The sequence below is a fragment of the Narcine bancroftii genome, chromosome 6 (assembly GCF_036971445.1).
Source record: "Narcine bancroftii isolate sNarBan1 chromosome 6, sNarBan1.hap1, whole genome shotgun sequence".
Lineage (NCBI taxonomy): Eukaryota > Metazoa > Chordata > Chondrichthyes > Torpediniformes > Narcinidae > Narcine > Narcine bancroftii.
In genome coordinates, this window is record NC_091474.1 from 8,469,298 (window position 1) to 8,613,476 (window position 144,179).

General features: G+C 39.5%; 1 protein-coding gene and 1 long non-coding RNA gene across 4 annotated transcripts; both read right to left on the minus strand.

The window, feature by feature from the left end:
- Nucleotides 1-18,957: 18,957 nt before the first annotated feature.
- On the minus strand, nucleotides 18,958-84,575 carry LOC138737416 (uncharacterized). Of its 3 annotated transcripts, none has more exons than XR_011340893.1 (3): nucleotides 84,430-84,575; nucleotides 31,500-31,604; nucleotides 18,958-19,085 (listed from the first exon to the last, which is right to left on the minus strand). It is a non-coding gene; the product is annotated as an uncharacterized lncRNA (long non-coding RNA). The 3 variants fall into 3 exon arrangements; XR_011340895.1 differs by lacking the exon at nucleotides 31,500-31,604 and adding an exon at nucleotides 81,828-81,972; XR_011340894.1 differs by lacking the exons at nucleotides 31,500-31,604; nucleotides 84,430-84,575 and adding exons at nucleotides 21,277-21,342; nucleotides 21,439-21,768.
- Nucleotides 84,576-86,703: 2,128 nt separating this feature from the next.
- Nucleotides 86,704-87,453, minus strand: bhlhe23 (basic helix-loop-helix family, member e23). The gene has a single exon (XM_069888156.1). It carries the CDS (start codon nucleotides 87,451-87,453, stop codon nucleotides 86,704-86,706), a length of 750 nt encoding a protein of 249 aa, XP_069744257.1.
- Nucleotides 87,454-144,179: the final 56,726 nt, after the last annotated feature.

Genomic DNA, 144,179 nt, shown 5'->3' on the forward strand with positions numbered 1-144,179 from the left:
ACCGACTCTGGCTCCTGCAGTATTTTCCTTTTTTTGGTCTTGGTGGAAACCAATCTGGATTTGCATAACTTTGCAACTTTTCCAGAGGGTCCCAGGTGTCACACCTGGAAACAGATGAGACCCTTTCTCCCATGTTGTATCATTCATGTTCCTTGGTCACCTTCTCTTAATGAATGCCACCAGGCAGCTGATGTCTCTCCTTCAAGATCTGGCTGGGTTTATGTAGGAGGGCTCATTATCTAGGAGACTTGATCAAGGGTTCTGGCCCAAAGCATTGGTCATTCTTTTCCTCCCTTAACTTGTTGGCTTAGCATAGCACACGCTAGCATTGGTGTGTAACCAATAAGCACCACCAGTTGTCACCATGTTCATGCAGGAACTACATCCTTGTTTAGTGATTATAGAATTTAGTTCTTATGTGTAACTTGTTTTTCTCACCTGGATCTGAAAATAATTAAACATTCACAAATTACACATCAAGAGGAATATATATTTATTTACATGAACAATTCATAAGCTTAATTTATATTTTTTTCTGACCAAAAATGGATCAGAATCGGTTTATGGTAAATTTGATCACTATTCCAACACCTTTAAAACTGAGGACAAACTACTTACTGACGATGATGAAAATGAACATGAAGATTATTGGTAATAAATCAGTGAATTGACTTTAATAGGAGTAGAAATTAAATGTGATCACTAGGACATTTTAGTGAACTTCACAGTTGAAGTTAGCTTCTGTATTTTTATTGTTCAGTAACATGAAGCCTTTAGTCTCTGTTGTTGTCTTCCATTTATATGGATATAGGAGTAAAATCTTTCATTGTCAGATTTTTTTAATCATGCCTTTTTTTTTGTAAAACTTAAAGCTTAGCATCTTAAACACGAGCCTGTAACACTGTGTCATTAAGGCAGTTAAAATCAATTTATTCATGAGGAAAGGGCATTTATAATCACCACCAATAAAAAAGGAGACTGAGAAGAGCTGGTAATACTGTCATTATCTATGTGTACCCAATAAAAGCACCTGAACTCAAGCTTTATAGTTGAACATAAAACAGTAAATCACAATGAAGTATTGACTGTTCCAGATAGGGACTTTTTTTTTCCTTTCAGTGACCTTGTATTCTTCCTTTTAATAGATTTTCCATTGCCCTGAGGTTTGCTGTGGGCTGGTGGTTTTGTTAATTGGAAGACATGTTGAAAAATAGCTGCAGTGCTTCTGGATATATACTGACAAGCATTTTTTTCCTCCATGTATTCGAACTTTATGGCAACTCCGTGTCAGTCCATGTCACTCTTATCCTGTCATAGGGTTCTGACTGTACTATACCTGAAGGTCACAATCAACCTTTAAAATGACAATTATAAGACATCATCGCTCCAGACTGATGTTAATCTGGATAACATTTTCTGGTCTGTTAATCAAAAGGTAATGAAAATGTTCCTGCAAGTGAGAATTTCAATTACAGTGTTAGAATACATTAGATGGTATTTGGAGAGTTGGCATGTATTGTTTAAATTGTCTGGTCAAGTGATTATGCCCATAAACTGGGACTTAACAAAGGGTGACATATAGGATACAACACATTTGAATTATAAATCTTGGATCATTCTGAATTATGTCTCTATTGTCCCAAAGAGATTTTTCGAATATATTTGTGAAGAAATATGTACAATAACTTTATAGATTTAAAATTGCTTATTCTGGATATTTAGTATAAAAACAATAAGAAGACAACAATTTTTAGAGAAGTTCTCTCTTCTTTGGCTTGGCTTCGCGGACGAAGATTTATGGAGGGGTAATGTCCACGTCAGCTGCAGGCTCGTTTGTGGCTGACAAGTCCGATGCGGGACAGGCAGACACGGTTGCAGCGGTTGCAAGGGAAAATTGGTGGGTTGGGGTTGGGTGTTGGGTTTTTCCTCCTTTGTCTTTTGTCAGTGAGATGGGCTCTGCGGTCTTCTTCAAAGGAGGTTGCTGCCTGCCGAACTGTGAGGTGCCAAGATGCACAGTTTGAGGCGATATCAGCCCACTGGTGTTGGTCAATGGGGCAGGCACCAAGAGATTTCTTTGAGCAGTCCTTGTACCTCTTCTTTGGTGCACCTCTGTCTCGGTGGCCAGTGGAGAGGTCACCATAAACAAACTGTAAATGACATGAACTGTATTTAGCACAGTGTCTTCTACTTTAGAAGGCCCTGAGGCCCTGGAAATAGGTTGAATATGCCATCTTCAACAAAAGGTAAGTTGAAAAATGTGGGGGGGGGGATTAGCAGAAAAAAAATGAAACAAAAAACAATTGCACTGAATAAATCTGTTCAATAATACTCCAAGTGGGCAGTGGGAAAATGGTCTCTGATAGGCTCCCTCTGCAATTCCTCACCTCAAGACCACACTGCTAATACTCCAGCCATATCTTGCTCATGGCAGGCCTGCACCGATGCCATAGGTGCTCTGTGGGTAGCAAGGGATTACTTAAGGTGTTATGTGGGTGGGATAAAAAAAGGTTGAGAACCACTGGTTATTTAGTTGATTAAACTCTACATGACTTAAATTATTAATGGGACCGAATATAGTTTTAAATGAATCTAATAATTCATAGAGTTATCGTTAGATTGGAATGTTGAAAACAATGTCCCATGGGAAAAAAAATTGACAACTTCAGTTTAAAATAACTGAGCTGGCAGAGGAACTAAATGAATATTTTGTGTCCCTCTTCACTGAGGAAGAAAAAAATATATACTTGATAGTCAGAGGGAATAGAATTAAGTGCAGTCAGGATCACTAGAGAGATAGTGAGCTGAATGGACTGAAGCTAGATAAGTCTCCCAGACTTATGAGGTGTAACCATGGGTTGTGGATGAGGTGTACCCATGGGTTGTGGATGAGGTGTACCCATGGGTTGTGGATGAGGTGTACCCATGGGTTGTGGATGAGGTGTACCCATGGGTTGTGGATGAGGTGTACCCATGGGTTGTGGATGAGGTGTACCCATGGGTTGTGGATGAGGTGTACCCATGGGTTGTGGATGAGGTGTACCCATGGGTTGTGGATGAGGTGTACCCATGGGTTGTGGATGAGGTGTACCCATGGGTTGTGGATGAGGTGTACCCATGGGTTGTGGATGAGGTGTACCCATGGGTTGTGGATGAGGTGTACCCATGGGTTGTGGATGAGGTGTACCCATGGGTTGTGGATGAGGTGTACCCATGGGTTGTGGATGAGGTGTACCCATGGGTTGTGGATGAGGTGTACCCATGGGTTGTGGATGAGGTGTACCCATGGGTTGTGGATGAGGTGTACCCATGGGTTGTGGATGAGGTGTACCCATGGGTTGTGGATGAGGAGTACCCATGGGTTGTGGATGAGGTGTACCCATGGGTTGTGGATGAGGTGTACCCATGTTTTGTGGATGAGGTGTACCCATGGGTTGTGGATGAGGTGTACCCATGGGTTGTGGATGAGGTGTACCCATGGGTTGTGGATGAGGTGTACCCATGGGTTGTGGATGAGGTGTACCCATGGGTTGTGGATGAGGTGTACCCATGGGTTGTGGATGAGGCGGCTTTGGAGATTATTGAGGCATTGGAATTGATTTTCCACACTCTGGCAGAGTTTTGGAGGATTGGAAGGGGGAAAATATAGTTCTGCTGCTTAAGAAAGGAGGCAGGTTGGTAAAAGGAAGTGATAGGCCTATTAGCCTGATGTCAGTAGTTGGAACATTATTGGAGTTGATCCTCAAAAATGAGGTTATGAAATACCTTGAGGTGCATGGCATGAAGGGAAAATCCTGCCTGGACAACCTAATGGATTTTTTTTTTAGGAACTCTCTAGGGACAAGGGAGAGGCTGTGGATGTGGTGTATTTGGATTTTCAAAAGGCTTTCGATAAGGTGCCACATCTGATGCTGCTTAATGAGATGAGACCCCATGGAATTACAGGAAAGATATTAGATTGGTGGAGCATTGGCTGATAGGCAGAAACCAAAGCAAAGCCAATTGCATGGGGCCACTCCTTTTAACAATGTACATCGATGATTTAGATTATGGAGTGAATGGTTTTGTGGCCCATTTTGCAGATGACACCAAGATAGGTGGTAGAGTGGGAAGTGCTGAAGAAACTAAAAGGTTGAAGAGAGGCTTGGACAGCTTAGGAGAGAGAAATGACATGTAAGATACAATGATGAGAAATGTACGGTTGTACATTTTTGAAGAGGAAATAAACAGGTAGTTTATTATTTGGATGGGGAGAAAATTCAAAATTTAGAAGTACAAAGGGACTTGGGGGTCCTCGTGCAGGATAACTTAATGGTTAACCACCAGGTTGGAATGGCAGAAAAGAAAATGAATGCTAAGTTAGTATTCGTTTCAAGGTGAATAGTATTTAAGAGTATAGAGGTGTTGATGAGGCTTTGTGGGGTACTGGTGAGACCTCATTTGGAGTATTGTGTGCAGTTTTGGGCCTCTCAGAGAGGATGCAATAATGTTGGAGAGAGTACAGAGAAGATTTACCAGGATGATTTCAGGAATGCAAGGGTTAACATATAATGGACGCTTAGCGGCTCTTGGATTCTATTCATTTGACTATTTGACCATGTTTCTCATGGAAACATTTCAAATGCTGAAAGGATTAGACAGAGTAGCTGTGAATAAGATGTTTCCCTTGGTGGGTGAATGCAGGACAAGAGGGGATAGTCTTAGAATTAGAAGGTACCCATTTAAAACAGAGATGAGGAGAAATTTCTTAATCCAGAGGGTTGTGGATTTGTGGAATTCGTTGCCACATACAGCTGTGGAAGCTTGACTATTAGGGGAGTTTAAGAGGGAGATTGATAGGTATGTAATTAGTCAAGGTATCAAGTGATCTAGGGAAAAGTCTGGAATTTGGAACTAGATGTGATAACGATTTAGCTCAGGGTGGATTTGCGGCACAGACTCAATGGGTCAAATGGCCTACTTCTGTTCCTTTTTTCTTGTGATCGTGTGATAGCCACTAAACATTAATTATAATTCTATACCAAATGGACCCTGACCCGATTAGCCAACTGAACAAGGCCATTTAATTACAACTGCAACCTTCTATATCTTTCAGTGCAAATAATGGAAATGACTCAGTGGAAATTAACACTGCTTTTACTTAATTAGTTTTGACATTTAGCTGATGATTTTAACAATGAAATTGCACTTCAATAGACAATATGTTCTCTGTAGTTACACTTAACCTAGGATTAACACTTTTGAAAGCCACTGTCCATTTGTTCCATTTATGCATCGGGAAAACTATGCCAAAGTCCAGGAATAATCGCTTTATAGAAGGCTAAGTAAGCAAATAGTGAGGTAGAATGCATTCTTTGTGGGCATTAACATGCTCCACAAGGCAACTGAAGTTCTATTGAAAGGAATGGAATTGCTCCTGGGACCCAAATAGTTTCCTCCAGGTCAATACTAACCGAGAACACGAGAAATAGGAATGTAGATGGGAAATTGAATGCGACATTAATGGATACAAGAGAATATATTCATTTGCGTTAAAAAAATTTTTAGCTGTTTATTAGGGAATGTTTTCAATACCAATTCCTATTAATTTTGATTCCCCTTTAAGAATAAAAAATAATGTTATCTGTTAAAGAACGAGTGAATAAGTTCCATTTGCCTAATTTTTGGAAACGTCTTAACATCATTCATTTACATTGGAGTGATTAAAATGATCCTGTTGTTATGGAGATTAATCCAACAGCTATTTTGTACATGCTGATATGCCATAAACCCCAAAGTGATGAATGACATCTTGATCTGAGTGTGGTTATATTGGTTAAGGATAGAAAATTAGCTAGAATTCAAATGCACTTATTTGAATAGTGCGATGGGCTCCTTAATGCTTGCATATACTATAGCAAAAGAGTATTCAGAGCTTGGTCTAATTTCTTATCATAAGGAATAATAGTTTAGAGAATCTTCAGTGTTAAAATACAGATCTAAAACAAGATCTTTTCAACCAATTGGCTAAAATCTGTTCAATTTGACAGATAAATGTTACTAATTATAGAAAATTAAAGATAAGTTTGCTGTAGATAATTTATAATTATTCATTTAATGCTACAATTAATTCATTATTACTAAACCATAGACATTATCTAGTCAATAACGAAAAGGAGGGTAAGATTACTTTACTTTTCACAATTAATATTGCAATTTAAATTAATTAATACTCAAGAATACAAACTGGACAATCAGGACATGTATTTCTGAAGCACTAGATTATATTATGAGAAAAACTGTTCAATACTTGGTCAGCACTAACATTCTGTAGATGTCCAAATTCTAAATAAATACAGGAAATGCTGGAAATAGTAAGTAGGGTTAGCTTGTGGGAAGTGAAACAGTAAATGTTTTATCATCTGTTCAAAGCCTCAACACATAGAATGGAGCCTAAAAGAAATAGCTCCATGTGAACACAATGTAAAGGTTGGGATATTTAGCTAGATGACAGATTCCTCACTTAATGACTGTTTGGGTTCTTTAAGTCACTGGTATAGGTTTGGTCCAGACCAACCCAATCATTGGATCAACCTGTAGATGAAGTCCCTGCCAGATCTGGTATTGTAACTGCCTCTTTCATTGGAGTTGTTATTGTAATTCTGTGACTTTGAAGACTGATTGGGAAATTGCAGAATTGATTAGATCTTGGGCAATCAAATAGCTGTTGATCATAGCTGCCGCAAAGAACCATAGAACATTACAGAACAGACAGGCCCCTCGGCCCATCTAGTTTGAGCTGAACCATTTTTTTTTGCCTAGTCCCACGGACCTGCACCCAGTCCATAGCCCTCCATTCCTCTCCCATTATATACCTGTCCAAATTTTTCTAAAATGTTCGAATTGAGCCCACATTCACCACCTCAGCTGGCAGCTCATTTCCACATTCCCACCACTCCCTGTGTGAAGAAGTTTCCCCCTCATGCTCCCTCATTCACCCTTAATCCATGTCCTCTCGTTTGTACTTTACCTTCAATGGAAAAAGCCTATCTATATTTACTCTGTCTATCCCCCTCATAATTTTAAATACCTCGATCAAACTCCCCTCATTCTTCTACGCTCCAGGGAATGAAGTCCTATCCTGTTTAACTTTTCCATGTAACTCAGTTCCTGAAGTCCAGGCAACATCCTAGTAAATCTTCTCTGCACTCTTTCTATCTAATTGATATCTTTCCTGTAGTTAGGTGACCAAAACTGCTCACAATACTCCAAATTTGGCATCACCAATGGCTTATACGACTTTATCATAACATCCCAACTCCTATACTGAATACTTTGATTTCTGAAGGCCATTATGCCAAAAGCTCTCTTTACAACCCTATCCACCTGTGACACCATTTTCATAGAATTATGTATTTGGATTCCCAGATCCTTACCGCTCTCCTCAGTGCCCTACCATTTACTGTGTATCTCCTTTCTTGGTTTGTCCTTTAAAATGCAACACCTGATACTTGTCTGCATTAAATTCCTTCTACCATTTTTCCAGCAGATCCAGATCTCTCTGCAAATTTTGAAAATCTTCTTCATTGTCCACAATGCCTCCAATCATCTGCAAACTTGCTGATCCAATTTACCACATTAACATCCAGATTACTGATATCGATGACAAACAACAATATGACAATATGATCTCCGTAGTTACATTGAACCTAGCACCGATCCCTGAGGCACACCACTAGTCACAGACCTCCAGTCTGAGAAGCAACCATCCACCATCACACTATGAATACCTTGCATCTGAACCTTCTGACCAACCTTCCAGTTTAGTACTTAATGCAACAGTTTTAATATGGCATAAATTACACTGGACAACAAATTTTTCAAAAGGTTTGCTTCCTAAAAAATTTGGGGACAACTTCAAGCTGAACACAAAGATAATTTCAAATTTCTTGAATTGTGTAAGAAGTTGGAAAAACATTGAATTAACTTTTATTGAATTTAACATGTTTAATTGCATAATGGTGCTGACACACTGCGTTAGTTCAACTCACCTAAAAATATTTTGCCACTGATTTTCATTTCTACTCAGCATCTGATGATTCTTACAACAATAGTTGGCCAGCATTGATGGATTCCAGTTGCCCTGATACCACTTTTCCATGGTTGCAATGTCCAGGTGAAACATTTCACCATGTTCGACACTGACTGCACCAGGATCAGCGGGGAAGACGTCCAAGTGTGAATACAGAAAATGAATTTTCAATTATATGTTGCACTTAATGGTTTTAAATGCTTGAAGCATGACAAAAATATGACAGGAAATCAGAAAAGGATTGTTTATATCCAAAAAAATGGTGCACGTTAGGAAAATGTTATGGTAATTGTCATGATCAGCCGCCCAAAATCCATGAAATACATCAAAAAGTGTTCAAGAAGAAAAAAATAATTCATGGTCCAGTATTATTTGCAGCATTTAAGCAGATCCTTTATACATTAGGAAAGAAATATGAATTGGGGATGGAGCATTGTCTAGAAAAGTAGTAGATAAAGCACCTCAGAACATTTCAGCTGACAGATTCTAAAATAATTAACAGAATGCAGTCCGGCCCCTGAAGAATGGTCGACATGGTTATTAGTTCATCTTGTGAATCTCTAAAATTTAAAAGGAAATGAGTTCATTTGCTTTGGGAATGTTCTTTGGTGTTTCATTTATTTTAAAGAAAATAATAAGCATCACTTTGAAATCAACAAAACATATATTCCACAGAGTCCCCAAATTGCTGTACTAGGGGATTTACCTTATGTATGCACATTATCTGATTGAAAATAGTTGATAGAACTTCCTTTTCTAATTACAAAAGAAGATTAATCCAGCAGAATTAGGATCCTTTTTCTCACAAGGACAATGAGAAGTAGGTTCAATGCGAAGAGGGAAAATCCAGTGGTTTACAATTCAAAGACCAGATGATAAAAATGGGGGTTGTTGTAGAAACTCCCCAAATTAAAACAATTCCTGGAATTATATGTTATATGTTATGTTAATTATCAACTAACTTTTTGCAATCTCTTACATAGATTTTTAGCTGAAATATATTATTTTAAAACAGATATATTTTATTCATATTTCAACTTTGACATACTTTGGTGAGGCAATTTATCAATATTATCAGGTAGGATGGTAAAAAATTTTTGTTTACTGGTTAATTCAATTTTGATGTGCAAATTCTTTGTGGTTTTGTGTAACAGTGAGTTTAACAAGATTTCTGATTGATCTGAGTCCAGAATGTAATTATTGAAAACCGTGATTAAAATCGCTTAACCATTGCTAAAGCACCGTGCACAGGGGAGACCTCACTTGGAGTTAGGGTGACCATTCCAAAGGAGGAAATAGTCATAGGAAATAGTCATAGGTTACTCTCTCTCTCTCTCTCTCTCTCTCTCTCGAGAGAGAGAGAGAGAGAGAGAGAGACATATGCATAGATACACACACAGGCACATATATCTCCACACACACACAGGCACATATACACACACACACACAGGCACATATATATACACACACACACACAGAGGCACATATATACACACACACACACACACAGGCACATATATATACACACACAGGCACATATATATACACGCACAGGCACATACACGCACAGGCACATATATATATACACACACACAGGCATATATATATATATATATATATATATACACACACACAAACACACACACACACTGTGCTTTTGCAATACTGTTTGGTATATGGTAACCTATGACAATGTCCACCTTTGCATGGCCATGCTACTTGGAGTATTGTGAACAGTTTTGGGCTCCTCATTTAAGATGGGATGCTCTCATATTTGAGAGTTTGGCTAAATGCCCTGGGCTATTTTATCTATCCTAGCTCTTTTCCATTTGTCTTCAGCTGCCTTTTCAGTTAGGCCACACATAATTTTGGGATACGTCCCCTGCAAGAGTGGATGCAGTATGAATGCATCTTTCTGAAGCAAGGTTGTATTCAATGGTTTCAATTTTGCTTTAACATACTTGGAACATATTTTTGCCTCTTTCCAATGGGCCTGTGTTCCTCACCCTGCCCTTCCAGCACCATTCAGGGGCCCACCTACATTTTGCTCCTATCTTGATGAAGGGCTTAATCCTGAAACATTGAAACATATAAAGTACGCTGTTTGACCAGCTCAAATTCTCCAGCATTGTGTTTTTACTTCAGTCACTGCATTTGCAGACTTTTGTGTTTGACTTATGATATATCAGATGATTTTTTTTTCTGATCATTGATCTTGATTATTCAGACCACATGAATATTCCTTCTCCCACCAATTGCATACATCTCTTCCTTTGTCTTTTACATCCTTGCACTTGAACAACCATCAGCTCACCTTTCTCAATCCACACACTTGGCTTTACTTTCATATTGTCTCCATTTTCATTCCACCGCGCATCTTCTCTACTTTTGCATTAAATGTACAAACCTAATGGAGCTTTGTTGACTTGTTAAACAGCCAGTCACTAACTCCTGCACTGCACTTACTACTGGTCAAATCTATGCATAACTTTAGGACAGGAGGGTACCTCTGGGTAGCCGCCATCAACATTAGCATCTCTACTGATATCAGAAAATGGCCTCCCGTGTCATTCAGCTCATGCAAACCTGCCCTCCCACAAATCACCAGATCTGAGTGAATAACTGCTCCATGGCAGTTACTGTGTGTGATAGTACACATCTATCACCAATGTTTATAGTGTATATAGTTACAGTAGCTAGACTGTGCTTACAGCGATTGGCTGAGAGCTAAGCCACGCCCACTGTCTGGGCCTTAAAGGGTTGTGTCCCTAGCCAGGTCGGATCATTCCGGACTGGTCGGCCACCTGTGAAGAGCTCCTGTCTTTTGCTAATAAAAGCCTTGGTTTGGATCAACAAGTCTTTGATTCTTTCGACGAGCTCTACACTGTGATACTATGGCAGCAGTTCCCTCAGTTGATTCTTGGATGACAGCACACATCTTTTACATCACAACCTTATATCAGATGAGCTGTTTTGCTTGGGTTGCAACTGAATGCACCATTCTTCAACTGAACCCTCGGTGGCTTGAACATTAGAATCCTGGTTAGAAACTTCGGAAAGAAGCAGGAGGTGTGGCAGTAGCATTTCACTAGAGTGTGCTGAGGCCACAGGAACAGTGTGTGTCAGGGTAAAGGAGAACTGTGAATGCATTATTTTTTTCAGACTTTGGACAGTTTTTGGCAGTGTTTTCTTTGAGAGAGATTGTCAAAGCTCATGAGAAAGGCATAATGCTTAATAGGAAGCCATTTATAATCCCATACATGACATTTAAATCATCAAATTGAAGAGTGAAGGCAGAATGCAAGAGGTCATGATTAAATTCCCTTTCTAATAATCCAAAATAAATCTTCGCAATTTTCATTTTAGTGAGATTTAATATAGATCATACCCTTTCTGCAAGCTCTCCTTAATCCCAAATTTTTCAGTAGATTGGTACTGCTAAACATCTGATGATTAAAGATGCACAGGATAATCTATAAACTGAACATATTAAAGCTACTTCACAAATGGATATAAACATCTGTTCTCATTATAATTATTGGTTAATCTGTGACTTTAACCTGATTTTACATCATAATTATGAATATTAAATCCACTATCTATATTGAATATAAAATTGGAAAAATGGATGTTGATATGAAAGCTCACAGATTAAATTTGCTTGTGAGTATTGCACTAATATACATTCCATTGCATTTCATACATCATATCATTATACATTGAACAGCCACTTCCATTACTTATCAGGTTAGTGCTTTAGAGGAATTATGTTATTTTTAATAATATAGGCATACAGCACAGTAACAGGGTATTTTGGCCCACAAGTCCATGCCACTCAATTTAACCCCCATTAACCTACTCCCCCGGTGCGTTTGAATGGTGGGAGGAAACCGGGGGCCCTGGTTTATTTAATAATGGGTAGGGATAAAGTGAGAAATGTTATGAAAATTCTGTTGAACATTTAATTCCACTTAGATCTGAGAAACTTCCTTGCTCCTGCCAATGGCGGTTGATGCCAAGTGCCATCAGGGTGCTAACTAGAAGTAGAATATTTTACAATGAGAATGGCGTACCTGATCTTTTGACAGTTTGAATATTTAACTTGAATATTCATCAGTCTGCACCCAGATTAGTTTCTGTTCCTCTCCCTCTTACAGTTTGTACAGATGAACAACATTTTGTTACCTATCCCCTAATAAAGCTGTACGTTATTTGTAAATTATTAGTCATTCAAAACTTGGAAAAGCTTCATGGAGGCAATTTACTGAAAGAGCTTCAGCATCCCTGAGAAAACCATAACAATTAATAATATTTCATACAGCAGGTTGGTATAAAATTCACCAATGCTTCAGCGCACCACATCAAAACTAAAACAGCAGGGATTAGTGGTTCACTCAGAAAGTTAAGCCTACAGCCTGGTTTAGATTTCCTATATAATATTTAGCACAGATTCATATCCCAAGTACGCCCAATTGGGTGCTCATCCTGGATGTTGCACCTTGACGAAGGCATTCCAATCTCCATGGAATATCATTGTGTTTGTACTTTGGAGATACATCTCTCCCTCCCCTTGAAATGTCATATTTTGCCAAGTCCATGCTGAGAGAATCTGGAGGAAATATAAAAGCCAAGAGTTGAGGTGAATTGTGTGCCTAGGCACAGTTCAAATGTTATCTGCAAATTTGTGTTATTGTCAACAGAATCACGGACAGCAAAGAGGAAACATACAGGAGGAAGATAGGTCAGCTAGTTGAGTGGTGTCACCCAATTGGGTGCAACATTGCACCCAATGTTACCAAAACCAAGGAGATGATTGCGGACTTCAGGAGAACTCTAATTAGTCCTCATTGATGGGTCAATAGTGAAGAGGGTCAAGTACTTCAGATTACTGGATGTCAACATCTCTGAGGATCTGTCCTGGAGCCTCCATGTCAATGCGATCACGAAGAAAGCTCAGCATACTTTGTGAGAAGTTTGAGGAGATGTAATATGTCACCAAAGACTCTCAAAAACTTCAGGTGCACCATGGAGAGTATTCTTTCTGGTTGCATCACCGTCTGGTATGGAGGTGCCAATGTTCAGGATAAGAAAAACTCAAGAGGTTTGTTGACTCTTCTTGTGACATCACAGGCACCAGACTTCACTTCATGGAGGGCATCTTCAAGAGCCGGTGTCTTAATAAAGCAGCTTCTAGGCTCAGAGACCCCCCCCCCAACCACCCAGGCCATGCCTTCTTCACTCTGCTACCATCAGGAAAAAGATACAGAGCCTGTAAATGAGCACTCAGTGGAACAAGGACAGCTTGTTCCCCGCTGCCATTAGATTTCTGAATGAACAATGAACCACAGACACTACCTCACATTATCTTTTTCTTGCACTATTTTATTTATTTTGAAATGTGGTTCATAAAAATCTGTGATACTGCTGCAGAACAACAAATTTCATGAGATGTTCATACCAATAAATTCTGATAGGCCTGTGATTCAGAATGACGTTTGAAAATGGTCAAAAGTGTGCTCCTCTGCCAACCTTGATGAACACCCTTCGACTTCTCTTCCTTAGTAGCTAATTTTCCCTTCTGTTGATCTTTCCCATGAAGTCTGCACTCCCAGAAATGCCCACTCTGCGTGGACGAGATAACTTTCTGAGATAGTGTGACAGAATGTTTTACATCTAAAAATGGTAAATGGAGTATCATTTAATATCTCATCAAGAAGGTGGCATCTTGAAGCAGTCGTTCAGCACAGTGCTGCACATATAGCTGGCACTATTTTCTAAAGCCCAAAGAAAGAATAAAATTCACTTGTTAATAAAAGAATCTAAATGCAATAGAAATAAACCAATGAGTAACTAATGTATAAAATGCAATCATTCGCTTGTCTAAAAAGCCACAAGCAAAAAAAACAAGCAAGTTAAATAACTCCGCTGATGATATAAAATAGCGAATTAAAGCAAACGTAATTGAAATATTTTACAATTCATTATTTGTCTTTCTGACTTTAGCTCATCATCAGATTTTTTAAATATCTACCACTCTTAGTATGATATGGTAATGAGCTTAAATATATAAATAGGTTTTTCAGCCAGAAAGCTCTATTCCTCAGCAATCTGAGAAAATCTCGACTGTTCAATTGCAGAATTAAAATTGGTCAATTGCAGTAAAGTTTTGTATTTTTCCTGTATTACAGCCTAATGCTTTCCACTTTCTTGTGAGGTTCAAATATCACTTTATTGAGCTGTCAACAAACAGCTCAGGGATCATGCATTAATCTTCACTATGTTGTACTTCCACAGGCATGTAATGGTTTGTGAGCAAAATCATTGAATAATTCCAAGTTTCGTCTTTGCTCATCACTTAACTTTCCCTCCAGCGTTAATGCTCTGAATCTACCTCAGTGAGCTTTCTTTGTCTTTCGACAGTTCCTATCCTATTATGGTGACAGCTTTGCTTCTTGACCTTTACATTTATCTTGAAAATGGGGGCACATAACAAGATCTATGTTTAGCACTTCACTTAATATACCTTATTTCTGCATTGATAAATTCAGTTAAAACATACCAGGAGACATAACATTACTGTGATTGAATTTCATTACCCTTTAAGATGGTGCCAGATCAGTGGCCTGATTCTAATATATGGGCACAATATTAAATGTAGATTTATTCAATTTGCACGTGTTAGCTGGACTTAATGAATTACATTTTTAACTGTGCTTCAGAATACAAATTTCTAATACGTGATCTGTGCAGTTTTAGGTGAAATACAGATAGGTTTACTGCACTGGATAATAGTAGGTGGTAGAATGTTAATTATTACTGATATACATGTGTGAAATATTAACAAAACTTGATGTACTGATGATATTGTTGAGTTTTAAGAGCATTGTTCGACATTGTAACAGGCTTTGAAGATTGTGGAGATGAGATTCTGGAATCTATATTTGCTTATGGGCCACACTTAACTGAAAGAATCTCCTGGATGTGGGGCTCCCGTATGAAATAAGGATGTTCAGTCATGCAGATTTAAAGTGCAACATGGCACAATCTTGACAGAAGTATTCAAATGGACAAATGGATGGAAGGGGAGAGATATTATGTAGTATAGCATGTTCTTAAAGGACAGTTAATTAAGTGCAAAGAACGATTCTCAGCATCTGGCATATAGGATCGGAAGATGTTTTAAGAGAATATCCATTTACCTGGTAACTAGTACTCAATTTCTAATGAAAGAGTTAACAAAATAAGGTTAAATAAGGCTCTGTCTGGAGAAAGTAAAGGTGTGATGAGGGAACATGTTTGAATGATTCAAAGAGTCCATGCTGTACACATATTAGTACTGAACCATAAGCTTTATTTATAAACAGGGGGAATGCACAACAGAACACAGGCATCCACCCACCCACTGATGTACCCAACTCCTGATAGTACAGAGAGGGTTAAAACAAACAGTACCAGCCACCCTTCTCCCAACCAGCAGGCACGACACTCCAATATAAGTCTAGCTACAATTTGCCATGGGTGAGGCGCAAAGTCTCTCCCAGGTGTATGCAACAAATAGCTCCCACCCTTTACTGGCACACACCTTGCAACTTGTCCTCATGTGTTGCCCACTGCTTCACAACCTGGAATGGAGCTCAGGGTTAAAGAGGGTGGACTAACCCATGTGCTGGGTTTTTATCCTGCAGTTGGATAGGGGACCAGACCAGGTAGGCCCATGAGGCTTTGGATGAGGAGATGGACTAGTTGGAAGGTGTCTTTACCTGTGGGTAGGTCTGACCTTGATTGACATGGGGAAATGACTTTCGACCTGCCTCCTGCCTAGGCCGTCAGATGACTTTCCAGATGCAAGCACATGGAAAATCCTTTCTTCTTATTAGCTTCCTGTCCAACCTGTCCATGCTTTGTCTTTCCTAATTATTTTTTTTAAATGCACACACATATGGACTGATTTGGTGAAGGTCTATTCTCAAATTTTTACTGAGGAAAGTTTAGCCATGCATTGCATTTATCCCAAAGGTAGAACGAGGCACCTGTTCTTATTTTGCCCAAGGGATGAAAGAAATGTGGTTAAAGTGTCTAGTTTCAATAAGCAGATTCCAGCAATATAAATGGGGAAACTAGTGGCTTTTTCTTCTTTAGTTTGCTCTGCTATACCAAGGCTAGTATTTTACAGAAAATATTAGTCATTAATTGCAAATCGATACTTAGAATAAAATAAATATGGTAAAACCTATGTGGATTATTAGATGCTGGATAAGTGAATTTTCCAGTTATTTGAGATTGCATGATCGGTGAACTAATTGCTAGGAGGTGCCAAATGTAAACTTTCGTATTTTTTACCTATATATTTTCTGCAATTTTTTTGCTGGTTGCTTGAATTCTGAATATCGAGGATTTTGCTGTTTTTAAAATCCTCCTGAAGTTGTTTCCCAACTTCTGAATTCCTTCATACCATTCTTGATTGTTTGTTTAATTTCCCAGCCACTTTGTTAGATAATGTGCAATTGCCAGTTGAGAAAACGGTTAGCTTCCGACTGTGCTGTTCGATGTTCTATGCTGATAGAATAGGGATTTAGGTAGGCACAGGAATATTAGAAAAATGGAAGGTTATGGACTGTGAGGAAGTGTCAGATTGTCATGGAGTAGGTTTATGTAAGTCAGCACAATATCACAGGTCAAAGGGCCTGTTCTGTGCTGTAATGCTAAAAGTCCTACAGCAGTCTGCTACCTGAGCCCTTGCATTGATTTCTTGAAAGTATTATGGTCAGCTCTCACTTGATTCTGAGTAAGGCATAAATGTACAACATAAAAAAACACCAATGCTGGAGAAACTCAGCAGGTCAAACAAGTTTACTTTATATTGCAAAGATAAATATATATAAGCAATGTTTTGGGCTTGAGCCCTTCATCAAGAAATGAGCAAAATTTGGGCAGTCTTCCGAACAAATGGTGGTTGGCGGGGGGGGGGGGGGGTGGATAGGCAAGGGGAGGAGCACAGTCTCACGGGCAGGAGGTAATAGGTGGATGAGGCCACACCAGCAAACACAGAGTGGGGGGGAGGATGGTTTTGAATGGAGAGGGAAGGGGGTGAAAAGAAGACCGAGGGATGGGAAAGAAAGGGAGAATGGGGAGTAGGTTAGCAGAAACCGGAGAAGTTTTTAACTGAGGTTGGATGCTTGTACCTTGATGAAGGGCAAAAGCCCAAAGCATTGGTTTTTTATCTTTATCTTTACTATATAAAGTCCACTGTTTGACCGACTGAGTTTCTCCATCATCGTGCTTTAACTTCAATCGTGGCGTTTGTAGACTTTTGCAATTGTACAATGTGCTTTATTAATTCGGATGCTGCTAAACGTTGGATAAAACACAAATGGCATCACAAAGATCTAAAAATGGAAAAATAAATGTCGAGGAGAAATTAGATGCACTGGAATTGTGATGCACCGTTAGCCTCAAATCTTCTTACCTTGTTGCTTCTACGTCTTGATTATATTGTACATTAAGCCTGACTCAGAATCCAAACAGCACTTTTGCTCTTTGAGTGCGTCCATAGAGAACAATATCATGAGTATCTAACAGGGCACAACTCGCAAAGACACGTGAATGAGTGGCTCCAAGGGATACTTTGTGGTCACGACGTTTTTCATCTTGATCATATGCATGGTTTGAAAAGTTCATTTAACTTGATTCCGTAATGGTTGATCTTGTACTGTTCTGCTGGGAATGGTAAGCAATTGACAGAAGATGAGATGAGTTAAATTGTGAAAGAGAAAATTTTAATTTTTTTTATTCACACATTGATAATGTTAAAGCCAATATTTACTGGTTGCCTGAGAAACTTTGGTGATCCTACGAATACTGATGGAGATGCAGCAAAAGTGTTACCAATGAATATCAAGGGGATTTATTAGGCTTGTTGGAAATGATCATTGCCTGATACTTCTGTGGTGCCCATGTTATTTCCCACTAATCAGCACATGCTTAAATGTTTGTTTCTAACTGTATGCGGACAGGAACAGTGTTACCCTCTGAGGGGCAGCAGCGCATTTTAGGTTTCTCTTTACAAAAGCATAGAACTAGCAATATGTCCCGAATTGTTGCTGCAGATAGAGGCCCTCAACAGCCTTCCTCTTGCTCCTCTTCACTGACCTCCCCGTTCCCATCAAAATAATAATAGCTGGATGCATCACAGTGTATGGGGGCTGCTCTATGCTAGGTTAGAAAAAGGGCAGAAGGTGTGAATGCAGCTCAGAGTATCACACAAAGTTCCTTCCCTTCCATTGACTTCAGCTACAACTCCTGTTGCTTGGGGAAGTTAGCTAAGGTGCAGAAGGACCCATCATACACCTTGGGGGAGAAGGTTAAAGAGTGGGAAATCTTGCACCGACCATCTCTTAACCCCAGCCATCAGGCTCCTGAATGAACCCCACAATATTTGCTATGTACAAACTAATCTTTCCATTGTAACGCGATCTTCTGTAATTGTACCCTTGTGCCTCTATTTTGTATGGCTATGTTTACACATGTTAGAGACGACTTTCTAGATTGCTGGTGGAAGGACTCTTTTCCCTGTACCAGTGTGACAATAAACTTGAACTGAACTGAAATATGAAAAAGATGTACAGCCACAGAGACACTGAAATTTTCAAAGTTAAAATTCTCTTTGCGGCACATTCATCTTCCCACACAATTTAAAACCTCTTCTTCATTGATAATGTAAGAACAAAATAAGAGTTGTGCTGTAATAGTGAAGTTTAAATCTCTCCTGACATTAAAGAAGAGATTTTGTTGTGATTAAGTGGGGCATGTATTCATGGTGGATCTACATTAAACCAACCTACAAGATTGTAACCAGAGTGACTTTTATTTATACTCCACAGTCATGCTACTGGTAACCAGCCATTCTCAACCTTTATTTGGCTCTGGCCCCTCAGGACTCTGCTCAAAGTTTATGGGGCCCCTTCCCTGTGAAGCAGTCAAGTTTTGGTTTCTTCTGTACTTCTTCCCAACAGACCATCTTAAAAACAAAACATTAAAAATATTTCTGTTACGTAAAGTGAAAAGAAAACAAGGCTTTTACTTAAATGTGCTGTGGCCCCCATTGAGTATGGCTGCTTATTGAATGGAAAACTCTATTGAATATAATCAGTATTGCACTGATTAAATCAAAAGATGGATCTGACTCAGAATACAATTTAACAATTTCTAACAAACAAATATGGGAAATAATTTTGAAAGAGGGCTTACCAGAGAAATATAATTTTGTATTCTCTGAATCGGAATCAAAATCAGAATAAATTGGCATAACGATATCACAAAATTCATTGTTTTGTGGCAGTATTGTTGTGTATTACAGGTCCACATTTTTCCATAATTTACACTTTAAAAATAAGTAACAGTGCAAAACCAGAGTGAAAATGATGTAGTGACTATGGTTCATTGTCCATTCATAAATCTGATGGCGGGGGGAAAGAAGCTGTTTTTGTACCTTTGGGTATTTGTCTTTAGGCTTCCTGATGGTAGCAGTGAGAAGAGGGTATGGCGTGGGTGGTGAGGGTTCTTGATGATAGAAGTGCTTTCTTGAGACACTGTCTCTTGTAGATGTCCTTAGTGGAGTGAATACTAATGCCCATAATAGCGCTGGCCGAGTTCACAACTCTCTGTAGCCTTTTCCTTTCCTGTGCATTGGCATCTCCATACCAGAGAGTGATGCAACCTGTCTGAATGTTCTCCACAGAACACTTGTAGAAAATTTCAGGAGTATTTGATGACATACCAAATCTCTTCAAACTCCTAACTCCTAAGAAGTGCCGCTGGAGAGCATTCTTCATGAATGTATTGCCACAAAGGCCCAAGAATAGTTCTTCAGAGACGTTGACACTCTGGAATTTGAAGTTCTTTACCCTTTCCACTGTGGACCCCTCGTTGAGGACTGGTTTGTGATCTCCTGGTTTCGCCTTCCTGAAGTCCACGATCAGTTTTACCTTTTGTTATTCTGCCAACAACCATGGTGTCATCAGCAAATATGTAGATGGCATTTGAATTATGCCTAGCCACACAGTCGTAGGTGTAGATCAAATAGAGCAGTGGACTAAGCATGCATCCATGAGGTGCGCTCATGTTGAATGTGAGTGAGGAGGAGACTTCCGATGAGGAAGTCAAGAATCCATTTGCAGAGGGAGGGGCAGAGGCCCAGAATTTTAAGCTTGCTGACCAGTACTGAAGGGATGATGATGTTGAAAACTGAGGTGTAGTCGATGAAAAGCAACCTAATGTATGTGTTGCTGTGGTCTTGGTGATCCAGGGCTGAGTGAAGAGCCAGTGAAATAACATGATTGTGATGGTAGGCAAATTGCAATGGGTCCAGGTCTTTACTTAGGTGCCTTAATGACCAATCTCTCAAAGTATTTGATCACAGTAGATGTGAGTGCTCCTGGGCGATAGTCTTTGAGGCAGTTCACCCTGCTCTTCTTGGGTACCGGGATGATTGATGCTCTTTTGAAGCAGGTTAGAACTTGCGACTGCTGCAATGAGAGATTGAAAATGTCCACGAACACTCCAACTAGTTGGTTGGCGCAGATTTTCATTTCCGCGCCTGGTACGCCGTCAGGGCCTGACACCTTGTGAGGGACCACCCTCTTGAAAGATCTTCTGACGTTGGCCTCATAGACAGATATCACAGGGTCGCCAACTTTCTGCTGGGATCCTCATTGATACCACTGAATTCTCCTTTTCAAAGCAAGCAGAAAAGGTGTTCAGCTCATTGGGCAGTGAAGTCCGATGAGCTAATCTTTGAAGAAATTAACCATTGTTGCTTATCCAATGAATAGCCTTAGAATGTAGAATGTACAGCATGTGAGCCAATGCCTGTAAACTGTTTTGCACAAAACTGTTGTCTATTTTTGGTGATGTTGGCCACCAATGTTTGGTGAAATATTGTGAATTCAACAAGAGGCTGTTGGTCTTTAACATACCAAATGGTCACAAATAAACTCATAATTATTATCAAACTAAACATGGTGAAATAGTGAGAATTTAAATCAGTTGTACATAAGAGGAATGTTTAGTGTTATCCAGGAAATCAAAAAGACTAGAGAAGAGATTCCAGAGCTTGAGAGGTAGAAGAGACTGCCGGGATTTCAAATTAGCAGATCGGATCGATAAGATACTGTGTGGTTTAAAGCTACTGATTACAGACAATTACAAACCTCAGAGCAGATCGGGGAGTCGCATCAGAAGTGCTGTTGGAGAAGGCAGAAGCTTGGAAAATGGGCCTGTATCAGGGTGAGACTGAGAGTTAATCCCTTCAGAACTGTCTCCCAACAATCTTACTCTCAAATGTAAGATCGCTGGAGAAGAAAATGGATTACCTGAGGCTGCATCTGACCCAGAGAGAACTGCAGGGCTGCTGCACTCTGGTGATTACAGAAACGTCGCTCCAGGACATCATTCCAGACTCAGCAATCCAGCTGGATGGCCTTATCTCCTTCAGGGCAGACAGAGACAATGCTGCTTCTGGCAAGGCTTGAGGAGGGGGGTGGGGGACTGTGGATTTACATCAACGAGAGCTGGTGCTCCAATGTCTCTGTTATGAAGACCTTCTGTTCAGCAGAGATAGAGTACCTTCTGGTGAAATGCAGATCCTTCACCTGCCAAGGGAATTCTTTGCAGACTGATTGCTGCAGTCTACACTCCCCCTTCAGCTAATGAGGGTGAAGCTATGAAGGAGCTTTACAGTGCCATCTGTGAAGCCCAAACGTTCCACGTTGATGGTGTCATAATTGTTGCTGGTGACTTCAATCACGCCAACCTGAAAATGGTCTTACCATGGTTTAGCAGCATGTGAACTTTGCCATCAGAGGAGAAAACACCCTAGATAAGGTGTATTTCAATGTCCCTGGTCCGTACAGGCTGCCCCTCACCCCCACCTTTATTAATCAGATCACATATCTGTCCTGTTAACACTGGCATACCGACCACTGGCAAAGCAAACTAGGCAGCCTTTTATAGAGTGAAAAAATCTAGCCATAAAGATGGAGATTCTCCGTCCTTATGTTGCAGAACTTACCATCATAAATGCCCTGTGAGCAGCTCCAAGGCATCGACTCAAATCCCTCTTCAACCTAGTGTCAGCGGTAGAGCGGAACACTCAGCCACGTATCATAAGCACACCTGGCTAGGGGCGGGCTGATGATACCATCAGCCCATGACCCAGGAACCACCACCAGGGCTCCCACAGTGATTGGTGCTGGGGCTAGGGCTCCCTCCTACCACTCGGAAATGCCCTCTTCTCGTTTTCCCCCTCCGCCCCTCGCTCCTTCATCAAGGCCGTCGAGACCGAGGAGCAGGAGGGCAGTGAGGAGCTGGAGGCCTAGCGGAGACCAGGTGAATTGGAGGCCGCCGGGGCCAGGGGGCGTAGGGGCCCAGGTGCTGAACTCCACGGCCTAGGAGGACAGATGCTGAGGAGTGGAGACTGAGAAGCAGAGACGGGGAGTTCAATGGATGCAAGAAGGGAGTGAAGAGGCAGAGTGGCAGCGCCAGGCAGAAGAGCTGGAAGAATGATCAATGGCCGTCTTTGTTACCCATAATCCCCCATGGAGTTGGAACCACTCTGTGTTTTAGGGCTGCTCCATAAAAAGGTAAGTTCAAATTTTTCTCTGCAGATGGAGCCGGTCTCAAGGTGAAGGCCAAGCATAAAAATAACTTAGGTCAGTTTGCAGGGAGAGCAGGCATGGCTGGGGGTGGCTGCAGCAGTACTGCAAGACAGCTTTGAGACCACAGACTGGAGCTGTTTTGGGGAGGCTGCCACCTACAATGGCTGTGTAAACATAGAGAAGTACATGAGCTCAGTGACAGGCTACATCAGCAAGTGCATTGAGGATGTCACCGAGATCAAAACTGCACAACCAGGGCGAACCAGAAACCTTGGTTGGCTGCGTAGATCTGGGCACCTCTCAGAGCTCTGCCTTCAGGATAAGGTGTAGGATCAGCCTGGGCTGAACTCTCCAGAGCAATGTGGGGTTTGCACAGAAGATTCACAGATAGCTGTGCAATACCTGAGGAACAAGATGTGTGTGGCAAGAGATCAAGACTATAATGGATCACAAGTCAACCTTGCAAGTTGAGGACAATGACGCCTACCTTCCAGACAAACTAAACGTCTTCTATGCACAGTTCGATGAGAAGAACAGGATGATGCCTAAACAGGATGATGCCAAAGAAAGCTCCGTCTCCTCTGATGAATGGGCCCTCGACATGGCCGTAGCTGAGATGAGGAGAACCCTATCCAAGGTGAACCACACAAGGCAGCAGGACCAGACGACAGACCTAGTCGGGTACAGAGGGACAGCAGAGGTCTTCACGGACATCTTCAACACCTCACTGCAGCAGCCCATCATTCCCGTAGGGTTCAAGACAGGTGACAGTAGCAGGGCTCAATGACCACTGCCCTGTGGCACTAACCTCTACCAATATGAAATCTGGTGAAGGAATGCATCAAAGCACGCCTCCCAGACACACTGGATCCATTTCAATTTGCCTATATAAAAACCATTCCATATACAATGCTATAGCCTTGATGCTTCACTCTGACCTGGCCCACCTGGAGGGCGATGCCTCATATGGCAGTCTGCTGTTCATTGACTTCAGCTCAAAGTTTAATATGATCATTCCCCAGAGGCTGGTGGAGCAGCTGTCCTTGCTTGGAATCAATACCCCCTCTCTGTAACTGGATCCTAGACTTCCTTATGGAAAGACCACAGTCTGTCCTGGTCAGTAGTCAAACATTAAACACGGTCAGAGTGAGCACAAGTGAACTTCAGCGCTGTGTGTTCAACCCACTCTTGTTCAAGCTTTCGACCCACGACAACATCACTAGACCCAGCTCCAACAGATCATCAATGTTGCAGACGGCACAACAGTCGTCAGCCTCATCAGCACCAACGATGATTTGCACTGCAGAGAAGAGGTGGAAAATCTCGTGAAATGCTGTGAGAGTAAGGAGATGAAGGAGATGATCTTGGTCTTCAGGAGGACCAGGAATGACCACCCTCAACAACACATCAACAACTCTGTAGTTGAGAGAGTGGAGAACGCTAACTTCCTTGGAATTCACGCAACTAGTGGCCTATCATGGACACTCAACCTCTCCTCACTTGTCAGGAAGGCACAACAGTGATTGCACTTCCTGAGAAGACTGAGCGGGCAAGGTCACCAGCCACCTTTACGTTAACCTTCTATAGGAGCTATACTTTTTTAAAATTTTTAAAATTTTTTTATTTTTCACACTATAAACCATATTGACCAAGATACATACAGACATTTTTTCTCTTGAATATATACAGTGTCATTTTCTCCCCTTTTTCCCCCCTCCCTTCCCTCCCTCCCTCACCCCCTTTCCCATTTATTTGAAGTTCAATCTATAAGATACATTAAACCCGTTAAACAATGTTGTCACTTAATAAAAATAAACAAGAAATTTTACTGAGTCAGTTCTTTCTGTTGTCTTCTCCTTCTGTCATTTTAGGTGGTGGAAGTCCATGGTAGGATTTCTCTATTGTATTTCATGTACGGCTCCCATATTTGGTCGAATATTGTGATGTTATTTCTTAAATTATATATTATTTTTTCTAATGGAATACATTTATTCATTTCTATGTACCATTGTTGTATTCTCAAGTTGTCTTCTAATTTCCAGGTTGACATAATACATTTTTCTGCTACAGCTAGGGCTATCATAACAAATCTTTTTTGTGCTCCATCCAAATCGAGTCCAAATTCTTTATTTCTTATATTACTTAGAAGGAAGATCTCTGGGTTTTTTGGTATGTTGCTTTTTGTGATTTTGTTTAATATCTGGTTTAGATCTTCCCAAAATTTTTTCACTTTCTCACATGTCCAAATTGCATGAATTGTTGTTCCCATTTCCTTTTTACAGCGAAAACATCTGTCTGATACTGTTGGGTCCCATTTATTTAACTTTTGAGGTGTGATGTATAGCCTGTGTATCCAGTTATATTGTATCATGCGTAACCTCGTGTTTATTGTATTTCTCATAGTTCCGGAGCATAGCTTTTCCCATGTTTCATTCTTTATCTTTATGTTTAGATCTTGTTCCCATTTTTGTTTAGGTTTACCGTTTGTTTCCTCGTTCTCCTTTTCTTGCAGTTTGATGTACATGTTTGTTACAAATTTTTAAATTATCATTGTGTCTGTGATCACATATTCAAATTTGCTTCCTTCTGGTAACCTCAGACTGTTTCCCAATTTGTCCTTCAAGTAGGTTTTCAGTTGGTGGTATGCAAACATTGTATCATGAGTTATATTATATTTATCCTTCATTTGTTCAAAGGATAATAATTTATTTCCCGAAAAACAATTTTCTATTCTTTTGATCCCTTTTCTCTCCCATTCTCTGAAGGAAAGGTTATCTATTGTGAAAGGGATTAGTTGATTTTGCGTCAATATTAGTTTTGGTAGTTGGTAATTTGTTTTATTCCTTTCTACGTGAATCTTCTTCCAACTGTTGAACAGATGATGCAATACCGGTGAATTCCTACGTTGCACCAATTTTCCATCCCATTTATATAGCATATGTTCAGGTATCTTCTCCCCTATTTTATCTAGTTCTAATCTGGTCCAATCTGGTTTTTCCCTTGTTTGATAAAAATCTGATAGGTATCTTAATTGTGCGGCTCTATAATAATTCTTAAAGTTTGGTAGTTGTAAGCCTCCTTGTTTGTACCATTCTGTTAATTTATCTAGTACTATCCTCGGTATCCCCCCTTTCCATAAGAATTTCCTTATTATTTTCTTTAGCTCCTTGAAGAATTTCTCAGTTAGGTGAATTGGTAATGACTGAAATAGGTATTGTATCCTTGGGAAAATGTTCATTTTAATACAGTTTATCCTTCCTATCAGTGTTAGTGATAAGTCGTTCCAATGCTCTAAGTCGTCTTGTAATTTTTTCATTAATGGATGATAATTTAGTTTATATAGATGGCCAAGATTTTTAGTTGTATACCTAGATATCGCATTGCTTGTGTTTGCCATCTAAATGGTGATTCTTTCTTAAACTTTGTGAAATCCGCATTATTCATTGGCATTGCTTCACTTTTATTTGTGTTGATCTTGTACCCCGATACAAGATCATTGTGCAGGGAGGTGGGACTAGAAAGGGGTGTTTGGTTCGGTGCGGACTAGAAGGGCCTAATGGCCTGTTTCCGTGCTGTAATTGTTATGTTATGTTACTTCTCCATATTCCTTCAATTTCCTATGTAATTCTTTTATTGATATTTCTGGTTCTGTTAAGTATATTATAACGTCATCTGCAAATAGACTGATTTTATATTCCTTCTCTTTTATTTTTATCCCTCTTATTTTATTTTCTGTTCCTATCAGTTCTGCTAGTGGTTCTATAGCTAACATGAACAGTGAGGGAGATAGTGGACATCCCTGCCTTGTTGATCTACTTAAGTTAAATTGTTTTGATATATATCCATTTACTGTCACTTTCGCCAATGGTCCCTTATATAATGCTTGAATCCAATTAATATATTGCTCTGGTAGGCTGAATTTTTGTAGTACTTTGAATAAATAATTCCATTCTACCCTGTCAAAGGCCTTCTCTGCATCTAAAGCAACCGCTACTGTTGGAGTTTTATTTCCTTCTACTGCATGAATTAAGTTAATAAATTTACAGATATTGTCCATTGTTCGTCTTTTTTTAATAAATCCAGTTTGGTCTACATTTACTATTTTTGGTACATAGTCGGCCAATCTGTTTGCTAATAGCTTAGCTATTATCTTATAATCTGTGTTAAGTAAAGATATTGGTCTATATGATGCTGGTGCTAGTGGATCTTTCCCTGTCTTTGGTATTACTGTAATTATTGCTGTTTTGCATGAATCTGGTATGTTTTGTGTTTTATCAATCTGGTTGATTACTTCGGGAGGGGAGGAATTAATAAGTCTTTAAATGTTTTATAGAATTCTATTAGAAATCCATCCTCTCCTGGTGTTTTATTTTTTGGTAGTTTTTTTAATATCTCCTGTAATTTTTCTATTTCAAATGGTTTTATTAATTTATTTTGCTCCTCTGTTTGTAATTTCGGTAGTTCAATTTTAGTTAGAAATTCATCTATTTTGTCTTCTTTCCCTTCATTTTCAGTTTGATATAGTTGTTCGTAGAATTCCCTGAAGTTTTCATTGATCTCCATTGGATTATATGTAATTTGTTTGTCCTTTTTCCTTAATGCCAATACTATTCTTTTAATTTGTTCTGTCTTAAGCTGCCACGCTAGAATTTTGTGTGTTTTTTCTCCTAGCTCATAATATTTGTTTTGTCTTCATTATGTTCTTCTCCACCTTATATGTTTGTCGTGTTTCATATTTTATTTTTTTGTCTGCCAATTCTCTTCTTTTAGTTGTATCTTCCTTTATTGCTAATTCTTTTTCTGTATTTGTTATTTCCCTTTCCAACTGCTCTGTTTCCCGATTGTAGTCCTTCTTCATCTTAGTTACATAACTTATTATTTGCCCTCTGATGAATGCTTTCATTGTATCCCATAGTATAAACTTATCTTTCACTGATTCCGTATTTATTTCAAAGTACGTTTTAATTTGTCGTTCAATTAATTCTCTAAAATCCTGTCTTTTAAGTAGCATGGAGTTTAATCTCCATCTATACATTCTTGGTGGGATGTCCTCTAGCTCTATTGCCAATTACAGGGGTGAGTGATCCGATAATAGTCTAGCATTATATTCCGTTTTCCTAACTCTCCTTTGAATGTGGGCTGATAACAGGAATAGGTCTATCCTTGAGTGTGTTTTGTATCTACCTGAATAATATGAATATTCCTTTTCCTTTGGGTGTTGTTTCCTCCATATATCCAAAAGTTGCATTTCTTGCATCGATTTAATTATAAATTTGGTTACTTTGTTCTTTCTGTTAGTTTTTTTTTCAGTTTTATCCATGTTTGAGTCCAAATTAAGGTTAAAATCCCCTCCTATTAGTATGTTCGCTTGCGTATCTATCTTCAAAAAGATATCTTGCATAAAATTTTGATCTTCTTCATTAGGTGAGTATACATTGAGTAAATTCCAAAATTCTGAATATATCTGACATTTTATCATTACATATCTCCCTGCTGGATCTATTATTTCCTCTTCTATTTTGATTGGTACATTTTTATTGATTAATATAGCTACTCCTCTGGCTTTTGAATTATATGATGCTGCTGTTACATGTCCTTTCCAATCTCTCTTTAATTTCTTGTGTTCCATTTCAGTTAGATGTGTTTCTTGTACAAATGCTATATCAATTTTTTCTTTTTTCAGTAAATGTAACAGTTTCTTCCTTTTGATTTGGTTATGTATTCCATTAACATTTAAAGTCATATAGTTTAACATAGTCATATCATACTTTGTTTATCTTTCCTTTCCGTTTCCTCATCACCACCTTCCCTTCTTATCCATTTCTGCTTTCTTTTTTCAAACACATTATAAGACAACATTTCTAAAACATAAAATATTTCCACTATTCTTATATCTAAAATTCCTTTAACCCCAATAGTCCCTCCCCTTTCTGAGTTGCCCTTTGTCCCTTGTTGGGCAACCACATCTCCCCTCTCCATTTGGATTTGCGAATCCGCTCGCAAGCGTCAACTGATTTCGCAGTGACTGTTATTCTTCTCCACCCAGCCCCCCAGATTTTAATCTTCATATATAACAAAGGTCACTCTCAATTCCCTCCTTACTTCCTTTCTTTCCCTTCTTAGTTCTTACTTATACTCTATTTATATATATATATATATATATATATATATATATAGTTTGTTGTCATTTTTGTTCTTGTTACATCCCTTCATCTCTCTGTCTGTTTTGTAGTTGTTCTGCAAATTTTCGTGCTTTTTCCAGATCCAAGAATAGTTTGCTTTGCTGCCCCGGGATAACTATTTTAAGTACCGCTGGGTATTTTAACATAAATTTATAACCTTTTTTCCATAGGGACTTTTTTGCTGCATTAAACTCCTTCAGGAGTTCAAAACTTATATCTGGATAGAAAAAAAATTTTTGGCCCTTGTATTCCAGTGGTTTTTTGTCTTCTTTTATTTTTTTCATTGCCTTCTCCAATATATTTTCTCTTGTTGTCTATCTTAGGAATTTTACTAGAATGGATCTTGGTTTTTGTCGTGGTTGTGGTTTAGGGGCTAATGTTCTGTGTACCCTTTCTATTTCCATTTCTTCCTGTAATTCTGGTCTTCCCAGGATCCTGGGGATCCATTCTTTTATAAATTCTTTCATATTTTTGCCTTCTTCATCTTCCTTAAGGCCCACTATCTTTATATTGTTTCTTCTATTCTAATTTTCCATTATATCTATCTTCTGAGCTAACAGCTCCTGTGTTTCTTTAACTTTTTTTTTTATCAGATTCTTCTTATTTCTTTTTTAAGTCATCTACCTCCATTTCTATGGCTGTTTCTCGTTCTTCCACCTTGTCTACTCTTTTTCCTATTTCTGTCATGATCATCTCTAATCTATTCATTTTTTCTTCTGTACTTTTTATTCTTCTTTTTATTTCACTGAATTCTTGTGTCTGCCATTCTTTTACTGTTTCCATATATTCTTTAAAAAAATATATATCCATGTACTTGCCCTTCCCTTCATCTTCCATTTCTCTGTGTTCTCCCTCCTCTTCTTCTGAGTCCACTCCAGGATCTGTGTCCTTTACCTCTGTCTCTTCTGGTTTTCTTGTTGGTTTGTTTGTTTTATTTTGTTGGGTATTTTTGTTCTTCTTATATTTATTAAAAGTGTCTTAAAAATCCTCGCGCATGCACGGTTGCGCACTTTTGTTTGGCTCCGTGAGCCATCTTTGTAGTCCTGAGTTCGGGGTTTCCACGGCGGGCCTCCTTGTACCGATAAGGCCTTCACCTTCCTCCTCCGACGTCCTTCCTTCTTCTTTTCTTCCCGTTGTTTTTGGTTTTTCTTTCTTTGCTGCCATTTTCTCCACACTTTCAATTTGTTATGGTTTCTGTGTTAGTGACTTTGTTTTTTCCCTACCTTTTTTTTAAACTTTTCTGGAGAGGGCTGGAGTTCCCCTACCGGCCACTACTCCATCACGTGACTCCTCCTATAGGACCTCTATTGAGAGCATCCTGGCCGGCTGCATCACAGTGTGGTAAGGTTGCTGCAGAGAAATGGATTGGAGGTCAATCCACAGGACCATAAGATTGGCAGAGAGGATCACTGGATTTCGGCCCCCCCCCCCCCCCCACCCAATCAATGTGATCTACCAGGATAGTTGTCAGAAGAGAGCGCGGAAAATCATTGACGATTCCTTCCGCCCTGCACACAGCATCTTTCAGCTGCTCCCGTCGGAGAAGAGACGAGAAGTATTAGAACCAGGCTGAGGAACTGCTTCCTCCCTCAGGCGGTGAGAATGGTGAACAATCGAAGGAACTGCTTGTTAACCATATAAGACCCTCATATATACAAAGCCATTTTTTTTTGACTTGTATAAATGATAAACTTGTCCTGCATATGCATTGTTTGTCTTGAATGGAAACATTGACCATTCAAGATGCTACGTGACCCACTGAATTCCTCCAGAATTTTTATATTTATTGCACCAGTGCTAAGGATCTTGAGGAAACAATTAAATTTAGGAATGATCAAGAGACCAAGGCTGGAAGTGTGCAGAATCTGAGAGGCTTATACAACTAAAGAAGATTACTGAGGTAAAGGGGTGGGGAGACCATGGGGTGATTTGAAAACAAGGGTGAGAATTGTAAAATTGATGCTTTGTTTAATCAGGGACTGAAGTCAGTCACCAGGAATGGACATAGCCCTTATTTAAACAATGTCTTTAAAATTAAGCAGCTAAATGTTACTAGGTGTGAGTTGGATGCGAGCAGCAGAGTTGCATGGCCTGTAGTTTCTGAAAAGTAGAATAAGAGAGACTAGCTCAATGCATGGCTGAGGGTTTCATTTGGAGATGAATTAAGATCCAATTTGAGTGATGCCAGAGATGTGATATATTGTCTATTGCACTACAATCACAACATCTGCAGACTTTCCTGCTTAATGGATAGTGCATATACAGTAAAACCCCTGGTATTTGGCACCTATCGGGATTGGTAGATGCCGGATAAATGTATTTTCTGGTTGCTTGAGATGTGGGTTGCATTGATTGGTGACAAAACAATGGTGAGATGCACCTATTTTAAATGTCTGGTTTTTTTTTTAACCTATTTATTTTTTTGCTGGTTCCTTGAATTCTGGATAACTGGGATTTTACTGTATATGGCATCAAGGCATTCCATTATAATTGTAACAGAGAAATAATTTCTCCTTCCCAGTAGTTTGGGAAATGAAGATGTGATAAGAACAAGTTATACAACTGATTTAACATTTAACCAAATTAAATTCTAACCCATAGAAGAAATTCATTCTTTTTCTTTGCTCTCGGAAGCAGTTATTGAATTGTTTTCCATTTTCATCCTTTCCCATTGCTCTTCAATGATTCCTCTTCTAAAATCTGGGCAGATCCATGAAAATGCATACATTTACCAAACATATTCTGAATGTACTCACTTGTACTCAAAAAAACATTGAACATGCTTATTAGAGCTGCATATTTTAGCTGGCAATTAATAGATTGAGTTGATTTGCCTGAATGAAAATAGTTAATGTGATCCGAGTCGTTCATTACACAGGAAATGTATAATTTTGCCATTAAAGTGCAAGCCTTACTTTGATTTAAGGAAATGCATATAATCACTTAATGATTTATCTGCTGTGGGAGTCGACTTTATTTGACATGCAAAATATAAATTGCTCTTTCACCAGTATGCAGGGCGATATGGCATTGTTTAGTAGCTGGGTATTAGAGGAGAAGGAGTGTCTAATCCAACAACTATTTTCATTTAAGGTGAAAACATTACTATCAATATTCCTACTCCCCAATCATAGTTCACCAGTGTTTCATTGCAGCCCAATAAATTCTGAAATTTCCTGTGCTGGTGACCTTCACATGAACCCAAGAATAATTACTTACAAATGATAATAATTGTTAACCATAAGTGATTCTTTGCAGCTGTTACAGCTGTAATTTTGGCAATAACCGTGTAAGGTGAAAGGGGTCCAAAGAACTACACACAAAGTGAGTTACCGCTTAACACCCCAAAGCTACGCACAGCTTTAAAAGGACAGTCAAAAACAAGATTCTGCGTTATGCTTCAGAATGTAACAAATACTTCAGAATATTAAAAATGAAATTAATCACATTTTCTAGCTTGCGACTAAAATATGATTTTTTTAAATATAATCTTCTACCAGTTCCCCATTTAGCTGAGACATCTGCCACTGCCAACCTGATCCCTTCATTATCAGGTATTACTCAATTGCTCTCAAGAGGGTATTCCTATTGGAAATGTTTTTTTTAAATACAAACATATATCATGGAAACAGGCCCTTTTGGCCCACGAGCCCATGCTGCCCACAATTACACCCAATTGACCTACACCCCCAGTACATTTTGAATGGTGGGAGGAAACCAGAGAACCTGGAGGAAACCTACACAGATGTGGGGAGAACGTACAAACTCCTACAGACAGCCCCAGATTTGAACACAGTCTCTAGCTCTGTAACAGCGTTGCGCTAACCACTACACTAATCATTTTTCTTCTCAACTTCCTGTCTCCGCATCCCATCCTCATCTAATCCAGATCTGTCTGCATTACTGAAACAACACTTTCTTTTTTCTAACTTTAACTATTAATTATCTATACTTTTATATTTATGATCTCTTTTTCTGTCTTGGCATATTATGGTACGGTTGGCATAGCAGTTAGTCCAATGCCTTTACAGGGCCAGTGATTGGGACCGGACCTGGGTTCAAATCCTGCGCTGTCTGTAAGGAGTTTGCTTGCTCTCCCCATGTCTGCGTGGGTTTTCTCCGGTTTCCTCCCACTCGTCAAAAACCTACACAGTTAATGGGGTGTAATTTTGGTGGCACAGACTTATAGGGCTGAATTGGCCTGTTACAGTGCTGTATATCTAATTAAAAATAAAATTATACTGCTGTAGTTGGTGTATCTTGGGTGGCTGTAGCAAGTAAAAATCTTGGTGCATCTGCACAGTGTATTTATATATATGACAATAAACTCTAACATGTTCACACACCTACTCACCCCCTCATCTCAGCTCACTAAAGTTTTGGTCCCTTCCAGCATGAATTTTCCAGGTCCAAATTTCTTTCAGGAAATTCCACTGCTCCACGGAGAAAGAGGCACCTTGTGGCTTCCTTACTTCAGAAACTGGGCTTTGAAACATTTCTGGGGAATGAATCCATAGGATCCATGTGCCACTTTTGATTCCCCTAATGCCCCTAAATGATGATTGAGCTTCATCAGCACATCCCATGAAAAATGTTATGAAAGATCCTGGGTATAACAATTTCAATTTATGTGTACAGTCCAATAGCAGAAAGAAGTGTCAGAACAGAGGGAGTCATGTGACGGAGTAGTGGCCGGTTGGGTAAAATGAGCCCTCTCCAGAAAAAATGAAAAAAAGGTCAGGAAAAGACAAAGCTCAACAAATATAAAATACAAGAAATAGAAGATAAAGTTACAGAGAAGAGAAAGAAGATGGCACCCAAGAAGGAGAAAGTTAAAAGAACTGGGAAAAAAAGAAAAGTCACCAGAGAAGAAAGAAGAAGACCTTACCTGCATGAAGGAACAGGGAACTGTGGTGGTGAAGAGCGCCCGATCTCCGAGGTTGGTGCCTGCCCTGTGGAATCGCGACCTCCCGACTGGTGGACTTCAAAAATGGCTCTTGGAGCCAAAAAAAAGTGCGCAACTGCACATGCACAATCAAAGGAAAACGAAAACACCGACGGGAGGGGGGCTCATCCGAGGAGTGGGCAGACACAGCGCGACCAGCTGAGGGATGCCCGACACCAGAGCACTCAGCTGGAGGATGAGGATAGCGGCAGGGGAGGGAGTGAGGAACCAGGCGAAGGAGAAAGACAACGGGGTGACCGACAAGAGGATCAACAGCAGGAGGCCCAACAGATGGGCAGCCCAGGATGGGAGGACCATCAGCAAGAGGAAGCCCGACAAAGAGATATAAGCAACTCATCAGGAAAAACAGAAGAGACATATACACAAAGAAGAGAAGAAGAAGACCAAGATCTTCAAAGGGAAATAGAAGATAAAACTGATGGAGAGAATATAGATAAAGCCTTTTTTGAAGAACAAATGAGATCATTAAAAGAATGGTTGTCATTAGAATTTAGTGCAATTAAAAGAAAAATGAAAAGAGCAGAAGATAAAATGTAAAGTTTAGAACTGGTCATGACAGAAATAGGGAAAAGACTAGAAAATGTGGAAGAGCGGGAAACGGCTGTAGAAATGGAAGTAAATGACTTAAGAGAAAAATTAGAAGAAAGTGACCAAAAAATTAAAGAGACACAAAAGAGTTGTTATCTCGGAAAATTAAAGTAGGTGAAACAACATAAAAATAGTGGGCCTGAAGGAGGGTGAAGAAGGCACAGATATGAAGGAATTTATAAAAGGAGGGATCCTGAAGGTCCTGGGAATGACAAAAATGCAGGAAGAAATGGAAATAGAAAGGACACACAGAACACTAGCTCCGAAACCACAGGCACATCAAAAACCAAGATCCATCTTAGTAAAATTTTTGAGATATACGACAAGAGAAAATATACTGGAGCGGGCAAGGAATAAAGTTAGAGAAGATAATAAGCCATTGGAATACAAGGTTCAAAAAATATTTTTTACCCAGACACAAGTTTTTAACTCTTAAAGAAGAGGAAGGAGTTTCATACAGCAAAAATGATTTTATGGAAAAAAGTTATAAATTCATGTTAAAACATCCAGCCATGGTTAAAATATTTATTCCCGGGGAACAAAACATTCTGTTCTCAGATCCGGAGGAAGCACAAGAATTCGCAGAATGTTTGCAGGACAGAAGGAGAGATGAAGAGATGTAACAAGAATGAAGAATGGCAATAAAGTATATATAAAGATGTAAAAACAATGTATATGTAAAGAACTAAAGAGGGAAAAGGGAAGGGAAGGAAGGAAGGGGGAAAAGAGAGAGCTTTGTTATATGTGTGTAAAAAAAAAAAAAAGTGTTTTCTGAGGGGGTTGGTGGGGGGAGGGAATAACCATCACTGCAAAATTAGTTGACGCTTGCGAGCAAGATCGCAATCCAAATGGAAAGGGGAGTTGTGGTTGCCCAGCAAGGGATAAGGGGCAACTCAGAGAGTGGGGGACCATTTGGGGCTAAGGTATTATTGTGTGTGGGAATTGTTGGTGTATTTTATGTTTTAAATGTGTTGTCGTACATAGAGTTTAAAAAGGGAAAGCTAAGAGATAAAAATGGGTAAAAGGGGGATGGAGGTAGTGAGGAAGCAGAAAAGAGGTGTAAGCAAGATACAAGATGGCCACGTTGAACTATATGACTATAAATATTAATGGAAGACATAACCAAATTAAAAGGAAGTGGCTACTAAATTTACTGAAGAAAGAAAAAAATAGATATAGCATTTGTGCAGGAAACGCATCTAACTGAAGTGGAACATAACAAATTAAAGAGAGACTGGGCAGGACACGTAGTGGCAGCATCATATAATTCAAAAGCTAGAGGTGTAGCCATATTAGTTAACAAAATTGTACTAATCAAAATAGAGGAGGAAATAATAGATCCAGCAGGGAGGTATGTAAAGATAGTGTCAGATATACTCAAAATTTTGGAATTTGCTCAATATATATGCACCTAATGAAGAGGATCAAAAGTTTATGCAGGATATTTTTTTGAAGATTACAGACACACAAGAAAATATATTGATAGGAAGGGATTTTAACCTTCATTTGGATCCAATGTTGGATAAAACTGGACAAAAGACGAGCAAAAAAAATAAAGTAACCAAATTTATGGTTAAATCAATGCAGGAAATGAAACTTATGGATATATGGAGGAGGCAACACCCAAGAGAAAAGGTATATTCATATTATTCGTGTAGGCATGAAACGTACTCAAGGATTAATATGTTTTTGTTGTTGGCGCACATTCAAGGGAGAGTTAGAAAAACTGAGTATAAAGCTAGATTGCTATCTAATCATTCACCCCTGTTATTAGCAATAGAACTGGAGGACATCCCACAAAGAACATATAGATGGAGGTTAAACTCCATGCTACTTAAAAGGCAGGAATTTAGAGAGTTTATTGAACGCCAAATTAAAACATATTTTGAAATAAACATAGAATCAGTGAAAGACAAATTTATACCATGGGATGCAATGAAAGACTTCATTAGAGGACAGATAATAAGTTATGTAACTAAGATGAAAAAGGATTACAATCAGGAAATAGAGCAGTTGGAAAGGGAGATAGTAAGTACAGAAAAGGAACTAGTAAAAAGGGATGATATAACGAAAAAGAGAGAATTGGCGGACAAAATAAAAGATACAAAACATTACAAACGCACAGGGTGAAGAAGAACATAATGAAAACAAACCAAAAGTATTATGAACTGAGAGAAAAAACACATAAAATATTAGCCTGGCAACTTAAAACAGAACAAGCTAAAAGAACTGTATTGGCATTAAGGAAAAAGGACAAACAAATTACATATAACCCAACAGAGATTAATGAAAATTTTAAGTAATTTTATGAACAATTATACCAAACTGAGAATGAGGGGAAAGTTGATAAAATAGATGAGTTTTTAGCTAAAATTGAACTGCCAAAATTTCAAGAAGAGGAACAAAACAAACTAATAAAACCATTTGAAATAGAGGAAGTACAGGATATATTTAAAAAGCTGCCGAACAACAAAACACCAGGAGAGGATGGATTTCCAATAGAATTTTATAAAACATTTAAAGAGTTATTAATTCCTCCTCTCCTGGAATAATGAACCAGGTAGAAGAAATACAAAACTTGCCAGATTCATGTAAGACAGCAATAATTACAGTAATACCAAAGATGGGGAAGAATCCATTAACACCAGCATCATATAGACCAATATCTCTACTTAATTCAGACTATAAGATAATAGCAAAATTATTAGCAAACAGATTGGCCGACTGTGTACCAAAAATAGTAAAACAAGATCAAACTGGATTTATTAAGAAAAGACAAACAGCGGATAAAGTCTGTAAACTTATTAATCTAATTCATGCAGTGGCTGTTGCTTTAGATGCAGAAAAAGCCTTTGACAGAGTAGAGTGGAACTACTTATTTAAAATATTACAGAAGTTCAATCTACCAGAAAAATATATTAATTGGATTAAAGCATTGTATAATGGACCGTTGGCAAAGGTAGCAATAAATGGATATGTATTGAACCAATTTGAATTAAGTAGGTCAACTAGACAGGGATGTCCATTATCCCCTTCATTGTTCACTTTAGCAATAGAACCATTGGTAGAACTGATAAGAATAGAAAATAAAATAAAAGGGATAAAAATAAAGTAGAAGGAGTATAAAATCAGCTTATTTGCAGATGACATCATAGTATACCTAACAGAACCGGAGATATCAATAAAAGAATTACGTAAGAAATTGAAGGAATATGGAGAAATATCAGGGCACAAGATCAAAGCAAAGAAAAGTGAAGTGATGCCAATGAGTAACGCAGACTATACAGAATTTAAAAAAAGAATCACCATTTAAATGGCAAACACAAGCAATCTGATACCTAGGGATCAGGTTAGATAATAACTTAAGCCACTTGTACAAACTAAATTATCAGCGACTAATAAAGAAATTGCAGGAAGACTCAGAACATTGGAAAGAATTACCGCTCTTGTTGATAGGGAGTGTAAACTGCATTAAAATGAATGTGTTCCCAAGGATACAATACTTATTTCAAACGGTACCAATTCCCTTAACAGAGAAATTCTTTAATGAACTAAAGAGAATAATAAGGAAATTCTTGTGGAAAGGGAGGAAACCGAGGGTAGCGTTAGATAAATTAACAGAGAGGTATAACTAAGGTGGTTTGCAATTACCAAACTTTAGAAATTATTATAGGCCCGCACAATTAAGGTATTTATCAGATTTTTACCAGACAAGGGAAAAACCAGACTGGACTAAGATAGAACTAGATAAAATAGGCGAGAAGGTACCGGCACATATACTTTATAAGTGGAATGAAAAGTTGGTGCAATATAAAAGCTCATCATTTACTTAATATATGGAAGAAGATCCACTTAGAAAGGAAAAAAATGAATTACCAAATACCAAAATTATTATTGACACAAAATCCATTAATCCCTTGTACAATAGATAACTTTTCCTTTAGAGAATGGGAGAGAAAAGGAATAAAAAGAATAGAAAAATGTTTTTTGGGAAATAATTTATTAACATTTGAACAGTTGAAGTACAAATATGGAATAACTCATGGTACAATGTTTACATATCATCAACTGAAATCTTATTTAAAGGATAAATTGGGAAACAGATTGAGATTACCAGAAGGAAGCAGCTTTGAATATATGATTACAGACACAATGATAATTAAAAGATTTATAACAAACATGTACATTAAGCTGCAAGATAAGGAAAATGATGAAATAGCCTAAACAAAAGTGGGAAAAGGATTTAAACATAAAGATAAAAAATGAAGCATGGGAAAAGTTATGTTCTGGAACTATGAAGAATACAATAAACACAAGGTTACGCATGATACAGTATAATTGGTTACACAGGTTATATATCACGCCCCAAAAATTAAAAGAATGGGATCCAACAGTATCAGATAGATGTTTTTGCTGTAAGAAGGAAATGGGAACAACAATACATGCAATTTGGGCATGTACAAAAGTGAATACGTTTTGGGAAGAACTAAATCAAATATTAAATAAAATCACAAAAAATAACATACCAAAAAATCCAGAGATCTTTATTTTAAGTAACATAAGAAGTAAAGAATTAGGTCTCAAATTGGATAAAGTGCAAAAAAAAGATTCATTATGATAGCCTTAGCAGTAGAAAAAAATGTATAATGTCAACTTGGAAAATGGAAGAGAGCCTGAGAATACAGCAATGGTACATAGAAATGAATAAATGTATTCCATTGGAAAAAAAATAACATATAACTTAAAAAATAAAGTTCTATTGTTTGAACAAATTTGGGAACCATACATGGAACATAACAGGGAGAGCATGCCTTGGACCTCCATCCCCTAAAATGATAAGGAGACAAAATGGCTTTATTCAGTGTGTAAAAATAGATGACGCATTTTTCTTGTTTACTTTCCTTTGTGTGAAGACATTGTTTTATGATTTTATTGTATTGTATATGTTGAATATTTATTGGTTTTGGAGGGGGGTGGGGAGGGAGTGGGAAGAGGGGAGGGAGGGAAAGGGGGAAAAATGGGAGAAAATGCCACTGTGTGCATTTAATGAGAAATGTTTGTACATATTTTGGTTGATATGGTTCACAGTGTGAAAAAAAAATATTAAAAGAAGTGTCAGAAGAGCGGATAATTATCGAAATCAGCTACAAGCTCAGATGTTCTTGAGATTAGCCAAACCATCACTGAGTGGGGGTGGAATCTCTAATGTCTTGCTCAGCTTTACTTTGTTGCTCACCAGTGAAACTCCTAAGGCTTCAATTCTTTTAAAACTTTGAAATGTATAGTTAATTGGGTGTAAATTTGGTGGCATGGGCTCGTGGGCTAAAATGACCGGTTACCATGCTGTATGTCTAAATTTAAAGGAAGTTTTTTTTTAAATTTATGTACTTCATAATTATTAAGAATAGACATTATAAATTCATTACATAGTAATATACTTTGCAGAATAAGATCAGGATTTTAAGCATTGTATTTTTTGTTTACTTTTACAGTGGAAGCAATCAACAAAATGACATTTTTGCCATGCCGTTAATGAAAGAATTCCAATAATTGAGGAATTGCCTGGAAAACTGTTGTTCAGAAATTGTCAATGTCTGGACTTACAGAAGGGTTGCAGAATGCACTGAAGCTTGCAGCAGAAAGCTGCCTTAAGTGTTAATTTTATCTTGCTCTTAATATCACAATTTTACAGAATAGAAGCAAGCCTTTCAGCTCAAATTGTTCAGGTCAGCCAAGTTGTCTCATTAAGCCTGAATATTGCCCATATCCCTTTAAATCTTTTCAATTTATGCACATCTTTTAACTGTTGCTATTGCTGGTTCCACAGACCCACTATGCATTGCATGAAGAAGATGCCTCACAGATTATTTTTAAATCTTTCCTCTTTCATCTTAAATCTATGCCCACTGGTTTTAGATTTCCCTACTCTGGGGGGAAAAAGGCAGACGAGGGAGAAAAGTTCAAGCCTGTCCAGCCACTCCTTTTAGCTCAAGCATGGTGGTGACTCTTTTTTGTGCCATTTCCAGCTTAATGACAGCTGGTCAAGCAAAACTTTGTAAAATACTCTATATGGTGCAAATTCTTGTACAATTGCTACATGCTGCTCCTGTTCCTGTACTCCATTATCCTACTGATTAAGGCAAGTGTGCAAAGCACCACCCTGTCTACCTGTGATGTCTACCATGAAACTGTGTACCTGTGCCCTCAGGTCTCTCTGTTCGACAACACTCTCCATGGTCCTACTTTTCACAGGATGGTTTACTCTATTAAAATGCAACACTTTGCATTGTCTGAATTAAATTCCATCTGCCATTCCTTGGCCCACTTTCCCAGTTGTTCATGATCCTGTTGAAATCTGAAATAATCTTATTCATGGTCCATCATATCATCAATTCTGGCATCATCTGCAAACATAATAACCATGTGACCTACATTATCATCCAAATCCTTAAGATAGATCCTACTCAACGGTGGACCCAGCACCGATCCCTGTGGTACATTACTAGTCATAGGCTTCAATCTGAATAGCAGCTCTCTACTATCATCCACTTTCTCCTACGATGATATAATGACAAAATTATTCAGATCACAGGAATGAATGAGAAGAAATGGTCTGCTGCTGAGCTGTATCCATCAGTCATCTGCATTGTGATGGCTGATCTCTGTTGGTGTGCTATAATTGTCTTCACTACCCCCGCACCAGGGAAGAGAAAATTGGCTTGGCATCCTACTTCTGATTGTCATGTGGCAAATTCAAATGTAAAGTCTCTGTCCGTACATATTAGATGAAAACTCAAATCAGGTTAGCTGTAACATCTCCAAAGTCCACAATCACATGCCGCACCGTGAGGACGAGATGTTCATAGATATATCTTCTACTCTTGTGTCCATATACAAGTGGCAGCGCCCTTAGGAGAGGAACAAGGAGAAACTTGAGGAGCAAAAAATTATCAATTTTTAATTTGAGCAGATTTTTGAGGTTTTTTTTCGCTTGCAGCAATGCTATTCAATGAAGTGAGTGTTCTTGAAAGTTCTTCATCTTTTTATGACTGTCGACTTATCCCTCTGCTAAAGGTCTACTAATTAAATACAATGTTTCCTGAAGTAGTCAAGTGAAGTTGCATCATCTATAATGATCAGATTCAATGGAATCACATCCCCCCAAAATTAGTTTCAAACCATCCTTATTAAGGAGAAAATTAGACCTAAATCAGTCTACAAGTCCTCATTAAAATCCACTGATCCTTGGCTAGCTCCATGTCTTAACATCTTTAATTAGCAAACTGCAAGTCTAACTGGCATGATAAATGCAATTAATCTTACCTTTCATTTACTTTCTCAGTACATATAATTTGCCATCTTAAGGGAGACCTGCTCTTCCGCCAATATTCTCATTGTGCGGTTCTGTCCGTACAAAGGTATCACAGAAAGTAAGCTTGCAACTCTTTACATATGGAACAAACTATGCCATATTTTAATGCTCAGCTTCTGTCTGTATTGATTTACAATTGCAATCGCTTCACCAATTTTATTTTCATGCTGATGCAATAATCAAAATTGTCTTTTAAGATCAAGCAACTGGGATTGTTTTTCTTTTGTAATTCAGAGTTTTAATTTATATTACTATCTCAATTTTCATAAAGCAGTTTGACGTACTGATCTCTGAAATCTTTCTGGCTCAAACTAATTTTGATAATAATCACCTCACCGGTAAGCTGATATTAGAATATGCAGTAACAGAAATCCAGCTGCGATGTAGTGTCATTCATTACCGAGACCCTTTTTTTCCCCGTTGGTTCAAGTCAGGCTGAATCTTGATGGTGATGTGGAATTGTTCAAAAGACAGCTAGATCCCGTGTAAAGCCCAGTGGACTTTTTTTTTGAAACAAGGTTTTTTTTGGAGAGCACAATGGCTGGCAGCATCTTTATCTATTTGTGCAATCTACATCAATTATATCTGGGAACGATCAACGTTTAAATTAGCACATGATTTATTTTTCAAAATGAAATTTCAATAACTTGAAGCACCAATGAATGCAGATGAATTTTAGTTTCGATGAAATGCCTTTTGTGTTTATTAATCTCACTAAAGTAAGCTCTATCAGTATAATCTATAGCTCTTGAAGAATAGAACTGAAGAAATGCTGTCAGCATCAATCACACTATTTTGGAATATATGGATATGGAGGCATTAAAGTAAATGCACAAAACTTTTGAATTCTATGACTGATGTGTGCAATGAAGTTTACTTTCAGTGTCCTTGACCAGCAATCCCTTCACCAATGAGAATACAGTAAGACCCTTGGTACCCGGCACCTTTGAGGATTGGAATTTCCCGGTTGCTTGAGACAGCGTATTGCGTGAATTGAGGACTATTGGTGAGGTGCGCCAATTTTAAACTTCTGTATTTGTTACCCATTTATTTTCTGTTTTTATTTTGGCGGTTGCTTGGCTTAAATTCCAGATAACAGGGATTTTACTGAATATTAAATCATTTGAACAATCTACTGCTTGTGCTATTAAAGGTCTGTGATAATTCACTAAACATAATTCTTTAAAAATGCAATGCATCTAGAAAATAGGCAAATCTTGGACTATGTGTTGTAGTCATACAGTGATTTAAATTATTTTGTTCATTTTTAAGTACATGGTTCATTCACTAGCCTGCAAACATTTGTTTACCATTAAAAGATGAACTACATCGACCTAGGCTGTAAGACCAGAATGGCTTTTGAACGAACACCTGATTGTTAAGCTGACATTGTGGATTATTTCAACAGAAATAGCTACAACCAGTTCCTACAAGGGGCAGCCATTCCAGTCCATCAGCAATTTCACCATCTGGCCCATTATTATTAGTTTTCATTGCTGAATAACAATTGGTCTTAAAATTAGGCTCAAGATCCCCACTATTAAGAAGTACTAAAAATACATGTACCATATTCTATGGTGAATATTTTACAAAGTATATTCACTCTCAGAAATTCAAACTTCTAAAATGTAAATTTAAGAATCCCCCCTTAGTAAAAGCACCAGCATGTCTCACTTGTAATTTCCAACTTATTTATTGTAGTACCCCGTACGTTTGATTGTTATATTTAATAACTGGCTTATCTTTTAGTTTCCTCTTGGATTTATATTGAATGTTAACCTACCCTTTCCCTTTACAGATGGCATTTTTATTTTAGAATTCTTTAAGAGGCTTAATACTCACCCATATTTCCACAATTACTATATTTTTAAAATAGTTCAATGGCTGCAAAATGCTTTGAGACATCTCAAAATGTGTTAAACAAGTGCAAATCTTTCTTTCTATGATTAAAGTAATTAACTAATTTATTCATGCATAAAATTAAAAAAGGTGTGAAATATTTCCCTTATTAATGGTTGGGCAACATTTATAATTGTTAGACTTGTGCATGCTGTTGACTTTCTCCAGGCCCTCATAATCTACCTGCCATCCTATAACCACAGCAGCCTCTAAAGTTCAACTCCAAGTATATTTATCATCCCCTTGTACAAGTTCTCTGGCCCTCGGTGCAACACACTGCAAACACACATAAAGACATGACACATACAGATAAACGATACATAGGCACAATTCTTGTACAGAAATATTTCAAATAAATTAACATTATTGTTAAATAAATAATTGAATCATGAGGCATGTGTATCTGTCATTCAGTGGAGTCACTGCCTGTAGGAAGAAGCTATTTCTTAGCCTAATGGTTCTGGCTCTGATATTCCTAATGAGAGTAGCTGAAAGATGTGTGTGTGTGGGGTGGTAGGGATCCCACTGATTTTTTTTTTTGTGAGTCCTCTTTAGATAAGCTCAGTAAACTCCAATGATGGGGAAGGACTATTGTAAGAACACTGATTGACCCCAGTTTACAAACAAAGAATGCACTCACTTGTTTCTTTCAGCACACATTTCTCTTCAGACACAACATTTGCATTCTTAAACTCCCTAAACACCACCCAGCCAAACCCCTCTGACTTTCCATTGGTTCACTGCCACACGGGTGATCCTGCCTCTCTCACTCTCCTCCTCCTGAATCTGAGATTCATCACTCATATACTGACACTAAACACACCTGTCCATGCATGCTATTACTCCCACGTCACTTTGGTTTTGTCATCAGCACTGCTCCCGAAGCAGGTAAGTACGCGACTGCGATGATGTTCCTCTCCACCATTCTTATGGTCCTGTGGATTGACCTACAATCCACTTCTCTGCAGCAACCATAACACACTGTGATCCAGCCAGCCAGGATGCTCTTGATAGATCTCCTATAGAGGGTGGCTTGGAGCCTTGCCTGCCTCAGTCTTCATAGGAAGTGCAGTCAATGTTGCACATTCCTGACAGGTGAGGAGATGTTTTGTGTCCATGAAAATTCATTTCATAAGTTGATTCTGAGGAACTTGGTTCTCTCTACTACTGAGCTATGAATGTGTAGTGGAGACTTGTCAACCCTGGTCCTCCTGAAGTCCACGATCATCTCCAGCTCATGCATGTTGAGACTCAGGTTATAATTCTCCCACCATTTCACAAGATTTTCCATCTCTTCTCTGTAGTGCGACTCATTGTTGTTGCTGATGAGACCAATTACTGTCGTTTAATCTGCAAACGATTAGTCTGTTGAAGCTGGATCCAGCATAGCAGTGGTAGGTCAGTAGCGAGAAAAGAGCAGGCAGAGAACAAAGCCCTGAGGTGTGCCACTACTAAGCATGATGGTGCTTGAGGTTCTGCTGCTGTGATCTTTTTATTAAGAAGTCCAAAATCCAGTTACAGATAAGTCCTAGTGAGGACAGCTTCTCCACCAGCCTCTGGGCAATGAACAGCAGCCTGGTGCAATGGGTCACAATGAAGTAGAGGGACAAGGCATTAAGATCATCATAGAACCATGGCACATTACAACACGGATACAGGCCCCTATGCCCTTCTAGTCTGTGCTGAATCTTTGTTTTGCCTAGTCCCATTGACCTGCACCCAGTCCATAGGCCTCCATAACCCTCCCATCCATGTATCTGTCCAAATTCTTCTTAAATGTTAAAATTGAGTCTGTATTCACCACCTTAGCTGGCAGTTTCTTCCACACTCCCATCACTCTCTGCATGAAGAAGATCCCCCTCCCGTTCCCTCTAAACTTTTTCCCTTTCACTCTTAACCCATGTCCTCTGGCTTGTATTTCACCTACCCTCAATGAAAAAGCCCATCTACATTTACTCTGTCAGACCGTGATATAGCCAGTCAGTACATTTTCCAGTACACCTCTCTAGAGGTTTACCAAGATATCCGATGTCATACCAAACCTCCAGAAACTCCCGTAGAAGAAGAAGCGCTGGCATTCTTCATAATGATATTAGTGTGCTGGATCCAGCAAACATCCTCTGAGAGAGTGACTCCCAGGAATTTAAATTTGCTCACCCTCTCCACCTCTGATCCATCAATAATCCCTCTCTACAGTATATGATCAGTGCCTTAATTTTGGTGACATGGACGTTACCCACACCAGCCTCTCAAAACACTTCATTGAACACTTCATTTAGGTAAAGCAGCAGCTACATTTTACTCGCACTTCTTTGGCTCGGGACTGCTTTATGACACTCTAGGCTCACGAAAGGACAACGTACAAATGCAGGCGTTTATTTAAGATTTTTAAAATTCTGAGAATAATGAAACAGTGGAGGAATAGGAGTCCATATTTGCATGACAATATCTTTATAGCCATCTTACATGGCATTTAAGGCTTGTGAGGCCTCTCGATAAGGACTTAGCAATCGAGGAAGCCAATCAGTTCAGTGGTGATATTCATATTTATTCCCTTGAGCATTGAAGAATCAGGGGAAATTTGATAGAAGTATGCAAAATTATGAGGGGTTTAGATGGAGTAGATACAAGTATGCCTTTTCCACTTTGGTTAGGTGAGATACAAACCAGAGGACATGGGTTAGAGGGTGAAAAGAGAACATTTAGAGGGAGCATCAGGGAGAACTTTTTCACACAGAGAGTAACGGGAGTGTTGAATGAGCGGAACAAAAATTCAGCGTTTCAATAGAACGCTGGCATGTTTAGGAAAGCTGGTAACCTCAGAGAGCATCTTTTTGGTTTACATGATTGTCTATACGGTGTTCATTGTATGTTTCTCGGCAACTTGCTGATGAGGATAAGGAGGATCATGTACAGAGAAAGTTTTACAGTAAGATGCGGCCCAAACATTTCATCACTGAAAATATTATTAGTGATAATTGTTGAATTGTTTCATTTTGCTTTCCTTACTACCCGTGCCAAGAGTTTGACTGATCCTTTTGAATGTTTTGCCCTTTTTCCACTATACAAGGTCAATTTCATACAGGATGTAACAATGATGTGGATTTAAAAAAATTTCATCTTGCGTGAGCTTAAATGGAACAGGTGACTGGATGGCTGCGCTTGTCATTGCAGACTTCCACTTGGCCTTTTAATTCTCTTCAAGATGTATTCAGCCCAAGCTTCTGTGGAACTAATCTAGAGTGAATACAGATTAAAGATGAATGTTGAGTACTGTATTTACTGAAAACAAAGAATGACTGTTTTAACCACTTCGCTGCAGAAATTACAGTTGTGCATTATTTATGTTACAGTCTTAAAATGGAGGCACTTACAATGAGATGAAAAAGTTGTTGGATATTCTGGAAAAAATAAAATGTACCTTTTGCACTGCATTGGCAAGAATCTTTATTATAGCACATCGAAATGATTCCAGGTGCCAAATCTGTTCAATTCAAGTAAATCAGGACCTGAATGGAAGGTATAATCTCAGCAGACAATATATAAAAATGTGCTTGCTTTCGGTGTTTATTCAAAATCAACATAGATTTTGAAAATAAATGGATCATTTGGTCAGACTTATTGCCTTTAAAATATAGCTTATGTACATTTTTAGTTTTAATATAAGTTGAAATTGTTTTTATTAAATATTTTAGATGTTCTAAAATTTAATTTTTCCTTTCTTAAGTAAAACAAAAATAATCTTCATACCATGAGACATGGTGCATTTTAGCTCAAATTCAAGAATTTAAAACCCTCTTTCCAGAAATCAGTTTATTATTCCCAGGAATGATTTTTATGGCACCAAAGAAACGGCAACTGTTTTATTTCCCAGGCAATGCCAGGAATCCTGCCATTTACTAATAAGATTCTATACTTTAGGAGAAATATTAGAGGTGGCTTTTTCACTCAGCGAGTGGTGGCAGAATGGAATGGACTTCCGAATGAGATAGTTGCGTCAGGGTCCCTTCTGTCATTAAAAAGAAGGTTGGATGTGAGGGGGCTGGAGGGTTATCGGCGATGAGCGGGAGGTTTTGAACCGGTGCGGACTCGAAAGGCCGACATGGCCTGTTTTCGCTCCGTAAATGGTTATATGGTTAACGAGCTATCTCACGGGTTGAAACTAGTGGACTATCTTTAAGACATTGGCAATAATATACAGCATTGTCTGTTTTGTTCTGTTTAACACTGTTAAGTGAATGTAGGACTATTACATAATTTCAAATCTTTACAACTCTAAAATATAAAAATGTTTCAGTTTCCATTTCTACCAACGCAGAGCTCTTCACTCAAGCAAGTCAGAGGCGTTAAATACTTTTAAATATCCAAATTATTATTGCCATTTGTTGTGAAGTATGATTTATTATTGACTGAATGGTAGAACAGAAAAAGATGAAGTTTAAAGGAGAGGAAAACACATTAAAAAATCTTCCATGGCGAATAAAAATTCTGCCTTGTTAATTTATAATGTTTTTCTTTCTATTTTTGAAAATTAATTTCCTTTCAAATCTTCATTGCTACTTTAATCATATTTTGACAATGTGCATTGCAATAAAAAAACTACATAGCATTAAGGCTAAAAGAATTAATTAGACTTTGAATTTCATTGTGTTTGAAGGTGATTATTTTGCTCCAGCAGGCAAGATGATTTCTGCTTTCTCAGTGTCCATCAGTAACAGGCAGTATCACTGCATAGGCAATTTGCTTCACAGGATACATTTGGTTTCCCTGTTAATTTTTCTCATCGGAGACTCCGCATTCTGCCAGTATGAGTTATGTGTCGAAGCCAGTACGAGTTCCTTCATGGAAGCCTGGCGACAATCTGGTGAAATTCACACATAGGGGGCAGCCAAGGTCAGAAATCAAAGAAAATCTCAATGCTGAAATCTAAAGTAAAAGGGCCACATCCAGAATGGACAGGGGTTCATGGTCTTGAGATTATTTCTGGGAATAATACACAGATTGTAGAAAGAGAGTTTTAAATTCTTGAATCTGAGCCAGAATGCACCATGTCTCATGGTATAGAGATTAAACATATTTTATTTGAGCAATGGCAAATGAAAAGAATATCCGAAATATTGAATAAGAACAGTTTGAATACGAAAGTTCTTGATATACTATTTCATATTTTAAAGGGCAATATATATGTATGACTCCAGAACTTGCTTTGAAAAGAAAGAAAGAACAATAATATTGTATTGGAGTCTTGACATGGAATTGAAAAAGAGCTCTAACTTAAAGACTATTTCAGAGAGTTTACATTATGAAGTTTGTCTCAGATAATTACAGTAAAGAGAGATAAAGGTAAGAGTGGAGGAAAAACTTCCTTTACAATGTCCAAGCACTGGCTTTGATTTGGCTGTCGCTACTTACATGTTATATCAGGCCCATGCCAGATACCACCAGAGCAATCCCATCAGTCGCATTCCTCATCCCATTTCCCATATATGTCAAGTTTATTTATCATCAAAATGCACATATCTCTCTTGGCTTGGCTTCGCGGACAAAGATTTATGGAGGGGTAATGTCCACATCAGCTGCAGGCTCGTTTGTAGCTGACAAGTCCGATGCGGGACAGGCAGACACGGTTGCAGCGGTTGCAAGGGAAAATTGGTGGGTTGGGGTTAGGTGTTGGGTTTTTCCTCCTTTGTCTTTTGTCAGTGAGGTGGGCTCTGCGGTCTTCTTCAAAGGAGGTTGCTGCCCGCCGAACTGTGAGGTGCCAAGATGCACGGTTTGAGGCGAGATCAGCCCACTGGCGGTGGTCAATGTGGCAGGCACCAAGAGATTTCTTTAAGCAGTCCTTGTACCTCTTCTTTGGTGCACCTCTGTCACAGTGGCCAGTGGAGAGCTCGCCATATAACACGATCTTGGGAAGGCGATGGTCCTCCATTCTGGAGACGTGACCTACCCAGCGCAGTTGGATCTTCAGCAGCGTGGATTCGATGCTGTCGGTCTCTGCCATCTCGAGTACTTCGATGTTAGGGATGAAGTCGCTCTAATGAATGTTGAGGATGGAGCGGAGACAACAACGCTGGTGGAAGCGTTCTAGGAGCTGTAGGTGATGCCGGTAGAGGACCCATGATCTTCTTTCCCCGCTGATTCTGTCAAGCCCATTCCCTTGGCTGTGGTTTCGCTAGATAGTAGGTAGGGACAGTGGGAATCTCATTCATCCATTCATGCGCGTCACTAATTAGATGACGAGACATTTGGCTATTTTGAAGCACGGTGCTAAAGACCTGTGCACTTTTCGTGGTTTCATGTCTCACGTAGACTCGAGTCAATGAGTCCATACCTACATAGGGAACGGTTGGGGCCAGTTGGTTTCGGCCTGTCAGTCCATAAACGTCTGCATCAGACTGATGGTAAGTCGGATGGTAAGGTCGCAGACGTATTTGGAAAATGTCAGGAATTTCTGGATTCCCAGGAAACTCATCAGGGAGTTGTTATGTTTGGCCCAAAGTCCTCTGGCTGCAGTCACGAAACCGAAGAACTGGATGTTCTGGCCGCCTGTGAGCTCTTTTATCTCGGAGCCCAGATGTCGGTACTTGTCAGCTTTCTCCTTCCAAGCTTTCTGGATGGATTTGTTGTTGTCCTCATACCTGATGGTTACGTCCACAACAGCAACGTTGTCATTTTTCGCCAAGATGAGGTCCGGCTTCCATAACGACCCGTCGCCCGCATGGAGGTGTGATTCAACGAATGTTGTCCATCCATACTTCTTGGCCTTCTCTTTCAACACGTCCACGATCTTATTGTGGCATTTAATCCTGGCATTCTTCATGCTCAGGCACCGTCCTGAGATGTGTGCCAATGTTTCGTTGGACATCCGACACCTTCTGCAGGTCTTGATTGCAGAAAGTCTGCCGTGGCTCCTAGTACACCTTGTCGGGTACACCCACATTTAAGTAGAAGGGCATTGATGACTTGATGCCCCTTCTAGGTCTTATTATTCTTCACCGACGAGTTGGAGATTGTATCTCCTTGGAATTCATTAATGCCCGAACCCTGGCATGCAAGGCCCGCCCACTTGCTGAATTCCAACGCCCTCCATTCGGGATACAGATTAGGGGGTCTCTCTCTTCTTCCCCCTATAGTCCCGATTTCCATCTCCAGAGTGTCCCCGCTTCTCTCCGACTCATCATCATGGGGAACCGGCCCGCTGCTACCCTGCTGATACCGCTCGATTTCCTGGAGCGATGAGAGACTTTTTAGTTTCTCGATCTTCTCATTATTGCTTACGCCAGCCATTCGAAATGACGCAGCAATTACCTTGTCGGGAGAGAGGCTGAGACTTAACCTCTTCCTAATCACCGCCGATGGTATTTGCGTTTCTAGCTTCGGGAGAGCAAGTTCACCATCTCTATTCCTGGAATACAGGACTCCATCAGCTGTTTCTGGGGGGAGATGGAGGATCTCCTTCACTGTCTTCTTGATTAGGCTGTCAAGTTCTTTTAGTCAGTTTTGCAAGGCCTCTATTAACGTCAAATGGAAGAACACTCATGGGATCATGTGGGTCTTTAGCAGCTCGATCTTCTGGATCGGCTTGAGTTTGGCCAACCGCAACTTCTGGAACCAGCCCTCAAATCTCGCCCTCCAGTCCATCATGGTGCGCATATACACCCCCAAAGAAACAGCGTTCTCTAGTCCTTGGTGTAATGCATGCACATATCCAGACATAACACACGTACAGATAAACAGCCCATATGCAAGGCAAGTATTCATATAAATGAATGTTTCATCAATATGAGAGTCTCAGATAGTTAGTGTGAGAAGTTCCTTTGGCTGTTCGGCATTTTCTCTCTGCCCATGGGAAGAAGCTGCTTCTCGGCCTGGTGGAGCTGGCTCTGATACTCCCGTATTTCTTTCCTGATGGAAGCAGCTGAAAGATGCTGTGTGTGGGGTGGAAGGGGTCCTCGATTATTTTGGCATGCCCTCTTCAGACGACGATCCTGGTGGATCATGGCGAATTGGACGGGGGTGGGTGGGGAGGGAAACTTCCCGATCATCTCTGCCACTCTTAATGGTCCTGTAGATGGACCTCTGATCCATTTCTCTGCAGCAACCGTACCACACTGTGATGCAGCTGACCAGGACGCTCTCGATGGAACTCCTGTAGAATGCTGACGTGATGGTGGTCGGTAGCCTTGCCCACTTCAGTCTTCTCCAGAAATGCAGTTGCTGTTGTTCCTTCTAGCAATTGTATGTGGCAACTTATTCTCTTTGATGTTTTGATCAACACACCTTTTAGTTATTTTGCCACATATCTAGTGGAAAACCAACTATGGTCAGGAAGTGATCATTTTTCTCTTACTTTAATAATATTTTCTTTCAATAATTGTTTATTTGTAATTTAATGCTAATCAGATGGAAGTAGCAGATATATTTGGCACCTGTAACCAGTTCAACTGGAACAGCCATACCAGGAGCCATAATAAATGTGCTAAATGAAAATAATTTATTTCTCTGCATATTAGATTGCATTATTGTATGGTTAACATAAAGGTAGTTGTAAAACGGTGTTATCTAATCATGTCTCGGACTAACATAGTTGGCATTCCTCTATAATGTAATGTGGAAGAACTACACAACAGAATGAACAACCGTCATCAACTTCCTTGGACAGCTTAAATTTAGGAACAGAATGTAGGTTTCATTGATTCATTCCAAATGATTGCTGGATGACAGGTATTATGTGTTGAATTCCTCCCTTTCAATGACATTTTGAAGTTTTGATTTAAGAGCAATGTAACTAAAGACAATGAATTTTGAACAGTATAATTCATTCAGAATGTCGTCAAGGTGAAACTGAATAATATTACTGAATGGGGAATTGTGATACTCTCTCTGATCAGCAACTTCAAAATAGAAAGCATCAAGGAATAAGTCGACAGGGAATCACAAGAAATCTCTTCTGTAACCTCCTGAAATAGATAAATACCATTTACCTTTAAATAGCAAACAGCACTGTTTAATGAGGAATCAATTTTCCAAAAGATTCAATGCACTTACTTGACAAGTACAACTCAAAGAATAAAGTTTTTTTTTACATGCAGCATGCCCAGGAGCCCATGCCGACTAATTACACCTGATTAACCTACAACCCCCATACATTTTGAAGGGTGGGAGGACACTGGGAGAACGTTCAAACCCCTTACAGACAGTGCTTGATTAGATTTGACATGTCACTAAACTAGTATACTGTATTTGGGTGTCTTCAATACTCTGTTACGGTTATCTGTTTAGAACACTTACTAGGACTGTGACTGCAACCTCAATTATGGATAGAACAATGCAATTTGAAGTACGGTAGTGAGAATTAGACTGAATTTTAAACTGAGAAACTTATGGAAATAGGCAAACGTAAGAAAATATTTAATGATGTATTTTTTTCCCTCCATTGACACCTATATTTTTTCTGCTTTTTGTACCTGCCAAAAAACATGACTTCCATCAATTACTAACAAAATATCAACTGTACATTTCATCTTGCATGGTAGCTACATAGTTTTGTAAATCATAGCATCATAGGGAACAAAATTGGGCCTACCTTGTCCATGCTAATTGTGATGCCAAGCTAATACCATTTACTGTGCATTAGTTCTGCATCCTTGAATACCTTCTATATGAAGTACCTGTCCAAATACCTTTGTAATTTTATCTGCCTCTACTGTTGTTTCTGGTAGCTCATTCCAGATGTTCACCATTCTCTGTGTGAAAAACTAACCCTCATATCACCTTTAAAATTTTCCACTCTCATTTTAAACCTCTAGTTTTAGATTCTCGAAATGGGAAAAGATACTATGTCCTTAAATATTTTATGAACTTCTATAAGGTCATCACTCAGCCTCCTACATTCCAGTGAGAATAAACTCATCTTAGCAATTGCTCCTCCATTCCATGCAATAACCTGGTGAATCTCTTCTGAACAGCTTCTATTACCATCACATCCTTCCTGTAGTACATCAACCAGAAAAGTACATGCGTGGTTCAAAGATCATTTGCACAGATAAAAGTTCTAAAATGACTCAGCAGCTTAAATAACTTTTATGATTATTTCATGTAGCTTTTATGAATTAAAATATGAGCTGAAATCTGCTTCTATTATGTAAGCTTTTGGACAGGAAATGTTAATTTCCAAAGGCTTGGCAATAAAACTATGTGGTTGTAACCAAAGCAAGACATCAAATGTAAAAGCAAGGTAATGGGATATGCATTAGTTAGGAAATTATTGCCATGCGGCAATAAATAATCTTATTTTGAATTAACTACATTTCTAATTGTTACAAAAATGTTAAAAAGGAAAATGTGAAAATGCAAATTTTAAAATGGAAATTCACAACTGTCACTTACCCATCGCGATTCACTTCTAATTGTGATCTCCTATTTATTAGATTTGGTATCATTAATCATCCAGACTAAAGACAAGTGTAAGTTTGCTAAAAGAAAGCACCAAAATTATTAAAATTGAGGGAAGATCGAAAAGCATAGATTAACTTTGAACTGTAAATGCTGCAGTGACTGCAGACTCGGGAGGTTGGATTTAAAACATCGAAATTAAGAAGCTAAGAGGTTCTGAAATGAGTACTATTCGTTTCTCAAAAAATGACAGCTGACCCACTAATTCCTGATGAAATGCACTAAGCAATATGGAGGTCCCTTTCTAGCAGATGGGTTCAAAGTAAACACCACAGAAAGTTTCGACTTCTCTATTTCAGACAATGTGCCATGTAATTATAGCGAGACAACCCCTCCAGCACATCTCTGTATCCAGATTTTAGTTTCAGGATTTGAGAGGGTTTCACAAGGTAGATTCTGAGGGGATACTTCCCTCATGGAAGAATCTAGAACAAAGAAACAGTTTTAGAATGAATGAGAAACTTCTCTTAGTGACTTGTAAATTTTTGGAAACCTTTAACTGGGGCTGAATTTTTAAATACATTGAATGATGAGAGAGATTTATAACTAAGGGAAGTCACAGGTTGTGGAGAACAGGCAGGAAAATTTAGATGAATGCAATATCAAATCATACATGATCTTATCGAATGGTGCAAAGGGCTTGAGAGATCACATGGCCTATTCACGCTCTTGTTTTTTCTTGTTTTTGTTTATTTTTCTTGTAAAGATTTGATTACATTTCACATTTTCATTTAGTCTATTGCTTAATCTCTATCAATCCAGTCTTCTATTTCGCTCTTGATTTCATTTTTTAATCTAATCCACTCTAATTTATACTTCCTTGATTACACTATTAATTTCACAATCCTTCAATCTAATTAGTAAAGGAAATATTCAGATATTCATCGAGTTCCCAGGTTTTTACTGATGCCACACTCTTTCTGTTTTAATTTGAGAACTAAAATATCCTGGAGATTAATTGAGCAAATGCAACTCTAAAAGCAAGCACCATTCAATAACTTGCCACAATAATTTGTCCAATTGATGTATTACTTGTTACAAGGTATAAGATTTCACATTAACAATTTAGCACAGAACTACAGTAGCATAGGAAAGCTGCTGGTGTGCTTGTAAATGAAAGTATCACACTGGTATACTTAATGGATGTACATGTAAAAGACTGCAATTTAGAGAGATTTGGAAATATCTCAAATATACTCCAGGTGTTTAACAAGTGTACACTAATTGAGAAAGAGAAGATATGCAGTGATAATTCATAATGTGGTAATGTGAAATAGCATATATGAGACAGTTATTCTTTTGTTCAAATGCTCTTGCAGTTTTGCATATTATTAGTTGTTAAAGATCAATTGCAAAAATATCCCTTGCTAGTTGGTATTTCATTCTGAATATTACTAATGTTTCAATCACCTTTGGTGACGTTTTTGTTCAGTTCTACTAAAGTATATGATACATTAACTAAAATAGGCTTTAGTGCCATTATTGATCAAATTTGTATATCACATTTCTGACAACAGATTTTAAAAAAATCTTATTTTGCTTCAATTACAATTTTTAAAGCACTTTTCCCATTTTAAAATCTAGACCACACACTAGGATTTTCTATAAAGCGCAACGGTCATGGTTGGATCATGTTGAAACAAAATAAAATGATTTTCATTGGAGCAAATAGCCCTTGAAAGTTGAAAATTCTATTCTAAAGACAGTTGATGCCATTCATTAATTCAATAATCCCCAATTGACTGGATGTTTACATATTTAATATTTGCAAAGATTAGATTCTAGTTTAAAAGAGCAAAACTGGTCTTTTTATATATAAGTAACGCGACTGGCTGTTTCACCGTCTTCTGCTCAAGTTTCATTAAAAATATCACGTGAATTTCATTGATATCTGTGATAAATATACGAATCTAGTTATTTTGCTTTCCCCAATTTTCCTTTCATATAAAAGATTTTCTGTTGGATAAATTTTCTGTTCATCATTTGTGTGCATCTTGCTTTTAGTTTTCTCCATCTAAAAGGATTTAATTTGCACTTTGCCTTACCTACCCTACCCCCAACCCAACCTGAGCTCTTGTTTAGATTATTAATAAAATGAATAATTATTTCTGTCATTTACTGATTAACAACATGATTGCTGGCAGACAAAAATCACCTGTTTTTAGCTGGTATGGCAGGGATTGCAAATGCGTGTACCTGCAGAAGTCAACTACCAGCATGTTCCTGAGAACCATTATTATGATTAGTATTTGTGTAAGATATGTCTGCCTTATTGTCATTTCTGATACTACATCAAAGCAGTGGCTGGTGAGTTTCCAGAGATGCTGTCGCCCAATAGGATGTGACCTTTTTTTAAGGCAATTGCGCTTGCTTCTTGTTTTATTTGCCACATGCTCATGAGTGCTGCTTGATTTCATAGCCCTTTGACATTTGGAATGATATTGAAGAATTATGGGTGGAAGCTTGAGAAGCTTCGACTCATTTTACCCTGTCAACTTTGTCGCTTGCAGCGAGAAGTCTGTGCTCAGCGATTTTTGGACATGGCAAAGTTTCACCACAGAGCATTCGCGATTAAAATCTGCAGTGTCAGGTGCCTTGTGGCTATTGACGAGCAGGCTTCTCTGCAGATACTTCCGGGGTTTGCGGCCGAAACCTAGATTTGCCTCTGTCTCATTAAAATAACGAATGCAGTCCAAATGGATTTGCACATATTCACTGTACGTCACAGTAAATCATGAGTCTATTTGTACCCAAAAGGCTAAAGCTCCATTTCTTTTAAACAATGGCAGGCTCAGAAAGCGAATTACAGTGATGTCGCACATTAAAAGCCATGGTTTGTATCTTTGTAGGTAGATGCAAACGAAAGGATGTACAATTTTTTCTTCTTTTATTTGTAAAATGATGAATCCACAACTACTTCAAAATAAAACAAAATTCAAGGCTTGAATGTGTATTCTTAAAAGAATCACGAATGCAAAATCCTGAATTTAAATGCACAGAGAAATGTCATGTTTACCTTCTAAATAAATGATTCTGCAATAGCAGTAATGGTGCAGTCTATCCAAATTTTTATAGCAATAGAATTCAGCAAGAGTTCTCACAAATGTTTTACATTTTACAAAGGCTTTATATTGCTTTGTGAAGGCTTCAATATTAGCTTCAAAATTGAAAAATCCAAATCTGTTCATTCTATGATAATATAGGATGTTTCTAAATGCAGATGGAGGGATTGTCGAATTCCCTGTATTAGTACCATAGAATACTACAGCACAGAAAACAGGCCATTTGGCCCTTCTAGTCTGTGCCAATTATCATCCCAATAGTCCCACTGACCTGCTCCTATTCCATAACCCTCCAGTCTTCTCCCATCCATGTATCCATCCAATTTATACTTAAAAATTAAGATCGAGCCCATATTCACCACCACAGATGGCAGCTCATTCCATACTCCCACCATTCTCTGAGTGAACAACTTTCGCCTAATGTTCCCCCTACACCTTGCCCCTTTCTGCTTAAAACTATGACCATTGTTGTTTTACCATCTATATCAATGGTCTGGATGATTGTGTGGCAAATTAGATCAGCAAGTTTGCAGATGACATTATGATTGGAGGCATTGTGGACAATGAAGAGAAGTTTCAAAGGGTACAGAGGGATGTGGACGAGCTGGCAAATTGGGCTGAAAAATGGCAGAAGGAAATTAATGCAGACAAGAGTGAGGTGTTGCATTTTGGAAAGCCAAACCAAGAAAGGATATACACAGAGGAGTGTGGAAGAACACAGGGATCTGGGAATACTGATAAATAATTCCCTGAAAGTGGCATCATAGCTGGATAGGGTTGTAAAGAGAGCTTTTGGCATATTGATAAATCAAAGTATTGAGTATAGGAGTTGGAGCATTGTGTGCAGTTTTCATCACCTAATTACAAGAAAAATATCAATAAGATTGAAAAGAATGTAGAGAAGATTTACAAGGATGTTGCCCAGACTTCAGGAACTGAGTTACAGGGAAGGGTTAAACAAGTTAGGACTTTATTCACTGGAACATAGAAGAATAAGGGGAGATCTGATAGTGGTATTTAAAATTATGAGGGGGATAGAAAGAGTAAATATAGGTAAAATTTTTCCACTGAGGGTAGGTGAGATACAAAGCAGAGGACATGGGTTAAGGATGAAAGGGGAAAATAAGGGAGAACTCAGGGAGTGTGGAATGGGCTGCCAGCTGAAATGGTGAATGCAGGCTCAATTTTAACATTTAAGACGAATTTTGGCAAATACATGGATGGGAGAGGTATGAAGTGCTATAGACTGGATGCAGGCCAGTGGGACTAGGCAGAAAAATAGTTCAGGGCAGACTAAAAGGGCCAAATGGGCCTGTTTCTGTGCTGTAATGTTCTATGGTTCTTTTTAAAAGCTGTATTTCAAGAATTTCAAATAACGTTTATTTTGCATGCTGCACAAAGATTGTGTACAAATTTGGCAAGCCATAAAATCTAAAGAATATTTCACAAATGAGAAATACCTGCTGCCTCATGTAAATAAGTAATTGAGAAAAAAAACCTAATTAGGAAATATCTTATTGCATATTGCTCAGAGTTACCCTTAGCTGGAGTTCCGATGTTAGTTCCTTTAATGCCCAACGCCTTCAAAATCAGGGTTTTCCCCGGGCGTTCCAGTTTCCTCCCACCATTTGAAATGTACTGGGGGTGTAGGCTAATTCAGTATAAATTGGGCGGCACGGACTCATGGGCTGAAATAGCCTGTTATGTCTAATATTTTTAAAAATTATTTACAAATGTGTATGATCATAAATCAAAACTATTCTACAACATTTTTATATACAACTGTCTTTATTTCTTTCTCTTGATCTTTGAATGATGCTTGTACCAACAAAAAAGTAAAATTTTGACCCACTCTTTCCAGTGGATTTAAGCGTTTACATCCCAGTCACAATAGAACACAATAGAATTTCACTATTCATTATAGCTCAATGATAATTCATGGGGAATTCATAAACTTATACCATGTGAGCAAAGTAGACAGGAAATAATAGCTGGACAATCTCATCTGTTTCATAGTCATGGTGCCTTAAATACAGTCAAGACCCTAATATGTTAACTTCCTTTTAGAAAGAGGAAAAAACAAATTTTTCCTTCCAAAACAGCAAGCTTATCTTTGACCCATTCAGCATAACTTATTCTGGAGATTGCACCAAACCTGTCTTAAATCACAAGGCACCAGCCTCTTGAGATATGAATTATATCAATGGGCCATTTGAGTTCTAACTCAATGAGATGAGAAATTTCTGTGACAAGGACCTTCAAGGATGTCAACAGGTTTCTGTTGTAGAGTGAAAAGGCCATATGAATGTCATTTTGCACTTGTAAAATCAAGACTGGGTATAAATTGAAGGGGAGCAGATGGCGCAAAGCTGTTACAGCTCCAGCGTTCGGGACCAGGGTTCAAATCCTGTGTTCGCTGTAAAGGGTTTGTATGTTCTCCCTGTATCTGCATGGGTTTTCCAAGGAGGCTCCAGTTTCTTCCATCCTTTGAAATGTATCGGGATTGTAGGGCATTCGGGTATAATTGGGTGGCATGGACTCGTGGGCCAAAAGGGCCTGTTAACGTGCTGTATGACTAAATCAAAAATCAAAAATGTCTGTAATATATCTTTACCTCCTATGGACATGGCGAGACTAGCTGAGTTCCTCCAGCATTTCTGCATGTTTTCACTTGGCTCTGCCTGAATTCAGTCTTCCTCTTTGAACACCCATGTGAAACCATGATTATTTTGGTGCCATTGTGGCTTTTATTTGATAGTCTGAACCTATGGTTGACAGATGGAAAGTTGCAAAAATATACTTTTTATAATCCCAGAAATGTATATATTTTTATATTTTACAAAGCAAATATTCACCTCAGGTAGGGCAAAATATATTTAGGGTGATACCAAAATAGCCAAGCATAGGATTTACCTCTTTTTTCCCCCCGCATAATTAAAGATCAATTAAAGAAATGGAAGAATACTGGTTGCAGAACGTGCAGTTCATGATCAGAATTCTATCATCCAGTTCAACTGGTAAGTGCTTTGGTATCAAGTGAGGTAGAAATTGTACCCAGTAACATTATGGCTGAGAAATTCCAACACACAAAAAAGTTGAGCAAGGCTGAAGATGGGCTTAATCTAGATTAGGACATACTTTTCTTATTTCTGACTGGGTTACTTGGTGCCTTCTGGGAAATTTAATGCGTGACCTTTCAGAAGGACTTTTTGTTTCTCTTGTAGTTTCCCGTGTTTAAAACTCTGAGAAATGATATCAACGGCCATATTACTGAAACAGCCAAAAGCCACTTTCAGATTTTTTTGTCTTCACTGCAGAAAAAATTTCTGTTAACATTTACATGTAGAACCATCAGATATTCTAAACCTGTTTTCATCAAAACAATGGCATATCAAGGATCAACACAAACTGCATTATTTACTCTTGCTGAAATTGAGGTCAAGGTCATGCTCAGTTTCCTAACCTCAGCATCAATCCAGGCTCTTTACTCTTTCATCTTTCAATCTCACCTTTCTGGTCACTTTTACACTTTTAGGGGGTGTGGTGGGGGGGGGGGGGGCACTGAAAATTACTTAAATTCCAGAGAACAGGCAAAGCTAGTATAGATATTTATATGCATTGTAGACTTTCCCAAAGTGCAGAGTTCCTAGATTTCTCTCAACGCATTACAGAGACCTCTCGGGCCACTGATGAAGGTCTTCTAGTTGTAACATAAACCAGACTTTCTCTCCCCACAAATGCAGCCTGACCTGCTGAGTACTTCTAGCAATTTGTTTCTACAATAATGGCTAACTGTAATCTTGGAGAGTTTGCATACTTCATGTTTTCTTCATGAGCTTGGACGCACTGACTCTCTGGAACGTGCTTCCACTCATCCCTCATTAGGTTATCATCCATTCATTCAGTCACGACGTTCCCCAGTAGCGGGAAGTTTGTTGTCTCTTTTGAACACTGTGGAGGTGATACCTGAGAGGGTGAACACCAGCAACTTGCAATCGAGAGCATTACACTGAGACTCACATTCAGAAACTGAGAGAATTTTAACACTGTAGAAGGAAACTTAACCACTGCTCTGTGAAACTTTTAATTGAAGAGCTCAGTGTTTGTGAGGCTTCCACAACCATGGGTTAGAGTGAACCAAGACACTGAAATTTCTAGCCAACACCAGGATGTCCATTTGATACAACAATATAAGAGGGAAATTATTGCCACAAAACCAATGCTGCTGGAAGTTTGAGCACATTAAACTGTAGGAGCTGCAAAGTCCAACGTTACATGCATGGAAGTGTGAGAGGGAGAGGTGAAGCAGGTGCACAGGCAAAAAAAGACAAAAGAATCTCTGAGGATAGCCTTCTATACTGTAAAAAGGATTAATTGAAGAGACATGGGTTAAAGTCGATTAAGATTTTGAGCATAGGGTGTTATCAACACTTTGCATTTATTGGATTTTAGTGGATGTATGAATGGAAATCCAAGGCCTGTGTAATGTTGATAGAATAGACATATACACGTAGGATATTTGCATATCACATTTCTATTATAATTGCTGTACTGCATGGAAAGTGTGGTAATAAAAGTATATTTTATTTTGATCATCCTTCATGGTGAAGCTCTAGTTCTATTATACTGTTCTTTATAAGGACAAGGTCAGTCCAAACTGCCATTTAAAAAAAATTAAATTTAGACATCCGCCATGGTGTCAGGCCATTTCGGCCCACGGGTCCATGGTGCCCAATTTACACCCAGTTAACCAGTATGTTTTGATTTTTTTTTTAATCCCTGGTGATAATCAAGGAAGATGTGAGCTCTCCTGATGTTCTTGATTTTGATTCGTAGCCACCAGTACAAGATGTTAACCAAATAATTTACTGTACTTTGATGGCTAATAAAAAGAAAGCAGAGAACTGTGCTGAATATGCTCATTTTTTTCTCTCTTCAGTATCTCTGTTTTCACCAAGAACGGGATTTAGGTCCATGAAACTCTCTATTTTAAAAGTCCATTCCAAGAAGATACAGGTGAGAATAAAAAGCTTATACATAGTCAAAATTAACTCCAAAGTTTGCTAATTTGTGCCTGATACCTGGACACTCTGGTTCCAGGTTAATTTCTATCGAGTGCCTGTTGTGCTGGCATTTGCTTGCAGAGTGAATCAAGCTTCACTATTTTGGGAAGGTCACCAGCATGTGTGATCCTGTCACATGCCAGAGGTATGTAGATTACTCATTGCAATGTCATTCCCTCACGAAGCAGATTTAACACCAGCTCGACCCAATTGGAGTTCAATGATACAGAAGATTTAGCATTTACGAGAAGGAAGGACCTTTAGATACTTTGGTTGTTATTTAATTAGTACTGCAAAGGAAAAGGGAAGAAGGAGAGGACAGTCTGCCAAAAGTGAGATATTGAGGAGCTGAGAACCCATGTCATGAAGGGTAAACAAAGGGTCATCGGGCAACCATTTTCTCCAATGTGTGATGAAATCAAATGCAATTGCCCAGATTTGGTTGAATGGTTTCTGCCTCCCCCTTGCACCATTTGCCTTCCTATTCTGGATTTCTATTGGATCTTACTCAGATCTCTAAAGTTGAATTTTCTGGAAAAACACAATGCTGGAGCAACTCAGCTTTATGTCGCAAAGATAAAGATACTTAAGAAAAGTTTCAGGCTTGAGCCCTTCATCTAGATTCAGTGTACCTTAATGAAAGGCTCAAGCCTGAGGTTTCTTGTGTGTCTTTATCTTTGCCACACAAAGTACACTGTTGCACCAGCTGAGTTTTCCCAGCACTGAGTTTTTACTTCGATCACCAGCCCTCCATTCTATCCTGTCATAGCACCACTGTAATGTTTTCTCTAACAAGCAATGCGACTCCTTCACCTTTTATTTCCCCCCTGTTCTATCACGCCTAAAGCAACGGAATCCTGGAACATTTAGCTGCCAACCATGCCCCTCCTGCAACCAAGTTTCACTGATGACCACAATATCATTTTTTCGTATGTCAATCCATGCTCTAAGATCATCCACCTTACTTACCGTGCTCCTTGCATTGAAATATATACACATGAGGCAATGTCCCCCACTTTCACTCCTTTGATCACCATCTACTTTTACTAATCCCCCTCCTTCATTAATTTTAACAATCTGGTTCCTCTCTCCCTTCAAATCTGCTTGTCCTTCTACCCTAATCTCTGTCCTTTCAGTCTGATTTCCACCCCCCTGCCAAACTAGTTTAAACCCTCTCCAACAGATCTAGCAAACCTGCCTGCTAGGATATTGTATGCTTGAATTTGACTTTAAAAATATGACAGGAAGTTACAAAAATAGATTATAGCTTTAAAAAAAAATGCATGATAAAAAATTTTAAGGTGATTTTCATGATCAGCTGCCCAAGGTGTTCAGGAAGCAAAATTTTCTTTGTTCAGTGTTATTTATTTTTCCAGCAATGTATGGGATATTGAGAATTGCTGCAGATGGTGGCATTTGAAGGTGAATTCACTGACTTTCACATCCAAAACCTTGCAGGCCACACTCATGACCTTTCCTCTGACTGCCACATAATCTGGTGTCTAAGTGTTTGACAGATGAAGGACTTGCTGCTCCTCTCCATCTCATTGAGCAGAAACCTCCAATTCTCTGTCACAAATTCAAGGAGGGATATGGTAGATATTGCTGGAAAATGGGTGAAGAAGTAATTCCTTAACCCATACAATCTGATCAAGGCAGTTCATCAACCTAGTACTGCTTATCCAGTGTAGTAATGGCCCTGGTATGCCATTATCAGCCCATTTTCTAAGACTGTAATGTAGCTCCTTCTGAATGAACTCAGATAACACCCATAAGGGGGAGATACATTGTGCCTAGAACAGGTGATAGACGTCATCGCAGATATCCTTGCAGTTTGCTGAGTGAATTAGCAAAAAAAAAATCAGGCCAGAGGGGACACACTAGGCCAGAAATGCGATCACATTGGAAAATGTGCTCAGAATCATGATGTGTCGGAGATCAGTTCCAAATTGACATGCTGCAGCCGATAGTCAAAATTGTGAGATCACCTCATTATTGTAATTGTTATATTCCACCAATGCAATATCGTTGTTCAGTGCCTTTGTAATTTCAACAGTAATGGGCACAGACTGAATTAAACCACTACTGGCTGAAAACGTGACTACTCACTGCTTGAGATCACGGCTGGAACATATTAAGCACCAGGAGGAGGGTTCAACAAAATGGCTGTCAATCTGTCACAGGAAAAGGCATCTTGATTCCTGGATGTCACTCAATATTATGGTTAGAGATGTGAATGGAAGGGGGAAGAGGACCTCCAGACACCTAAATTAGTCATGGATTGGGATTGAGAGAGGGTGATTCAATGACAGGAGAGAGCCTGGATCTGAGAATCTGGATGCATTGCAAGAATAAATTCATTAATCTCACATCTGTGGTTACTATTGGTGTCAGTGAATTCATGAATGAATATCATCTCCCCAAATGGCAAGACTACAACAATAGCTTCAGCATGCAATCTCTATTAATCTACAAGATAGAACTATTACCTATCACATTTTCCCTCACATCCTAACACACCCACGTGGATCTTTCATTTTACACACAGTTCGCATCAATTCAAACATGGGAGGCATATCACGCAGACACAAAACCCTCTTTCTTTCTGTGATAGCACACTTGGAGCAGACACTGTGATCTGAAAAAGATGCATTGACTATTGCTGAAGGGCTGCCACGAAGTCTGTAACCAGGAACCGTTCAGCGACTGTTGCCGACGATTAGCACCCAGGCAGATGTTGGGGTCAACAGTAGCCAAGAGAAGGTAAAACTGAGCAAATGTTTTGCAATATTGTGAAGGTGGTTAAATTTCATCTATTGTTATTGAACACTTTTAGTCCATTAAACTGTACTGGATCGAAGTCTTCCCACAATCTACTGCATTAGAATTGGACTTAAAATCTCAGTCGTTGAAGGTCAGTATTTATTTGGCAGAGCTACTCATTTGGTTTAGATTGGCAGCAGTATTGGATCTCTTTGAAATCAAATCGCTTGTGCCTCAGCTCTCTGTCCTGTAAAAAGACAAACCCAGTGAGTTATACATATTATAGTTATAAGCCCAGAATCTTTGGTCCTGGAAAGTTACTTGCTCATCACCAGGGATGAATGAATATGAGCAAGGTATTATTTTGGGATGTGTACATTGAGCAAAACTTTGTGTCATATTTTCACATGCGTGGGTTAGCTGTTTTGTTAAGGTTATTTACGATCTTCCTCATTGCCTCAAACAAATGTATGTCATACATCCTCTTGTCTGAATATGACAATTCTATATGAAGTCTAAAAAAAGTGATATCCAAGCAATAACTCATTTGCTATTTCAATTCTATTCCTTAAGAGATAATGATATTAGCAGAGAATTCAAACACAAAATATTTTCTTTGTCCTGAAATTTAGGAATTCTGAAAAATAAAATGTTTAGATTTGTGCATGTGTGCAATCCAAGAAACAACACCCACTTTCCATCTGCTCTGTGATTACTGCTACTTTCCTGACCTTTTCTCCTTACTGGCAGAATACTTTCATATATGGCAACTCATTATACATTTAAATCTCATGCAAAATATGTTATTAATAGAAGAACATGCAATGTTTCCAGTTTCACGCACATAGTTTATTGAATTTTGCCATAGATTGCTGTAATAAGGTATAAATAAACAGACATAGTCCTTTTCAGTGTAAGAGAATCTAAAATCAGAGGAAATAAAGTTAAGAGGAGAGGGGAAAGTTTTTAAAGGAACCTAAGGGGTACCTTGTTGACGTGCTGAGCTACCAAACAAAGAGGTAGATGTGGGTTCAATTCTCACGTTAAAGACATTAAGCTAGGTACATGCACAGGAATGGTTCAGAGGGATATGGGCTGAATAGTGTAATGACGACAACAACCTTGCGCTCAACATCAACGAATTGAAGGAGATGACTGTGGACTTCAGAAGGAAGTCAGGGGAACAAGACCCAGTCCTCATCGAGGGCTCAGTAATGGAGAGGATCAAGAGCTTCAAATTCTTGGGTGTCTACATCTCTGAGGATCTGTCCTGGAGCCTCCATGTTGATGCAAACACAAAGAAGGCTATACTTTGTGGTGTCTGAGAAGATTCGGTATGTCACTGAAGAGTCTCATAAACTTCTACAGGTGTACTGTGGAGAGCATTCTGGATGGTTGCTTCATTGCCTGGTATGGAGGTGCCAACTCTCAGGACAAGAGTAAACTCCAGAGAGTTGTTAACTTGGCCTGCGACATCACAGGCACCAGACTTCATTCCATCAAGGACATCTACATGAGACGGAATCTTAAAAAAGCAGCCTCTATCCTCAAAGACCCCCACCACCCAGGCCTCGCCCTCTTCACTCTGCTACCATTGGGAATAAAATACAGGAGCCTAAAGACGAGTGCTTAGTGGCACAAGGACAACTTTTTTCCCCACTGCCATCAGATTCCTGAATAATCAATGAACGAAAGACACTGCCTGACTTTTTGTGCACTATTATTTTTTTTAATTTATAGCAATGTTGTAGGATGGTTTATAATATGAATGTTTGCTCTACGACGCTGTTGCAAAACCCCAAATTTCATGACAATAAAATCTGATTCTGAATACAAGGGAAAGGGTCTGGCTTGGTTGGCATGGACAAGTTGGGCCAAAGAACCTGCTTCTGGGATGTAGAACTGTGACTTTATAAAAACACACTAAAATTAGAAATTGGCAATTTGGAATTTTTTGACTTGTTTGGTGTTCAATATCATCATTGCTGATCTTTTAAAATCTGTTCCATTTTTCTACATTAGTTGCATATCCCTAGATTCCCTTAATATCTGAATATGTATCCATCTCCTCCTTGAATATACTCAGTCCTCTTAGTTAAAAAATTCACAAGATTAGCCTTTCTCTGGCTAGAGTCAACCCCAAATGGCTGGTGCCTTTTGATTCTAAACAGTTCAGGGAAAGGAAATCATCCTGCATCCATCCTAGTAAATAATGCAATAATTTTGATGAGATCACTGCTCATTGTTCTTAAGAAAATACAAGCCCACTCTACTGAGTCTTTTGTAACAGACTTCAGCAGGGATTTTATCTGAAGGTTGCAAATGGGAATTGGAGTCAGGTGACTCAGGCAATTGGATTTGAAAAGCTCAGATCAGCAGGAAGCTGATTGGGCAATAGAGATCTCGTGACAGAGGGTGGTATTAATTCACTTCAACTCGGCAGTCTAGGGAGATTGGTACTATTGACTGGAGTTCTATGCAGTGCCTGCAGCAGTGAGTAGAAAATTTACAACTAATTAGTTTTTTTTTCTACAATTTCTTTGCTGGATAAATAAACCTCCCATCCCAGGAATCAATCTAGAGAGATCTTTGTTTGTAATCATGAGTGTACAATATTTATCAATTCTGCATATTCTCCCAAGTGTGATCTCAGCAGGGCCCTATAATGGTTCATTGTCTTTCAAGTAAACCTAGCATTGTTTGCCTTCCAGTTGCATGCTGTCAATCATTTGTGTGCATGGCTACCCAATTTCTGTTAAATACAAAACACCTTTCAAACCCTTTCCATTTAAAAACTTGAGTTTAGAATTTTTCTACCAACTGTGGCCCCAGCATCGATCCCTGTGACGCTCATCTAGTCACAGCCTCCCAATGACCTGTTTATTCCCAGTGGAGACACAAGGAGACTACAGATGTTGGAATCTGGAGCTAAACATAATCTGCTGGAGGAACTCAGTGGGTCAAGCAGTGTTAATGGTTAATGTTTTGGGCTGAAACCCTTCATGATGACTGGGAATCTTCAATTTGTTTTCAGCTGATAATTGCTACACTCTGTTTTATCTTTCATCCACAGCCTTCCCCAAGACTGTGCACTGTAATTTTGTTTCATAATTTCCTTACGGTAAATTATATAATCATATAACAATTACACTAAACAGGCCACCTCAGCCCCTCTAGTCTGCACCGATTTAAGTGAACTCCACTAGTCCCACTAGCTCCCTGCCCATAACCCTCCAACCCCCTCACATCCATCCACTTATCCAACCTTCTCTAAAATTACAAAATTGACCCTGCTGCGACCACCTCTTCCGGAAGGTCATTCCACTCAGCCACCGCTCTCTGAGTGAAGAAGCTTCCTCTCATGTTACTTCTAAACTTTTGCCCCCAACCCTTAACTTATGACCCCTCGTTCCAATCTCACCTACCCTCAAGGGAAAGAGCCTATTTGCATCTACTCTGTCTATCCCCCTCATAATTTTAAATACCTCTATCAAATCCACCATCAACCTTCTACGCTCCAATGAATAAAGACCCAGTCTACTCAATCTTTCTTTGTATTATGGAAGAAATTCTGAAAGACCAAATATATCACATCAACTGGTTTGCTCTTACCCATTCTATTAAGTTGCAATCTCAAAAAAATCCAACAGAGTTGTTAAAAATTACTTTCTTTACATAAATCCATGTTGATTCTGATTCTTAATTTTCCAGATTATTATTTTTAAAATTTCCTGCTGCCACATTCTTGATATTAGTTTCAGACATTTGCCTACAGCCTGCTGCTAGGTTAATTGCGCTACAGTTTTCCATTTTCTCTCTCCCTGTTTTCTGAAACAGTGAGGTTATATTTCCCAGTTGCAACATAAGGGAAATGTTTTTTTATTTCTTTAGAATTTTGGAAGATGACATCAGAGGTCCTTGGTTCAAACCTGACGTCCAATTCTATTTGCCTAGAGTTTGAGTCTTCTTTTAAAGAAGGGCTCAGGCCCGAAACATTCGTTCTAGATCTCTACCTTCTCTTGACACTGCATGTCCTGCTAAGTTCCTCCAGCATTTTTGTATTTTTACTCCAATCTCTGTGTCTGCAGAGTTTCGTGTTTCACCATTTTTTCCTTTCCAAGTTTTCCTTGCCTGTCTAATCCGCCATCTGAAATAACGGATTTATCTCCAAAACAGAGATGTTTGGAGATGATTTGGTTACTTAAGTGGTGGTATAAATAAGTATAGGGATGGAAAGATTAAATAAAACTTAGCTTTCTACCAATAGAAGGCATGCAAAAGCAAGCAGATAATATCAACATAGTCCAAGACCTTTCCTAAGCTCTAGATAAAGTATTTTGCTGGGTTTCTGAGAACCCAATGCCACTTTATTCACTTAAACAGAATACGACAGCATTCACCTCATTAAATATCCCGAGGGATTTTGTTTCTCTACGGGCCTTCAATGCTAGACTCTTTTCAATGCAACACCCCATCAATATGCAGGTATCTAGTCTACACAGATGAGAATTCTCTGAATTTACTTATTTAACTTCCCTTGAAAAGAATATGGCCCTTAAGAATGTTTCTCGGAGCTTTTAAAATGTCTGTCAGCTTTTTCCCTCTGGTAAATTCCACTGCCCCGAGTAGAATTCTGGCAAATTCCACTGCCCCGAGTAGAATTCACTGCGTATAAGTCTTCAGCATCTTGAGTAAACTGCTAATGTAACCCAGAACATTGTTATCTCATTTATGTCCCATTTGCATGCTCCAGAATTCTTGATTTTAACAATCTTTAGCTAATTGGTTAAAATATATTTAAGAAAAAGCATACAGCATCCCACCTCTCTATAAAAGCAGTAGAGGATTATCTGATGTAAACAGGAAGGTTCTGATTTATAAAAAAAATGTAATCACAACAAATGACAAGAGATTAAATATGCTGTCTGTCATTTCTGATTACTTGCTCACGAAACTATTAAATTATCTATACTTGTGTAACATTAGCCCCTTTTACACTTGTGCCCCAGTAAATGAGCCATTTAGGAATGGTGTTCTTGCTGTTCACACTTGGCCACGCTTAACTGGGACACTGCACACTTTCACACTTACAAGGAGCCATTCCTGGGGATAGGACTGTCTGAATACAATTCTCAGTTTCACACTTGCTGATTGCAATGGTGACATCTGCCGACGCTGGGGATTGCAGTAGGGGTTGAGGCAGTCTATCTACGACGTGAGATGACGTCATTTCATGCTGGCATTCAGACGATTTTGTTTTCACACTTGACCTTTTCTCAGCTAATTGTCCATTAATTCCTGGAACAACATGTGTGAAAAGGGCTATTGATTCTTTATTACAGCTTCTATCAGCATTTTGCTCTCACCACAGGAAGATTGTTTAAATGTTGTTATGATTTCTTTACCAATCAATACAGATCTCTTTGGAATGCAATGATTTTTACACATGATGTTGAAGTATAGAAAGAGAAAGTTTGTGTTGATCCAGTATCTAATTAAAATGGTTGATAGAAAGCCATTCATTAGAGATGAATTTCAGTGAATTATCACCCCACTTTTCTGCCACAGTATCCAAGAGTCCATTGTCACCAATAGAACACAATTTTTAAAAAACAGACATCTCAGAAACAGGGGTGACTTTCTTTAAGTAATAAACACGTTTTTGTTGGAAGAACTCACTGGGACAACCAGCATCAGTAGGAGAAAAAGAATTGTCAGTGTTTTGCGTCAGAAATCTTCATCAAAATTTTGACTTTTTTTTTCTCTCCCACTGATGCTGCTTTACCCCATTGAGTTCGTCCAGCAGTTTGTTTTTTTGCACCTGATTTAAGCATCTACAGTCTTCGGTGTTTCTTTCTTTTTAATCCTTACATTGATCTGGAATCTAAAAAGATCATACAAAAACCTGCTCTTACTTTTTTCTGTGCACCAAAGCTAAAGATCTTTCCATATGCAGGCACAATGCAATCGTCATGAGTTGTCCTCAGCGAGATATTAAACTGTTCCTGGGCTGTTATTAAATGGTGTTATGTGATTTACTTTTTGCTACCATCACGGATTACAGGTATTATAGTATTTTCTCATTTCACTTGGATACTTTAGGATCCAGGTTACTCATTTTTCCATCCTCCCTCAAGTTTTCTTCCTCTTGGCAGGAGTTGTGTCCTCAGGGTCATTTGTGATGTTTTAAATGATGCTGATGCTGGATGGTTAATCACCCACACTCACGGTGAAATGGCTGTGCTTGTGAGACATGGGACTCCTTTAAATTGAATTAAATAAAGTATCCTGGTACAGACACACAAGATGTGGCCAGGAAAAATAATCAGCTGGTCGGACAGCATCTGTGGAAGAAGAAATAGTGATCATTTCATGTCTGTGTCCCATTGTTTGAACTGGGAAAGAGAGAAACACAAATTAGTTTTAGTGAATAAAGAGAACGTATGTGATTGGATGAGACAAAATGGATTAATGCCAGCAATTACCAACATTAAGTTTTTTTTTTAATCGATGTGCCTGAGTTGTTAATGGTGGTGGGATCTGCCCTTTGGGCTACACTTATAAAAGTAGGATTAAAAATTGCAACAACATGATATAAAAACATGATGGGGAATGGTGAAAAAGCAGGTCAGGCCACATCCATGGAAAGGAAAGAGTGAAGGGCAGGAAGGTTGGCGTAGCGATTAGTGAAACGCCTTTACAGTGCCTGTGATCGGGATTGGGGTTTGAATCCTCTGCTGCCTGTAAGGAGTTTGTACATTCTCCCCATGTCTACATGGGTTTTCTTCCACCGTTCAAAATGTACCAGGGGTGTAGGTTAATGGGGTATAAATTGGGTGGCACAGATTCATGGGCTGAAATGGCCTGTCATTGTGCTGAATGTCTAAATAAGTTTTTTTTAAATAACATCGCATAAAAGACAGCTTGCTGGGTTGTTTATTTTTCAGTGAAGTTCAGTTAGAATTATGCACAGGAATCCAGGAAAGTAAATCATAGATTAATTTTGTTTTCCTACTGAAATGATTGGAGAATTATTGTCCACCAGATAACTGATCACCTAGTGGGATGGGCTGATCTTTGGCTGTTCAATGTATCACTTCTGACAAAAGATGACATTAACGAGCAAGATTTGAGGCCATTGCCAGGTGCATCAAGCGAAAAGTGACCCTCTGATACATCTATAGTGAAATGTGAAGAATGAAATTAAAATACTGTTACTATAAATCCAACTTAAAACGAGCATGAAGCCAATTGTGCAGTCTATCCTCTCAGTCAGTATAATTAAAAGTTGGCTGTAAATACTGGATGTTCACATCCCAAGAATGCATCTTAATGTACAGCTACATTAAGGGTTGTTAGAAAGGGAGTGCCGTCTGGAGGTAAAACGGTATTGGAGAATTTGACCACATATAAATTACAAGCAAGATAAATAGAATTCATAATGCAATGTAAATAACTCCATATTTTACTGATTTTAGATGCAAGGGACATTAATTTTGAGTAATCATGTGACTATTAATAGAGCGGTAGGAAATGATACCTTTTCACACTATTAAAATACAGTGAAACTCATCCATCATTATGTTGACATTTAATTGTACTAATGAGGAGATAATTCCATGAAAGAATACAATCTATGTTTGATTGTTTTCAAATTAATACAGCATTAGAAACTGTCACGGAAATTGGTTTAATAGCTCTTAGTAGTTGCAGTTAGACCTTGTAACATAAATGCCCATGGACGGGTCATTTGACCTGAGGCTAAATTTGAATCTTCTAGATAGCTGCTGTGATATTTCAGGGTGGCAGTTGATGCTGGGCTCCTTGAAAACCTTAGTTCAGGATTCATATTGGTACAATAAGTGGAGCAGAAGACATTTATACTGAAATAACATACCAAATTTCTCACCAGAACGTGCTTCAGTGAGGACAAACTTAAACATTTTAAAACCAATCTTGTGAGAATGTTCAGCAAGAATAAAAATAGTTCATAGAAATGATGATTTGTTTTAGCTATGAATTTCTTGTGTATTATTCTCACAGCATTTTGCAAAATGCCCAAAACATCCTTCATTTTAAAGTGTCTTTCCTCGCTATGTTATTTTCAATTATAATCTTATTACAATGCTTCTATACATGTACAATTGTATAGCATCTTCAAGTACAGAATCCCTGTAAGTGCTGAACATGGTTATTATGGTATCTAATAACCTCAAATTTACATGAATATCAATGTTACTCCAAGGGTTAACAGTATCTAAAGATGCCTAATGCCAAAGGACCCTATCCATAGAATAGGGTATAAATGAACTTGCATTAAGCCTGATGCCTCAGCACGTGGCAAAGATCTCTGAATGACTGGCATTTTATCAATAGAGCTCGATCCTCCACTTAAGGTATAGCACGTCCTGTATTTACTAGAATGAAAACTGCAACTGCTGGAAATCCAAAACAAAAGCACAAAATGCTGGAACATGCAACAGCATTGAAGGAGAGAGCAACAAGACATCAGGTCAATGGCCTTTCATCAGAAGTGGAAAACTCAGCATTGTAGGTGAGAGTAAAGGAGACGGGTGAAAAGAACAATAAAATCTGTTCAAGGTTGTACAATATCCACTGAAACCTCGTTAGAACGAGATTCATTAATCCGCAGAATCCTTATAGGGCAGGTGTCTGTGGACCCAAACTTTGCAAATAAGTTGATTAAAATTCAGAATCCCAATATTAAAAGAATGCTCTTCCTTTCTTTCATTGAAATTGTTAGTTATAGAGAGCGGATCCTTCGAAAGCTGGTAATATCTGGGTTTGATTTTCCGTGGGCACTCTGACATATGCATCTGTTCCGCGACTCGGCTGTAACGTGGCATGAAATCTTGGACCCCAACTACTGTGTTCTAACGAGGTTTTACTGTATAAGCGTGTCATTACCTTAAAACCAACAGTTACAGAAAGGAACAAATTAAAACTGGAGTAATATTTGTGCATTGCAGACACACTCTCTGATTTTCCACATTTAATTGCATATTTGTACTTGCCTTGCATTGTTCCAGCTTCTGAGCAGAAGTCATGCTGAGACCACTGGAATTGTTAAATCGTGGACCAACATTTCCTACATCAGTCTGCACCTTTTCCCTTCTTGTCTACCATACGTAAGAGCTTCGCACTCCATGTATTTATTTTAACTTTCTATTGCAAAGTTCTTATCCACTTCAACTTGGATAAAAACACAAAATATGAAAAGTATACTGAAAGTACAGAGCTGTGATGGAGATGACTACTCGATGTCACACTCAACCAAAAGTCCATTTCATTTCTTTTGAGGATGAATTAAATTAATCTGCCAGAGGATTTATTATTAAAGCAAATTACACTGATGACAAGGAGGAATATTGGCAAGGTTACATTATTTTTATAAAGTAGACACTTTTGAAAGTATTGAAAAGTTCTCCTGGATGGTAATTGCTATGTACATCTCAGACAACATGTTCCTATGTGGACATCATGTAAAAATAGAGGGCATCATTTTACCTAACAAACTATAGAGTGCAGAACAATAACAGGGATGTTCAAATGTTCCCATCACCAGAACAAACCTGGCAGAATCCTGGAGGACATAACAGATCAGATGTTAAGATTCAATGTGCTCTGCATTATCATGAGACTCATCATTTTCCACCAGCTTCATACTAAATCAGGGCTTCCCAAACCTTTTGGGTACAGAACCTTTTTGGGGAGCACTTGGAAATTGCAGAACTCCAATTGTCAATTACAGTTTAAAAGACCTGGCATATAGACAAGGATAGTAAGAAAGTAAATAAACTCACCAGGAGCGGATTAACTTCTACCTGGGCCCAAGGCTGAGCTTTAGTAAGGCCCCCCTGACCTTGCCTCACCACAGGCTTGGGCTTCCCCTTGCTCCCTGCCATATTCCGAGTTGCCCCCACGGCCCCTCACTCCCCACCATGGCCCAGGTCTCTCCCCCCACCCCCACCCCCCACCACAACCCCCGCCACGGGCCTGGGCTACCCCCAGCACCTCTCACTCCCCACCACAGGCCGAGCTAACCTTGCCCCCTCTTGTTCCCCGTCACGGCCCAGGCCACCCCTGCCACATTAGACACCGCCAGCTGTGCACCCCTTCTGTTGTTCTCTTACCGCAGGCTGGACACCAGTATTTCGGAGCCCCCTCCTCGCACACCACAAATATTCAAGGTGCCTCCGCCAGCTTCCAGAAACCATCGAACACGTCATCATGGCAACAGGGCGGAGCTGACTTTGGCCCCCCTTTACCGTTCACCTGTGCCGATTGTTATTACTCCCTATCATTTCTTCCACGGAACATCTAAGCCTTTGGGAAACACTGCAGTAAACAGTGGAGGAGGGAGAGGGCAGCCTAGCCTATCTCTTTCTAACTTGTATGTGTGCACCCAAGTTATCTGGTTGTAGCAGCAATGAACAGAGCTCTAATACTTCATTCACCAACAGAGCTCATCTTGACTTCCTCTTCTCTGATCACTATATGAGCATGGGCCCAGTATTAAAGCAAAACAAACAGAAAATAAAGATTCCAAACTAATTTATAACAGAAAGCAAACAAATTTACATTAAAAATAAGCTACTGATTCTTCCATGTGCTCGTAAAGTTATTGTCTCATTTTGAGCTTGACGTAGTATTGTCCAATGTTGCATGTGGATTGGTGGAAGAATGTTGACTTTGGCCTAGAATGGCATCTCTGGCAGCACACTGCTCCTTGTTGGGATGTGATACAGTAGTCTGGGGTTGATGACTGACAGCCAAAGGCATTGGTGAACTGGCTGATTTGAAACGTGAGAGGACACTTCAATAATCTTTAAGAGAAGTGATTTCTGGACTTTAGTCAGGTCCTTGGATAGGAAAGGCACAGAGGGATGAGACCTAATGCATGCAAATAGAAATACATCACACTCAGCATGGCCCTTGACACTGCCGAACTCTGCTTTGACTTTGTAACATGCTGCAAATCTCTCCATACACTTTTAAACTACTGTTGTGCCAGCTGTCTGGACTTGATCAGTCTTGAGCACGTGCATGTCACTTCCATTGCAATGTGGCTTCTGCCTGCATTGCAACAGAAGCCAAGATACCAACTGTGAGGTGCTGCATTATATCTGCGTCCACTAGAATGATGATGAAGGGGTCTCCGACTTGAAATGTATCTCCATTTCTCTTTCCACAAATACTCCCTGAACAACTGAGTGTTTCCAGTACTTTGTTTTTATTTCAATCAGGCGTGGAGTCCTGAGACAACATCATGATGTATGGCAAAATTTGGTGAGAGAGTAAAATTAAAAGATGTCAATGCATTGAATGAAAATTAACCCCGTTACAAACAGAAATTGGTGGCATACAAGGTTAAATACTTTCACAGCATTGAGGAAAATAATCAATTCCTCCCGTTAATTAATTCAGGACAAATTAATGATGTTCTGTAATCTACTGGTTTCTTCTGTTCATTGCTGGTAACAAATAATTCTATTTCATTCAGTAATGAATGAATAAGAAATTAATTGCTATAAATTATTTCTAAAAAGATTATTGTTTGGTCAGTTTTACTCAAGGGATATAGTTTATACCAGGAGAGTAATCTATTATGACAACCTTAAATATTTGGACATGGACCCTTGGATTAGAAGAACAAGGAGTTTACAGTGACAAAATAATTGGAAGAATGGGTAGTAAAATGAACCTAACTGCTTCACGTTTTGGGCTTATTTCTCCTTACATCAGCTGAAGTCTAGCTTTTAAAATTCTAGGCTCAATATTTAACACATTAATTAAAACTCATAACATGATACTGAGCTTGATCACATTATTTCCTACACTGTTATGTGATTCTAGACCATTGGTTCTTGCATTCAACTGTGTGAACACCCCCTTCCATTGAGGCTTTATCTTGGGCCAGACTGAATCGATTCAGTATTTCCCAAAGACTTGGACCTTAACCATGACTGAATTTCCATATCATAATTATTTGACTAAAAGAACCATTCACCCATCATTTAATACACAATTAGGGATGCCTGGCTATGAATATATCATTTTATCTCAGAAGCAATAAAAGCCAACACTCCTTTTTCTGAGAATGAAAAAGGTCAGGTCATGTGCACTTTGTGAGTACATTTGTAAAGTTATAGGGCTACTGGGTTGCTGGAGCAGTAATGCAGTGAAATGTCCAAAGGACAGGGGTTGGATAAAGCCTCAGCAAGGATTGTGAGGTTCTCGATCATCTGTTGGGTAAAAGTGTCCAGGTTATGATCTGATGATGGGAGTGGGGTGGGGCAGGTGTCAGGGGATCCAATCCAATGTGCAGATGAAGGAATCCACAGCAAGGAATGAGTACAGAAAAGCAAGGAGAAATGTCTGGAGGTAGTCCCAGATATCAACCTCCAAGGTCCCACACAGATCCCCTTCAAATCGTGCTGGAGCAAGTCTCACATTCAATGTTAAAACTTGTGTGCATGTGCGTGGGGCCTGGTGCCACTTAGAGACCACCAAATTTGCTTTGTGGAAGAGCCACCACCTATATCACAACTCCTTCCCTTTACAACACTTTGTGACCTGTCTTGCAGTTCTAACATTTTCTATCTTTATTGTCACATCAAACATTCAGAGTAAAACCTCTATTATTCTGAATTCAATTGACCAGCAGCCTCAAGCAACCAGCAAAACAAAAACCAGAGAAAATAAATAAGAAAAAAATCATAGGTTTAAAATTGGCGTACCTCACCACCAGTTCGCCCATCACGCAACAGGCAATCTCAAGCAACTGGAAAATGCATTTAACTGGCATCTACCAATCCCCATAGATGTTAGATACTACTTTTTTACTGTTCGTAAAATAATTCTTACAATAAGAAGTGGTTACAGTAAATGTTTACCTAAAAATAAGGAATTGTAATAGCTCAAGAACATGTTGAGATTTGTAGCCTTGGCATATGAGGAATTGAAGACCAGGACAAAGATTTCTGGAACAGTTATTTAGAAAACCTAAATTATATAGTCAGAGACTTTTTATTAATTGTCAGTTTAAGACAAGCAGATCTTTGGATGGTTGTGATAGTACAGATCTATCACCAATGTACATAGTGTATATAGTTACTGTACCTAGACTGTGCTTACAGCGATTGGCTGAGAGCTAAGCCACACCTATTGTTTGGGCCTTAAAGGGTTGTGTCCCTAGCCAGGTCGGATCATTCCGGACTGGTCGGCCACCTGTGAAGAGCTCCGGTCTTTTGCTAATAAAAGCCTTGGTTTGGATCAACAAGTCTTTGGTTCTTTCGACGAGCTCTACAATGGTGTCAACAACAATGGGTCATTTCAATATCATGCAACTTTTCTCTGAGAAAGTATTTTAATGGGTTTTCTATGAGAGAAGAACTGTGTTGTTTATTCTGCTAAGGTAAAATTCCTGTGGGGTTTCTTTACATTATCCATTTAGACAAAATAATAAGTACATGCTTTTGTGCCTCAAGTGAAAAGTTAATGTCATCTAACATTCTACATGGAGGTAAAAACAAAAGAGGAATCATAAAATAAATCACAATTTAGACTGTATATCTCAATGAAAAACCATATGCTGTTCTAAAACCATGGAATTGATGTTAATTTTGTTTTCTTCCCCACTTTTTTATATCTGGAAGTAGCAATAATGTGAGAATCCACAATGGGCTTTTGATTATAGATGTGACCCAGAATTCTTTGGAAGCTTATGGCATTACCAAGGTCCATCAACTTCTCAGATAGCTCAAAGATTCCAGGAACATACAGTGTGAAGTGATTTCACACTTACTTTTACCCAATTTCCTTCACCAAATTGCCTAACCTATTACGCATAACTTTCCTTCCCGTTAAAATATGGAAGTTATTTAACTACCACCTCACATTGTGTTGCTTACATGTAGACCATTAAAATTGCACTGATAATTAGATATCAGAACTTATCAGGTTAGAATAAAGAACTCAAATTTACATTGGTGGAAGGGTATGAAATTTAATTCCTGTAAACGTAATGTCATTCTACTCATGTGCGATCATGAACAGAACACACATAGGTGCAAGCGAACCATCAATGTGACTGCTTTCCTCATTCTCATTTGTTGGCTCTTCTGCTCTCTAACAAATATAAAGTAATTGGATGGAGTTCTCTTCCATCATACAGGTCTCTCTTTTCTGTACAGTTGACCAGATAGTCTACTGCAGTAAATTGTATTTGCAGTTTCCCCTTCACGTAGATGATTGTCTGACGAGCCACTCGACACAGAGCATGCGGAGTTTGCATTGGTTTACCATCACAGTTCAAAAGCAGTTTTCTATATTCCTCATTTCTAGTCAGTTAAGCAGTGAGACAATTAACCAGATGTAGCTTCAAGGTCAGGTCAAATCACATCAGTGAATGGTGGCAGTGGTGAGTGTGTCAGCTTTTATACCAAATGTTAATCTAAGTCCCTTAACCCATAAGGCATGCTGGTACAACAAATTCTGGTCAGGACTGCTCATATACAGCATACAGCCAAAGTAGAAAACACAAACCCTCATCGAGAACTCCCCTAGCTTTATTGCATTTCAATCAAGCCTTTACAAGCAGTGCCAATTAATGTAGAAAATACTAATTATCAATACAAAACATAGATGATTAAAAAGGACAAAATTCATAGTCTTGAAATGTATTGGCTTCAGTCAGTGACCAAATTACTCACTGCTATCCACATGTTTTGTTAATTACAGTTTCCAATTGAGCAATTACAGTTTCCTAGAATTAAACTGACCTGCATGTTTAACCAAACTTCTACTGAGAGCTGGTGCTTCTTTGAGTCCTTGTGCATGTTTACGAATTTTCATCCAAATTTTGGTCAACAAGCTATTGCACCAAAATTTGGACTTCTATTAACCTAAAGCATTTTCTGCATTGTACTGTGCAAGGACATTAAAATGATAGATGAATGGCCTGAACTGGCATGCAAAGCATTGCTTTTCTTTCAAGAGACAACCACTTCCTTTGTCTGCAGGTCAACAGATGTGTACAGCAAGTGTCAAAGATTGTGCCTGAACATGGGAAACAAAACAGATTGTAGATGCTGGCAAACTGGAGCAACGCACAAAATACTGGAAGAAGTCAGCAGGTCTGGCGGTGTCCACGGAAGGCAAAAGATAGTCAACGTTTCGGGAAGGCTTTTGACCCAAAGTGTTGCCTGTTGCCTGATCTGCTGAGTTCCTCCAGCATGAAACATGTGCTTGAGTGATAGGAATGGCAGGACATTCAAATGTAAGCCTTCCAGACATTCTAACTGTCAGGGTACACAGTGAATCTTACAAACATTAGGCATGAACTCTGATGGATAAGGGATCGTTGGAGCTGAAGAATGGATGTATGATGGAGTATTATCTGAAGCTTGTGGTTCAGTTGTAGGATATGATATTTATAGATATATTCATGGATCTTGACCATAGATTGAGGCTATTAACTAAGCAACCAAAAATGGCAGTGCTGCTGTAATGGAAGTGCTGCCATGGACCCACGGAGAACAGGAAGCGGGGACAAAGGACTCCCATGGGGTCCAAACACCCAGCCTGACTGCCATCAGCTTAGTACAGGTTTTGAGTGGCCCGTTACAGGAGCCAGGGGTAGTTTTATTTAAAATCCTGCGACCACAGGGTCTGCACCCAAGTTGGCGGTGCCTATGATCGGCAGCAGCCACAAGGGGTTGCAGACTCCAGGGAAGCAGAGGACTGGGGCAGAGCACCAGAAAATGGGGCGACCAACTCCCCACCCCCTGTCTGAGAAGGAGAAGAAGAGGAGACGACCTATGGGACAGTGACTGTGGCGGACCAGTGAGGGGTTCTGCCACTGAAGGAACCACACAGGTGGCGGGCTGCTGGTGACCCGAGGTGAGGAAACCGTGAGGAGTCTGCGGGCTGCTGGAGAATGCGGTCAAGGGACAACCGCTGGAGACTGGCTCGAAACTCGCTGAAGAGATACCAGTTATCAGAACCAGGATGCGAGTGGGTGCTGAGGACGCTAAGGGTCCCTAATTCCATTAAGGGTTCGGATCTGGAGCTCGGGTTGCTAACTGTTTGGAATGGATTCTGTGTCTGCGGAGGCTGCAGGAACGCTGGAGGCGAATCCACGGACACTCAGTGACTCCGGGGAGACTCTCTTTTTCTAACTGCAAAAGGTACTTCAGGCAATTTCTGCTGATGGCGAATCTGTCTGTTTTAGAGCAGACAGAAGCGATATCATGGAATATGACATTGTTTTTATTACATGATAATAAATTGAATCTTGAATCTGGAATCTTTTGCTGCACTAAATCCAGCTTTTTGAGCAATTAGAGAGTTCTTCCTGCAGATACATTTGCTTCCTTCTCAAAGCCTACAGGTACCTGTAGTGTAAAACCTGTGGTGCCTGGTATTTCTATTGTGTCATTACTATATCTTTTCCTGTATCGGACTAGACACCATCAACAGGTTTTCAAGATTGTGGAGTGGCTTTAATTCATGTGAGGCACTCAAAACCTGATGCAGCGTCGTTGGCACTGGCTGATTACAGCAACCATGCAAAAGAGTAGGCAGTGTGAAGTTAGTGAACGGGCTGCCTCAAAAACAGTTGTGATCCAAGGCCCACTTTTAAGGGGAAATCAAATCTAACCCTTTCAATCTCAACACAATAATAAAACAGATTTGACCCCCCCACCCCCAAGAGTAAAACTCTTTACTTACTTTTTAAAAAGATTAGGCAGGCCTTACTATTTTCCCATTTTTGCTTCTGAATTTAACCGGTCAGTACATTTCTTATTCCTTTCAAGCAGGAGAGTTGGCCAGTGCTTTGTCTTTTGGTTTGATTTCAAGCGGTATTTTTTTTTCCCTGGAGATATAGGAGACAGCTGATGCTGGAATTTGGAGCAAATGGCAAAAGGAATTCAGCAAATCATTCAGCATCTGTGGAGGCAACAGGCAATTTCAAATTGCGCTCCTGTTGTAGGGTATTAAGGAAACAGCAGGCATCCCTCTACATCCACATGTGCCTCACTTGCTGTGCATCCGTCTGATTTCATCCTCATCAGTTTGTGGAAATTAGCTGATTAATTGAAATGGCCTGTGCAACACACCCACTCTAATCCTCTTACGCAGAGAGATTTTAATATTCCTTTAAAAACAGGTTAAAAGGCTCAGCAGCTCAAAGCAAATAGATTTTTTTCCTCTGTTATGCATATGCTGATCAATAGCACCTACCTTCAATTTTAGCCAGAGATCCATGTGATTTTATCAAGGGCACAACAGACAGATAAAGTATGAGTGGGATAGGGAATTGAAGTGGCAGATGATCAGAAGCTCTGGGGGACTTACACAGTCTGAATGTAAGAGATCTACAATCACCCAATTTGCAATTGGCTACTCCATTGTAAAGGAGACCACACTGTGAACATTGAATGTAGTAAAGTAGATTGAAGGACGTGCAAGTGAATTATTGCTTCACCTGGAAAGACTGTTTGGATCCCTGGAAGTTGGGGAGGGAATAGGTGCAAGATAGGAATTGCATCATCTATGCTTTTATGGGAAAGCACTGAAGATGTCCCACATTCTTTGCAACTGAAGCCCAACTTGTTTTCTCTTCCCAAAACTGACCAATGGTCACAGAAATGTTAGCTTTTTCTCTTTCCACATAAGGTTGCTTGACCCACTGAATGGTTCCTGCATTTTCTATTTACAGTTAAGTACAGATTAGGGTTTTTCTTTAATTTTATTCATTCTTAAGTTTTTTAAATAAATTCCTATAACTGTAAACTTTTTCTGAAATTGTTTTAATCTCTTTTAAATTTCATTTAAACCTATTACAAGTTCTTAACTATGCGATGTTTAGTATCAGTTTATGAAGACCATTTAATGTGTGAGTGGCCAAAAGGCCTTGCGATCTGCCCTTGGGACAGTTACCACGCACTTTGCCATCTATGTCCATATAGGTCCAGAGTTCAATTTAATCCTCAGGGTTACAAAAATAAGCTTCAAGTCTTGGGTGGGGTGAATTTGACTAGCAGTTCAACCAGAAGAAGAGCTATCAGGCCTCACGTTTCAGCCCAATAACCTATCGGCAGAACTCTTCAGGTGAAGGGTCATAGTCTGAAGAATTGATTGTTTCCCCATCTGAAGATCTGCAAAATACTTCCAGCATTTTTTGCTGCATTAATTGAATAGAACATCCAGATCAATGCTCAGTTTACAAGGTCATTGGAATTACAAGAGGTCAGGACCTCAATTTCCACAGATTAATGTCTCACTGTAAAAATGGAAGGGTCCAAGGGAAATGACAATGGAGAAAGAATGAGCCCTGTATGAACATTAGTTGCATTTTAATTTGACTGTTTTAATGGAGCAGCAGAATATAAAACTTGCCCTATTGTGTTTAAAGGTTCCATATCAATTGGGTCTTATGATTAAATTTAATCAGTGGTAATGTTTCCTCTCATCTACAATTTGAAAGCTGATGTCTTAAATGTTTTGTTGCTTTACATCCTTAACTAATTCCACTGCATATCAACTTCTATAGTTTTACTGAGATCTTATTCTTCCATTTCAAAAGGACTAAAACAGAAAAAAATCATACATTCTCATTTATCTTTCCCATTTTGAAATAAATTATACATAATTTGTATCTATTTACACCGCATACAATGTTTATGTATAAACTTTCAAAATTAAAGTCATCAAATTATAATAATTGTGGTGCAATTCAAAATTCAACAGTTCATTGAAAAATTATGCAAATGTATTTTCTTTAATGGTACAAGATTTTCCAAGAAGCCTTCATTTCCCCTGGAGATAATTACAATAATATATATTACGATTATTTTTGACATCACGAAATGTGCGAGAATTATATAATCACGACAAGATTTCATTTTTTTTTAAAACTCTGCTTGGTAAAATTCATTACTTGTGGCCAACAGTTCTAAACAGAACCTCAGGCATTCAGCTGGTGCAGCTGCCGGAATCTAGCAGTAATATGCTGGGGAATCAACTCTTTTAAGGTTACTCAAGGAATTATAGAGGAAAGTTGTAGGAGGGAAAAGATAAAGTTAATTTATGTTTGATAGTTATTTGCTTAATGCTATTGTTTTAAACATTTACAGATGTCTTAGTTAAGTTTGGTTTAATTTTTTAAAATGTCATTTTAAATAATGCGATTCGATCTTAATTTATGTTAAATGTTTGAATGTCAGCAACATTTAGCAATTATTAAAAATAAAATACTATTAAGCATATCCTCCGGCCCAACTGATCCAAGGTAGTCCAGGGCTTTTTTTTTGAGATGGGGCCTACTTACAGTGTCAACTTGGACTGTCACAGTTGCCATTTCAGGAATCAAAGCCAGCAAGATTGGACATCCAGACCAGCTAAGTATAGGCATAGTCTGAAGCAGATGATTCTGGGTTGGGTCTAAGTCAGAGTTTTGACCCTACATGAATAAACAGAACTTTATACTGTGCAGTAGAACACACATACAAACAAAATTCAGCATGACTGGATAGTAAACACCAGCATCTTAAATGGAATTATGACATCACAGAGATACTTATATGGAGTATTTCATGCACCATCAGTTATCTTTTTAAGTGTTGTGAGAATCTAGTATGCAGGCCAAAACATCCTTTGATGTTTGTGTTAAAAATGTTGAATGTTAGTGTATCTCAGTACAATAAAACCAAATTACTCCTACATACAGAAAAACATTCCATTAGTTCTGTATCATATGTACATAAAATGGTAATATTTCTACACTAACCTGCAGCATGTGTACAATCGACGCACTTTGGAGCAAAAATGTTAGACATTAGTTGCATGGGTTTGTGTTAAATTGGTAACATTTTCTTCTTAAAACAAAATACCCATAAAATCATATTACAATTGATGTTAAAAAAAATATGGACACTGTTTTCTCTAACTTTCGTTTCTCTGCTCAATACTGCCTACAACTAATATTTCTGAACACAGCCCAGTTTCTGAATTCTACAACATTAACAAGGTATCCCGGATACAGAGGGACATCTGGAGCAACAAGATCCGAGAATACTTCTGGAATTCCCTGAATTCTGCCAACTCAATGCTCCTGTTCCAACCACCGGATTAAATAGCACACAATAAATAAATATTGAGTTTTAGCTTTAATTAATTTGGCTTAAACTAAAATTGAAATAGATATAACTAAATACAAATTCGCATGCTGAACAAATACAGCCCAGTGTCTTGTGGTCAAAAGATTCAACCCGAGAAACATTGACGACATTGCATTTAACAGTTCAGGTACAATTCAAGTTAAGAAGTGAACATTGCAGTCATAGTAAAATCGCCCAAGCATTGCATGTACAGATACTGTTCCTTTTGAGATCTTGCCCTTTCTCAACAAATCAGCATCGTTTGTGTTTTTTTTGATGGGTTGTTGTCCAAACTCACGTTAAAACACTTCATAACTTGGCACGAGAGGCGATTTTACCCCAAAGACAGGGAAACGTGTGCCTTTTGCCAGGACCTTCGTCCAACAAGCTACCTGTGATAAGGATGCGTCACGTTCTCGATTATACAGCATTCAACTTTCTCCTAAAGATTTCATAGCCAAAACGTCCACTTAAGCACAATAAATGTCAATTGCTTGATATCAAAAGCACAATTAATACAAATATATGCAATGAATCCATATGAAGTCATTCTTTCTTGAGATTTTGATTAAAGCAGGTCGTTTCCCCAGCTAATCCAGTTTAAAAGTTAGGATAAAATGAGACCAGCCATTCAATAACATGGAGAATCATAACAGGCAAATATCATTCATCGAAGAATATTATTCATTTCAAAGCAAGTCAAGCCAACAAATAAGGTCAACAACCACGTATTTTGTTCTCTTCAATTTATTCGATTAAATACATATACATGAACGAAGCAGTTGATGGTTGAGCAGAACAAATTTAAGGGATTTGCGAAATATATTGGTACTCTTTTCAATGGTAAAGTAAAGAACATCGGCGCAAATAATGTTGGTCTAAACAACGCCTATTAAGTGGATGGGCCCGTGGGATTTACTCCTATGTCCGACACAATCATTCTCCTCAAAGGCGGGATTCGCACATTCCTCCCTTAGCGGAGACGTTTCCCATCGACCTCCAACGTGCGCAGAGTTCATGTGACAAAATATCGGATTGGGCTTCGGCAGAACGAGAAGCGCCTCTGTCTTCAACAGCTTGATTTGTGATAACGTGTCGGCAGATTTAATGGGAAAATCAACCTCTTATCTTGAGATCATGGCGTAATGGTGCATAGTTAACAACTGTTGAATGCAGTGATTTATAAGACGATAAAAAAGTAACTCACAGGTTCCGGAATGAAAGTCTTTGATGAGCCATTTATCCATCTATTCATTATCGATTGATCACATTCTACAAACAGGCAAGTCGGGGGTGGGGTAGGTGTGTGAAAACTCCCGCAGAAGAAATGCTTATCTGGAGACAACCTGTGTTGTTGATTCGAAAGGGGGAACAAAAAAGAAAGGTTCATAGATCCACAGCTGAATGGACGTGGAAATGGATGGATGAACGGAACGACACATTGATTAAGGCTTGTCGTTACAGTGTTTGCAAAGACTTGAGGGTGTTCCTGTGTACACGGCGCATTTGTCCGGACAAGATGCGATAGAAGTGCCTGTGAATGGATAAACAACAGCCTGGCCAAAGGAGCTGAGAGTGTTAGTCAGGGCAGCTGCAGATGGAATAGGTCCTGTCAGGGCCTGGCCCTGGTTCAAATACGCTACCAGCCGCCTCATTTCATCCAAAGCCTGAGCTTGCATCAGGATGTAGTTTTTCGCCAAAAGCAAAGTGGCAATTTTGGACAGTTTTCTCACCGATGGGCTGTGAGCATAGGGAATCACGGATCTCAGGCCATCCAGGGCATCGTTTAAATCGTGCATTCTTCTCCTCTCCCTTGCGTTTATACTTAGCCTGAGCGAGCGGGGCTCTTTGCCTTTCTTGCCAATTGAACTTTTTAATTTGCCCTCGTTGTCACTCCCTGGATTCCTCGCGCTCCCGCCTGATCGACCGTCGCTATCTTCTTCGTCTGCTGTCTGCTCCTCGCTGCTTTCTGTGGCCTTTGGATTCTGACCGATGGTGTATGCAGTGCAGCTTTGTCCAGCCCAGCTCTGTCGGTTTTCAGCACCACGGCTAGTGCCACTGTAGCTGAATGCAGATTGGCCGTAGCGTTGGGGCAGATCAATATATGTGTCATTGACAATGGAATTGAACTCGTCCCTCCCTTTGACAGAGATATTTGCGGTGTTGTGAAATAGATCTCCTTCCGCAACGTTCATGTTTTAGAATCAGTCACTTGAACCAAACGAATTGCTGCTCTTGGTCTTTCTGGAGGGTTGATTGTGCAGCGTTTTGAAAGAAGAAGCCCACAGCTGCTGTGCGTGGCAGCGAGGCGACTCCTTCTCCAGTGTGTCCTGGCACCGGGAGGGATGTGGCTCACTTTCTCTCCCACTTTCAGGTTATTACAGAGATTCGCCTGTTGGGACATGCCGTCCATCCAATCAGGAAGGCGCTTTAATTAATAGGATTAACCCGTTTTGAAGGAAAAGGAAGGCAGCTGCCAATACTGTCGGCTCAGTTGGGTCCACTCTAATCTAAGCACATGCATACGCGCCCAAAGTCTGATGGCCAACATAAGCTGGTTTCAGTCATCCCAACATTTCCATCACGTTACCGACCAAGCCACAAATTCCATCGCCGGGGTCAAGCGGCTCTTCCAATTGCTTGTACACACGTGTAAGGAGAAGGCAAATTGCGAAAACTTAGAGATAAAAAATTACAACTCCGGTGACCTATTTACTTCACTGTTCGCACAAGGCCAGGGTTAATTTGTTTTTAAAGTTCTATTTGAAATTCTTTATCGGTCCATTTGCGGTTCTGTGGGTCGGGGAAATGACGCCGAAAGGTTGCATTTGTGTTGGTGAAAGATGCATGGCAGAAGCGTGGCAAGGTCTATGTTCGATCTAATTATCCGGCAGGGTTAAATGCAGGAACCCAGCAACAATCTAGACCCGTTTCAAACATCTTCTAGCTGAGCATTTTTAAAAGAGGAATCGTGCTCTTGTCCAAAGGCCGTGGTTTTGGTGGTCATTTTAAAGCAAAATCAATTCCACTGAAGGACAGCAATGATTTCTGCCAGACGAGTTCGTTTTACCTGGGTATGATGCTCAGGTCCGGCGAAGTAAAGCTGTCATTGGTTAGGAACGTTGCAGCAGTCGGGCGTTGGGTTGGCAGCGTTAATTGTATAACACTGTGATCTGAAGTGGGGCTACATGAAGGAAACCAGAGTGGCAAGCAAATGAGAATCGAACGACATTGCACAGGTCCAATATTCGCATCCGTTTACACGTTCTCACAGCCGGTGGTCCGCAATGTCCAAATGCAACGAATATGCAGACGGTATTTAGCTTTTCAAGAAAGGTTATATCTGATTTGGTTTCGATGCATCTCGCGAAAATGATCGCTTTCTGCACGAACGGCCAGTTCCTCGTGAAATGCTCGAAGATTTGCCACAGGGCGAGGTCTTCAAATAGAAGCCATGAGGGGTATAGCCTTAAACACGGGGTTTGGTTGATGCTGAACAGAGGGTGCATCTAAAAATGTAATCGGACTTTGAAACAAAGTTGCAGATTTGCAACATAAAAGAGCGGGAGCTCAAGGACTTCGGCTGTTGGACTTTAATCAAACGATCATATTGACGACTGTCGCCACCATGTGGAAAATATATACAGTCTCGACATATCTCAAATACATTTTTAATACCTAGAGTGATACTAAAATTCGCAAACATTTGAGAAGCTGCCTCTCTGCTCGGAAAAAAACGTCAGGAAGCAATTCTCAAAGTATCTGCCAACCAACAATCCGTTAAAATACACTTGAGATCAACTTGATTTTACACTTGGGATCAACTTGATTTTGGCTCATGAAATTTCGTGATTTGCTGCAAACTTTCTGTGTTTTGTAAATTTCGCTGAGCGACTGTCGTCACTCACGAATTCCAATATTTAAATGCTATCGTGCAATATGAAGGTCTTGATTGTAGTCGGGATCTCACATGAACATGGTAACCTGTAGAATCAATGGGAGGCGGGTCAGATGACACCGTCGTGCATGTTTCTCCTGAGTGCAAATTTAGGATTGACATGGAGGAGGAAGATACCAGACACCAGGGAGGTTCACCTTTCACGCGAAATCTGCTCCAATAGACCAGGTGTGTTGTAACATCGTAACCAGAAAACAAAAACAGCACTTTCCCCACTAATAATCACACTAACTTTACTGTATTTATTAAAAAAATAACTCATCGTAGATTTCCACTCACTTCGTTTCCACCAGCCTCCTTTTTGACATTACGTATTGTTCAGGAACTTTGGGGGACATCCGATGCGCTCTAGTATTTGCCAAAGCCCTTTCCTGCTCACGGTGTCGAAGGCTTTGGTGAGGTCAACAAAGGTGATGTAGAGTCCTTTGTTTTGTTCTCTGCACTTTTCTTGGAGCTGTCTGAGGGCAAAGACCATGTCAGTAGTTCCTCTGTTTGCGCGAAAGCCGCACTGTGATTCTGGGAGAATATTCTCCGTGACACTAGGTATTATTCTATTTAGTAGAATCCTAGTGAAGATTTTGCCTGCAATGGAGAGCAGCATGATTCCCCTGTAGTTTGAGCATCCTCAACATCCATTAGAGCGCTTTCATCCCTAACGTCGAAGTACTCGAGATGGCAGAGGTCGACAGCATCGAGTCCACGCTGCTGAAGATCCAGCTGCGCTGGGTGGGTCACGTCTCCAGAATGGAGGACCATCGCCTTCCCAAGATCGTGTTATATGGCGAGCTCTCCACTGGCCACCATGACAGAGGTGCACCAAAGAAAAGGTACAAGGACTGCCTAAAGAAATCTCTTGGTGCCTGCCACATTGACCACCGCCAGTGGGCTGATATCACCTCAAACCGTGCATCTTGACGCCTCACAGTTTGGCGGGCAGCAACCTCCTTTGAAGAAGACCGCAGAGCCCACCTCACTGACAAAAGGCAAAGGAGGAAAAAACCCAACACCCAACCCCAACCAACCAATTTTCCCCTGCAACCGCTGCAACCGTGTCTGCCTGTCCCGCATCAGACTTGTCAGCCACAAACGAGCCTGCAGCTGACGTGGACTTTTACCCCCTCCATAAATCTTCGTCCGCGAAGCCAAGCCAAAGAAGAAGATTGTTCAGGGAAATAAAAGACTATATCCAATCAACTGAACTTTGCTGTTCCCTAAACTGACATCATTCTCTTCTCTTCCATACACATGAAACTGACATCATTCTCTTCTCTTCCATACACATGAAACTGACATCATTCTCTTCTCTTCCATACACATGAAACTGACATCATTCTCTTCTCTTCCATACACATGAAACTGACATCATTCTCTTCTCTTCCATACACATTAAATGAAGCTATTATGTGTAAGTGGAAACAAATGTACACTTTTTGGAAATGGATTATATTTTTATCAATGGGTTCTTTTATCGTTGGGGACCTCGCCCGAATTTACCTGAAGACTACATTTGGTCTCAAGTCCCCAGGCCAAACATCACAGCAGATGGAGTAATCTGCATATTGTTCAAATCAATATGCCCTGGCATTGCTCCTGGGAATATCAGTGTTAATTGTGTCCATACCCTGTTTCACTTTATAATTAATTGTGATGCCATGAGATGCTGCATTAATAGGGTTCCCAATTAGAGCTTCTCAGCCCAATGTCACACTTCCCAGTCAAAAGAATCCATTACAGTTTGAATTGACCCATGGTTTCACATTCAGGAGGAGACTATGTGGAGCATATGTAGAGCATATTGCCAACCTTCTTCTAACTTGCCAGTTTTACAGTAATTGAAATCACAAAGACCCAAAGGAACTTTTTTAAGCTGACAAAATATGTATTTGACCACAACATAGTTATTTCTGTCATTCTTATTATTTATTACAAAATTCTAAAAACTTAGCCCATGAAGGATAGTTCAGTAACTGTTAACAGGAAGTTTTCATTCAGCTCTGTACATTCTCAGTCAGTGAAGCTTCAGACGTAGAGTTGACATTGAAGTTTAAAGGTATGTTCCTTCTTTCCAGATTCCTTGCACTTAAAAGACTTTGGAAAAAATAAACTGAGATTGAACTCTCAAAGTATTTTATTTTAGGCAATTGGTGGATGGAAATAGAGTATGATTGTGTTTCATTGTCATGAAGCAGCACATGAGGAGGTTACAAATGTTTGTAGTAAAAGGCTTTAATAGATGCTTTTAAAAGAAAACAATGAGACTGTCATGGGTTGCGTGCAAGCTCAGTGTAAAGAACTGAGACAGCAGGCTGTGAGCTTGTTTAGCGCCACTGATTTACTTTGAAGTCCGCGCCACAGCCGTTAAGGCCCTCCGGAGCCCACCCTTCGCGTACTAGAACTCGTGGCCCACTTCCGATTTACACCAGAACTCGTGGCCCACTTCCGATTTATACCAGAAGAGAAGGGCCCACGATTTATACCAGAAGAGAAGGGCCCACGATGCCACCTTTGCTGCGGCTGCTCAGCTGGCCGTGCGTGACAAGCGGGGCCAGTTTGCTGCTGCAAATATGTGCGTCGCCACAAGACAACGTTTCCCCAAACCCGCAGTGCTACATAAAAACAGCGTAACAACTACAAACGGTGTACGAACAGAAGCACCAGGTCCTGAACAGGCCGTTGTGAGTGGCTGCGCCACCATCTTGGGCCCTTATCTGCCACCATCTCCCTGAAGGACAGTGAAATAACGCAAAATTAAACTATCTTTTTTACACACACATCTCCAATTAAACACAACTACTTATAATGTATATGAAATAACAATGCCACAATACATTGATATTCAGAGGCTGGGCCACAGTTACAGAAGAGACAAGTCGAAATATGTCTTTAGATGTTAAAATGTCCGCTAGAGTCCATCACCTGATCTGAAGAGGCCGCTGCAGGCTATTAGCACGCTGCCACCAAGGCCAAGTTTCCCGGCGTCTGTTGCACTCTAGATGTTAAATTGTCTTTTTTAAAGGGAAAACCACTCTCACAGTTCACTGTCTCTTGAGGTCGAAGCCACAGCATTGTCCCCATGAGGCCCTAGCCATCCTGGATTTACATATCAGGACCCCCAAACCCGGGCCCATGGCTCTGCCACACCGGACACCTCCTCTGGCTCCACTGCTCCGAACACCTCGGGAAACCTCCTCCACAATGTTTCAATTTTCCTCCATATAGAAAACTTTATGAAGATTCTGTTAGTGAGTGTCACTCTGCTTAGTATTTTACCACAGCGGGGATGCAGCAATGGACTTGCTTATAAAGTGATTGTAAAAATGCAATGCTGGAGAAACTCAGATGGTCAAACCATGTATCCATAGGAGTTATCTACCGCATCTGGTGCTCCCTTTGTGGACTTCTCTACAATGGAGAGACTGAGTGCAGACTGGGAGATTGCTTTGCTGAGTACTTTCACTCTGTCCATGATGTCCCAGTTGTGGCCCCACTCCCACACTTATATGCCTAATGTACTGTCAAAAACCCAATCACACCCTCTGCAGACTTTCGTCTTTCACTTATGTAGAGTCAAACCAAGGACACCCAAAACTTGGAGGAGCAACAATTCATAATCTGTCTCGGCACTCTCCGACAAGATGGCATTAACATTGACCTCCGGATTCTGCTAGCCTACTCCTGTTTTCCCGCTTCTCCCATCCATCTGTCTTCTTTCCTCTTGCTCTCCTCTTGATTCACAGAGCCAACCCCCTCCCCCTGTTGGCTGGTGTACCCTCCCTCCCTTATCCACCTACTACCCCCCCCCCCCCCGCTGTGGGACTGTGTTCTTTCCCCCTGTCCATCCCCCATGGCCATTTTGATTGGGCACCTGCCTACATTTTGCTCCTACCTAACCCTAACCCTACAGACAGAAGTGGGAAGGCTTACTGATTATTGCACAATATTCCACAGCTCCTCAGAAAGTGAAGCAGCCAATACCTGGGTGGACCAAGTCCTAGACAACATTCAGGCATGGGGCGAGAAGGAGCACGTGACAGTTAATCCCAGTTAAAAGTGGAAACTAATGACCACTTCCAACACAAAATTATCTACCTATTTACCTCAGTCATTTAATGGCATTACTATCATTAAGTTCCACATCATCAGCTTCCTAGGGGTTACAATTGACCTGGACCAGCCAGTGAATTTAAATGCTGTGGATATATGAGCAGATCAGAGGCTGGACTTACTTCCTGACACATAAACTTACTCTAGTTTCGGGAAACAAAATCAGAACCAGAATTTATTGTCATGAACATATCACAAAGTTCATCACAGAGCAAACATTTATATAAACTACATTACAAAATAAATAAGAATAGTGGAGCGGTTAGTGCAGCAATTAGCATGATGCTGTTACAGTGCCAGCGATTGTGACAGGGGTTCAAATCCCACACTGTCTGTAATGAATTTTTACCTTCTCCCTCTGTCTGCCTGGGTTTTCCCTGGGACCTCTGGTTTCCTGCTGCCCTTCAAGATGTTCAAAATGTACTTGGGATTGTAGGACAATCGGGTGTAATGGGGTGGCGTGGACTCGTGGGCCAAAAGGGCCTGTAACCCTTCAAGATGTTCAAAATGTACTGGGGATTGTAGGACAATCAGGTGTAATGGGATGGCGTGGACTCGTGGGCCAAAAGGGCCTGTAACCGTGCTGTATGTATAAAAAAAAGACAAAGTAAGGTAGTGTCTGTGGTTCATTGTTCACTCAGAAATCTGATGGCAGTGGAGAAGAAGCCGTCCTTGTGCCGCTGAGTGCTTGTCTTCAAGCTCCTGTCCCTTTTTCTTGATGGAAACAAAGTGAAGAGGGTGGTGGGGGTCCTTGAGGATAGAAGCTACTTTCTAAAGACACTGCTTTTTGTAGATGTCCTTGGTGGAGTGAAGGCTGGTGCCTGTGATGTCTCAGGCTGAGGTAAGAACCCTTTGGAATTTTTTCCTGTCCTAAGCGTAGGCACATCCCTACCCGGCAGAGATGCAACGAGCCAGAATGCTCTCCACAGTACACCTGTAGAAGTTTTCGAGTGTCTTCGGTGACATACCGAATCTCCTCGAACTCCTCATAAAGTCAGGAGTGCAGAGAAATTCTCTCTACTTTTCGATAACAAACAATTCTCATGTAGTTGATTAGCATTCCATTAATTCCCTCTGCTACACACACATGTACCAACCAGGGGAATAAAATTGGCAGTTGCCTAGGCCTCCCTGGCAGAATCTCATGAACCAAGGCGGACAAGGGTTTCATCTATATAGAAACAGGAGCACCTACATTGTCCACTATAAGTCACATATCATGTAGCTTGGAAATAGATATATGCATCCACTGTCCTTTTGTTGCTAATCGGGCAAAGTCCTTGAACTCTCTTTCCAAAAGCACTGTGAGGATATCTTCACCAGAATTATTGCAGTGGCTGAAGAATGATAATGGTAATAAGATTATTGTCATTTACATTGCACAATATAAATAGACACTGACATTTCTACTTGCTGCAGCTGGACAGGCACTTTATATTAAAAAAAAAGTGGCTTCCTACATTCTATAGTGGCCATTAGATGTTCACACGATAAATTTTCTTTGGCTTGGCTTCGCGGACGAAGATTTATGGAGGGGGTAAAAAGTCCACGTCAGCTGCAGGCTCGTTTGTGGCTGACCAGTCCGATGCGGGACAGGCAGACACGATTGCAGCGGTTGCAAGGGAAAATTGGTTGGTTGGGGTTGGGTGTTGGGTTTTTCCTCCTTTGCCTTTTGTCAGTGAGGTGGGCTCTGCGGTCTTCTTCAAAGGAGGCTGCTGCCCGCCAAACTGTGAGGCGCCAAGATGCACGGTTTGAGGCGTTATCAGCCCACTGGCGGTGGTCAATGTGGCAGGCACCAAGAGATTTCTTTAGGCAGTCCTTGTACCTTTTCTTTGGTGCACCTCTGTCACGGTGGCCAGTGGAGAGCTCGCCATATAATACGATCTTGGGAAGGCGATGGTCCTCCATTCTGGAGACGTGACCCATCCAGCGCAGCTGGATCTTCAGCAGCGTGGACTCGATGCTGTCGACCTCTGCCATCTCGAGTACCTCGACGTTAGGGGTGTGAGCGCTCCAATGGATGTTGAGGATGGAGCGGAGACAACGCTGGTGGAAGCGTTCTAGGAGCCGTAGGTGGTGCCGGTAGAGGACCCATGATTCGGAGCCGAACAGGAGTGTGGGTATGACAACGGCTCTGTATACGCTTATCTTTGTGAGGTTTTTCAGTTGGTTGTTTTTCCAGACTCTTTTGTGTAGGCGCTATTTGCCTTGGCGAGTCTGTTGTCTATCTCATTGTCGATCCTTGCATCTGATGAAATGGTGCAGCCGAGATAGGTAAACTGGTTGACCGTTTTGAGTTTTGTGTGCCCGATGGAGATGTGGGGGGGCTGGTAGTCATGGTGGGGAGCTGGCTGATGGAGGACCTCAGTTTTCTTCAGGCTGACTTCCAGGCCAAACATTTTGGCAGTTTCCGCAAAGCAGGACGTCAAGCGCTGAAGAGCTGGCTCTGAATGGGCAACTAAAGCGGCATCATCTGCAAAGAGTAGTTCACGGACAAGTTTCTCTTGTGTCTTGGTGTGAGCTTGCAGGCGCCTCAGATTGAAGAGACTGCCATCCGTGCGGTACCGGATGTAAACAGCGTCTTCATTGTTGGGGTCTTTCATGGCTTGGTTCAGCATCATGCTGAAGAAGATTGAAAAGAGGGTTGGTGCGAGAACACAGCCTTGCTTCACGCCATTGTTAATGGAGAAGGGTTCAGAGAGCTCATTGCTGTATCTGACCCGACCTTGTTGGTTTTCGTGCAGTTGGATAATCATGTTGAGGAACTTTAATACACAAAAGTGCTGGAGAAACTAGTAGATCACGCAATGCCCAAAGGAGGCAAAGATTTATAAGCAATGTTTCAGGCCTGAGCCCTTTGTCAAGGCTTGTTTCACTCTAAATAACTAAATGGTTTTATTGGAAAAGCTGATGCCATTTTCAGCAGATTAGACCAAATTCATTATCCAAATGTTAGTACGCACACACCATGCTTAGCTAGTCTTCTTGTGTTCAATGGGGAGACTTGCAACATATGGGCACCAAGAACAATGATTAATGGTTGCATTCTACGCTGCATTTGCTGCAAAACCTGATAGCAAAAGGGAAGATTAAATCACAATTCCAGATGTTTTTCAAAGGGCTAAACTATCAGGCAATCATAACCTTCTTAAACAAAATGACGGTGCTCCTTTGGCCATCCAAACAGTTAAAAAGTGATCACATCCTCAAGGGTCTAAAGAATCTAACATCCAGGGAACATCTGAAAGATTAAGTATAATAAGATTGTCTGTGTTTTTATGTAAAGATGCAAGCAAGATAAAATATGATCGATGGGAAAATGATCAAAGATGAACCAATAATTGAAATCAATGGCATCTTGAGACACCAAAATCCTCGATAAGAGAATAGAGCTATCAGATTATGGCATATACACTTGCAATGAATGTCATTGATTATGCAAGATTTGGGTAGGACGACTAAATCACACATGATACTGCAAGCTCTAAGCTTCTATCTTGGGCTGAAATGTGCATTATATTTGTACACCAAATGCTACCAATGAAGTCAGATATGCTCAAGTAGAACAATGAGGCTTCAATTACTGCCACTAAAGAACAACATTACCTGTTAAAATGTTCTATTCTGGGTGAATTAGTTTGCATAGATATTTCTCAATACAATTGAATTAAGTTTAGCTAAATCTTGAGGGGAACTTCTGTGTTGTCTGCGTGGAGTTTGCACATTGCTCTTGTTAGGTGGTTACCGTAATTTGTCCCTGCGAATCATGGGTCCTCTACCGGCATCACCTACGGCTCCTAGAACGCTTCCACCAGCGTTGTCTCCGCTCCATCCTCAACATTCATTGGAGCGACTTCATCCCTAGCATCGAAGTACTCGAGATGGCAGAGGCCGACAGCATCGAGTCCACGCTGCTGAAGATCCAGCTGCGCTGGGTGGGTCCTCCAGAATGGAGGACCATCGCCTTCCCAAGATCGTGTTATATGGCGAGCTCTCCACTGGCCACCGTGACAGAGGTGCACCAAAGAAGAGGTACAAGGACTGCCTAAAGAAATCTCTTGGTGCCTGCCCCATTGACCACCGCCAGTGGGCTGATCTCGCCTCAAACCGTGCATCTTGGCACCTCATAGTTCGGCGGGCAGCAACCTCCTTTGAAGAAGACCACAGAGCCCACCTCACTGACAAAAGACAAAGGAGGAAAAACCCAAAACCCAACCCCAACCAACCAATTTTCCCCTACAACCGCTGCAACCGTGTCTGCCTGTCCCGCATCGGACTTGTCAGCCACAATCGAGCCTGCAACTGACGTGGACATTTACCCCCTCCATAAATCTTCGTCCGCGAAGCCAAGCCAAAGAAAGAAAGTGATGTCCAATGGAAGAATTAGCAATGTTAATGGGTATCTATAAAAAATAGGTTGCAGGTAAATAAGTGGGAGAAAAGGATTCCTCTGACAATTGGCGTGGAGTTCAGTGTCCTTCATTTATTCAGAAAAATGAGTATCAACTCATCTCACAATGATCATTAAATACTCTCTGGAAAGCTCTGGTCTTCATAGATCTCTAATCCTAACACATAGCTCTTTATGTGGCTCAGACCAAAATTCCTGGCCTTCATGTTCCCAACACCAGAATGTGCAGTGTGAAGCTCTGCTAAAACTCTCCTCCTCAATACACGTGGAATGACAACATTTTGTTGTTGTTTTTTTCATGCCTTGTTTTGTCAGGATTCATGTGGCATAGTTCCCATGTCTTTAACTGAGTTTGATTCTGTTCATTGTTTTACAAGCTTTCACATCCTGCGTTGGAATTATTGGTGGAGGAATCTTTGCAAATGCAATGTCATTTTGGTTCAAAGTTCTACAGTTGATTGTGTGATATAATTGATAAAAGAAAATAGCCTACTATTGCATTCTAAGTGCACCATTGTCGGCAGTACCTATTAATGACCAAGAATTGCTAGTCTGATGATGAATGAACTGTATCTGTCCAATAGCCTTTATTAGTAGCATATTAATAGTTTTCTTCTCCTACATACCATGATTTTGAATTGGCTCCTAATTATTATCAATTATTTTTATTATTATTTCCTCCTAAGGGTAATTTTTCATGCATTCTGTATACAAAGTGAAGACTCATTCATTCAGTTGCAAATATCGTGTCCTTCATTGCAGTCTATTTAAGTCCTACCAATAATTTTGTCCTATTCCCACTTTGACAATAACAATGCTTTTACGACACCCTATGTCACGATTTCTCCTGTATTTTTAATCGATTTATACTCGCGTCTCACAAAGCAGAGTTGCTGATGTAAACTAAGTTCTGAATGAGGTTGAAGCTAAAACAAATGGTTTCAGACTTCCAATCACCCTCCTCGAATTATTCGCTCACATTCACTGAAAGATTTAAAGACCTCCATTTTTTTTAAAATCAAGATTCAGATCAGCCATAATCTTACTAAATGGCAGAAGAGGCTCGATGGGCAAGATGGCCTACTCCTGCACCTATTTTTATTGTTGAGAATTTGTAATATTTATATTAATGAGTCTGCTAAATGCCCATGATCCTGACACCTGAACTGGGCAATGCATGTTATTTTGGGGGGAAAAACTGCAGAGATAAGGAGAGCTGCAAGAATAAAACTCACGGTACAAGGATTGCATACCACCAACTGAAAACCTACTTGAAGGACAAATTGGGAAACAGTCTGAGGTTACCAGAAGGAAGCAATTTTGAATATGTGATTACAGACACAATGATAATTAAAAGATTTATAACAAACATGTACATCAAACTGCAAGAAAAGGAGAACGAGGAAACAAGCTGTAAACCTAAACAAAAATGGGAACAAGATCTAAACATAAAGATAAAGAATGAAACATGGGAAAAGCTATGCTCTGGAACTATGAGAAATACAATAAACACGAGGTTACGCATGATACAATATAATTGGTTACACAGGCTATACATCACACCCCAAAAGTTAAATAAATGGGACCCAACAGTATCAGACAGATGTTTTCGCTGTAAAAAGGAAATGGGAACAACAGTACATGCAATTTTGACATGCGAGAAAGTGAAAAAATTTTGGGAAGATCTAAACCAGATATTAAACAAAATCACAAAATGCAACATACCAAAAAGTCCAGAGATCTTCCTCCTAAGTAATATAAGAAATAAAGAATTTGGACTCGATTTGGATGGAGCACAAAAAAGATTTGTTATGATAGCCCTAGCTGTAGCAGAAAAATGTATTATGTCAACCTGGAAATTAGAAGATAACTTGAGAATACAACAATGGTATATAGAAATGAATAAATGTATTCCATTAGAAAAAATAACATATAATTTAAGAAATAACATCACAATATTCGAACAAATATGGGAACCGTACATGGAACACAACAGAGGAGTCCTACCACGGACCTCCACCACCTAAAACAGGGGTGTCAAACTCAAATTCACGGAGGGCCAAAATTAAAAACTTGGACTAAGTCGAGGGCCGAACTAAATATTTATTGAAAATTTTCAACATCTGCATGTTTTCACTTCTTTCAACATATGTAATGTTAAACTTTTTCTTATTAAAATAAATGTTTAATAATAGTTTTGGATAAACTCTTTCCAGAAGCATTAACAAATGAGAAATAAAATATTCAATAAATAATATTTCTCTATAGAGGATTTGTCAAATGTTGCTAGTGTGCTGTCGAATAGTAAAATCTGAGGGCTATTGAGAATGTGGGAGAATAACATGATTCCTGAAACAATCAAATGGGTGACTGATTGTGGGCATGAACTCTAGCAGGGTTATTTGCCATGCCCTTTTTCCATTGGTACAGATATCCTTTGATTTACACACTTTTCAAGTTTTATGCCTAATGAGCTTGTATCCAGGTGCAGGACCATTTTTAACCAGGAATATATTTATCACTGTGACATGAAACTATTGGAAGATCGTTTTATCCTGAGATTAAAGTTCATAATACTTACTCAGGCCTGTGTGCGTGAGGGCGGGGTTTGCGGGCGATCGGGTTGGACAACGACAGTGTGGGGGCATCGGCTCTCGCTGCAGGGCGGCATCTCGGTGGATCAGCGGCCCCGTCACCGTGAGTCGCGGGTCGGCCTGCGGCAGGGAAGGGGAGTGGGCAACGGTCCTGGCAAGGTCAGGCCCGAGGCCTCCGGTTCCGGGCGCTGGGAAGCGGCCTTTGCTTCCCCTGACACCGGCCAGGCCCCAAAACCAGCGTCCATGGTGAGACCCTGCAACGTAAACAGAGGAGGTGGAGGCGATTAGCGGGCTGACGCCAATGCATTCTGGGATTTATAGTATTAGCTGTGCATGCGCTATACTGGCGCGGCGGCCAGCGGGCCACCTCTAATACATTTTTGAAATGATCTTGCGGGCCAAATATAATTATATCATGGGCCAAATTTGGCCCGCGGGCCAGAGTTTGACATGTGTGACCTAAAATGACAGAAGGAGAAGACAACGAAAAGAACTGACTCAGTATGTAAAAGTAAAAGATACAAATTTCTTGTTTATTTTTATTAAGTGACGACATTGTTTAACGGGTTTAATGTATCTTATAGATTGAACTTTGAATAAATGGGAAGGGGGGAGAGGGAGGGAGGGAAGGGAGGGGGGAAAAGGGGAGAAAATGACACTGTATATATTCAAGAGAAAAATGTCTGTATGTATTTTGGTCAGTATGGTTCATAGTGTGAAAAATAAAAAAAAATTAAAAAATTTAAAAAAAAAGAATATATCCAAATGGTTTATTCAATATTACTCACAGGCAATTGTTTATACATAGTATTATGCATATATGACAGATATATATAATTGAATTATATAAATCACAGCAAAAAATTGTGAAGTATCTTTTCATCACCACTGTCTGTTAAAACTCATCAATAGTAAATTTGCTGCTCCACAGTGTAATGGCTCCAAGAAAACAGGGTGAATTTCAACCAATAAAATCTTGTAAATTTGCTGGGTATGGACAGTATTACCTAACAGTGATGGTCTACTAAATTACATTCTGGGCAATTGCAGAATATCTTGATGAACCAATGGCCAGAGGCTCAGAATCCACATTGGAACCAACATCAAAGGAAGTAGAAGAGATAAGGTCCAGCAGGCAGATTAGTGAATGGAGAAATGGAAAGATAAAACAGGCGAGTGCACGGCAGAACTGATCGATCAGGGGGGAGAACTTTAGATTCCTGAAGAACGGGGAATATTACTGGAGAAGATAGGGCACTACCAAGCAGAGAGATTGCTCTTTATTAAAAGGAATAAAACCAATTACTGCACGAACGATTCTAGTGATGTTAGGACAGGTTTAAAAAAGATGGGTGGAGAAGAACAGAGGGTGTGAATGGGTTCAGAAGAAGAGATAAGACAAAACAAAAGAAATATTCCAGGGTGATAACAAGGCAATGATAACCAGAGTGTATCAAGAAGAGACAGTGTGTACATGCATAAGGACCACCAGCAAAGGAGTTAGAGTAAAGAAGAGATAAGAAAGAAGGAGATAATCTAATACTATACTTGATCAGAACTTGGTGCTCTCCACTCTCTCCACTACAGTTATTGATGTGCAGTGGACGGTGGTCATTCCTGGTCCTCCTGAGGTCCACAACTCTTTCAAAGAATCCAAAGCCTCTTAGATAGGCTCATTGATGCAAGAAAAATAGAGGATTACGTGCATGAGGTAAGGTAGGTTTAAATTGTTCAATAGGTTTGCATAGGTTGGTACATTATCATGGGCTGAGGGGCCTGTACTGTGTTCCATGTTCTAGTATGAGACCAAGACTGGATGGGGTGCATCCCAGTATTCCCAGGAGGACATTTTGGAGGCACTGACCATAATGTTCCAATGTTCTTCGAATACAGGAGAGATGCCGGAGAACTGGAGTTGGCTAACTTTCTAACTTTACTCCCTTGATTAAGGATAAGGTCTGCAACTACAGACCAGTCAATTTAGCTTCAGTGAGGTAGGGGGGTGGCGGGGAGGGGGTGGTGGGAAACCTTTGGAAATATTGATCCTGAACAGAATTGACAGACATCTGAAGGAAAAAAAAAGATTAATTAAGGGAAGCAGAACAATTCAGTTTAAAAGGTGTTAAATCATTTGGTGGATTTTTTAAAAGCAGTAACAGCTAACATTGTTGAGAGTAATCGAGTCAATTTGGTAGGCTTGGAGTTCCAGAAGGTTATTATAAGGTACCACATATCTGGTTTGTAAATGAAGCTGAAGCACATGGTATAAGAAGAACAGTGAAAGAATGGATATAATGTTGGCTTGGTAACAGACAACAGAGGATTATGATGAATGGTTGCTTTTCGAACTGAAGGAAAGTGAATAGGGGCCATCGCAAGGCATCAATGACAGGGCTATTGCTTTTTCAATCTACATTAGTGATCTTCAGTTGGAGGCACAAGCCATGATTTCTAAATTTGTGGATGTGCTAGAACCCAGCAATATTGTGAACTGTCCCTAGTGAGAGATTGTCGCGGGATATAAACAAGGGGGTCAAATGGGCAGCCTCAGGAGAAATGTGAGCCGATACATTTTGGGAGGGAGAATGGGAAGGGTTTTTTTTTAAAAAATGAAGAGCATTGTTCAAAAAAGAGGGACACCAGTCCTTGAAAGTGGCGGGGCTGATTGAGAAGCCAATGAACGTCCTATTCTGGTCTTTATCATTGGACGGAGAAAGGGTAAAAGCAGAGAAGTTGTGCAGAAGCTTTTATAGAATGCTGTTCTGGCTCAGTCTCAAATGGAATGTTGTGTTTAGTCCTTGTCTCCACATTACAGAGGGATTTAGAAAAGACTGGATGGGGTGCATCCCAGTATTCCCAGGAGGACATTTTGGAGGCACTGACCATAATGTTCCAACGTTCTTCGAATACAGGAGAGATGCTGGAGAACTGGAGTTGGCTAACTTTTTAACTTTACTCCCTTGATTAAGGATAAGGTCTGCAACTACAGACCAGTCAATTTAGAAAAGATCAGAAAAGATTTATGAGACTAGTTCCTGACATGAGGATAGTTTCAAAGGTAAATTTTAGATCAGGGGTTGGCAACCTTTTTTTAAACTCATATTCCACTTTAAGTAATCCCTATGCCATCAGGGCTCTGTTATTGGTGAGGGATTGCTTATGGTGGGATGTGAGTGGGAAGGGAAGGTTAAGAATCACTGCTCTAGACCCAAATATTACTGAAATATTTTGCTGGAGAAAAATTGTCATTGGCCCATTTCCTTTGGAGTTCTGAAACCCGTGCACATAACGAGTTAATTAAGTACGATTAAAACAGTGGTTTTCAAACCTTTTCTTCCCACCCACATCCCGCCTTAATCAAATCCTTGCTAATCATGGAGCATCGATGGCACAGGGAATACTTCAAGTGGAATGTGAGCTTTTTTTTTAAAAAATGCCCACCCTTGGTTTAGAGTCTGCGATTTTTTTCAAAAGAAGGAAAGGCCATGGGGTGATTGGACAGAAGTATATGAAATTGTGAAGTCAGACTGAATGGATAGGAGTAAGATTTTCCTTTTGATGGAAGGATCGAAGTGTAGCAGTCATAGATATGGGGTAGCAAATTAACACTGGTGTGGGGAAAATACATTTCAAGCAGCATGTGGTCGGAATCTGGAATGCACTGCCTGCGGATGTGGTGGAAATATGTTCCCAAGAATTTTCAAAAGGGATTTGGATAAATACATGGTGAAGAGAATTTCCAGGGGTCTGGAGAAGGTGGGTGGAGCTAGAGAGTTACTCTGGCAGAGTTGCCTTCTTTTGTGAACCTACGGTACAGTTTTACATTTTTTTAATTACAAAAGGGCAGCTTGAAGATTTTTGTTTACGATGGGAAATGTGCCATTTTGGACAAGATTAATTATTTTAGGGTCTTATACAGGGTTGCAATGAAAGAAATAATGTAAATATATCTACACCAATCTTATTTTCAGATCTTTACAAAACAAAACTTCAAAAGCAAAGTATTATTTTTGAAATGTAATCAAAGGTGATTTAAGTGAGCTACTAATTTGTGGATAGCAGGGTCCAGTAATCAGCAATGAATAAATAACCAGTTTGTTATCTTTGCTGGTGTTGCTTGAGGAATGTTGATGAGACCAGCAGGAGAAGGCCCTGCTCTTTTTCAAATTGTGCGATGGAAACATTTTACCTGAACAGACAGTCAGAGATTATGTTTCATATCTCAACCAACAGATGGTAGCTTTGACAATGCAATATGACATTGAATTGTCTGGCTAGAAAATGGGCTCAAATTTTAAATGAGCAATTTGTTTAAAAACATTTGCATCAATTCTTGATCTGCCTGACTTGCTCTGGTCTCCTTATGAGACAGACCTCAGGAGGTCTGGCATTATATTTGCCATTGTGAAGCTAAAATTAAGTCACAATGGGGTAGTTGCCCTTTGCTGCTATCGAAGTGACGACTTAAGCAATAAGGATGCAGAGCAATGATTGAGGAGATACCATGTGCTTGGCACAGCACGGTGCTTTTAGCAAAGACTACTGCCATTCACTTGGTATTTGGGCTGTACACTAATGTAAATTCTCATTGAGATGTACAAACATTTTGATATTTTAGGAAAAATAAAATGATTATGAATGTCAACTCTATAGAAAATACCTTCTATATCTCAGTCATACCTTGTTGAACTGGTCGAGTCATTCGTCTGAGTGCTACTGGTACCCTGTAACCCAGGACTACCTGTCGCATGGTCGGGTGGTCGGCAACTAAACCGGCTCCCCCACCAGGTTTGCCTGCTGCAGAGGGTGACTAAACACCCTGCAGGATGAAAAGCAAGTCCCGTCAAAGGGAGGACGAACCATTCCTTAGGGTCAACGGCTATCTAGCAAACACGTGACATGAAGCCCATCCCTTGCACCGAAGCTTGGTCTGCCCATTCACGGCAACAGACCTTCCCCCAGACGTCTTGGACTTCACCAGGCCACTGGATCCAGGAGGGGATGTGGAGAGGGTGGGTCCTGACCTGTGCAAATCCCTACTCACCTAAATCCATTCACACACATGCTTTTCCTTTCTGAGGAGTGGGTGAAATACCCCAAAAACTGACAGAAAGGAACCATCATCATCCCATTGGATGGATAGCCAGAAATAAAACCATGAAGGGCTAAAGACCGAAACGTTGCTTGTGTATTATTATTTGTGTTATTTAAAGGACACTGACCTGCTGAGTTTCTTCAGCATTGTCTTTTTACTTCAACCATGATGTCTGCTCATAGTATATTTAACAGAACCAGAAATATCAATAAAAGAATTACATAAGAAATTGAAGGAATATGGAGAAATATCAGGGTACAAGATCAACCCAAATAAAAGTGAAGCGATACCAATGAATAATGCGGATTACACAGAGTTTAGAAAAGAATCACCATTTAAATGGCAAACACAAGCAATCCGATACCTAGGTATTAGATGAGATAATAATTTAGGCCACCTAAACAAATTAAATTATCAGTCATTAATGAAGAAATTACAAGATGACTTAGAACACTAACACTGATAGGAAGGGTAAATTGCATTAAAATGAATATCTTCCCAAGGATACAATACCTATTTCAATCATTACCAATTCCTTTAATAGAGAAATTCTTCAATGAAGTAAAGAGAATAATAAGTAAATTCTTATGGAAAGGTGGGGGGTGGGGGGGGGGAACCGAGGATAGCACTAGATAAATTAACAGAATGGTGGTTTGCAGCTACCAAACTTTAAAAATTATTATAGAGCAGTACAATTAAGATATCTACCAGATTTTTATCAAACAAGGGAAAAACCAGATTGGACCAAGGTAGAGCTAGATAAAATAGGGGAGAAGGTACCAGAACATATACTTTTTAAGTGGGATGAAAAACTGGTGCAATATAGAAGTTCACCAGTACTGTATCATTTACTCAACATGTAGAAAGGAAAAAAACAAATTACCAACCTCCAAAATTATTATTGACACAAAATCAACTAATCCCTTTCACAATAGATAACCTTTCCTTTAGAGAATGGGAGAGAAAAGGAATTAAAAGAATAGAAAATTGTTTTTTTGGGAAATAATTTATAAACATTTGAACAAATTAAGTACAAATATGGAATAACTCATGGCCCAATGTTTGCATACCACCAACTGTAAACCTACTTAAAGGACAAATTGGGAAACAGACTGAAATTACCATAAGGAAGCAGCTTTGAATATGTGATTACAGAAACAATGATAATAAAAAGATTTATAACGAACATGTACATCAAGGTGCAAGAGAAGGAAAATGATGAAATAAGCTATAAACCCAAACAAAACTGGGAAAAAGATCTAAACATAAAGATAAAAAATGAAATATGGGAAAAGTTACGCTCCAGAACAATGAGAAATATAATAAATATGAGGTTACGCATGATACAATATAATTGGTTACACAAGGTATATATCACGCCCCAAAAGTTAAATAAATGGGATCCAATATTATCAGATAGATGTTTTCGCTGTAAGAAGGAAATGGGAACAACAGTACATTATGGGCATGTGAGAAAGTGAAAAAGGTTTGGGAAGATCTAAATCAGGTATTAAATACAATCACAAAAAAGCAACATGCCAAAAAATCCAGAGATCTTCCTTCTAAGTAATATAAGAAGTAAGGAATTAGACCTCAAACTGGATGAAGCGAAAAAAGATTTATTATGATAGCCTTAGCTGTAGCAAAAACATGTATAATGTCAACTTGGAAAATGGAAGAGAGCCTGAGAATACAGCAATGGTACATGGAAATGAATAAATGTATTCCATTGGAAAAAATAAGATATAATTTAAAAAATAAAGTCACATTATTTGAACAAATTTGGGAACCGTACATGGAACACAACAGAGAGGGCTTGCCTCAGACCTCCACCCCCTAAAATGATAGAATGAGAAGATGACGAAATGAACTGAATCAGTGTGTAAAAGTAGATGACACAATTTTCTTGTTTATTTTCACTGTGTGATGACATTGTTTAATGGGTTTATTGTATTGTATATGTTGAACGTTTAGTGGGTAGGGAGGGGGTGGGAAGGAGGGAGGGAAGGGAGGGGGGAAAGGGGAGAAAATGACACTGTGTATATTCATGAGGGAAATATTTGTGTGTATTTTGATTAATATGGTTCATAGTGTGAACATTTTTTTAAAAATTAAAAAAACCATGGTGTCCTGCAGACTTTTGTGTTTTACTTCTATGGAAAATGAATTTGGGGAATTAATAGGAGAAAACAAGGAGATGGCATCTAACTCAAAACTGTTTTACATAATTGTTTACAAGAAAAAGGATGCACGTAAAAATCCAGAAATAGCTGAAAATTGAGAATTGGAAGGGAGGGAGGAACAATCACCAGGGAAGTGGTACTGAGCACGTTTTTAGAGAAGTGGATGAACGAGTCTTCGGGTCCTGATAGATGTCATCCAAGGATTATTGAAAGAAATAACTCATTGATGCTCTGGTTTTAGTTCTCCAACATCCCCTAGATTCAGGGAAGGTTCCTTCAATTGGAAATTTATAAATGTAATTCCTTTATTCAAATAAGTTTCTGTGTGGGAATGGGGTTGATGGAGTGGAGAGAGAAAGCAGGAATCGACAGACAAATAGCTAATATTTCTCATAGGAGAATTGCTAGGAGCTTCTATTAAATATGTTATTGCAGAGCACTTAAAATGTTCAAAGCAATTACGCAAAGTCATCATGGAAAGGGAAATCACGTTTGATCAACATTTAACAGAGCCCTTTGAAGAACTAACTGCGCCATATATAAATGGGAACCAGACAATGTACTATGATCAGAATTGCAGAATGCTTTTAATGAAGTGCCGTATCAATTGTTATTGTGGGAAGAGCAATAAATGCAACATACTGGCATGAATAAGAGTAGACAAAAAGAAGCTGGAGGGACTCAGGAGATCAGGCAATATTCATAGGGAGAAATGGTTGCCTTGTGGGTGGGGGGGGAGGAAGATTGGACAGATGAAGCTTCTATCAGTGCAATTTAGAAGAGGGAGGAGGATTTCGTTAAAACTTATAAGATCCTAAGGAGTCCTGACAGTGCGAGAATTTAGACCACTGGATAACTAAATAAAATGTAAGTGCTATCAGCCAGTAGCCCTCACATCTACTGCGATGAAATTCTTTGAGTGGTTGATCATGCCAGAATAACTTTGACCTACATAAAGATCCAGACCCACTGCAATTCTCTTATTGCCACAAATGCCCCACAGCAGATGCAATCTCACTGGCTTTCCATTCAGCCCATAGACAATGTGATCCAGGGCTACTTTTCCTCAGGCTACTTTGCATCGACTACAGCGTTCAACACTATATACCCTTAGTTCTGGTCAGCATGCTTCAAAGCCTGAGCCTAAGCACCTCCCTCTGCAACTGGATCCTTAACTTCCACATCAGAAGACCACAATCTGTATGAGTGGGAAGCAGTGCCTCCTCCTCACTGATAATTAACACAGATGCACCTCAAGGATGCATGCTTAGCCCTCTGCTCTACTTTTTTTTTGTGTGCATATTAATTTATTAAAGTTGTCTTATACTCACACTGCTGGTTCACACACCTCCTGCTCGTTTGGGACACGGCCTGTAACCACAGAATTTATCAACCACTCCAGAAGTGGAGCAGCAGCAATTAATTCATCACCGCCCTCCACGCAGCTACACCGGAAGTCGCCTTCTGCTCTATTTGCATGACACCCATGATTGTGTCACCTCAGCTCTATTTGCATGACACCCATGATTGTGTCACCAGGGCATGAGTCAAATGCCACTACAAATTTGCCAATGACACCACGGTCGTCAGCAAAATCGCAGGCGCCAATGAGGAAGTGTACAGGAGTAAGATAGATTAGCTAATTGAGTGGTGTCACAATACCAGCCTTGTACTCAGCATTAGCAAAACTAAAGAACTGATTGTAGATTACAGGTGGAGGAAATCAGGAGAACACAAACCGGTCCTCAGAGGGGTGAGCAGCGGAAAGGGTTAAGGACTTCAAATTTCTGGGTGTCAACATCTCTGATGGTCTTTCCTGGGGCCTTCATGTTGATACATTCATGAAGAAGGCTCACCAGCATTTACACTTCATAAGGAATTTGAGGAGATTTGATAGATCACCCAAGACTCTTGCACGTTTCTACAGGTGTTTCATGGAGAGCATTCTGGCTGGTTGCATCGCTGTATGGAGGTGCCAATACAAAGGACAGGAAAATGCTACAGAGAGTTGTGAACTCAGCCAGTGTCACCATTGGGATCAGTCTTCACTCCATTGAGGACATCTACAAGAGGCGGTCTCTCAAGGAAGCATCCTTAAGAACACTCACCACCCAGCCCATGCCTTCTTCACATGGCTACCATCCGGAAGGAGGTACAGGATCATTAAGACAAACACCCAATGGTACAAAACCAGCTTCTTCCCCTCTGCCATTAAATTTCTGAATGGACAATGACCCACCGACACTATTTCACTTTCTTTTCTTTGTGCCTAATTTATTCATTTTAAAAATGTGATTTAGAGCAATATTTGCCCCTGTGATTCTGCCGCAAAACTACAAATTTCATGACATGTTCATGATAATAAATTCTGATTCTGAATGCCCACCTAAGACAGAGCTGAGGTAAAATAAAATCCCCAAGAGGACTATAAGTCTTTGGAACTCACATTCCCAAAAGAGAAAGAAGCAGACCCTTTGAATATTTTTAAGGAAGGGGTAGATGAACGTGTGACAAAATAAGTTTAGATAGGATTACCAGAGGTAGATGTAAATGTGAAGTGGAGGTTAAAAGCAGATCAGCCATGAGCTTATTAAGCAGCCAGTAGGCTTGGGGAGCTGCAGCCTCTTCATGGCCTCAAATAACTTTTTTATATCATACGCATGAAATCCATTGTTAGTCAAATTTAATAAGAGACAAAAGTTCACACTCATGTTTGAAAAATAAATATGACGCATACCTAACAAAGTTTATGCATCATGTAAGGTGGGATGCTCTGTAATATCACCATTAGCCCACTTGGTGGAAACCATGAGAAGAGACTGAAATATCCAAGAAAATCTGAGCATTAGCCTTAAAGCTGAAGGAATGATGCAGCGTTCATGACCAATGAGGGTAAGTGGGTGGGAACAGCATGGAAACAAGTCTTCAAGTAATTTGTGGAATGTACTTTACTTGCATTAAATAATTATTTTTCTTTTATGTCTTTTGAAGGAAGTATGTGAGAATTCTTATTTGAAAATGTCATGGATTCAGGGTATTCTAGTGATGTATGGATTGCTAATGCAGGGAATAGGGACACAGATTAGCCATACTTGAAACATTATTGTTTGAGGCACATAATGATAGGGGTTCAGGTTAAAAAATAGGATAACATAACTTTTCTTTAACGAGTTACCCTGCAGAATGCAGTCATTGACACAATGGCCTCTTCTTCTTCTTTGGCTTGGCTTCGCGGACGAAGATTTATGGAGGGGGTAAAAGTCCACGTCAGCTGCAGGCTCGTTTGTGGCTGACAAGTCCGATGCGGGACAGGCAGACGCGGTTGCAGCGGCTGCAGGGGAAAAATGGTTGGTTGGGGTTGGGTGTTGGGTTTTTCCTCCTTTGCCTTTTGTCAGTGAGGTGGGCCTAGATGATGTTGAATGCTCTTAAAGAAATAAAGTGGCATGTAAAAGAGGATAAATTGTAGGGCTGGATGGAAATAAAAAGGGGGAATGATAATGATGGGGTTTGGTTTACCAGGAGCTGATACGTGGCTGTTGCACCAATTGCCTTCCTCTGTCATAACAAGTAAGTTAATGGACATTTCAAATAGATGCTGCACTTTCAAGTCCTTCTGATATTTTTTTCTTTGCAAGCTGCAATGTATGTATCCATATGTTGTTTCAGACACTAGACCAGTGGTTCTCAATCTTTTTATTTCCACTCACATACCAGTTTAAGTATTCCCTATAGCATAGGAGCTTGGTGTTTAGTAAGGGATTGCTTAAGGTGGTATGTGGGTGGAAGGAAAAAATTTGAAAATCACTGTTTTAATCATACCTAATTGACTCGTTATGTGCACGGTTTCATAACTCCAAAGGAAATGGGCCAATTGCAATTTTTCTCAAGCAAAATATTTCAGTAACAATTGGGTCTTGCGTAGAGATTCTTAGCCTTCCCTTTCCACTCACATATCACCTTAAGCAATCCCTTACTAATCACAGAGCACCAATGGCATAGGGATTACTTAAAGTGGTATGTGAATGGAGAGAAAAAGACTATAAATTGTAGTGATGTCAGTGGGATTCAGGGAAGGGTTAGTGATTGGAAGCAAGATTAGACTCTGGAGTAGAAAGTTGTGTTTTTGGAATAATAAACTGAGCAGGGAGATTTTTCAATTTTAATTTTAAAGTTATTTTTTTTAATTTAAATTTAGACATACAGCATGATAACAGACCCTTCTGGCCCACAAGCCCATGCCACCCAAATACCCCAATTAACCTACAACTCCTGTATGTTTGGGAGGATGGGTGGAAACAGTAGCACCTGGGGCAATGAACAAATTCCTTACCGACAGTGCTGGATTTGAACCCCATTGCTGGCGCTGTAATAGAGTTGTGCTAACCACTAATACTAACTGTGCCACCCAGGTCATTGGGGCCTTCGCAATGGACAGGTTGCTGTGGCCCAATTCAAATGACGCTGGGCTAAGGAGAATGGTGGAAGGGTTCATGCCCAAAACGTCAGTAATATATCTTTACCTGCAATGGATGTTGCAAGATCTGCTGTGTTCCTCCAGCATTTCTGTCTTTTAACTGAGAATAGTTAGGTGATTAGGTGTGTGGGGGGGGGGGGGGGGGTGGAAGGGGAGTTTGGTTGGAGTTCTGAATGGTGTGAGTGTGGAATCAGAACCATTATGGGTGGCAGTGGGTGGTGAGCCTACAGTATATAAATAATGGTGCTTGCCTTAGTGAGAGCCTGTCCAGGAACAGGCATGATCGTATTGAATGGCGGAGCAGGCTCGATGGGCCATATTTGGCCTACTCCTGTTCCTACTTCCTATGTTCCTATGTAACAGTGCTTTACGGAGTGATCCTCAATTATTCTCTCATTTATTTAAATTTAAATTTTAATATTTATTTATTATTCTCTCATTTATTTACATTTAAATTTTAAACGTAGAAATACAGCACAGTAACAGGCCCTTTTGGCCCACAACCACATTATGCCTATACGTTACCCTGATACGTTTTGAATGGTGGGAGGAAACTGGAGCGCCCTGAGGAAACCCACATATGGAGAACATACAAACTCATTACACATAGCGCCGGATTCGAACCCCGGTTGCTGGCGCTGTTACGCATTGCGCTAACTGCTATGCTAACCACGCCACACTTGAGAGAATAATGAAGATCAGACGAGATTTCAGTGAAGAATGGGATACACTTTTATATTAAGACACAGACAGATACACACTTTGCTCATTGGGTCCATGCCAGCTCCAAGCAGAACAACCCCTTGCTTCCTTTTATGGCTACATCTCTCTCAAATGCCCACCAATTCTCTGTAGTTCCACATGCCGCTTATAGCCTCATTCATAGCAAAGGCCAGCACCTATCAAAATATTCATGTCTCTTGGCTCCACAGGAAATGGGCAATGTTATGGGGCCTTGACCATCCACCAAGTTCACTCAACTTACCAGAGGCAGAACAGTTGGGATAAACATGGAACATAAACATAGCACAGAACAGGTACAGACCCATGATGCCTGTGTCAACCATAAAGTCAAATTAAACTAAATCTGCTCTGCCTGCAAAATGATCCATATCCCTCCATTTCCTGCACAATCGTGTGTCTATCTAAATGCCTCTTAAATGATGCCGGGTGACAAAAGGTGGGAAGGGGTGAAAGGGAGGTAGGTGGGATGAGGACAAAGGGAAATGGTGAATTAGAGAGGGATAGTGAGTAATGGAGGGAGATTTTTGCCCCAGCATCATTCTTGTCAGCTTCCCTTTGTTTTGTTTGTCCTGGGCAACGTGTTTCTCAGATGAATTTGGCACCCTAACATCGGATGAGCAGCGTGCTGAAGCCAACATTAAAATATTCAAAGCCAGCCCAGGATTTAAACAAGATGTGTTAATTTGTGCATAGGCTATGCTGGAAAAGCAATATTGGATCCAGAAAAGATGGCACAGGCCAGATACTTAAAAAAACAGGAGGTGGATCCATGATAGGTTGCAAGTTGCCTTTTACAAACTCTGATTATCAGGGATGGTTTTATTAATCGAAGAAGGATTAAAGTAATCTTCAATCACGTTGATTATTTTGAATCATTATTAGTACTTTGTAGTACTTTGGAATAAAAAAATTAGCAGTTGTTCAACTATTGGCAGGAAATGTGATAGCTTTAGATCCTCTTTGCTTAAAGATTTTGTTGAGATGTATGTGTTATTGGTCCCTTTAAAGATTTTAAGTGAAATTGATTACTGTAGCCCATTTCAGTCTAATTTGCACAGCATAAAAGTGCATGTAGTTTTCACTCTGACTCAAAGAAGTGGAACATTGATCAATGAAAATTTTCTGCCAAACTGTTGAACCTGAGCAGGCTTTCTATATGTTTGGCCCATTATATCTGCAGCATGAGAATACTTCATACTGTCAGCTTGCAGGCATCCATTCAATGCCAGAAATGTGGGAAAAGTGTTTAAATCCACAGTAATGACATCTGTCATCTTGATATTAAACACTGCTCACCAAAATTATGAACCATAATTATCTAAGGGCACATAGAAAATGTTCGACATCACCATGAATAATTACAATAAAATTTATCAGTGATCATTTGCACCTTTAATGAATAAAACCTTTTCAGAAGTGCAGACATAACTTGCCACAGCACAGGGCAAATTATTTTTTGGATGGCATTTATATTCAGTAGGAAGTGAAAATTTTCCTTCATGAAATTCATGAATATTGAAAATCACAAGTTCACACCAAAGTAAATGCATCAAAAGGCAAAAGGGATAGATATCTTCTTCAGCTGAAAAATGGGTTTCAACCTACAAATAAATTGGCAACAGTAAACGGTTATTAAAGGTGCAGTTTTGTTGATTGCAATGTTGCAATTGGGAACATGAAAAGCATCTATATTGAGGATCTCCTAGTATTTTTGAGACAGTTGACAAACTAATTAACCATTGCAGATGATAACATGCTGCAGTTGCATGGTGCACATTACGAATGAGAAGTGATTTTTGAAGAGCAAGCTCAGGAAATCATATTTGCCCATATGTCCTTGGCAAGAATGCTACTGTGATACATGATACATGCATAAATGTCAGGGTTATTAAAGATCCGGCCTCTTTAATTCACAAGTTTTGGTCCTGTCATAATCTTGAAAGAGGTTTTCCAAATTTAATGTTTGATATTAAGTTAAAACTGAATACTTTTTGGTACAACAGGAGAAGATGATGTTTTACTTCTCTTTTGGCTAGATGTGGTGTTCTACTCAGACGGAAGGACACCCCCCACCCCCCCCCCCACCCAAATGCTCAGCGGCTGAAAGATATGACATTTTGTTTAAGTTTTGAAAAGATTCAATATTCAGTTGATAATTCTAGCAAAAGATTCCAAGTGTTGTGGGGACCCTTTTTGAATTATTATCACAATCTTTAGATTATAATTTAGAATCTGAGTTTTGTTGGCTTTTTTCATTTCACTTTTAGGAGTGAAGTTTATTGTTCCTTTTCTTTCTGCCGTGCAACATTGTTAGGGGGATGGGGTTTTCATTAATTTTTGATTTTTTTTTGTTTTTGTATATTATTTACTTTTGTTATGTTGTTATGGATGAGATCTAATATGTTGATTTGTGTCATTTCTTACTTATGTTTTGCATTCCATGTGAACTATATACTGTTTTTTTTTATGTATATAAAATATTTTACAAAGAAAGAAATTATACTTTTACAGTCAGAAATGTTGGGCACCATTTAACAAAAATGGTTGAATGGAAACAATAATTTCAATTTCAGTTTAATTTATTAACTAAAATCTACTTTGGTGAAGTCTCCATGGCTTTCATGTATCATGCTAATTTGTGGAGAATGATGGGTAGTGTACTAGAATCCATTCATCTGACTGACCATTCTAGGACATGTTAATATGGGTTGGATACTGATTGGATAGCTCAAATTTTGCTATACCTTGATTCAGTTGATGATTCTATACAGTCCAGGATGACTTGCTTCATACTTGTCCTCAATGTTTAATATCAAGATGACAGATGTCATTACTGTGGATTTAAACACTTTTCCCACATTTCTGGCATTGAATGGATGCCTGCAAGCTGACAGTATGAAGTATTCTCATGCTGCAGATATAATGGGCCAAACATATAGAAAGCCTGCTCAGGTTCAACAGTTGTGCATAGAAAAAAAACCTGCTTTTTAGAAAGGTCTCTATTGAAATGGAAAATAAATTTTAAAAAATCATCGGGCTCATATTGGTTGTGGTCAAATTGGATTGGGTTCTGATCTTACCTCTGAACAGACCTGAACTTAAGCTTGATGCGTTTGCACAGAGAGGATTGTGCATGTTTTGATAGTATCATTGGAAATCATGCCTGACAATTCTGTAATTTTTGTAATTGTAACTAATAGAATAGGTAAGGGTGAACAGATGATCTGGAGTATTTGCACTTTAAGAATGCCTTTGATAAGGTGCTACACAGAAGATTAATGAGTAAAATCAGAACATATTGGTGTAGATTGAGAACTGATTAACAGATAGAATATAAAGTAGGAATAACTTGGCCTATTGGGAAATTGAGACAAGGGATTGCCATTGGGTTCTAAATAGTCACAATATATTAGACATTGATTTAGACAAGTGGATAATGTGAAATATATCCAAATTTACTGATGATAAAATGCTAGGAGGCAGTGTGGGCTGTGGAGATGATGTAAAGAGTCTTCAGTTGGGTATTATCAGGCTAAGGGAGTGACAAGTGAATTGCTGCATCACATGAAAAATCTGTTGGGGTCCTGAATACTGGAAAGTGACGGGGATAAAATGCAGATATTGCGTATCGTGTGGATGCAGAAAAAAATGTCATATGGCAAAATTAAATAAATATAGACTAACAACAATGGTAGCAGGATATTTTGGCCCATGCTACCCACTTGCGCCCATTGACCTACACCCCTGGTATGTTTTGAATGGTGGGAGGACACCCATGCAGATACGGGGAGAAAGTACAAACTCCTTACAGATAGCGCTGGATTCAAACCCCGGTCGCTGACACGGTGACAGTGTTTCACTAACCGTGCTGCACAAAAAGTGGTAGCTAGGAACAGAAGTGAAAACTATAGGGATTTTTGAAAGGAGTGTGATCCCATCGAAATTCTCAAGGGGAGGTGATGAGAATATGTGTCTAATGGTGGGACACTTTTGGAGCTGGTAGAAATTGCAAAGATTTGATCTGTTCAATGCAAACATGGTGGCATGGTAGGCATAGCGGTTAGTGCAATGCTTTTACAGCACCAGTGATCAGGACCAGGGTTAAAATCCCGCGCTGTCTGTAAGGAATTTGGATGTTCTCCCCGTGTCTGAGTGGGCTTCCTCCGGGGGCTCCGGTTTCCTCAAACTGTTCAAAGTGTAACAGGGGTGTAGGTTAATGGGTTTTAAATTGGGCGGCACGGGCCCATGGGCCAAAATGGCCTGTTACCATGCTGTATGTCTAAATTGGTAGGGTAGAAGGTAAGGACCAGATGAACTATGTTGTTTCCCTATCCAGGAGGAGAGGAATGAGAACAGAGGTGAAGAAATAGGCAAGATGTGTCCAATCGGGTGAAGAAATAGGCAAGATGTGTGCAAGGACTCTGTCCAATCGGGTGAAGAAATAGGCAAGATGTGTGCAAGAACTCTGTCCAAACGGGTGAAGAGGATGTTATGGTTCAAGAAGAAGGGAGACATTTCCCTAATACCTTATCCCATGCATCTACTTATGTTTATTCTCTCTGTAACAACGCTGACTCATTCATCCAAGGGAGGAATAAGGCAAAGAATTGCAAGCCTGTATGGAGGTAAGTTAGAAAGCTCTTTTCCACTGGCAAGGATGCAATGGAATAAATCTTTTTTTCTCTGATTTATGATTGTATGGTTCAATGATTGAAATCTCTTGCAGCAATAAGATTCTCCATGGAAGAACGGTTAGTCCAGAAGATATGAAGAATATTTTTCAAGATCTCCTGGACAATAATCCATCAAAAGCAGCTGCGCTTTTGCACATTGTACAAAAAAAACCAAATCAAGATTTTGTGTTGATCATTTTTAAGCAAAATGATCACTTTAAGCTGTCAGTTTGTTTACGATGAGGGTAAACAACTCATGTTGATGTGTTTATTTTATATTTGCTGGTATTGCAAATGTCCATAGTAAAGTCTTCCCTGAAAAAAAAAATCTACTTAACAGAGCTCCAAAAGGGACTAGCTAAACAATATTTCAAATCGCGGAAAGAAGAAAACCGTAATGTTTTATAAAAGACGTCAGCGTTCATGATCTCAATCTGTGTGTCTTTGGACATTACTAAAATGTGCACATCCATCCTCAAAGCATCCATCATACAGGCAAACATTAAACTGAGGCTCTGTCATCTCTCTCAGATTGGCGTAAAGGATACCATCACACTGAAAAGCAGAGGAATATTACCTTCTAGTTATTTTAGGATTCTTTAGTTGAGATGAGCTGATGCATTAACTTTGAATCTCTTTCCTTTGATAGAGCCAAACTTAGTGAGCATTTCCTTTCTAATTCTAAAAATTTATTTCTGGTTGACTTCAGAGCAATTCTCTTGGTATCCTGGCCAACACATCCTTCAAACAAGACTGTGAAGAGATGATCCTATCATTATTACATTGCTCTTTGGAGAAAAAACTCTGTTTCGTCGTCATGTTTTATTGTAACACAACTGTGTTTCAAGGAGTGTCCTTTGGCTCCACTACTGTGCATTTGGAATACCTTGTTTATGAAAGGCATGAAAAGAACCTCATGAAGGCTTGTGTTAGTTTAATTTGCAAGTAACTCAGCTTTCACTGGAAGGGAGTAAGACTACTTTTTTGTCCTTGTCATGTTCCTTATTGTTCTTCAGCCCCAGCTCTGGAGCAATGATGCTGAACTGCATTCATAATTCACCAAGAAAAATCTTACACTGGTCACGAGACATTTTCCTACCTTGAAATACCAACAGTAGCATGACCACATTTTAAAATGCAAACCAAAAAGCAGGAGTTAAATATGATTAATTTTTATGCTGACTAATGGCAAAATGTAAATTTTGAAATCAAATGACTCATTGAGTTTTCATTCTAAGCTCCTTTTTCAATTCTGAAAAATCTGCACATCCACTTAATCCATGAGCGACTGTGACCCAGCAAGCTGCTTGGTTAAATCTTTCATGCGCACACTATCCTGCAGTTAGTAGGCATCAGTAAATTAACAGATATTAAAGTTTCTGTACTACAACTACATTTAGAATTTATTTATACAGATTGGTATTTATCAGTCTTGTTAAATAACTCAAAAGTTCATTGTCATCAAGAAATTGAAATATTGCAGGCTGGTGAATTTAATTTAATTCCTGTCTCAATAACTTTGACAAGCTTAAATTGTTTCCTAACTGTTATTCTGTTAAAATTATAACCACATCACAGTTGGTTAACTAAAAATATCCTACTATTCTTAATAACCTACAGTGATACCAGATATCGCCTCAAACTGTGCATCTTGGCGCCTCACAGTTTGGCGGGCAGCAACCTCCTTTGAAGAAGACCGCAGAGCCCACCTCACTGACAAAAGGCAAAGGAGGAAAAACCCAACACCCAACCCCAACCAACCAATTTTCCCCTGCAGCCGCTGCAACCGTGTCTGCCTGTCCTGCATCGGACTGGTCAGCCACAAACGAGCCTGCAGCTGACGTGGACTTTTACCCCCTCCATAAATCTTCGTCCGCGAAGCCAAGCCAAAGAAGACAGTGATACCTACGTATTTTGTTCTTTTGCATCAGTCCTCAATATCAATGAGAGAATAGTAGTTAGAGACATTCCTGTAATAATGGTTTTTGATTATCATATGTGGCAAATTGCTTCAGCCAGACTGAAGATGAAGTTCTGTTAACAGAATCTGACTAACTGAGTCATTAGTCAGACAGGATGGATTAGGTCCTTCTGCCCAATGTCCCCATGCTAATTGTTGGCATTCTGGGACAGTCCCATTTGTGTTGGATTTTTTATTTCAAATTTTATTTTATTCGCACACATAACAAAATTGCATACAAAGCTAGAAAATTCTATATGTTGGAATCAATACATGCTTTTTTTATAATTTTCTCCCTCCCACACAGAAAAACCCCAAAGAAGAGTCAAAGAAAAGAAATGAAAGAAAGAAAAAGCAAAATAAAGTAAAAGAAAGGGATAAACTTATTTTTAAACAATACTGGATATTACATCATTAATAAATTGTGACCTAATTATTCTAATACTTACAACTACCATTATATCATTTAAATATGAATTATATAGTAAAATAAAACACTACTGCTCAATACCTAACACTTAATCAAAATCTTAGTGGGTGTGTATATACATATATATATATATGTGTGTGTGTGTGTGTGTGTGTGTGTGTGTGTGTGTGTGTGTGTGTGTGTGTGTGTGTGTGTGTGTGTGTGTGTGTGTGTGTGTGTGTGTGTGTGTGTGTGTGTGTGTGTGTGCACATATATCACAAACAACATCTATAACCATATAACCATTTACGGAGCAGAAACAGGCCATGTCGGCCTTTCGAGTCCGCACCGGTTCACTAGAACAACTCCACTAGTTCAAACCTCCCACTCTCCGCCAATAACCCTCCAACCCCCTCACCTCCATGCACACATCCAACCTTCTCTTAAATGACAGAAAGGTGAGGCCGGGAGTGACAAATTTTGTATCAAATTCTACCAGTTGACATATTGTCTGTGTTTGTTGATGTAAATTTGCTAATCCTGTGGAGAAAAAAAAATCAAGTGTTTCCCAGTTACATCCAAGTAAATCAAAGGCAGCTTTTAAACAGTTTGGTTGAAATGAGGCTTAAAAAAGATGATCTAATTTTCTCACTGTGTTTTGTTCTTCCCACTTATGATCAAATCATCTTGACTAATTGAAATTTTCTTAGATTTCATTGATAGATTCAACTTTAAACTGGTTTATGCTCAAATCCAACATTAGATTCACATTTTATCAATTTAACCTAACAAAATCCATTCTATGGAATCAATTCATAAGAGTTGATGATTCTGAATAAAAGTAAATATTTAAAGGTCCCATTAAAAGTCTAGTTATGTTTTCCAGTAGAATATGCACGACTGTCGCCAGGGGTATTGAAAACTGAACGAACGGTAATGCAGGGCTGCGTTTAACCAAAAGGTGGCAGTCTACTCTAATAATCTGTATCCATTTATTGTATATTGAAATCTACTTCTGGAAAAGTCAATCAAAATAGTGGTTTTACCATAATATAACATAGAAACTAGAACATTAGAGCACAGTAGAAACACTTCACCCCACGATATTGTGCCGACCTATATAAACTTACTCAGAAACTAAACCTTCCCTCCCTCATAATCCTCTATTTTTCTTTCATCCATATCCATAACGTACCAGCCTCCACCACCACCTCTGACAATTAATTCCTGGCACCCACTACTCTGTAAAAATACACCCCTGATGTTGGCTGTCCACCTTCTCATAATCTTGCAGACCTCTATTAAGTCACTTCTCATCCTTTGCTCCAAAGGGAAAAACCTTAGCTCTGCTAATCTTGCCTCATAAGACATGTTCTCCAATCCAGGCAACATCCTGGTAAATCTCCTCTGCACCCTCTCCATAGTTTCTACATTCATCCAGTAATGAGGTGACTAGAATTGAACACAATATTCCAAGTGTGGTCTAGCCCATGGGCTACTGTAATGATATGAATTAGTATTTTAATTATTAGGTTTAGGATTTGCAGAGTGGCCTACAAATGTCAAGTTGCTGCAAATCCTGGTCAAGGTTCATGTTCTCCTGGTGTCCATGTCTTAACTTGGAAATTAGGCTCAAAATTGATGTCACATTCCTCAGCTCCATCAATACAGAAACATTTGTGGATTCCATACCATTCCTTCTCTGGCCCTTTGGTCCCTAGTTAGATGCATCTAGTTCTCCCTTGGAGTGGCCTGCACAGTCAGAGATAGTTTGGGTGAATGATTAGTCAAAATGTGCGGACACTCTAGTCAAAACACTCTTTTTATTAACTGATATTATTCAAATGCAATAAATACAACTTTGCCAGACTGCTACATTCTGAAAACAATCTAATTAGTTTTAATTTATGTAACCAAACCTAACCCCTAAGTTATATATGTATTTAGCATTGTTTAAGTGAAGAAGTATGTTGGGTTGGTTATACAGATATAGTCACGAAGTGGATACAGGGAGCATCCACTCTGAACCTCTGTCTGTTGGCTGTGCCACAAACCGCCACATGATAGAAGAGTCAAGACTCCCCTTATTTTCTGTATTGACTATTATAAATAAGAAAAACATATCTTTGTGTTCAGGAAACCTGAAATAAATACCACAGACATGTGAAAACATATGATCAGGTAATATAATGAAAAGGACAGGTTATTGTTAGCTTCAATGGATCTGTTCTAACAATGAATTACACGTAAGTATTTATTGCTTTTTCTCTCTGCTGATGTACAAGTGAAAAGTAATTTCAACATGAGGTGCAAGGAATTCTATTCTTACATAATGGATTGAAGATGTTATATGTAAGACCAAGTCCTTCTAGAAGTATGAGAAAGTGAAGATTATTTACATACAGGTCACATACCCACAAACTATAATTCATAAACAGAACTACCCAATTCCAGTCTTGATAATGGGTTCAGACGCAAAACATTTCTACCCATGGACACTGTCTGACCTGCTGAGTTCCTCCAGCAATTCTTTGTCTTGGCTTGTAAGGTGTCTACACCGATGGCCAGTCTGGAGCCCTTAAATAGTGGAAACCGAGTAGTCTGTCACTTTGTCATTAGTCCCATCTTTTCTGAATTTAAATGCTTTGATTATTTCAGTCCATTTTTTGCAATTTTCTGTGGGTGAAAATGCCCATCTTTCACTCCATATTATTGACATTAAATAAAATATATTCCTGTACAAGGAATATTTTCTAATATTGCTTCCCTTTAAGTATGTCATTTAGAATTACTATTCTTTAAAATATATATTTTAATGCTGATTTTACTGAGAGTTTCCTTTTACCATGGATCAATGTGTCATTTCTGAATATGTTTTATTTTCTTCCTCCATTTTAGACTTTCTCATTTCAAAAAAACAATTAAGAGTGAAGAAGCCAAACCACCTCAGTTGATGTTTTTTTTTAACTGATGCTTAGGAAGCGATGAGAGAGGGGTTTATTCCTTCTGTCACTTTTTTTTGGCTCTATTTTACAGGATACGATTCTTGAATGCCCATGGAAAAATACAATTGTAAGCATATCTTGACTCAATGCAGCAATGTGTCACACCACAGTGTGGAGCTGTCTTTTCACTGACCAAAAAACACAGGTTTTTTTTTGTTTGCTAAACAGTTCACACTTTGATACATTTTCATCTACAATTCCTACAAATTCTCAACGTAATGACTTATGGAACTAACACACACTTTACCACCTTTATAACAGTGATATCTAGTAGATAATGTATGGTTTCCTATAAATTACACCTCACTGACAAAAGGCAAAGGAGGAAAAACCCAACACCCAACCCTAACCCACCAATCTTCCCCTGCAACCGCTGCAACCGTGTCTGCCTGTCCCGCATCGGACTTGTCAGCCACAAACGAGCCTGCAGCTGACGTGGACATTTACCCCCTCCATAAATCTTCGTCTGCGAAGCCAAGCCGAAGAAGAAGACAGGAAAAACATAGATAATGATCCTATTTACTAACAAACTAATTGTAAAAGTTGTCTTGATGTAGCTTTTCACCTCTATAATTTTGGACAAGAAAGTGCATTAAGGTGCATCGCTATAAATAATTGGATATGTTCCATATATTTCATCTTGTTTCCACTTGACAATGCTGTAACCACTGCAGCACAATTCCTAATAAGCTAACTCGTATTGGATTGCACTGAGAAACAAAGTATAAAACTTGTCTTTCATTAAACTGCTATTCATTATTTTTAATGTTTCGGGGTAAAATGTAAATTGTGTTTTTTTTCCTGATATCCCAATGCTCACTGATTAATTGACCCACTCAAATAATAAACTAAAGATGCCATTAACTCTGCCGTGATACCTGCAAAACCTCGACCTTCAAAATTAAATGCATCCTTGAATGTTATGCTTCTCCAGTGTCCTTTCATCAGAAATAGGGTCCCTTAGATTTGCAACATCGGTTCTGGAGTCACCAATTGATTTCTACAGAGCCTCTCGTCTCTTTTGTTACATTTCACACTCAACTTAGCATCCCCAGCATAAATGTAATTATGCACACGTGCATCACTCCAACTCTAAACCGTCCATACCAAGGGAAAAATGCACAGCTTATGCATTAAGTTAGAAAGCTAATTGTGCAGATAAGGATAGAGTTATAAAATGTCCACTCAATCATCTTGCATGACATTATTGTGAAAGAAGGAAGCTTGAAATTGTTAAAATAATATTGGGCTCTTTAGAAACTTCACGACAGAAACTTATGATTGAATTTTATTTCTTAAGATACCTTCATGCACCCACTAAATTAAAGCTTCCACCTGTTGGTACTGAAAATGCCTCAATGCCTGTACCCAGTTCTAATGTTCTCACATCACTTATTTTATAAAATATAAAATCAGTTCGGTTACTATAATATGATGGAATTGCTTCTAGAACAAATTTTGTATTGTTTTTCACAAATGAAACCCAAATGGATTGACCCAGCAATTAAACTGTTCTTTTTGTTTCAAAGGGATAATCAACCACATAATTTTCTCAGTTTGCAAGTGACTGTATGATATGCATAATTGCTGTAGTTTTTTTACAGGACTTCGGGTGTGTTCTATTGAACGATGAGTTGAACCCCCTTTGACTTTCACTTGGTTCATTCTTCAAATGATCTGTGAACAACTGGTACTCTTAGAAGTATATCAACAATTATCCTTCAGAAACTCTCATGCTGAAGAGAATTCCATCGATTCTTTATGGATAAAACTTGGATATTTGCAGTAAATTTATCTGCCTTCAACAAATGCCCTTTTCTCAGCAAAGGTAAATTTTACTTTTATTTATTTTGGTATTGATTTTTTGCCAGATGAATTTTATTCTTGTCAAGGTGATAAATGGTATGGTTCAAGAAAAAACTGTTTTTTGTTTCTCCTTGTCCCCAATAACAGTGCAAAGCATTCCTTGGGAGGACAACGTAGTCCACATGAGTTGATAAATAGCTCATCGTAATTCAAGTGAACATTCCCACCCAAATAATAAAACCTCCAAATTTGAGGCATTGGAATGAGGACATTTTTTAATCTTTTTTTTTGTAGTTATGCCTCAGAGTTATACACTGTAGGTGGTGGCAGTAATTGAACTGTGTTTAATAGCGATGCAATGATAATTATCTAAACCAATTGTAACCTTTAATTTGAACTTTGAAAAACCAAATGTTGCTAAATATCAAAGACAGAACAGTAAGAATCTCTTTGGCCATCATCTGTATCATTTACAAAATAACTGCAGTTACCTTTTGAGATAATTCAAGTAGCAGCTCCTAAACTCTTCACTACCATGAAGGCTTTGGGCCTCTAAATACTGCAGCACCCTCCCCAACAACATTCATCAAGACCTTCTCAAGGATAGTTGTGAATGGGGAATAAATCTTGGCCTTGCCATGATCCATAGATCCATAAAAAAATGAATAAGTAAATTAGATATACCATTATATTGAAAATATCTGTTAACTGTTCCCTGACCAACACATTTCTTACAGTGTGGCCAAGGATGCAGTTATCCACTGGGAACTTAAGTCCTCTTGCTGATTCACACATTTCAAGTCACTTTGTCTTTAAAGACACACACACACACACACACACACACACACACACACACACACACACACACACACACACACACACACACACACACACACACACACACACACACACACACACACACACACACACACTAAAGTAATTGCCCTGTTCATGTTCAAAATAAAAAAGAACAAACCAACTGTTTATGGGAATATTTAGACTATCATTTTATATCTCTAATTATATCTTTTAAGGGGTTTTAGACATATTGGAGGCTCTCTTTCTGAGCTGCCTCTTTGGCAGAGCAATGCAGAAGTCACCCCTCTACACTCATCAGTATTTCAAGCAATATTGGAATTTCATGACAGTCTAAACACCACTAGGGGGTGGGAAAGCTCATTAAAATCGAACCCCCGACTCTATTGATAAAGAATAAAGTATAGATTTTCTGTCATCAGGTTGAAGTATCCTCCTTTACCCTCAAGAGTGAAGTGGACCCTGATGGCAAAATAAATGTTATTGAATAGAATTATAACACTTGCATTCCATACTCCTCACCTAAGTTAATTTTATTCTTTGGGGCAAGTTTCAGTGCTTGCAATAATAAATCAATGTGCACATCTTCACAAGTGGTCATTGATTTAGCATTACAAGTGTTTTATTATTTCACCAAACAGAAGCATGATATTTGATGGTATAGAAGACCCACTTTTTCCCCAAAAATATGGTTCAAAGATATTCCCTGGGTCTTATATGTGAAGTTGCAATTAGAGTGATAATGGTGAGTAACGCAGACAGTGATTGGTCATTGCTGCATGGTTCACCAGCATCACTGTCATCCAGTGTTGAGGACTGGTGGTGGGCTGTTGGGGGGAGCAGGACGGTGGGATCAGTGTGATGGCTGGTGGTGGACTGTCAGGTCTGTCTCCCAGTGGCCTGCTGTTGGACCCCACACTGGTCCTGTCATCCTGCTTCCTCCGACAGCCTGGCACCAGTCCCCACCACCCCATTCCCCCCCCCCCACCCCACCAAGAGATAGTGGGCCAATGAGACCAACATGGGGACCGATAGGCAGGCTGCTGGGAGAGAGCAGGGGAGCATGACCAGTGCAGGGACCGATAGCGGGCCATCAGGAGGGTCTCCCAGCAGCCCGCCACCAGTCCCCAATGATAGGTGACAGTGATGCTAGTGTGCTACACGGTACTCACCATTAAATACTTACCCATAAATATACTAAAATTCTTAATATTCCCTGCTGAAATGGGGGGGGGGGTGTCTTATATGCCTGTATGTCTTATTAACCATCAAATACGGTAGTTCAGCTACACACACACACACACACACACACACACACACACACACATTAGTCTTGTTTACAGAAACAGGTTGTCAGATCCCTGATGATTATCAGGTAATAACATCTATATATAAGCTCAACAGCAAGGTAATATTTTTCGTGAAGGAAATACAATTCAAACTCAGTAAAGCAGACTGCAACACTACAATCACAATTTTTGGTGTTTTATTCTATTGAAAAGGAAAGAATGGTTAAGTGGTCTGATTGTCTCTAATGCTGTGTGAAAATCACAACATTTCAGAAATATGAAACTAAAATTAATAGAAATAAATGCTCCTAGTCCAAGAACCATGAATTTAGATGGTCTTGGGATCTTTGATTAAGCATTCGATGAAAGTTCATTAGAAGTTTATTAAAATGGAAATTTATCTCGGTGAGTGAATAAAAGCAGTAATTGAAATTATCATTTTATCCCACCAGATATGAACTGTTGTTAAATGGAAGAAGTTAACATTTTACTAAAAAATGAAATGGATTTTCTTATCTAGAGCAAATGAGAGATTTCTTTCCCTGGCGTTGTTTTGAACTACAAAGGACACTGCTAGTTCACTATTCAGAGCCCCCGCTGCCTCATTACTCATCTTGATGCATGGGAAAAGATTGCATTAATCAAACACTTTCACACTGTTATTTAATCTGGTTACAATTAGCTGAGAACTGCATATTCCTCAAACCTATCAGACATGCCAGATAGCCTGTAATACACTGCCTCTACAATTACATGCTGATATTGCTTTATAAACCAGCTTTTTATAATTCAGCATGAAATTATAATGTGATGTTATTCCAGCACAAAAGTTTTTAAACAAGCCAGTGAGAAGGCTTGACAAACCTGCATTGAGCAGCTAAACACAAGAAGGTCAAATTTGTTATATTTTAACATTGGATTTCACTTACAAATCAACGATTAAAATGACGTTTGGTTGTTCCCTATCTTTCCTGTATATGTAAGAACTTTGTGTTCTTTCTTTTTTTAAATATTTTTATTGAGTTTAATAGATAAACTTGCATACAAAATTCAATGAGGTATATAAGCAGTCACCTCTTAAAAGAAAATCAGAAAGAATAATATAACAGTTGGCCAGTTGCCTATTCATATGAAAAACAAAGCAATTAACACAATGTGCATAATTAAACCCATTTACCAAATTATTTGGGTAACAAAACATATGAAACTAAAACTAATCTGTCCCCTCCCATTATTCATACAAAAGAAAGTTTGGAATCAGATAGCGACCTCCAGACATTGGACAGCAAACTCCGGAACTCTTTCAAGTTCTTAATTCTTCCAATCATAATATATTCCAAGAATGGGCTCCACATCGTTACAAATTGAAATTTTCTATCTTTAATATTGTATCTAATTTTTCCAAACTTAAGTAAGACATTACATCATGTAACCACTGTGCATGGGTAGGTGAAGAATTATCCTTCCATTTCAGTAAAATGTAATCTTTCCAATAGACATTTTTTAGATATTTACAAATGAGACATTTTGTTCAATCTAAGCTTATCCTCAAATTTCAGATAGTAATATTTTTGATTCATTTTTTTAACTTACAATTCTTTTTCAAGGTGGATTAATATATATTTACAATGAATTATAGGATTTAAGATCAGCCTCAATGGCTGGGATTAAAAATATTTGGGAACGAGATTTGAATATAACCTTTTCAGATGAGCACTGGTACTCTACTCTTAGCTTGATGAATGATTCTACACTTGTGCAAGGCATTGCCTTGTGCAAGTTAAGGTGGTACATATGCCTGAACTTCAACTATCTTGTTTTTATGCAGATATTGATCCACTATGTATGAAATGCAAAATGTTTTGGGAATGCCCAAATTTAGAGCGTTTTTGGAAAGACATTTTTAAGTCAAAATAGAGCCTTGTCCTTTAATTGCTCTGTTTGGTTTTCCACGTGAGCCAAATATAGCTCTGTCTGCAACTTAGGGAAAAGTTTTCGCTTTTACTACACTGATGGCCAGACAAGCAATTTTACTTTGTGTTCTTCAGTGAAAGTATACCCAGAATTTCTATTCCAGGTCTTTTTCTTGGGTTTTCCTTAAAAATTCATTGTTTTACAGCAGCATTATGTGCAAAATTGCTATAAATTTCATGTTAAGTATTAAATAATAATAATTATTATTAATGCCAAAAGAAAAGAGACAGTGAGGTGGTGCCTGTGGTTCATTGTCCATTCAGAAATATGATGCCAGAGGGGAAGAAGATGTTTTTGTACTGTTGAGTGTTGGTTGGTCTTCAGGCTCCTGCTCCTCCTTCCTGATGGTAGCAGTGAAAAGTGGGCATGGTCTGGGTGGTGAGGATCCTTGAGGATGGAGGCTACATTTTTGAGGCACCACCTCTTGTTGATGTCCTTAGTGGTGTGAATCCTAATACCCGTGATGGTGTTGGCCGAGTTCATAATGCTTTATAGCCTTTTTGTGTCCTGTGCATCGGCACCTCCATACCAGATAGTGATGCAACCAGTCAGAAAGTACAGTTAAACAAATTTGCAAGTCTTTGGTGACATACCAAATCTCTTCAAACTCCTCAGGAAGTGTAGCCACTGACAAACCTTCTTCAAGATTGCATCAAAATGGATGCCCCAGGATAGATCTTTAGAGATGTTGACAGCCAGGAATTTGAAGTTCTTATTCCTTTCTACTGTTGATCCCTCGATGATGAATGGCAAATCCAAAGGGAATAAAAAGAAAATAAAATTGAATCAAAATCAGAAAACATTATAAACACTCAACAGGCCAAACAGCATCTCTAGAAAGAGAAATAGTTCAAATTTCAGATTTCAGATTTTTTGTCAGAGTACATACATGACATCACATATAACCCTGAGATTAATTTTCTTGTGGGCAAGGCAGAATTACCACTTATTGGCAGTGCAAAAAAAAACTGACTCAATGAAGAAATGTAAACAAACTGACTTGACATACAGAGAGAAAAAAATCAAAGATAAGAGTCCATAAATCTCTGATTGAGTTTGTTGTTGAGGAGTCTGATGGTGGAGGAGAAGCGGCTGTTCCTGAACCTGGTGGTACGAGTCTTGTGGCACCTAGACCTCTTTCCTAATGGCAGCAGTGAGAACAGAGCGTGTGCTGAGTGGTGTGTGGATCCTTGATGATTGCCTCTGCTTTTTGATGGTAGTGTTCACTGTAGATGTACTCAATAGTGGGGAGGCTATGTCTACTGCCTTTGACAAGGCTTTTCACTCAGGGGCATTTGTGTCCCTATACCAGCTCACTTTCCACCTCGCATCTGTAGAAATTTGCCAGGGTTTCTGAAGTTGTGCCAAACTCCTGAGGAAGTAGAGGCACTGACGTGCCCACACATTATAGGTATAGCGTGAGTACATGGGGGGGAGGGGGGCCTAAGAAAACAGCCCTGTGTTGCTCCGGTACTGATGGAGATTGTGGAGGAGATTATCTTACCAATCTTCAGTGATTGTGGTCTGGAGGTGAGGAAATTCAGTATCCAATTACACTGTGGGATGCCTTCTGCAATTATATTCTTGACTTCCTGTCATGGAGACCTCAAGCAATCTAGATCGGTTACAGCACTTCCAAGGTCATGACACTGAGCATAGGGCCCCACCCCATCAGAGCTGCATGCTTAGTCTACTGTTGCTCACTCTACTGACCCATGACTGGGTCAGTAAACACATCATCAAGCTCGCTGACGACACGACTGTGGTGGCCCTTATTAGTATGAACGATGAGTCAGTGTACAGAGATGAGGTGCAGTCTGTAATGGACTGGTGCAGAGCCAACAACCTGTATCTGAACGTTAATAAAATAAAGAGATGGATGTCGACTTCAGGAGCCCTGGGGGGACCATGCTCCACTGACCATTGATGGCTCAACCTTTGAGGTCATCAAGGGTATCTTGAAGTGCACTTGATGGAGAATCTCACATAGACCCTTATAGCAAAGAAAGCCCAGCAATGCCTTTACTTCCTGCAAAGACTGAGGGAAGTTCATCTCCCACCCTCCATCCTCACTACATTCTCCAGAGGATATATTGAGAGCATCCTGTGCAACTGCATCATTGCCTGATTGGAAGCTGTACCACCTTGGACCGCAAGACCCTGCAGTGGATAGTGAAGTCAGCAGAAAAGATCATTGGGGGCTCCCTTCCTACCGTGAAGGACGTCTACAACACTCAATGCAGACAAAAGGCGATAAACATTGTGAAGGACTCCACACACCCCTCACGTAAACTGTTCTCCCTTCTGCCATCTGGTAGGAGGTACCGTAGCACTCGGGCCCTTATGTCCAGATTGGGCAACAGTTTTTTTCCCCCAAGCCATCAGACTCCTGAATTCATAGAGCATATTTTGGATAGTGTACCATGGATATTTTAATATCTCAGTATGTTTAACTCTTATTCTAACTTATATTTATGTAAATATGCTCCATGGTCCTGGAGAATTGCTGTCTTGTCTTTACTGTGCGAGCATGGTTTGAATGACAAATAAGGGTGACGACTTTAGTCCCAGGTCTTGGAGTTTGCTGATCAATTTTGAGGGGATGATGGTGTTAAATGCCAAAGTATAGATGATAAAGAGTATCCTGATGAATGCATCTTGGATATCCAGGTGTCCCAGGGCTTTGTGTAGAGGCAGTGAGATGGCATGTGCCGTAGACCTGTTGCTACAACAGGCAAATTGGAATGGATCCATGTCGCTGCTCAGACAGGATTGATCTGCTTCATCACCAGCCGTTCAAAACACTTCATCACTGTTGATGTGAGCGGTACTGGTTGATTGTCATTTAGGCAGTTTATCATACTCCTTTGGACGCCTGTTTGAAACTGGTGCGTACCACACTTTGCTGGAGTGAGATGTTGAAGATATCCATGAATACATTGGCACAGATTTTTAATACTCGGCCAGGTAGTCCATCTGGAGTGGATGCTATCCCTGGACTAATTCTTTTGAAGGTAGCCCACACGTCATCCTGGGTTACGGAGAGGAGAGGATCATGAGGGGACATGGGATTGCACAGTGGTGGTTCTTCCTTGATCTTATAGTCGAATTGGGTATAGAAACCATTAAGTTCATCTGGGAGCGAAGCTTTGCCATCTCCTGCACACGATTTGGGTTTGTAGTGGGTTATTGCCATTTAGACCCTGATACGGCTGTTAGATATCCTTTGCTGTTTCCATTTCCTTTTGTACCATGGACAGCATTCTGGCTGGTTTCATCACTGTCTGGTATTAAGGTGCCAATGCTCAGGACAAGAAAAAAATTCCACAGGGTTTTAACTCAGTCTGCGACATCATGGACACCATACTTCACTCCATCTAGGATATCTACAAAAACCATTGATTTAAGAAAGCAGCCTCCCTCTTCACTCTTTTACCGTCGGGAAAAAGATACAGCAGCCTGAAAATCAGCGCTCAGTGTCACAAGGACAGCTTCTTCCCTTCTGCCATCAGATTCCTGAATGAACAATGAACTACTAACATGGTCTTCCTTTGTCTTTTTCTTTATCTTGCACTATTTTTATTTATTTTGTAAGATGATTTATAGAAATGTTTGCACTGTGATGGAGCCGCAAAACAACAAATTTTGCGACATATTCCTCACAATAAATTCTGCTTCTCATTGTAATGCCTGAAACAATGTAAAAAAAATATTCACCATGATGTTGCCTGATATAGAGGGATTTGGATACAAGGAGAGACCAGATAGGCTGGAATTATTCTTATAGCAGCACAGGAGGTTGAACGGTGACCTTATAGGTTTATAAAATTATGAGGTATAGCTAGATTGGGTATATACTGCTGTCACAGTCTTTATCCAACGATAGGAAAATCTAATACTAGAGGGCATAGATTTAAGGAGAGAGAGAAAATATTTAATGGACATCTGATGGCATGTTTTTCCACACAGGGGTGGGTAATGAGAATATGGAACGAGCAGCCAGAGGAGGTGGGAGAGGCGGGCACAACATTGAACAGATATGTGCATCAGAAAGGAATAGAGGAATATTGGCTAAATGCAGGCAAGTGGGATTAACACAAATAGCCATCTCGGTCGGTCAGACTGAAGGGACATTTTCTGTGCTGTTTAGCTTTATGCCTCCCTTCCTGACATTTAATTGAAAATCCAACTTCTGTATTCTGGCAACTGATCCCAAGACCTTGATTTTTTTTGACCAGCATCTCATTTCAGTTTCAGAGCAAGTACTGTGATCCTGTGTTGGGGTTCTGGTAGATGATTACTCTGGCCTCATTTTCATTTTAAGACCCCAATTATTACGCAAACTTAATCCTTTTGACTCCAACCTTTTAACCTTTCATAATCTATACTCCAGACTGAGTGCATGAGAAAACTACAGTATGAACATCTGTACGAACCAGCTGGTGATTGGGTATAAAACTAGTCCTGGAAAATGGGGTCACGGAGTATATGCGCTTGTTGATAGTCCTTGAAAACAGGAACATGGAGTCCAAAGGGTCAACATAAGTAATTTCTTGGTCGTCAGGGAGCTGAAGAAATACACTTCTCAGTAGCGGTAGAGAATGGTAAAGGTGCAGGTAAGAATGAGAATGAATGAGGATTTATTGTCATTTACATGTAAAAGAATAATGTACATGTACTATACAGGTAAAAGAACAAGTATAAATTAAATTACCTTCAGAAAAACTGTAGTAACTATTAAAGAACAGATAAATATTCACAGGTGCAGTAAGTGCAAAAAAGTGATATTACAATAGTGCAGAGAAACCTTCGGTGATCTCAGAGTAGGTTAAAATAGAGTATGTGAAAGTTTGCCTGAATTTTCTTGAAGAGGTGCCTTCTGCTAAAAATTGGGATTTATTGCAGTACCAGTGTAATGCATGAAATTTGTTTTAAAACCACAAAGAGCAAAACAATAAAAAGATATGAGACTCTCAACATAGATTAATATTTGAAGGTGAATTTTTCAGATTTCTTTGCTGTATCAGAAATGGTCAAACTAAATTTGTAAAGTAGAACGCTCTGCTTTCAATATACACTTTCTATGCATTGCTTCTGAACATAAGAGGGTGACAGGCTGCAATTTATCACTGGGAGTAATTAAGGTGAAATTATGCAAATTTATCACTTAACAACCATGATTGAACAACCTCACCTTCATCCTCAAATCTGGGTTATCTTCTGCTGCCCTCTGTGATGCAAATTTCAAATGGCCAAATTTCAAAAGTTGGTTGAATGCTGTCGGTTTTTTTAAAGAGATAAACACAATTAAAAGATAAATGCAACTGCAACAAAATTAACCCCATCGCCATGGTACCATCAGACACATACTGAAATGGTGGGACACATAAATAAAACACATCACGGAAGTACAAGGATTCATAGAATGCCAACATTTCAAAGTGACTCAAAAGTAACAAGGTCATGACCTGAGAGGATGACTGACGCCCCCCGCCCCCCTGGTGTCTACCCGTGGATACTGCCTGATCTGCTGAGTTCCTCCTGCAGTTCATTATTGGCATCATGAACAGGGGAGATACAAGTTTCAGCCAAAGTACCGGGACACCAAATTTACAGGAAAGTGGCCCAACACCATGCTAACTTAAATAGGAGGGGGTACCTGCTATTTTCTGCTTTCAGCACGGATTAAAGTATAATCTGACGACAGCATTTTTCCCCTCGGCAACCTGAATTGCCAACTGTGGAATCTATCAGGGAAGCGCAGACTCCTGCAGGATTCCCAGTTCTCAAGGTGGAAATCTGTCCACTAAAACCAATGTCATATATCAGTAAATGGGAAAAATCGATCACTTTTTTTTGTTGTTGGTTTCCATTTTAATTGGTTTGTAGTACAAGAATGTGGTTTAGTAGGTTAAATAAAAAACAAAGAAAATGCCAACCTCAGTGATAGATATCTGTTCAAGGCTATCTTGGAACAAGAGATTAACAGTTTTGAGGTTTCAAGAAAAGATCTGCCTCATTAAAAAATTGTTGGCACTCTCACCTTTGACTCTAAAGGTGTTGTGTCAGGCCCTGCTCCATACTAATGGCATTGTGAAGAACGGTCTTCAGTACCTCTACTTCCACAGGAGTCTGCAGAAGTTCTGTATGTCATTGAAAACATTGGCAAATCTCTATAGGCATGTTGTCATGTGTGCTGACCGCCTGCATCATGGCCTGGTATGGGGGCATTAATCACTCTGAGCAGAAAGCTCTGATATCACATATCTCTGATATCCATTATGACAATGTCATTCCTTTGAAGGCCATATGCAATTTTTCTGAACATTTACCAGGATCAAATACAAAAAATATTTTCACTCAATACTATAATGTTACATAATTTTTACATCTTTTGCTCATTATTCTCTTGTTTCAAAAATTTTATCAAAATGAAGGATATAATATCCAACATTATATAATCTTTAAACAAGGATTAGATATTGGAAAATACTCTGTGCAAATTTCTATAATTTTGAATCAGATTTCCATAATTTCTAATGCATATGCAAATAATCAATGAGCATCCCATTCTATCATTTAATTCCGCCAATAGTGAGATCAAGGAAAGGGAACAAATTCAGAAAGTTCAAAATAACAACAGATCACATGTCAAATATAGGAAGAAAAATGGAAGATCTTCACTGGACCAGATGACAAAGAGAAAGAAAAATATGTCATCAAAATTTCAAACCACAGGAAATGCCAAAATGATGCATGGCACTGAAATTATGTAAGCTACTGCAGTCTGAGTCAGCGTACAGGATGGAGCTTGAAAACTTGGCTGAATGATGCACCAACAACAACCTAGCACTCAATGTCACCAAAACTAAGGAAATGACTGTTGACTTCAGGTAAGGAAATCCAGTGATCATTGTGGGGATCAGAGGTGGAGAGAGTGAGCAAGTTTAAGTTCTTGGGAGTCACTATCTCGGAGGAACTTTCTGAACCCAACATATCAATGGCATCGTGAAGAAAGCACGTCAGTGCCTCTACTTCCTTAGAAGTTTACGGAGGTTTGGTATGACACCAAAAACTGGCAAATTTCTACAGAGGTTTGGTCGTAAGTGTGCTGACCGGCTGCATCATGGTCTGGTTTATGGACACAAATACCCCTGAGCATAAAGCCCTACAAAAGGTAGTGGACATCACAAGCAAAACCCTCCCCACCATTGAGTACATTTGCAGGGAACGCTGCCATCGGAGAGCAACAGCAATCATCAAAGACCCTCACCACCCACCACATGCTCTGTTCTCGCTGCTGCCATCAGGAAAGAGATATCGGTGTCACAAGACTCGGACCACCAGGTTCACCAGAGTCTTCATTTATTCCCAGATCATCCAGATTTCAGATTTTCCTAATTTTGTTTCTTTAAAATTGTACAATTTAAAGGTTCAACTTTAAAACTTCATTCTTCCAAAATTTTTAGTCCCCTGCTCTACTCTCTCTACACCCTTGACTGTGTGGCCGGGCACCATTCAAATGCTGCCCACAAAATTGCCAATGCCACCACGGTCATCAGAGAATGACAGAAGGCAATGATGAAGTGAACAGGAGGGAGATAGATCAACTGATTGAGTGGTGGGACAACAACAACCTTGCACGACATCAGCAAAACCAAGGAGTTGATTGTGGACTTTAGGAGGAAATCAGAAAATCACGAACCAGTCCTCATCGAGTGGACAGCAGTGGAGAGGGTCAAGAACTTCAAATTTCTGGGTGTCAACACCTCAGGGGATATGTCCTGGGGCCTTCATGTCGATGCAATCATGAAGAAGGCTCGCCAGTGGCTATACTTTGTGAGGAGTTTGAGGAGATTCGGTATGTCACCGAAGACTCTCAAAAATGTCTACAGTTGTATCGTGGAGAGCATTCTGACTGGTTGCATCACTGTCTAGTATTTTCCTGCCCATGGACAGGACAGGAAAAAAACTCTGAAGAGTTGTTAACATGGCCAATGACATCACGGGCATCAGTCTTCACTCAATCGAGGACATCTACAAGAGGCGGTGTCTTAAGAAAACAGCCTCTATCCTCAAGGACCCCACCCCTCAGGTCCTTCCCACTGCTACCATCAGGAAGGAGGTTCAGGAGCCTGAAGATGAACACCCAACGGCACATGGACAGCTTCTTCCTCTCTGCCAGAAGATTTCTGAATGGACAATTAACCACAGACACTACCTCATTTTCTTTTTTTTGCATTATAATTTTTTCAAAACATAATTTATGGCAATATTTGCATCGCAACGCTGCAGTAAAACAACAAATTTGTGACATATTCAGAGCAACAGATTCTGATTCGGAGACCTACAATTCTATTTTAGTACTGCTAAGAAATATCTGCTATTTAATATTTCATGTTAATGGACTTACTTCAGAATTTACGTCAAATCCAATTTTAATTGTCTTCTCCGGTCACTTTAATATTTCGTGGAAATTGAAAAATAATGATAGTGACTTTAATTTTATGTTAGTTCACCACCTCACTGACAAAAGGCAAAAGGCAAAGGAGGAAAAACCCAACACCCAACCCCAACCAACCAATTTTCCCTTGCAACCGCTGCAATCGTGTCTGCCTGTCCCGCATCGGACTGGTCAGCCACAAACGAGCCTGCAGCTGACGTGGACTTTTTTACCCCCTCCATAAATCTTCGTCCGCGAAGCCAAGCCAAAGAAGAAAAAGATGTCTTAATGACTGGAAACACTTCAATACATTCAATAGATCTCAGTTCAAGTTAGGCATATTCAGCTGCTGATTGGTCAGTGGAGTTGCCAAAAGAATTGAACATTGTGCAACCATTAACATCCACACTCCTCACCTTAGGAAGCGGAAATCAGTGAGGAAATGGCAGAAAATGATCATGCCTAGCTTCCTGTCTTTAGGAACTCCTGCAGCAACATTGTTGCAGGAAGGGAAGTCATTATTGCCCATGTCTGGGCTTGTCCACACACGGAAGAACTAAGAAAACTGCCAAATCCTGACAATGACATCAGGGTCAATTATGCAAATTTCAAGCTGATTTTTTTTTGCGGCCAACATATTGTGTTACTAATTGTGCACTTACGTCAAGGCACTTAACAAGGCTGCTGTTTTCCGAGCTTTTATACACATATTTTCCCTTTTACTTGCCCTAATAATGTTTCAATGCCAGCTTCAGGACAGATTCTTCTGCTCCATCAATTAATGTTATTTTTTGCACCAATCTTTCTTAAATATGTCTGAGTGACATTGCCAACTAATACTAAATGAGTGCAACGTTGGTTTTGCGTTGTAAGTCCCTATCTATTAGAATACTTTCTTGATTACTATGCTCTTCTATTGTCCATAACTTGCTCAATTCTAAATAAGTTCAATATTGAATATGTTGTTAGGTCTGCTTTGTTCATGAATGAGTGAGTCAGACACCAGACTGAGTCGAAATCAAGGTTCTTTGTTCTTTATTACCGGATTGTAACACTTGCAACTAACAGTGTTAGTTGGAGAAGGCGCATTCTGCCGTTATCAGCAAGTGGTGTTTTTTTATACCTCAGGATACGTACTTAGTAAATGATCATACCATGACATTGTCCAATGAATAAACTGTTGCTATCCTTCTCTGTTAGCCTGCTGCACATCATTCTTGTTAGTGCCAAGCTTATCTTGAGTGGACAAGGTCACATCTGCATTCTGTTACTCCTTAGTACTGGGTGACTCCTTCTCCGGTCCCATCTCATGATGTTTTTACCTTACAATGTCCAGCCAAAGTTGAGCAGTTATCAACTACTACTTCATTGTGTTGAACTATAGGGCCAAAATGAGAGACCACAAGTCAGAGCAAACATGATTAAAGCATTTAATGGTCAAATCAGTGTACACCAGTGTCCCTTTCAGACTATATGAAGCAAAGAAGACATTGAATTCTTCTAACCTTGCGGAGAAGAACCCTATTGACAAGGCAGAAAACTTAGAAGAAAGTCCATAACTCCCCAAAATTGGTGACACAAGTGATAGGGCTGAAAAGGCATATTGGCATAATACATGCTTGCCTTCATTGGTTGGACATTGAATACAGAGGTTGGAAAGCCATGTTGCAGCTATATAAAAACCCTGGTGATGTCACATTTCAAGTGTGCAGCTCTGGTTGCCACACTTCTGATGGCTTCATGGTTGGGGCAAACATTGTGGCCCAAAGGGTCTGTTTTTATGCAGCATTTTGTGCATACTCTCAAGGTTGAAATTAGAAAAGGCTGGAGACGTATGAAGAACTGACGTAAGTGAGAAGTGAAATAATCCTGCTCAAGCCAGGAACAGGTCAGTCAGACATGATACTCCATACTCCATTTACTTTTCCAAATTGGATAAGTATATATAGGAACCAAATCCTGTTCTTGTTGCAGTGTTCTGTGTTGTTCTTATTTAGCTGAAGAATCCTCCCTGCTCATTCACTTGTTGTGAGGGGCCGTCCCTCTTTGTTTTCCACTCTGATGGCCTTGTGCACTGCCCTGCCTTGCTGTTAACCACACCCGATGGTTATACTGACTGCCTTTGATCAACTCCTCTGGAAGGACATTTTCCCAAATCTGGATGCAAGCTCATTTTCTTCTCAAATTTATTTCCCTTAGCAAGAATAGATCTTCCAGCAGATTTAGCTCTGCTTTGTGGTAGAATTTGTTATTATTTAATAATATATCAGCCCTATTCATAACTATATGTATTTAATTAATTTCATCCCAATTGAATGCTTTGTTTACTAGAATAATTTCATCCTCTATATGTAATACCAAAATTATTTAATTAATTTCATCATTTCCCTAGCTAGGCATAACATCATTGTGGGGTTTGTAACATTCAGACAGCATCTTTAAACCTTTACATATCTCAATTCTACACGTATAATGTATGATATAAAATATAAAGAATGTCAAAACTGTCTGTCCTGACCATCAATGCTGCAAAGCAGGTGGTGAGGCAGGTGTAAACACTATTGAAGACTTAAAGTCTGGATAGACAACAAAACTCAAATATTGCAGATAAATGAAAGAAAAGAAAATATTTCCACTTTCCTCCTGTGATAGTACAGATCTATCACCAATGTACATTGTGTATATAGTTACTGTATCTAGACTGTGCTTACAGCGATTGGCTGAGAGCTAAGCCACTCCTATTGTCTGGGCCTTAAAGGGTTGTGTCCCTAGCCAGGACGGATCATTCCGGACTGGTCGGCCACCTGTGAAGAGCTCCGGTCTTTTGCTAATAAAAGCCTTGGTTTGGATCAATAAGTCTTTGGTTCTTTCGACGAGCTCTACACCTCCTTAACGTTGTGTATTAAAGATAATTTTACAAGAATAAAATTTTACTTTATGCAGTCACTATAATTTCAAATAGAAAAAAAATACTTAGTTTGTTCATGATTTAACTACTTTATTTTTAAGTATCCTGTATTTCTTTGCAAATTTCTTATGAAAAATTGGGTGATATATAATTGTCATCCATGGGGGAGATCTCATGTGGTGGTCTAACAAGTGTGGGTTTCTTGGTGCTGTAAAATTCACTTATGGTCCAAACATCTAAGGCTTCACCTCCTTGAGAGTAGAGAATAGAGGTGAATTCAATACGACCTGGAGGAAACTCTATGAAGACCTCCTCAATCGTGACCCTGACCTTGATGGGAATTCCCTTGACTATGTTCTACAGCAGCCTATTTGGACCATTACGCCCATTGACCAACAGGGCTGTGTCATTTCCCCAGCATTTATCTCAATCTTTCTTTAGATAATCCTGCATCACACCTGTGGAAATAGAGATATCTTCTGAATGGATTGTTCAATTTCAGCAATTACACTCCAGAATCAAGGTTACTCAATCCCGGGGAGCCGAGTTGCAGCATGGGGATGGCATGCTCATTTACAAATGGGGTTTGGTTACATTACCTGATCAAAATTCACTGAAGCATATGAGAAGACCTGATCTGCACTAAATAACTTCACCAACCTGCTCAAGTGGTACTGTACTACTCGCTGACAATATTGATTGATGGAGAGATCCTGGAACACTTTGATGACCTCTCACCCCGCATTGAAAGCAGACATTCCTAACCCCAATGAAAGTCACCACCATCTTCAGTGCAACAGCACAGCCTTTGATCTATTGAGAATGATCTTTTGAAAATCAAGACCTTGGATCTCACACTAAACCAATGATCTAAAAGGTAGCAATGATCCCTGGCCTTCTTACTTCTGAGGCCTGGATTAACTACAGTTTGCATCTCGTGGCAAAGAAAAAATACAACTAATGCTGTCTGTGCAAAACCCTCCAAATTCACGAGAAAGGTAAGTGAGCCAATGGCACAGCATAGTATTACATTTGGTTAACTGCTGTGGTTTTGCTCAATTTCAAGTTTTTTTGTTAAAACCTACCAATGCTGATGGCTGAATAATTCAAATATCATCATATTACTGGATTTTTGTCACTGATTTGAAGATTAAAGTCTGTGGTTTTCTTCATTATTCCATGAAAACCACAGATCAGTGTGTATGCTCTTCTCCTGATCATTAATAATTTCTTCTTGGATTGCCTCATCGCCAAGACTGACACAAAAGACAAAGAAGGTTGTCAGGAAACAAATCAGGTTACAACAAATTGTGGTTTATTTACAACTTCATGAATATATTTAACAATGTCTCTTGAACTCTGAAGTTTGGCTGATAATCACATTCTTCAAGCCACTAGTGCTATTGTGTTCTATCATGTAGATAAGGTCTAGTTAACGTGGGTTGTAGGATACTCAGTGCAATTTACTAGGAGCCACTGCAAACACAGCAGGGGAAACACAGTACTTCAAACAGCTGAATCTTTGCATAGCAATTAGAACACAAAGCTCGCATGACCCGAGAAAGATTACAAACACATAGTTGCAGCTTATGGAGCTAAACTTTGCATAATAATTAGCTATACAGCTATTACTGATATGCTAACCCAAGAAACAGTAGAAAGTATCTGATAATGACTTTTAACTTTGCATGATAATGAAATCTATTAAACCCAGAAGAAAATGTGAATAATATAACCATTTTATATTGGAACTTTGCATACTATTATAAAAATACTATAATTAAAAATAAATGATCTGGTAAAATGCATCAAGGTTTCTGACCATTGAAAACAAGGGCTTGCAAGTTAGCCTACAATCTAACTCCTCCACAAAAAATCCCCACATTTTTCATTATAATCAGAAAACAACCGAAAGGCAACTGTCAAGCATCACTGTGTTTTATTTAAGTCTTTGTTTTGCCTAAAGTTCACTTTTTAGAGTATAGAATTCTTCCTTACATGACCGCAGAATTGTGTTTGGAGGTCAGAGATGTTCCACGGAACCAAAACGGAGGCAAATCAAACTATTGCACAATTGTAGATGTGAAGAGTTACATTTACCATAATTGTTAACAACTGCTGATGTCGGCAAGATTATTTACAACAATATGAATTATCGCAGGTCTGATCATTGCTTTATTTAGTTTCACAGTGCCTTCAAATATCCTGTACTGCAGTTTAACTTCCTGTAGTGTTTTGCACCTTTTAAGTTTGAGATTCTCTATTATTAATTTTTTTTATCATTATAAGTCAGCATTTGTTCTTTTAAAGAGAGAATAAAATTGAAATGATGTGCATTAAAATGTGAACTTATGGAAAAAGGTCATTTAATGATAGTTTATATTATCCTCCCGAGATTTCATCAGATGCAAGGATCGACAATGAGATAGATAACAGACTCGCCAAGGCAAATAGCGCCTTTGGAAGACTACACAAAAGAGTCTGGAAAAACAACCAACTGAAAAACCTCACAAAGATAAGCGTATACAGAGCCGTTGTCATACCCACACTCCTGTTCGGCTCCGAATCATGGGTCCTCTACCGGCATCACCTACGGCTCCTAGAACGCTTCCACCAGCGTTGTCTCCGCTCCATCCTCAACATCCATTGGAGCGCTCACATCCCTAACGTCGAAGTACTCGAGATGGCAGAGGTCGACAGCATCGAGTCCACGCTGCTGAAGATCCAGCTGCGCTGGATGGGTCACATCTCCAGAATGGAGGACCATCGCCTTCCCAAGATCGTGTTATATGGCGAGCTCTCCACTGGCCACCGTGACAGAGGTGCACCAAAGAAAAGGTACAAGGACTGCCTAAAGAAATCTCTTGGTGCCTGCCACATTGACCACCGCCAGTGGGCTGATATCGCCTCAAACCTTGCATCTTGGCGCCTCACAGTTTTGCGGGCAGCAACCTCCTTTGAAGAAGACCGCAGAGCCCACCTCACTGACAAAAGACAAAGGAGGAAAAACCCAACACCCAACCCCAACCAACCAATTTTCCCCTGCAGCCGCTGCAACCGCGTCTGCCTGTCCCGCATCGGACTTGTCAGCCACAAACGAGCCTGCAGCTGATGTGGACTTTTACCCCCTCCATAAATCTTCGTCCGCGAAGCCAAGCCAAAGATATTATCCTCCCAGAGCAAATATCTGAGTTCAACGGTAGCACATGAAGAGCTGTTAGGATTTATGAGTAAAATTCATCGAGCAAACTTTATATCTGTTCAAGCTTATTCATCTATAAGTTAAATGTAGATAGGATTCTCAATTCTGAGCTTACTTATGCCCTGTTTCAGAGGTTTGTGCATATATATTCAGACTTAAAGGTAAAGTTGTGTAAATGGTGATGATATTTTGGTAACCAGATTAAACAGCTCAAAGATGCTGGTAAGATTGTTCTTGCTAGATTATAAATGTATGGGTAATGCAACTTAAGAGCTGATTGACTAACTCCCACCATGTTATTTTCTTCATTGGCCTGAAGTTTTTGAAGGCTTGCCAGTAAGTGAGTACCCCATGAAAACTTACTCAACTAAGCCGATTGTGAATGTTCGACAAGGCCCAACACAGCACTGGGCTTTCTGATTTAAAAGGTAACCCTACCCACAGAATTAATTTGACAACAACGTAAGCTACAGGACCAGGCTTTTAACTGTCATAAATGTTTGTGAATATCTGTGACATATACAAACTTTCAAAAGTTATTATAAAGAAATATACTATTTCATGTTTCAATTAATTCAAAGAAAAAAAATATATTAACTTCTAATTTAAAGATGTACATGACCTTTAACTTAATTCAGTATCTCATAACTATACCTTTCAATTTATAGGAATGGGCTCATTGATCCTGCCCCAAGCCCAACTCCACAAGGAGCCCAGCGTTGGATTACAGTGGGAAAGCTGCAGTATGCAGTTGTTCACAAGTATTAGACTTGTGCTTTTTCAGATTTCAGACATTGTCAAAGTACATACAGACATCATATACAACCTTGAGATTCTTTTTGCTGCAGGCGAGGCAGAAATAATAAACTGTTT

What these genes read in the sequence shown, in the direction of transcription:
- bhlhe23 (XM_069888156.1), bottom strand. Translation starts at nt 87,453, where the DNA reads ATGAACGTTGCGGAAGGAGATCTATTTCACAACACCGCAAATATCTCT.